Below are 121,896 nucleotides of genomic sequence, written 5' to 3' on the forward strand. Positions count from 1 at the left end.
ATGCAATGCAATTGGGGATCCAGAACAGCACAGAGGGCCGAGCCCGAGGGCCGAGCCCCGGGCCGCTGGGGCGTGGTCATCGGCCGGGGGCGGGGCCTCGGCACGGCAGGGGGCGTGGCCGCAGGGCCTCGCGGCACGGGGGGCGTGGCCCCGGCACGGCAGGGGGCGTGGTCGCAGGGCCTCGGGGCTCGGGGGGGCGTGGTCGCAGGGCTGGGGCCGGGCGTGGCGCGGAGCCACAGGGCAGGAGCGGCCGCACTGGCCGTGGCCGCAGGACGGGGCTCCATGGCAGGGGCGGGGCCGCGGGGCAGGGCTTGGCCGCGGGGGCTGCGGGGTTATGGGGAAAGGGCTGGAACCAAAGGCCAGGGCTACAGGGCGGGGGGCGGGACCGCGGGGCAGCGCAGCCCAGGCTTTTCAGCAAGACGCCAAAGGGCTGGCCTCTTCTCAGCCTCTTGCGAAAAGGTGAAGACCACACTCCAACGTGGGACGCTCTGCCCCCTGTCACCCGCCTCCTCCCTTTAGCCCCAGCTACCATCGTGTTCCCGTCAAGACTGAGCACACGGGAAGGTCGAGAAAGCCCCCCCAAAAGAACTTCTAACGTTCTGGACCGCATCGCAGCCATCACGCTGGAAGGAGGAGCGACACCAGTTGGGCGCGGGCTTTGGTCGGGGGATTTCACATTGCAATTTCACATTTGCAATGGCAAATTTCAACAGTGCAAAACCCGCCGTTTCTTTTGCACCAGCCTAATACATCCAAGCTGCCTTTAGTTGCCTGGCCCACATTCAACAGCTCAAAATGAAAACTTAGGCAGCATTTTAACGGGTTCTGTTGCGTGGTGACTGTTGGGCAGAGTTTCTGTGTGTCCCACGTCCCGCTGTGTGTTTAGACCCCCGCCAGCAAGATGCAAGAGCACGTTCTAGGACACTGCAGTCCGATTCCCGATTTTATTGTGAAACGTGGGCAGGTTTAGGACCGATTAAGAACTTTGGTATTGCCGTAATGAAAAAAGCACCGGTTCTGAGGGAGAACGCACAGAACCGCAATGTTTAGCGAAACCGTCGTTGTACGCTTTGCTCTGTTCGATACCTAGAGAACCTCGTAGGTGACGCCCTTCAGGAGACCTTTCCCTTCCAATCAAACGGGATTGTCTTACAGTAGTTATCTCCTACTGTGCTACATACTCGGCGGCGCTCATTACGTACGTCGAGTTTTGCTGAAAAATAAAATGGAATTGCAACACATCCCTGATGCAAGGCACTTGGAGCACCTGCGGGAAAACATCCACGTAAACAGCAATACACGATACGGCACACTTTACGTAATAGACAAGACAAATCCTGTACCTTTTGGACAATGTCCTGAACAGCTTTAGGCTGACGCCAATAAACACCATGGGAATCGTCACGCACCCTCTCTTGATTGAAGACGCTCGGAATTCAGCCGCTTAATTTGGGAAGAAAACTGCAAACACCACGCCTGCCTCGCACCAGGTCGACAGCGCGGGATCTCAGTGAGAGCTGTGACAGCAGGGTTAGAGTCTACGCTGACTGGCTACACTCAACGCTTGACAACTGTCGCTGCCTCCTGTGAGGAAAGGATAAAACACACCGGTACAGGAATCTCTGGCCAGCGCGCATTGCCGAGATACCGTTTGCATCTGTTTTTCACGTGTGTCAGGCACCTACTGTCCTAAGATCACCAAAACGTTCATGTTTTGATCAGCTTATTGCTTTTACTTCATCTCTTCCCTCCTGATGGAAGACGGAAAGAAGACGGTCAGGCACGAGCAGGGAATCTCAGTTCTTCCTCAGTCACTAATATTGGCCAAAAACGTGTCTCGTTTAAGCAAGCTCCTCAGAAAAGAGCTGTGCTTTCTACAGCTGACTTCTTAGTCTTGGAACCGCTGCGCTTGTGTTTAACTTAGTGATTTTTCCATCTAAGAGGAAAGAGAACACTCTCCAAGGTCTTAGAGATTGAAGAGAACCGAATGCTAACAGCTGCTAAACCACAAACCCCCTTCGCCCTGTTCTAACCGTACCCGATGCAAACAACGTAGCTGTACGCGGTTTTTAGAGAGAACGAGGTCTTTCCCTGCAACGTCATGTGTTCCAAGGGCTTGTCTCCTGGTCCAAGGCCAGGCGAAGAGGCTCATCACACAGAGACGACTGAGAGTTTAAATGCCGCGGAATTCAAGAACCACCGTTCGGTTATAAGGAATTCCAGCTCCTTGCCTTGGAATTTAAGGGGGAAAGAGATGGAGGGGCAGGGACGCCTGTCAAGGTTTAAGGCAAGGCGGCAACAAACCGCGGCAGACGCTCCCTGTTACCCTCTTCGCCCTCCCTCCACCCCCTCCTTTAGATCGGAAAAGACGATAAGGAAGATAAAAGGGAAGGAAGAGAGACTTAGACTTCAAGTTGGAAGGGTTCAGAGGGTTTTACTAATGCTACTAATAAATAGGGAATACATATACAAAAGATACAAAAGCCATCTCGAATGCTGGATGTGGAGCTGGCGTCACTCCGGCAGCGGCGGAGCTGGGTGCGCGGAGCTGGCGTGGCTCCAGCAGCTGCAGGTCAGGCCCCCGCAAGTCACGGGCGGGACTTCACAGCAAACCGGAAACGGGATGCAGGGCCTGAGGCCTTCCAGATCTCGGGCAGACAGACGGGGTCCTCTCCAGATGCCGGCCACGGTCGAAGAGAGCTTGGCCCTTGTGATCACTCTCTCATATAGGGGGTATGACGATGACGGGATGCAATACTCGGTACCAATCAGTTTCAGTCACCTCTTCCATCCACCCCTCCCCAAACACGCCCCTCTCCGTTATGGGATGTGTGGAATTCTTGGCTGTCATAGCGATAAATCTAAACATGAGGCTGCTTCAGCATTCCGTTGGTCTTGACCTTGACGGTATCAGCAGCACGCACAGTGTTTGAGAAAAGCATGCAAGCTAAAACTCAGAAGTGCAGCCCCCTAGAAGAACTCGGCTGAAAGGAAAAATCACTAAAAGAAAACTGGTCTTGTTTTTAACAAAACCAGGACAACGCCTTACCCTGAAACGGCTCCGCTAGCGTATTCAGGGCCTGTCCTGTGCCACGCAAATTTTCCTCCCCAGTGCTGTGACTTGGGATGACGTCTCCGCTCCCTTCGTCCTGGATATGGCCCGATCGCTACTTAGACAGAGCTCTCTCATCCTACCCAGAAAATACGCGTTACTCACAGCTGCAGAACAGCTTAGGCGCCGCTTCCCTCTTCCTCCCGTGTCAAACCAGCACCGAACTCTGGAATCTGGTCTGCAAAGGGCTGGCTCATCCACTGTCCATTAGGAACTTCACCGAAGGACGACCCTTCACAGTACTGTGGATCGACTGCTGCCAAAACAAACAAACGAACGAACACACAAAACGAAATACGGTTAAAAAAAATGCAACCGATACCGCTAAAACTAAAAATACAGATGACGCCACTAGCAAAAAGCCCCCTAGCCTCCCCAAACAACCCCTAAACAATTCCAAAAAAAGAGATTGGCAGTTTCCATCTTTCCTCTATTTTTCAACCAGGAGTAATGCTTTACAGGACGAACGCCCCAAGCACGGAACTTTACCGGCTCCATTTGAAGAGAAATGGTACTGTTCACTTTCATATGGCGCACGGTCACAGTAAGCTCCTCCATACGCTGCTTCGTAACCCGGATCGTATTTTTCTTCTTTGGCGGCCATCCTTTTAGCATCCTCTGCCGAAAGAGAAGACCTCGAGTATTAACACTCAGAACAAAAATGATCAAAGAGGGCTTTTGTCAGAGAACACTTGAAAAAACAGCCACGCGTTTTAAAGATCATTTTGCTCCCCTTAGGGAATTAAGACTACACTAAAAAGAGAGCGGAACCTGTAATTCTATGCCACGTAATTTAGAGACGATGGCATGTCTCTTCCCTCCCCTTAAATTCTTGACTTCTTTTTGCTTAGGAAACGGTTCGTTGTGTTGTACGTTACACTGCATTTTAATAAAGGACTAAAAAAATAACCACTATACCTTGTGCAAGTTGCAAGTCAAATGTGTGCTGCACCTCCTGCACCTCTGTGTTTGGCGCGATGCCTTACAGCTGATCCCTTAAGTCTTTCAGCTTCACGTAATAATGAACTTTATCTTGCGCACGAGGAAACGCAGCACGTCTTGCACTGGACGGTGGCATAACGTAGCAGACCTTGAGACAAAGAGCAAGAAAAACTGCGTTACTGGTCCCTGAAGCATGAGCTAATATTTAGCGCATCAAGAATAACTTACACGGTTCAGCTCACTGTTTTAACCCTTTGTACAAACCTCACCTCATGCCACGGGCGGTTGCGGGAGAGGAGAAAAAGGAGCCTTTTGTTTTTCTCGATCAGCTACATGTCTTGCCCCGAAGAGAGGGGCTGATTATCAGCTGCTGAAACCAGGACAATTTGTTGTTTAAGTGCCGCAGGAGCAGCGGCCCCAGCGTGTGTTACAGGAAGTACAATTTACCAGCGTATGTCAGAAAGTCGAGCGCACTCCGGAGCTCCCTGAGCAGGAGGGAGTCACGGCCTGCCAATAGTTTTACTATGACAATTCTGCTTTTAGGAAAAAAAAAAAAAAAAAAGCGGAAATAGCATGACCAGTCTCTCAACTTCTCTGTCAAGGCTCCCTGCAGACTGACAGATTCCAATGGCATGACTCCATCCAGGCTGACAAACATCTGCTTTTTTCTTTTCTCGTCCATAGGTACTAAAGGCTCGATGCCCAGAGCAAAGCCAGCGCGACAAGGGATTTCTCCTCCTGCTCCGCACCTCGTCCCAGGGCAGCTGTTCCCTGCCGGGCCACACAGACCTTAGGGAGCCGCGGCGTGTTATTCACAGCGGCTGGGAGCCGGGCAAGAGACCCTCTCAGCTCTCTGAACACGCGGGCTTTGCCGCGATCTCAGGAATCCGCTGGGTGACATCACCAGTTTCTCTGACAACTCCTCTCTCAGAAGGAAAACAGAGCTGGGTTGTCTCCCGCAGCCTCTCACAGCATCTCCCTCTCCCTCCTCCTCCTCCTCCTCCTCCAGCTCCGAGCGGGAGAATTCCCAGCTTCTCCCAGGTGTTTATTCCGGAGGACGGGATCCCGCCGGTGCTCCGGAACCCCGCAGGGCCCGGGGACGCCCGGGCACCCCCGGCCCCCCTGCCTGGGCTCCCGGCACTTCGGGGCCGCCGGGGCGGCCGCCGGCCCCGCCCAGCGCAGCCGCCGCCGCGGGCACGCGGGGACCCGGCCCCGCCCTGCTCCGCAAGGCCCCGGCGGCGGATTGGCTGCTGCGTGCGCCACGGGCCTGCCTGCCGCCCCCTCATTGGTCGGCGGCTCAGTCCGTTCCCTGTGGGCTGGCCAGTGGGCTGAGGGAGAGGGCGGGGAGAGGGCGGGCGGCGTTGCCGCGGTAACGGCCGGGCCGGGGCTGGCGGCGGGCGAGGGAACGGGTGTGGGGGTGGCCTTGGTTGAGGCCCGTTGTGGTGGGCGAAGGGCGTCAGGGTGCGGGGAGTGTGCGTGGAGGGAGGGAGGGAGGGAGCCTTGCTGCAGGTGGCTGTGAGGCAAGACACGGCAGGATGTACGGCCCCCGCAAACCAGTGACTGGCACGTGCTGCACGGTCCCCCCAGGTGTCTTCTCCTTTGCCTTCCCCCCCACCTCCATTATCATCTCATATATACCTAGACAAACAGAAAGGGATGGAACATTTTTCTAATGAGTTTCAACAAACTTTTGCTGACAGCAGAGGAATAACAAGACTCAGAAAATTCAAAACCATTCCAGGCTAGGAAAGAACAAGACTAACGAAGGGACCTTTCTGGATTCTCCTTATGAAGCTCGTGTCTGTCCGATACACCCATTACCTCTTCCCCATTTCTGTTCCCTCTGACACAGTGAAAACCCACATTTCAGTACACCTGCCCTGCTAAAGCAAATATTCCTTAGGCTTTCCAGACAGACTTTTCCCCTCACCCCCGTTGACCCTGAGCTTTGGTTCCCCCCAGCATTGGTTCCGCCCATCTTGTCCAGGAGGATACTGTGAGGGACAGTATCGAAGGCTTGACTGAAATCCCAAAAGATCACATCGACAGGCTTCCCTTGGTCAACCAGGTGGCTAACCTTGTTGTAGAAAGAAATCAAGTCTGTTACGCAGGACTTTCCCCCTCATGAACCCGTGCTGGCTGGGACCAATGACTGCGTTGGCATTCGGGTATTTTTTCAGGAAGTCCCAGAATAATCTTCTGCACAATTTAGCCAGACACCGAAGCGAGGCTGACAGGCCTGTACTTGCCAGGGTCATCCCTGTTGCCCTTCTTGTAGACTGGAACAATCTTTGCCAGCTTCCAGTCGTCTGGGACCTCTCCAGCTTCCCAGGACCATTGAAAAATCACGGAGAGAGGTCTCGCTGTGACGTCAGCCAGCTCTTTGAGCGCTTGTCCTGGTTTGGTTAAAAACAAGTTTCTCTGTCAGCTAAAGTCTTCTTACTAACTGCAGTTTTCCTGAAAGTTAGGTACACGTTTTGGTAGACATAGCAATGGAACGCAAGGTCATCGATAATGATGCATCCCGCGAGATGTCCAAGCAGGAGGTGAACCAGCTGAAGTATTCCATGCAATTCACGTCATACTTCTTATAAAAGTGGGGGATCACGAGGATCTCGTCCTTTTTCCTTATGGCCGACATAGGGAGAGGACCTTGCGAGTTGTCCCTGCGAACTGAGGCCCAGTGACAGACTGAGTCCAGTTCCCGTTGGCTGCAGAGCCCAGTCCAGGACTTCGGGTGCCGGCCCTACGTCTGCCGGAGCAGTTGCCGGGACCTTCAAGGTCGGTTTTGTATATTTTGTATTATTTTCTCTCTTTTTATTAGTAGCATTAGTGAAACATTTTTAATTTTTTCCAGTTCTCTTCTCTGTGTCCTTCCTTCCCTCCCAATCGCCTGTCCTTAGTGGGAAGGGGGGAGAGGGAGGGGCTGAAGGGGAAAGGGAGGGGAGAGGAGGTTAACAACACATCTGCCACGGTTTTATTGTCGCCCCGCAATCAAAGCACGACAGCGCTCTTGGATGAATCCCATCAGGCCCCATCGACTTGAAGGGATCTAGCTGGAGCAGCAAATCCTGCGCCAGTTCTGCATTGCTTGGGAGTTTAGTGTTCACACAGCCATGGTTCTCTAACCCGGGCCTATGGGGACCCCCAAGTCCACCTTCGGTGTCGAAGAGCAAGGCGAAGAAAGCTTTAAACGCCTGGGCTCTGTCTGTGTCCCTGTTTATGAGGTGGCCATGCTCATCGAGTAATGGGCCAATGTTATTTCTGGTTTGCCTTTTGCCATTAACATATCTTTTAAAGCCCTTCTTATTGTCCCTCACAGTACTGGCCAGCTTCAATTCCAACTGAGCTCTGGCTGTGCGAATTTCCTCCCTACAGTGGTGAGCAGCATCTCTGTAGCCCTCTCGTGAGCGGAAGCCCTTGCTTCCGCTGACCATAGGATTTCTTTTTTTCGCCGTATTTCAAGAAGATCCCCGCTCGACCAAGCTGGCTTTTTGCCTCGCCCGCTAGACTTTCGGCAGTTTGGAATTGCCTGGTCCTGTGCTTTTAGTAGGTGCTACTTAACAAGCGGCCAACACAGACAGACCCCAGCATCTTCAACGGCTTCTTCCCAGGGAATCTTACTGAGTAGTTTTCTGAGCAACCGGAAGTCTGCCCTCCTCATATCTAGAGTTGAGGTCTTGCTGGCCGTTTTCCTCCTGATTGCACAGATTCTAAACGTGACCGCTTCGTGGTCACGCAGGCCGAGGCAGCCACCAATTGCCGCTTCACGCACGAGACCTCTCTCTTCGGAGCAGCAAATCTAGGAAGGCACCTTTCCCGGTCAGTTCCTTCAGGACCTGCACCGAGAAGTTATCACCCAGATGGCTTAGGATCTCCCGTGCCTGCTTGTACCACCGCGTGATATTGCTATGACATTCCAGACCGATGTAGAAGTTGAGCCTTTTGGGAATACTCGAGCACTTCGGAAGAGGTTTTATACCACTTAGGGTTGCACGGCTCTATTTCACGAGCAGGGCTATGCCGAAACATCCCGAGAGCAACGTAAAGGAAAGACAGACAAAAAGACGTTATGAAAATATGGTTTTTTAGAAAATGCAATGCAATGCAATGCAATGCAATGCAATGCAATGCAATGCAATGCAATGCAATGCAATGCAATGCAATGCAATGCAATGCAATGCAATGCAATGCAATGCAATGCAATGCAATGCAATGCAATGCAATGCAATGCAATGCAATGCAATGCAATGCAATGCAATGCAATGCAATGCAATGCAATGCAATGCAATGCAATGCAATGCAATGCAATGCAATGCAATGCAATGCAATGCAATGCAATGCAATGCAATGCAATGCAATGCAATGCAATGCAATGCAATGCAATGCAATGCAATGCAATGCAATGCAATGCAATGCAATGCAATGCAATGCAATGCAATGCAATGCAATGCAATGCAATGCAATGCAATGCAATGCAATGCAATGCAATGCAATGCAATGCAATGCAATGCAATGCAATGCAATGCAATGCAATGCAATGCAATGCAATGCAATGCAATGCAATGCAATGCAATGCAATGCAATGCAATGCAATGCAATGCAATGCAATGCAATGCAATGCAATGCAATGCAATGCAATGCAATGCAATGCAATGCAATGCAATGCAATGCAATGCAATGCAATGCAATGCAATGCAATGCAATGCAATGCAATGCAATGCAATGCAATGCAATGCAATGCAATGCAATGCAATGCAATGCAATGCAATGCAATGCAATGCAATGCAATGCAATGCAATGCAATGCAATGCAATGCAATGCAATGCAATGCAATGCAATGCAATGCAATGCAATGCAATGCAATGCAATGCAATGCAATGCAATGCAATTGGGGATCCAGAACAGCACAGAGGGCCGAGCCCGAGGGCCGAGCCCCGGGCCGCTGGGGCGTGGTCATCGGCCGGGGGCGGGGCCTCGGCACGGCAGGGGGCGTGGTCGCAGGGCCTCGCGGCACGGGGGGCGTGGCCCCGGCACGGCAGGGGGCGTGGTCGCAGGGCCTCGGGGCTCTGGGGGGCGTGGTCGCAGGGCTGGGGCCGGGCCTGGCGCGGAGGCACAGGGCAGGAGCGGCCGCACTGGCCGTGGCCGCAGGACGGGGCTCCATGGCAGGGGCGGGGCCGCGGGGCAGGGCTTGGCCGCGGGGGCTGCGGGGTTATGGGGAAAGGGCTGGAACCAAAGGCCAGGGCTACAGGGCGGGGGGCGGGACCGCGGGGCAGCGCAGCCCAGGCTTTTCAGCAAGACGCCAAAGGGCTGGCCTCTTCTCAGCCTCTTGCGAAAAGGTGAAGACCACACTCCAACGTGGGACGCTCTGCCCCCTGTCACCCGCCTCCTCCCTTTAGCCCCAGCTACCATCGTGTTCCCGTCAAGACTGAGCACACGGGAAGGTCGAGAAAGCCCCCCCAAAAGAACTTCTAACGTTCTGGACCGCATCGCAGCCATCACGCTGGAAGGAGGAGCGACACCAGTTGGGCGCGGGCTTTGGTCGGGGGATTTCACATTGCAATTTCACATTTGCAATGGCAAATTTCAACAGTGCAAAACCCGCCGTTTCTTTTGCACCAGCCTAATACATCCAAGCTGCCTTTAGTTGCCTGGCCCACATTCAACAGCTCAAAATGAAAACTTAGGCAGCATTTTAACGGGTTCTGTTGCGTGGTGACTGTTGGGCAGAGTTTCTGTGTGTCCCACGTCCCGCTGTGTGTTTAGACCCCCGCCAGCAAGGTGCAAGAGCACGTTCTAGGACACTGCAGTCCGATTCCCGATTTTATTGTGAAACGTGGGCAGGTTTAGGACCGATTAAGAACTTTGGTATTGCCGTAATGAAAAAAGCACCGGTTCTGAGGGAGAACGCACAGAACCGCAATGTTTAGCGAAACCGTCGTTGTACACTTTGCTCTGTTCGATACCTAGAGAACCTCGTAGGTGACGCCCTTCAGGAGACCTTTCCCTTCCAATCAAACGGGATTGTCTTACAGTAGTTATCTCCTACTGTGCTACATACTCGGCGGCGCTCATTACGTACGTCGAGTTTTGCTGAAAAATAAAATGGAATTGCAACACATCCCTGATGCAAGGCACTTGGAGCACCTGCGGGAAAACATCCACGTAAACAGCAATACACGATACGGCACACTTTACGTAATAGGCAAGACAAATCCTGTACCTTTTGGACAATGTCCTGAACAGCTTTAGGCTGACGCCAATAAACACCATGGGAATCGTCACGCACCCTCTCTTGATTGAAGACGCTCGGAATTCGGCCGCTTAATTTGGGAAGAAAACTGCAAACACCACGCCTGCCTCGCACCAGGTCGACAGCGCGGGATCTCAGTGAGAGCTGTGACAGCAGGGTTAGAGTCTACGCTGACTGGCTACACTCAACGCTTGACAACTGTCGCTGCCTCCTGTGAGGAAAGGATAAAACACACCGGTACAGGAATCTCTGGCCAGCGCGCATTGCCGAGATACCGTTTGCATCTGTTTTTCACGTGCGTCAGGCGCCTACTGTCCTAAGATCACCAAAACGTTCATGTTTTGATCAGCTTATTGCTTTTACTTCATCTCTTCCCTCCTGATGGAAGACGGAAAGAAGACGGTCAGGCACGAGCAGGGAATCTCAGTTCTTCCTCAGTCACTAATATTGGCCAAAAACGTGTCTCGTTTAAGCAAGCTCCTCAGAAAAGAGCTGTGCTTTCTACAGCTGACTTCTTAGTCTTGGAACCGCTGCGCTTGTGTTTAACTTAGTGATTTTTCCATCTAAGAGGAAAGAGAACACTCTCCAAGGTCTTAGAGATTGAAGAGAACCGAATGCTAACAGCTGCTAAACCACAAACCCCCTTCGCCCTGTTCTAACCGTACCCGATGCAAACAACGTAGCTGTACGCGGTTTTTAGAGAGAACGAGGTCTTTCCCTTCCCTGCAACGTCATGTGTTCCAAGGGCTTGTCTCCTGGTCCAAGGCCAGGCGAAGAGGCTCATCACACAGAGACGACTGAGAGTTTAAATGCCGCGGAATTCAAGAACCACCGTTCGGTTATAAGGAATTCCAGCTCCTTGCCTTGGAATTTAAGGGGGAAAGAGATGGAGGGGCAGGGACGCCTGTCAAGGTTTAAGGCAAGGCGGCAACAAACCGCGGCAGCCGCTCCCTGTTACCCTCTTCGCCCTCCCTCCACCCCCTCCTTTAGATCGGAAAAGACGATAAGGAAGATAAAAGGGAAGGAAGAGAGACTTAGACTTCAAGTTGGAAGGGTTCAAAGGGTTTTACTAATGCTACTAATAAATAGGGAATACATATAAAAAAGATACAAAAGCCATCTCGAATGCTGGATGTGGAGCTGGCGTCACTCCGGCAGCGGCGGAGCTGGGTGCGCGGAGCTGGCGTGGCTCCAGCAGCTGCAGGTCAGGCCCCCGCAAGTCACGGGCGGGACTTCACAGCAAACCGAAAACGGGGTGCAGGGCCTGAGGCCTTCCAGATCTCGGGCAGACAGACGGGGTCCTCTCCAGATGCTGGCCACGGTCGAAGAGAGCTTGGCCCTCGTGATCACCCTCTCATATAGGGGGTATGACGATGACGGGATGCAATACTCGGTACCAATCAGTTTCAGTCACCTCTTCCATCCACCCCTCCCCAAACACGCCCCTCTCCGTTATGGGATGTGTGGAATTCTTGGCTGTCATAGCGATAGATCTAAACATGAGGCTGCTTCAGCATTCCGTTGGTCTTGACCTTGACGGTATCAGCAGCACGCACAGTGTTTGAGAAAAGCATGCAAGCTAAAACTCAGAAGTGCAGCCCCCTAGAAGAACTCGGCTGAAAGGAAAAATCACTAAAAGAAAACTGGTCTTGTTTTTAACAAAACCAGGACAACGCCTTACCCTGAAACGGCTCCGCTAGCGTATTCAGGGCCTGTCCTGTGCCACACAAATTTTCCTCCCCAGTGCTGTGACTTGGGATGACGTCTCCGCTCCCTTCGTCCTGGATATGGCCCGATCGCTACTTAGACAGAGCTCTCTCATCCCACCCAGAAAATACGCGTTACTCACAGCTGCAGAACACAACTTGCTGCACTTTTGAAGGTAAAAGGCAGACTTAAAAAGCACAAGTGGCTTAACTGTGCCTGATTAAAAGCACCACTTCGTGTAAGGTAAGGGTGCACTTCCCATTTTCCCCTTTGGATAGAAAAGGATTATGAGATTATGCAAATTCTGAGGCATCGGTAAAAAGTATGCTGCCGCCGCTACTACTACGCGACGACCTGGGGAATAAAATTAACGCGCCAAAGAAATCTTCACAAACGAGAAAACAATTTGTCAAAAGATACAAGAAGTGGTATACATTAAAGAGAAAACTCCTATACAGAAAAGGGCTAGCTTTCTTTTTAAAAAGCCTGGACAGTTTCTTAAAATTCTCTAGTTCCTTGATTTGAGCCTACCCCACACTTACTTTGGGCTAGAAGAAAATAACTAGTGGAGACGAAATACTATTCATATGCTTCAGTTGGAGAACCGAGGTAGCAATCTTGACCGCTGCATTAAAACTGCAGCACGTATGGATGGCCGAGAAGAAACGGCTCTTAGGCGCCGCTTCCCTCTTCCTCCCGTGTCAAACCAGCACCGAACTCTGGAATCTGGTCTGCAAAGGACTGGCTCATCCACTGTCCATTAGGAACTTCACCGAAGGACGACCCTTCACAGTACTGTGGATCGACTGCTGCCAAAACAAACAAACGAACGAACACGCAAAACGAAATACGGTTAAAAAAAATGCAACCGATACCGCTAAAACTAAAAATACAGATGACGCCACTAGCAAAAAGCCCCCTAGCCTCCCCAAACAACCCCTAAACAATTCCAAAAAAAGAGATTGGCAGTTTCCATCTTTCCTCTATTTTTCAACCAGGAGTAATGCTTTACAGGACGAACGCCCCAAGCACGGAACTTTACCGGCTCCATTTGAAGAGAAATGGTACTGTTCACTTTCATATGGCGCACGGTCACAGTAAGCTCCTCCATACGCTGCTTCGTAACCCGGATCGTATTTTTCTTCTTTGGCGGCCATCCTTTTAGCATCCTCTGCCGAAAGAGAAGACCTCGAGTATTAACACTCAGAACAAAAACGATCAAAGAGGGCTTTTGTCAGAGAACACTTGAAAAAACAGCCACGCGTTTTAAAGATCATTTTGCTCCCCTTAGGGAATTAAGACTACACTAAAAAGAGAGCGGAACCTGTAATTCTATGCCACGTAATTTAGAGACGATGGCATGTCTCTTCCCTCCCCTTAAATTCTTGACTTCTTTTTGCTTAGGAAACGGTTCGTTGTGTTGTACGTTACACTGCATTTTAATAAAGGACTAAAAAAATAACCACTATACCTTGTGCAAGTTGCAAGTCAAATGTGTGCTGCACCTCCTGCACCTCTGTGTTTGGCGCGATGCCTTTCAGCTGATCCCTTAAGTCTTTCAGCTTCACGTAATAATGAACTTTATCTTGCGCACGAGGAAACCGAGCACGTCTTGCACTGGACGGTGGCATAACGTAGCAGACCTTGAGACAAAGAGCAAGAAAAACTGCGTTACTGGTCCCTGAAGCATGAGCTAATATTTAGCGCATCAAGAATAACTTACACGGTTCAGCTCACTGTTTTAACCCTTTGTACAAACCTCACCTCATGCCACGGGCGGTTGCGGGAGAGGAGAAAAAGGAGCCTTTTGTTTTTCTCGATCAGCTACATGTCTTGCCCCGAAGAGAGGGGCTGATTATCAGCTGCTGAAACCAGGACAATTTGCTGTTTAAGTGCCGCAGGAGCAGCGGCCCCAGCGTGTGTTACAGGAAGTACAATTTACCAGCGTATGTCAGAAAGTCAAGCGCACTCCGGAGCTCCCTGAGCAGGAGGGAGTCACGGCCTGCCAATAGTTTTACTATGACAATTCTTCTGCTTTTAGGAAAAAAAAAAAAAAAAAAGCGGAAATAGCATGACCAGTCTCTCAACTTCTCTGTCAAGGCTCCCTGCAGACTGAGAGATTCCAATGGCATGACTCCATCCAGGCTGACAAACATCTGCTTTTTTCTTTTCTCGTCCATAGGTACTAAAGGCTCGATGCCCAGAGCAAAGCCAGCGCGACAAGGGATTTCTCCTCCTGCTCCGCACCTCGTCCCAGGGCAGCTGTTCCCTGCCGGGCCACACAGACCTTAGGGAGCCGCGGCGTGTTATTCACAGCGGCTGGGAGCCGGGCAAGAGACCCTCTCAGCTCTCTGAACACGCGGGCTTTGCCGCGATCTCAGGAATCCGCTGGGTGACATCACCAGTTTCTCTGACAACTCCTCTCTCAGAAGGAAAACAGAGCTGGGTTGTCTCCCGCAGCCTCTCAGAGCATCTCCCTCTCCCTCCTCCTCCTCCTCCAGCTCCGAGCGGGAGAATTCCCAGCTTCTCCCAGGTGTTTATTCCGGAGGACGGGATCCCGCCGGTGCTCCGGAACCCCGCAGGGCCCGGGGCCGCCCGGGCACCCCCGGCCCCCCTGCCTGGGCTCCCGGCACTTCGGGGCCGCCGGGGCGGCCGCCGGCCCCGCCCAGCGCAGCCGCCGCCGCGGGCACGCGGGGACCCGGCCCCGCCCTGCTCCGCAAGGCCCCGGCGGCGGATTGGCTGCTGCGTGCGCCACGGGCCTGCCTGCCGCCCCCTCATTGGTCGGCGGCTCAGTCCGTTCCCTGTGGGCTGGCCAGTGGGCTGAGGGAGAGGGCGGGGAGAGGGCGGGCGGCGTTGCCGCGGTAACGGCCGGGCCGGGGCTGGCGGCGGGCGAGGGAACGGGTGTGGGGGTGGCCTTGGTTGAGGCCCGTTGTGGTGGGCGAAGGGCGTCAGGGTGCGGGGAGTGTGCGTGGAGGGAGGGAGGGAGGGAGGGAGGGAGCCTTGCTGCAGGTGGCTGTGAGGCAAGACACGGCAGGATGTACGGCCCCCGCAAACCAGTGACAGGCACGTGCTGCACGGTCCCCCCCCAGGTGTCTTCTCCTTTGCCTTCCCCCCCACCTCCATTATCATCTCATATATACCTAGACAAACAGAAAGGGATGGAACATTTTTCTAATGAGTTTCAACAAACATTTGCTGACAGCAGAGGAATAACAAGACTCAGAAAATTCAAAACCATTCCAGGCTAGGAAAGAACAAGACTAACGAAGGGACCTTTCTGGATTCTCCTTATGAAGCTCGTGTCTGTCAGATACACCCATTACCTCTTCCCCATTTCTGTTCCCTCTGACACAGTGAAAACCCACATTTCAGTACACCTGCCCTGCTAAAGCAAATATTCCTTAGGCTTTCCAGACAGACTTTTCCCCTCACCCCCGTTGACCCTGAGCTTTGGTTCCCCCCAGCATTGGTTCCGCCCATCTTGTCCAGGAGGATACTGTGAGGGACAGTATCGAAGGCTTGACTGAAATCCCAAAAGATCACATCGACAGGCTTCCCTTGGTCAACCAGGTGGCTAACCTTGTTGTAGAAAGAAATCAAGTCTGTTACGCAGGACTTTCCCCCTCATGAACCCGTGCTGGCTGGGACCAATGACTGCGTTGGCATTCGGGTATTTTTTCAGGAAGTCCCAGAATAATCTTCTGCACAATTTAGCCAGACACCGAAGCGAGGCTGACAGGCCTGTACTTGCCAGGGTCATCCCTGTTGCCCTTCTTGTAGACTGGAACAATCTTTGCCAGCTTCCAGTCGTCTGGGACCTCTCCAGCTTCCCAGGACCATTGAAAAATCACGGAGAGAGGTCTCGCTGTGACGTCAGCCAGCTCTTTGAGCGCTTGTCCTGGTTTGGTTAAAAACAAGTTTCTCTGTCAGCTAAAGTCTTCTTACTAACTGCAGTTTTCCTGAAAGTTAGGTACACGTTTTGGTAGACATAGCAATGGAACGCAAGGTCATCGATAATGATGCATCCCGCGAGATGTCCAAGCAGGAGGTGAACCAGCTGAAGTATTCCATCCCATTCACGTCATACTTCTTATAAAAGTGGGGGATCACGAGGATCTCGTCCTTTTTCCTTATGGCCGACATAGGGAGAGGACCTTGCGAGTTGTCCCTGCGAACTGAGGCCCAGTGACAGACTGAGTCCAGTTCCCGTTGGCTGCAGAGTCCAGTCCAGGACTTCGGGTGCCGGCCCTACGTCTGCCGGAGCAGTTGCCGGGACCTTCAAGGTCGGTTTTGTATATTTTGTATTATTTTCTCTCTTTTTATTAGTAGCATTACTGAAACATTTTTAATTTTTTCCAGTTCTCTGTGTCCTTCCTTCCCTCCCAATCGCCTGTCCTTAGTGGGAAGGGGGGAGAGGGAGGGGCTGAAGGGGAAAGGGAGGGGAGAGGAGGTTAACAACACATCTGCCACGGTTTTATTGTCGCCCCGCAATCAAAGCACGACAGCGCTCTTGGATGAATCCCATCAGGCCCCATCGACTTGTAGGGATCTAGCTGGAGCAGCAAATCCTGCGCCAGTTCTGCATTGCTTGGGAGTTTAGTGTTCACACAGCCATGGTTCTCTAACCAGCTTTTCCTCCTGTTAGCACAGATTCTAAACGTGACTGCTTCATGGTCACTGAGGCCGAGGCAGCTACCAATTGCCGCTTCACACACGAGACCCTCTCTCTTCGGAGTAGCAAATCTAGGAAGGCACCTTTCCCGGTCAGTTCCTTCAGGACCTGCACCAAGAAGTTATCACCCAGATGGCTTAGGATCTCCTGTGCCTGCTTGTACCACCACGTGATATTGCTATGACATTCCAGACCTATTTAGAATTTAAGCCTTTTGTGAGTACTCCAGCATTTTGGAAGAGGTTTTATACCACTTAAGGTTGTATGGCTCTATTTCATGACCAGGGTTATGCCAAAACATCCTGAGAGCAACATAAATGAAAGACAGACAAAAATCTGTTATGAAAATAGTTTTTTTAAAAAAATGCAATGCAATGCAATGCTTTTTGGGAACACTCCGAAGAGATTGCTTCTTCTCAGCCTCTTACGAAAAGGTGAAGACCACACTCCAACGTGGGACGCTCTGCACCCTGTCACCTGCCTCCTCCCTTTAGCCCCAGCTACCATCGTGTTCCCGTCAAGACCGAGCACACGGGAAGGTCAAGAAAGCCCCCCCAAAAGAACTTCTAACGTTCTGGACCGCATCGCAGCCATCACGCTGGAAGGAGGAGCGACAACAGTTGGGCGCAGGCTTTAGTCGGGGGATTTCACGAGAAATGTCATCCCAGGCAGGAACGCTCGTGCAGTTCGAGGCCTCGGGCCGGATCACGTCCTTCCCTCTCTTCTTCTGTTCCATCCACAGATGCCCCCTTGCCGTCTTTTCTTTCCAAACTCTCTTCCCCTTCTCAAGCTGATCACCACTCCAGCACTTCCCCGCACTCGGGAAACTCTCTCGCGGGCCCTCCTTTTCCAAGGCCTGAGCCTCAGGGGAGCGATGCCGGTGCCTCGGCAGACAGACCTCGGCGCGGGAGAAGATCTTGCCCGGCTTACAAAAGTAAGTGCGGTGTTGGGCCGTGCGTTTTCAACTGTTACAATTAGGCTCCAACACATCTTTATTCATCACAATAGGAACTGTTACAACCAGCACCGTTTGGCCAAACATCCTGAAAAGCAGTATTAAAGCCCACTGCTGCCAACACACTCTGTGCTCTAGCTTATGTTAAACTTAATTAAAAAAACAAAAAAAATCAAAACCAAAACCAAACAGGTAGTCCCCAGCAAATGTGGGGAGCTGATTTTACAGCCCAAAGGTGTGTCCTGGGAAAGCCAGTCCAGGCCACGCTTGGGGACTTTCTGCTCCATCCGCTTATTTGAAGATCCTCTCCTTCAGCCCCACCACCACGGCATCTGAGCGCGGTTTGCATGGCACCGGCTTCGTCCCCAGTGTGCTCTTTTTGTGGGGCGAGGATGCTTTACGGCCCTGTTTCAGAGCTGGAGCAGGTAAGGGCCGGCTGCTGGCCGCCCACCTCTCCCAGGTCCCGGGCAGGCGCTGTGGCCACGGGATGGCCGAGCCCATCGGGTCCCCCCTGCTCCCCGCAGCTCTCACTCACTGGCAAGCCCTCGCACACCTCCTCGCTCCAGCCATCACTCTCCAGAGAGATGTTTTCAGTGGCTTCCTTCATGCTGGCAGTGGAAGGTCTCTCTCCCTGCGGTGGTTTGACTATGGGCTCTTTGAAAGCTGTGGAAGTCTTTCTGTTGGTCTGGAGCTCAGCCCTTGCCCGGGGCCCTCACCGCAGCACCATTTCTCCTGGCGCGCTGCGTCTCTGCGGCTGGCGTGACCCCGTGGACAAGGAAATGTTCCCTTCCTCTGAGACAGTAACAGCCCAGGCTAAAGGTACATCAGATAAGGTCCTCAGCTAATTGCCCGTCAGTTGTTCTCAGGAAAAAGGAAGAACTGTGATCCCCTCTATTTTCATCTGGGCGCTTCCCTGGGTGGCAAGTGCTGGGGCAGTGACCTGCTCCGACCCGGGGACAGTGGGGAGCCCCCTGCCCCACACCGAGGGGACATGGTGGTGGCAGCCTCGGGCACCTGGCCAGCAGCCTGAGGGAGGGAGCCCGCGGGGCCCCAGAGCCGTAGGATGTCGGGCAGGGGCTCTCCTGCCCTGGAGAGGAGCAGCAGTTGTGAGCTGATGAGTGAGGAGGAGGCTGCGGCACAGCCCGGTGACAGCATCAGTGTCCAGGGTGTCTCCTACACCATCAGGTAGGGCCGGGAAGGTGGCGGGGGAGCCCCTGCCCCCCAGGAGCTGCTCTGACCCCAGGGACTGAGGGGAGAGGGGCTGGGACAGGTGGGCTGCGGGTACAGAAGGAGGGAGGGCTCTGGGCCACCCGCCACAGGGGTCGAGCGCAGGGCTGGAGGGAGGCAGCGCCCATCCGTCCTCTGGAGGGTTCACCAGTTCTTCTTCACCTGTCTCTGGAGGAGGTGCTTTAGAGGAGATTTCCAAAGACTGTGCACTTTCCCACAAAAGCGTCCTAGCAGTCATTCTGATAAATCTGTTCAGACTCCATTTTACCCTCCAGATAATGTTGAAGTTATCAAGTTAAAGCTTGGGTGGGAGGCAGGGGGAAAAAAATTGTTTGTTTGTTTGTTTGTTTTTCCAACACTTTAAAATCCTTGCAGGCTCCTATCCCATAGGCAATTAGCTATAAACCATTCACTTGCTTTACGCAAAACTTTTAAATCTTCTCTATTTCATCTTTTTTCATGTTTGTTTTCCAAGAGAACATGTTGGCGCATGGTGGAACCTTTCTTTATATTATAAAAAACAGACCCGGCAAATACTTAAGGATGTTTCATTTCACATAGAGAGTGGCCAGATTATGGGCATTTTAGGAAGCTCTGGTAAGTTGTTCCAGTACTATAAAAGAAATAAGATTAGAGTTAATACCAGTGACTTCCACAGTGGTATGACTGTCACTGAGATCTGTGTTTTAAATTATGAAATTGGAGCTGCTTTTAACCTCCGCCTTGTAAAACTGCGGTGCTTGGTTTTCAGAGTTCAGTCTTTTGTCATCTAACAATTATAACCTCAGTAAAATATAAGGTTACTTCTAAACCCATTAGTTGCACTATGAAGTGTGGATTTGTATGAATTAAATGCTAATTTACACACATGCCTGGTTTCCCATTTATTTCCCCTTAACCAGCTGCATTTTCAGGACCAATTATTTTCATGGTATTGAGGAAAAAAAATACATTCTTCTCCTACATATCCATCCAAGTGAGGCTACTACTCTTGAAATCACAAAATGAATCTCATTACATGATTAATTTATTGTCTTTGAAAGGATCTGGGAAAACAACACTTCTGGATGCAATATCAGGAAGACTGGGTCAGAAAGACAACTTCTTTGGTGAAGTGTATGTGAATGGGCGTCAGCTGAAGAAGGAACAGTTTAGAGATTGCTTCTCTTATGTACCACAGGTTGATTTACAAATTTATTTTTGTGCACTGTGATTCCTCTCATGTAAAGAAAGTAAAGTTGATAGTGTAAAGGAGTAACGTAACCTGATGGTGATTTTACTAGTAAATTGGGTACAAAGCAGTTAATAAATTATCTGAATAAATGAAGGTTGTGCGAGCGGGGGCAAGATCTTAATTATTACAGGACTAACTGCTGCTTTCTCTTCACCTTTTTGTTCAGAGCGACACATTGTTAAGCTTCCTCACCATCCGAGAGTCTCTGACCTACACTGCTTTACTAACCCTTCAGAAACGCTCCAATGACTTAATCAAGAAGAAGGTCTGTATTTTATCGTCTTCCACCAGAAAAGCAGACATGATGTCATGTAATGCTTTCACCAGCAGCACTTTGCATCTATGGCTTTTACGTGTTAAAAGGATTTGTAATCCTCATACTGCAAATGGGGAGAAATCCTCCTGCTGAGGGGCAGGCCATGAGCTCTCTGGTGCTCCCCACCTCTGCAAGGGGCTTGTGCTGATGCCCCAGGGAGTCACCATTACACTGGGACAAAACTCTTCTGCCCAAAGCTGCAGCAGGAGGAGCTGCTGTTGGTGTCAAGGTTGGTTCCCCTTCCCCAGCTGGGAAATGTCATTTTCTGGGGTGTTTGAGGCCAGGTACGCTGGCGAGCCTCATGGACAGCAGAGGTGGCTTTGCCACTACTCTGGCTCCTGTAGGATGTCTCACAAACCAGAACAGCTCTGAAAAGCACTTGGTCTAATAAGCCCCCCACAAGCTACTGTCTTGGTAAAATAGGTGTGTTCCAGACCTATTAAAGGACTCTTTGGCCTCTGTTGAGAATAAAGATTGGGTATTCTTGACCAAAGGCTCTTGCTCTCTGTCTTCTCTCTTCACCTGCCTTCTACTCTGTATTTTATACTTCCCCAGAACTGATATGCCTTTCTCCTCCCTTATTTTGGAAGCCAGACCAGCACATTATGCTTCATACCTTAAGCTCTAGTCCCACCTCTGAAGTCTTAATCTCTTAATGTCAAGTGAAGCTACAATTCTACTAGTTTCAGAATAAATGAAAATACAATTTTAAAAATAATAATTGAAATAATATATCAAAAATTATCAAATAGAAATGAGGCCAGATACTTTTCAACTAGAATGGATGCAAGCAGCATATTGGGAAAGCCACAGCTTAAAAGAATGTATTTTTTTCTTTCATTTTTTTCATTTTGCACACAGGTATCCAAGTTGGACTGTTTTTAGTCTTTCTAATTCGTAATTATTTTTCAGGTAGATGCGGTTATGGCTGAGCTGAGTCTCAGCCACATTGCTGACAAAATAATCGGAAGCCGTATTTTTGCAGGAATTTCTGGGGGTGAGAAGCGTCGTGTTTCAATTGCAGCCCAACTATTACAAGATCCCAGTAAGTACCACTGCATGGATTTTCAAAATAAAGCAAAGTACTGTCACTTTGTGCTCCTACCATGGGCCTCCGTAAAGCACTTTAAAACACAAAAGCATTTACATTCTGTAATTCAGCAAAAGCTGATCTAGTAATGACAGAAAAAGATGGGTAGTAACTTAGGTCTGCCGTTACTCTACTAGCTGATCTTGGTAAGTAGACAATTTTAAAATCTTAGGGACTGAATGTAGGTTTAGACTTGCATTTATCCATTTCAAGTCTTTTCAGGCTCACCCTTCCAGTGTATGAAATGTTGGTCGTGGCACATTAATTTGTAGTTTTGGGGCACTTTAGAGCCACACATATGCCAGCATTGAGCCTTGTAGTGGAGTAGCTGCCATTGAGCCATGTATGAGTGAGCGCCATGTACGTTCCAGAGCCAAAAAAATTCTGATGGAAGAAAATCAAAGCAGAGTAACTAGAAGGATCAGCTATGGAAAACAGCACTGTAAATTTTGTCAGTTTTGAGACTGGCAGATATACCAGGACTCCATACCAGGCAGGAAGGAGCATTTAAATAGCAAAGTGAGGTATTTCGCTGCTACTGGTGACTCCTGGAGAGCTCACTGGTGTAGTTATCAGCCAGTAAATTCACTAAACTCTATAGTAAACACCAGAGATATTCCTTGAAGATAGACATATAGAGAAAGCTCTCCTTCCCCCTTATCCTGATCAAGGTTGAGCTACTCTCTTCTGTGCTGTGTCTCATCTGTTTAAAAATAATGGATTTGACTGTAACTTTTAACCTTCTATGTGCAATAAAATAAAGAAGAAAAGGCAGTCAAAACCCCCCACCTCTCTCATCTATGGAATTATATATGCTGTATGTTAACAACTTTTAGTTTGTTCATAACTAATTCTGTCTGTATATATAGATTTAATTCTGATTATAACTTCTAGCTAGTTATGTCAGTTATATTTACATTTGTATACATGCTGAAATTTATCATTGCTATTTTTCTTAGAAGCAGATGTATACATCTGGTCTATTTTGGTAATCTTCACATTTCACCTGAACTTAGAAAAAAATGATTATGCTCTGATCCTGCAGTCATTTTTTATGTCCTTAATCACTGAAACTGAACCACTGAAGCTAACTAAAACTGAAAGATCACATCATGGCAATATCTATGCATACTCTGCTTTACATGTGGACCTTCACATGTAAAGTAATTTCTAAACTATTCGCCAAATTAGCTTCAAAGGCGTTTGCTGCCCATTTACCTGAGTTTTAATGCTGTTCCTTGTCGTTCCACAGAGATCATGCTGCTTGATGAACCAACAACAGGGCTGGACTGCCTGACTGCAAACCAGATTGTCTCGCTTCTCACAGAGCTTGCACACAAAGGCAGGATTGTGATTATTACAATTCATCAGCCTCGCTCAGAACTCTTCAGGGTAAATGATATCTACTCACTGTTTGGTTTTTTTTTTCTTTTTTTGGCCAGGCTTTTTAGTACCCAGGCTCTTTTCAGGCTAAAAGTACAAGATCCAGTATAGTTGCCTTCAAAGACTCCCTCCCTTTCCCTGCATAAATACAGGCTCGTCTTGAGCTTTACAGCCTCTTTTCAGGGTAAAAGTACAAGGTCCAGTATAGTTGCCTTCAAAGACTCCTCCCTTTTGCTGCGTAAATACAGGCTTGTCTTGAACTTTACAGCTCTGGCCTTCTGCCAGTCACGAGGCACTTTGGGACCTGTGCTGTCCTGTAAAAATAGTATGCACACAGACTGTGTGCCTAACCTTTGTGTTATGTAGATACTCAAACCAAAACCACTGGGAGAAGCCATGTAAATCACCCCATGTGTGCAGGCACTGTAAAAACTAGTACTTTATTTATCTTTACCTATTAATATTTCAGGAACACTTTCAACGTGAGACAGATAAAGCCATGATTTGGAATGGGGGGGAAAAAAAAAACCTCTTCTTTTTTCCTCGTGTCAAATGATGTGGGTAGACCTTGGCCACGTTGGTGGGACAGACCTGCCTTGCCGGGCTTGTGGCGCAGAAAGCATTTCTCCCTTCCCGTTACTGTTTCGCACTTTGGTCTTCTGGCACATCCACCACCCTCCACATGCGTGCAAGGCAGCTCTTCCCTGGGTGACTGAACTGAGCGTGAGTGGTGATGAAGCCAGAGGGGAGTGACCGTGCTTTTCTGGACCAAAAGCAGTCCTGGTACCTTGGGAATATGGATTGATTGTAGCTGGTGTGAACCCTGCCCTGGCAAATGTTCGCCCGAAGAGGAGTGCTGTTAAAATCCTTAAGCACTTCAGGATAGCCTTCCCAACAATTTGGGGATTTTACAGACTGGGGCTATTAAGCACCAAAGGAGGTCAGTGAGTAAATGGAGGTGCATTAGAAGTGAAGTCAGAAGTGCACAGCTCCCATTTCTGTTTGTGGATTGCCTCTGTATGCTGCTGTCACTGGCAGTTTTGAGAACCACTAGTTTTAAGAGCTTAAAGACATGTCATCTTGCATAACCACCGAGAGGAGTGAAAGAAACCACAGACTTCCTTTGAGGGAAATACACTAAGGAAATTTGAATGTGTCAAAACTATTTTCCCTGTCAAAGCTTTTTTGTTACCAAGACAGTAGCTGTACTGAAGAATTAATTCATTTCTTCTTAGTACATATTGCTAATATATTAATTTGCCCCCTGCAGTTATTTGACAAAATAGCCATCATGAGCGTTGGAGAAATGGTTTTCTATGGGAACCCTATGGAAATGATCACATTTTTTAGTGACTGTGGCTATTCTTGTTATGAGCAATCAAATCCTCTTGACTTCTATGGTAAGTTTGTCTAAACTGTTTTGGTAAAAACGTGGGTTTCCTTTTCAGGGATGTCAAACTCATTTTCACTTGGGAGCCACATCAGCCTTGTGGTTGCCTTCAAAGGGCAGAATGTAATTTTAGGACCGTATAAATGTAACTACCTCTGCTTTAGACAAACAAGTTGTTTTCTTCCCCAGTTTTTTCCAGAGGTAGAAATGTGTTTGAATTTTTTCCCAACTTTGTAATTATTCTCAGCTCAGAGAAGAGAGAGGCCTAGGCCCATGTAACCATCACTTACCCATAAAATGGCAAAAATTTGCAGTAGGTCTGAAATGCAGCAGAAAGGAGTAAATTACCAGTAAAAAGGAAATCTTAGCTTCATGAAACCTGTAGATTCCTGATGCTATCTCCCTATGGCTGTCCACTGGATGCTGGAAGTCACTTTGATTCCAAAACTGTGGGAAGTCCCATGCTCTTACGGACTTGGTGATGCCACGCAACTGAAAACAGTTGTTGCCTGGAAGGAAGAATGTAGAATAAGTGTGGGATGACTCGAGGCATCAATTTCCAGAGATTCTGAGTTTGAGGTTTCTGAAAGTTTGGAGAGCTGCTAGCACCAGGGTGAGCTACTGGAGGAGAGCATAGGGATGCTTCAGGAGATGATGACAGCAAGCTGTTGGCAAAAGCTGAAGAGTACTGTTTTACCGATTTGGGATGAAAAAAAGTGTCAGCATGAGACTTTGGAAATGAGTCTTGGTTTTGCTGCAGGACATCCCTGTACCTGATCCATGCAGATACACATTTGAAGAGAATGTGTACGTGTTTGTGCATGTATGTGTACGTGTATACATACATGTATATATCTCTCTTTTTCAATGTAGTATGTAGGCTGATTTCTGATGATAGTAGCTGAGCATTAACCAGGGAATTTGACCAATCCAAAAAGCTGCCTTCAGAGAAGGCAATGTTTTCCTCTTGTCTAGATGGCATCCTAAACGCAGAGAGAAGAGAGGATGGTTGTTGACATGAAGCTGGAATGGGATGAAGCTGAAAATACTGGTGTGACAGTGAGGATAATTCTGCCCTCATGAATTTGAACAGTCTTGAAAAGCATAGATGATTTGAGATTTAGACCCACTTTTTAAAAAGCTTGGTAAAGAGAGTACTGCATTCTTCAAATGTCAACCTTTGAATGTGACAAGAAAGGGAAAAAATATAGTTTAGAGCAAAGAATCATCAGAATGTTTAGTCTTTGGAAAATCGGCAGTTTATATTTTTTGTGTGATTTAATGATGTGAATGAAGGGACAGATTCTGCCATTATTTACACCAACAGTGGAGGAGAATAGATCCTATGTATTGCGTGTGGATTGTATTATTGAAATGTCACATGTGTTTATTTTAAAAAGTACAAATGCATGGTAGGCATTAGCTATTTGGTCTGGTGACTACTTGGTGTTATTTTTTTTTTAAACATACCTGGTTGTCATTTATTTCTAGTGTGACACACTGGCCAAGTTTTAAAAAGCCTATCTGCACTTTGGATGTTCATCTTTACAAAAGTGAAGAGTTCATTTTGGATATGTTTACCATTAAAGACAATTCTGCTGAATTCCAGCTTTCAGAAGAGTAGGGAAGTATTCACAAGTTAATTCAGATGTCGAGGATACATTAAGAATTGTGGACAAGGCCTCTTCTTCAACTTGTACTTTGAAGTTGAGCATAACACAGTAAAACTGAAATCTAAGGAGGGCAGAAACCTTAGGAATAAATAACCGATAAAGACGTCTTATCAGATGTAGAAGAGTAATATAAAAATCTGTAAGAACAGCTATTCCTGAGAATGACAATCTAGTTTTTGAAACCTTAGGTAATTCATTGCTTTCAAGGAAAAAGGAAATTTCTAATGCATTTTAGCCCTATTGCTGAATCCGTAAGAGTTGTCCAAATAGCATACTGAGAGTTCCCATCTGCTGATAACAGAATTGCTGGAGACAGGAGTAGGTATAGCTGAATTTATTAGAAAGGAAGATTGATTCTGTAAAGTGTTTGCCTTTCATAAGTTCTATGGCAGTGACTAATATTTTTTTCAGCTTGGGCTGAGCCTGCTAGGGGAATTTGGCCTGCTGAACATCCTCTAACTTCGCATTAAAACAGAAGCATGTCTGAGAAGGAGGTGGGTGAAACCCAGTGCAGTGATGCAGGAACAGCTCAAGTAGAGATGAGCAGCATCTCTGCAGCTTGAGCTCAGACTAACGAAAAAATAAAGCTCCATGGTTATGGAGGAGCAGGCAGAGGACGAGGGGGAATCAGGGAGCCATGTCTGAGCATTTGGCTGAAAACTGGAGAAATACATGACCAGAAAGTCACCTCTTCATCCTCACTCATGGATGTTCATCCTCAGCTGGTGCTGGCTTGCTCTTGGCAGCAGCGGCGCTCCACAGGCAGCACAGCTCTGCGCTGTGCAAGGGGAACGCTGGAGGTCTGACCAGCACAGCGCTCAGTCCGTGCACTTCCAGATGGACTTGAACTTCAGGGTCCTACAGAGGCCACAAACCACAGAGACTGTGGTGGCTGCACAGTTATTCATTCTTGCTGCTTCTAACAGAGGGGCGGAGTAAAAGAAATCTTGAATACTTTAAATGGACCTTTCGCAGATTTTAGGATAGAGACAAGGAAAGGTTAGTTGCAAGGGGGGAAGAGATTTGAAGGGAAAGTGATGTGTATGTATAGTAAATGCTTTGTAAATTTACAGTGGATCTGACATCTGTGGACACTCACAGCAAGGAACGGGAACTCGAAACCTACAGTAGAGTTCAGGTAATTGTATCAGCCTACAAAAACTCAGAGATCTTTAGCGAAGTACTGGCCACCATTGAAAGAACAAAGTGTATGAAAGAGCTGCCACCAATACCATTCAAAAACAAAGACTCACCGAATGCCTTTTACAAATTATGGATTCTTTTCCGGTAAGACTTTTTTTTCTTTTTTTAAGAACAATCTTTTCCTTATCCACTAATCTTTTGGGTTGTTCCCCCATATATAAATGCACTTTCTGGGTTATTTTGGTCTACCACTGTACTTGTCCCTGTCATCTTTAACATATTACCTTTTTGTGGACCCTGTGTGTGTAAGATTTGTTCAAAGCTAAATACCCTACCGACAAGTATATTGTTATTGGTTTGTTTCATTATCAGGAGGATAACAAAAAACTTCTCCAGAGATAAGATGGGCATCACCATGCGTATCCTCCAGAATCTGTTATTCGGCTTGTTTGTAGCATTTTTCCTTCTTCGATTAAGGAACGACCAGCTAAAAGGAGCTGTGCAGGACCGTGTGGGGTTTGTCTACCAGTGCGTGACTGCCTTCCCCTGCACAGGGATACTCAATGCTGTTGCCCTTTGTGAGTTTCTGTCCTGTGTTATGTGCAGCAGCAGGCATTGCTGCCACTGTTTTGTAAATGGGAAAAAGTCTTTTTCGAAGAAAGTCATTTAAAGGCTCTTCAGGATTTTAGGTGATGTCAGAGCTGATACAGATGCACGAAATTCAAAGGCGAAGCAACAGGAAGCTTGGCACCACAGAAAAAGATAAGCCCATCAGAGGGGCTCCAGGTCCAGTGCATTAACGAAGGGGTGTGCCCTGACCCCTGCCTCTCCCAGTCACAGCTGGCTGGTGCAGGGGGCCCTTATTCTGACCTGTGCAAGAGCCCTTCACTTGCCTGTGTGCGACCTTACAAAGGCAGGACAAAGTCTAGGTCTGTAGTTAACATCTTAAGTGAGATCAAAACCAAAGACATGGAAAGGATGGAAGTATAAATCAGCTTTGGCAACAACTAAGCATAATTAGATTTAGGAGTATTATGTGATGACTACATTAGAGGGTCCTTCTCTTACAGCTGCCATACTAAGATCAACAGTAGTTTCTGTTTTACAGCCCTAAAATCTCTTTTACTCATGTAGGGAACATACGCTGCTGTCATCACCTTGAGAGCAGAGCACCTCAAGAAATTATCTAGTGACAGCAGTTTTTTCATGTCTTTAATTTGTATCTGCAAAAAGAGAAGGCTATCCTGTATGCTGCCTAGTTAGGCCTCTGTCATTAAGCTTACCAAATTTGCCATCTGCAGGGAGCATGGTTTGCATTTACAGTGGGGGAAGAAGTGCTCAGACTGGTTTAGACAGAATGTTTCTGATGTATTTTCAAAGCTGTCTCTGTGCTTCAAGTTATTGGTCTCTTTATTCAATGGTGATTTATTTCTTGTATATTTTATCCAGTCCCACCTTTACGTGCTATCAGTGACCAAGAAAGTAAAGATGGCTTGTATAAGAAGTGGCAAATGCTTTTAGCTTATATAGTACATTTCCTGCCCTTCAGTGTCATCAGCGTGGCAATTTTCAGCACCTTAGTATACTGGTAAGCACTTGTACCATCTATCGGATTGTTATTTTTCTTTTTGTCATCACTTTCAACTCCCATGTCAGCACCAGGACTCCTGGCATGGCTTCCTGCTCATCTCTCAGAATGATTACAGAGAAAGCTGAAGATGAGACAATTTTAACCCTTCTCTTTCAGGCAGTGTTAAAACTCTTACAGAGTGAGTAAGTTGCCAGTTCTCTAGGTAACTTGGGAAGTTTTAATGGGCCTGGGACATTTATCATTCTTATGTCACACCAAAAGCATGAAGTGTCATTTTACATTACATTTAGAAAGACGGGAAATAATTAAAAAAAAAAAAAAGTGAGAAAGACGACAGCAGGTATGTGACAGTAACAAAGCTTCACATTTCCTGGGACATTTGGGGTTTAGCTACAGCATAAGGAAGTGATGAGATCTGGATCCTTCTCTTTCACTCTTCAGAAAAAGGCATGAAAGTGGATTTCCGACAGTGGGAGAAAGGGTTTGATTGTAAAGCTTGCTTTTTTCCCCTAGTACATTCATTTCCTTGCATCACAGTGAAGTAACACCTCAGAATGGGATGATGAAATATTTAATCTGTTGATTGCCTTACCTATCGTATAGGCCAGCTCTTCTTCATTTCTGTTCCGTTGATTTCTCACCTTCAGTAGAGTCCATGGCTGCTCATGTAAGCTAATAGCAAAGTATATATATAAGTACCAATCTTTGTCTTTCAATCATTTTCTGGATTTTTGTTTTCCCGATTATGAAAGGAGAGGTGTGTAGTGCACTAAAGTTAATTTTTGTTTTCACGAGTCAGTTGGTAGTAAAGTTGCCATCAGACAGCACTCTATAGTAAAATGTGTACAAATGAACAGCAGGCTTGGGTTGTTTCCTGTATGCATATTCTCTGGTTAGCTGTTGAGAGATAATACATGGACAAACACTTGTAAAAGAGAGAAAGTGCAGGGGCTATTCTGCTGTAGCTGTGCGTGTTGGTGCACCTTACAAGATGCCCTTGGACAGTTTGAAAATGAATGAAGGAGAACTGCACAAAACCGCTTGGACTGTTGAATAAGAACTTCTGCCCAGGGAGTTAGTCAGATATGGGAATTTAATGATAGCTGTTTTCCCATCTAGAAAAATTCAGGAAAGAAGAATGCTGATTTCTTCTTCCTGGTCTGTAGTAGGTAATGAGGTGCAGTGCTCAGCATTTACTCAGTTCTTTCCATTTGGGATCTCAATAGCTGTCAGCTCCTCAATGAAGAAACAGAAGCCCCAAGAGGGAGGTTTCTGCTCCTCCAGATGTGAGGACTTGTGTGCGTGGTAGTGCTCCCCGATAAGTCCTTCTTCACAGACAAACAGAAATCACTTCTCCTCCCAGTAAGCAGAGATGCGCGGTGGTCACCAGAGCCTTTCCATTTCTGTCTGCTAGTGAGCTGGCTGCTGAGAAGGCAGCAATTTGGAAAAAAAGATTTTCAGGCTCAATGAGGGAATGTTTGTGGAGTTCCTGAAGATTGTGAGTCACTGTTTGTCACACCCACTCCTTGAAAACCAGGAAATTTGTAGAGGCAGAGACTTTGCCCTTGAGCTTTGGTAGCTTCAAACACAATCAACAATGAAGAGTCTTGTTCTGGTTAATGGATAATGTGGATATTGGCTTGCGTATATCTTTGCTATACTGTGGTTGTTTGGAAGCCATCAGTGATGTGTTGGAGTGACTTCAAGTGCACTTAGACCTCTTGGGGCAAGCAGTTTCTCTATGAAATTTTGAAGATTGTATCTGTGCAGGATTAAACTTTTCTGAAGGAGCTAACTTTTGGAGAGTCTTTGATAGCCTCTGGTACATGTTCTTACAAGCCAGTTCCCTCAGAATTTGTGTTTGTAGGGTCAGTTTCTGCCAGGCAGGCCCAAACTCTTACCTGATCAGACACAAGGCAGGTCTGGCCAAGAACAAATACAGCCAGTTTTGCAATCAAGTAAATGTACTCTGTTTATGCAGATTTTCCTAGTTAAATGTACCTCTGGGAAGTATTCTAACAGTTTATATTATCCTACTGTTCTATTGCTGTAATATTCTCTGAGTTGTTTTTTTCTTTTTTCTTCTCTTTTAGTCTTTCTTCTCTTCCTATCCCAGATTTACTAGTCTGTATCGACATAGCTGTATGTAAATTATTCGAGCACTTTGGAGAAGGTGACACTCTCATGCTAGGACTTTGGAAAGCTGCTCCTTCTGCACCGATCTGTCATTAAAGTTTGTTAAATACCTGGTAGCTCAGGGAATGTTTAGTGCTTGAAGAGTCAATATTCAGCCATGTTTGTAGTAGAGATTATTTTGGTGCTACACACAAAAAATGCTACAGGAAAGCCTGTGAGAAAATTAATACTTCAGTTTCCAAGACCATGTTTGAACATAGTGGCTTAAAAAAAATACATAGAACTTTGCACTGAGCAATGAAAAAGAAAATAAAGTGTTGAATAGCTGCTTGTTAGCTAAGCAAAGCATGCAGTCTGTACCTAGCGTGAGGCATTTCTGGTCTGAGGTATTTTGGAAAAAGAGTAATATGGCACCATGTAATAAAAGGTTTTCTCATCTGTCATGTACGCTATAAGGCTGACTTGACAAGCAGTTGCTGGCCTTTCTTAGCTTTTTAGTACAGATAGGGGGTCCCTTTTTATTTTAGGTGAGCTAGGGAAAAGCTGGGGGCAGTGTGTTGTATTAAAGAGCGCAGGAGTATGGAGGAAATTGCATTTGGATTAATTACATGGGTAGTGAAATCAATTTGCCTTCCATTTAATTGAGTATATCCATTTTTACATTTGCATGCACAGTATCAGAAGTGCAAAATTCCATCTGTTAATTAGCTATATAAAGGGGTTCTTTAAATATGTGACTCACATAAGTAAGTCCCACTGCATAGACTCTAAAAGGAGATGGAGGTTAATTTAAGGGATCCTAAAAGCCACAGCGGTTGTCTTGAAACAACACAGATTTCTGTTACAACTACATATTTACATAACCATCTTCAATCTAGATGGAGAAAACCTAATTTATTTGCACTTATGTCATGATATTAAATGGATGTCCTTTATGTTAAGGCTCCAAACTATATACTAAGGGTTAAGACGTAACAGTTTGCTTAATGAGTAATTGCAAAAAAAAAAAAAAAAAAAAAAAGCTACATTCCAAGTTTAGTATCAAAACACTGTTTTGTAAATGTTCTTTTGTTCATTTTTGTACAGGACTGTAGGGTTGTATCCTGATGCTTCCAGATTTGGAATTTTTTTTGCTGTTATCTTGGCATGTCACACCATTGGTGAACTACTACCACTTGTTCTACTTGGTGTGATTCAAAACCCACAAGTAGTCCAAAGCGGAGTGCTGCTAATTAATTTAGCAGGTGTGATAGTGGGAACTGGACTAGTAAGGTAGGAAAAAGTTTTCTTTCATTATGGTGTTAATGTTAAATAACGTTGGCCTATAGAAGAGTTTCATGAACAGCCTGTATTGCTGAAGCACAATAATGCACAGGTAGCAATGGAAAGTGCAGCTGTTATCCTTCAGAGGTAGAACTGCCTCATTATGTTAGACCTTGTATTAAACACACAAAATGACACTTAAGAACTTGAGATATCAACAAAGATACCTTTTTTTTTACTTTTTGCTAATAAATTGAGGATAAAACCGAGCAATTATTATCAGCTCAGCTGAATTGTTTTACTTATGCCGACCTTATGACCTGAGATGCTATCCTCATTGAAGGAGTCTATGAAAATAGTTACTACAACTTTTAGTAACTGCTGCAACTTATCAGACATTAAACACTGGGAATGATGGTTCAAAAAAAAAGTCGTTCTCAACTATGTTCTTAGTGTTATTCTCTAGTTTAGCCATCAAACTTTTCAGACACTTTTTCTATCTGTGCAGACTGAACTACATAAAAATAATAAAGTAGTGTAGTAAATATGTGGGAAAATTATGATCCCGTTGCTCTATTACTATGCAAATAAATATTTTTGCATTGTAACTGCATGAACTTTGAACTGTTTTCCCCTTCTATTTGTCAATACTGAAATTAGTATTTTTTGAGAAACATACCAGCGTAAGTGTATTATTGTCAAAAGTAGTTTTCTTGAGACATTGAGCAAGTGTGATACGCTCACCCGAGATCTTTTTGATGAAAACTTAAGTAAGCCGAACAATAGCTGACATCAAGTTGTCCTCAAGAAAAGCATATGCGTCTTCACAAAGTTGATGATGGTTTGCCTCTTCAGAGAATATTTCAGCTAATACTTGCTTATCAAGTAAAACTAGGTTAATATCTAATTAATTTGGTCTCTGCCGGATGTCAAGAACATGTATGTTTATAGTGACAAGACACTTATTCCCGCTGCCATAATCTAATGCCTTAATGATAACTTCTAAGAAGTACTAGAGTGGTTTCTAACCTTATTTTACAGTAGAGACATTGCTAATTAATATTGTGAATCTCTTTGATTAAATTTCATAGGCAATGAAGGATATTAAAAACAGCACTGAGACTTGGGTTGCTGGTGGTTGGTTTTTTTTTTTTTTTCCCTGTTCATTTGCTTGTTTAGTTATAAAGTCTTGCAGTATTTTAGCTGTAGGAATTGCCCAGTCTTGCTGAATAATGCTATTTCAAAATTTTCATACTCCGTTTCTCTTCTCATTATTCTTCTATTTTTGTATTGTTTTTATGGTTCCAGTGAATTGATATTCAGTCTTTTTTGAAGATGGAGTGAGGGGGTGGTGATTTCTTACCCCAGAAGCAACACCTTCGCAACTAAAGTTTATGTTGGGTTTTGTGATGACTGCAGTGTGAATAGCAACCAACCTTATAGCATTATTTGTGACTGCCCATAAACAAGTCGGGGCTGAACCTTGTGACACTACCAAAGTCAGAGACAGCCTTCATGGTTGTCTCCTCTTTTAGCACTTAAAAATGGGCTTCGTATTTGAAACCCCTACATGTGCAACCAAGAGCTGTTTCTGTAAGAGGTTACAACCAAAGATGAGAGTTTAATTTGGGGTGGAATTGGCTCTTGGAATGTAGCAAAAGCCAATTTAACTTCTCTGTTTCTTTAAGGACTATCGAAGAAATGCCGACACCTTTTAAAATTCTCAGATATCTTACCTTTCAAAAATACAGCACTGAGGTTCTTATAGTCAATGAATTTCATGGCTTAAACTTCACATGTGGTAAGTGTCAGAAAAAAAAAGCCTTTAAGTCCACTGTAATTAATTTTAATGACATGTCGGTGCTTCTTTTCCTTCTGCATACAATACCAGTATCTTGGTAAGCTGAAGATAACTTGTGAGCTGTTAAAAACCCCCCAGCATATTAATTACTAAAGACTGAATATAACGCCAAGGTAGACAAGAGTTTGACTTTTCTTCCAACCATTTCTCATTCTTTCAGTTTTTCACCTTTCTCTTTTTCATCTCTTCTTTGATCCCCCTTTGCAGCCTGTTATGTGCTTATTGGAGCAGTGTTACACACACAGAAGATCAATAGACTTGCACAAACATCAGTGCAGGGAGCAGGGACAGGTAACACCTGTTTCCTCTGGTATCAGTGAGGCTTCAGGTCAAATATGTTACCCTGGCACGTATCAAGCAGCTGGGATCTGCCAGGTTGTGCTCCCCTGGTTGTGAGCAACCAGCAAAACGTCAGGATCCATCAGGCTGGCAGGGTTAGTAGCTGACATCTATCGGTGGGGGGAAAACTTGCAGCTGTGGACCTACCCTAAGATGTTTTGTGCTGTGTAGCCAGGTGTCTGTGCTCCTCTCCAAGGCTGTATCTTCTTTAACTACTAATCTCTCCTGGCCCTCTTTATTACAAGAGCAGAGACGGCAACTCTTAGAAAAGGAATCCATGACTTTGGCAGTCATCATAAACAGATGATATTTAATGTGCCCTTCAGACAGGCTCCAGTTCTTAAATTTTGGGAGCGCTCACCAAATATGAACACTGTCAGTCTGCCACATTGGGCAACTTGCTTCTTGAGGCCTCTCCAGAAAATGTCTCTGAAAAGCCGTAAATCTTCTTTTGTTTGGCATGAAGAAAACAGAAAGCTCCTAGTGACCCTTTCTTCTTCCCTTCAAAAATATGGCGTAGATTAACTGCAGAAACATATGGCTTGTCTGTTCTTATTCCAAAACGATGGGAAATACTGTTGTGGGTACACTTCCTCATTAAAATACCATTAGGCCTAGGTATATTAAATGTATAAGCCAGATACTGCAGCCTGAGTTTTAATTTTACTGATTCACCTACTAAAGAGATCATTTTTTTTGTCTTGACAGGTGGAGCCGACAGTTCCACTGCAATTAATCCTCTGTGTGGTTTCTCCCATGGCATTCAGTTCATTGAAAAAAATTTTCCTGATGCGTTGTCCTGGTTCACCATCAATTTCTTAATCCTCTATGCTTTTCTACCAGGACTTGCCATTATAGCAATCCTGAGCTTCAAAATAAGAGACAGAATTATTGGCAGGCAATAAAATGTGGCAGTGCTAACAATGTCTAATACTACACTTGTAACCTGATCATGCTTGAAGGCTTAAATGGATGGATTTTAGAGATCATTTAAGTGATTATACACATAGAACCACATTCACCTTCTCATGTTTGTTTCTACCTTGGTATTTTCCATCTTGAAAAACAATGTTCTCTTAAGAGCGTGAATGGCTTCCTGCTATTGGTATTCCCACCCCACACCCAAATGAGACAAATCAACAGCATTAAACGGTTTAAAGGACTTTTTGAATTTAGTCAGTTGTTTCTGTCAATTTTTAACAATGTATCAATGATGCTCTAATCTTTTTCACACTATTTTGTTTTTTAAGCATTACCTATAAGCAGAGAGGTATAATTGCTAGTAAATCTTGTATGTTAACTCCTGTGCTTTGTTTTGATACCATTTTGGGGATTTGTAGAAATGCAATCAACCAATTACATGTAAATAAAGACAGAATCAAGAAATCACTCCACTTCAATCTTATGCATACTTTACAATCACTGAGTACAGGATCTTTAAGCAATATAAAAGTTACCTAACACGTTTTTGTCCTGAAAATGATGGTAAATCAGAGAAGACAGTTATGTTATTTATATCTGTTCCTCCTTTTCAAGTTCTCAATCTTGTTTCGGAAGCAGTTTGCAAATTACAAATTTTTCTTTGTTGATAAAACGTCAATTTAGCTAGTTAAAAACATATAAAAGTTGTTTGCCATTTCTTGGAACTGATGTAGTTTGCATCTTTGGAAATTATTCTCATGGGCTCACTAACATCCCAAGGAGTCTAATTTATCCATTTAATCAATATAAGTACCTCTCAAAACTGAAAGCTTAACAGACACAGAATTCTTAACTAACTTATTTTGCATGTTCAGTGAAGAAATTATTTATTACAGAGGGACAGCTAGAGATGTCTTCAAGGAGGTAAGTATATTTATAGCTTAGAATTCCAGAATAATCTAATTACTTTAATTTGATAGCTTTGAGATCATGCACTTTGTAATGAAGAATTTGAAATCCTCAAGTTAATGCAAGTTCTTCCACTTAACTGTGAGGCTAAGATTTTTTTTTCTCATATCTTTATGTGTAATATTCTAAAATACAAATGTTATATCAGAAAAACATTTGATGAACAAATATGTTAAAAATAACAAATAACTTTAAAGAGCTGGAAAGATATCACATTAGTTTATCTTTCCCATTTTTATGTGCATGTAGAGTTGTTCGTCAGGGGATGTTCTTACGATCTTGTCTGCCAAGTGATTGTTGTGACATTTATTCTCTGACAACAAGTCTTAGCTCTCAAGAGATACCTCTGATTTTAATCTAGATCTTGTCCTGCACATTCTCAAAACACTCAGGCAATCTCCAACTAGCGAGGATGTCCATGGACAAAAACCCATCCCTAGTTCAGGCAGCATTTCACCAGCTTAGCCTGCATGTGAATCAATTGTACTTCCACCAGTAACCTATATAAATTAGACTTCCACCAGTAATTTATGACATTCATTAGACTGGCTTCCTACCATTTGAATATTTGACAATCTATACATTGCAATAAATAATTCCTGTATTAAACTATATGATACTGAAGCAGAGCTAAATCAAACTTCTGAATTCAGGTCAAACATGGTTTTAATTCCACTTTATGTTGCCAGGTTTTGTGGACCTATCCTATGCATATACATTGAACAATGAAGCAAATCTATCCTGAAGTTTGCTTTTGAATTATATATGCAAAGAACTATGAAAATATGCCAGACACTTTCCTATGCAGCTTCATATTTTGGGTGTGAAAACTTGTTTATATTTAAATACATGTTTAGGGCAGAAGCATTCAGAAGTAAACCAAATAATGTGTTATAACCTATAAAATAGGTAGAACTGACTAACGCCAGTCTTCATATTCAAACCCATCTCTGAACAACCTAGAATTCCTTTCTCCCCACTTTTTAAAACTCTGCGTTAATACCAAGATATACTTAAATTTGGACTGAATGAACAGCTCTTTTTATTAAAAATAATAACTGGAACACTAAAAATACTAATTTTGTAGATTGGTATTCTATATTTTCAACTGCATCAGGTTAAATTGCTACTGTAATGTTAAAATGATTAAAGTAGTTTTGTAAATGTTAAACTGAAGACACCTATAGCAGCTCATCAGAGTCAAAATCCATTTCTTTCCAGGATTTGGAGACATTTCTTTTGTATTGTTCAAGTTCCTAAAAGAGAAACATACATATTAATCTAATCTCCTCATTACTAAAAGTTATAAGATACATACATTAGCCACTTGAACATTTAAAGCATGTACAAACATTTTTCACTGTAGAAAAACATGTACTATATATATTTTTATCTTAAACAAAATTATACTACAAGTGCTATAAATTTTGCTACATTTGCTCTCATGTAGGGAGCTCTATTGATTTGTTTAGTTAGACCTAGCTACTTTCTAAGGAAGAAGAAATTTTGTGTCTTTTCTTAGACATTCAGCTTGAGAAACCAGGCTCCCTATGAACATATAGAAATGCGTTTTAAAAACAGAAATCAGAATTACCCAACAGAAACTACTACGCATGAAGTCAGGGCCTTTGAAGAAGCAAAATGGGTTGGTAATTCCTTAAGGTTACAGAAAAGAAACTAGAAGAAGAAAGTCTACTTATTTCATTATTATTTTTTTTTTGGTAAGCACAGGCCTGAATGAACTTCTGTAAGCTTATCACAGAATCACAGAATCACAGAATGTTAGGGATTGGAAGGGACCTCGAAAGATCATCTAGTCCAATCCCCCTGCCAGAGCAGGAACACCTAGGTGAGGTTACACAGGAAGGCGTCCAGGCGGGTTTTGAATGTCTCCAGAGAAGGAGACTCCACAACCTCCCTGGGCAGCCTGTTCCAGTGTTCTGTCACCCTCACTGAGAAGAAGTTTCTTCTCAAATTTAAGTGGAACCTCTTGTGTTCCAGCTTGAACCCATTACCCCTTGTCTTACTGTTGGTTGTCACCGAGAAGAGCCTGGCTCCATCCTCGTGACACCCACCCCTTACATTCCTTATATGTCATCAGTGGTGATAACTTAGAGAGCTACCAGTTGATCTTAGAAACCCCTGCAGAACACAGGCTCCTCCAGAAAGCAGTAAGCAGAAATATATTTTAGAGGAACTGACATACCATATCTATTTAATCTACAGCATTGGTCATTTGTGCAAATCATCATTGCTTGAGGTTTTCAAGGAAGTGTATTACTCATGATGGACTATGATGCCATGTCTTTACTTTTGTTTTGGTTTTTGATTAGTTTGATTAGTTAAAATAGTAGTTACAATATTCTTTGAGGTGCTACTGTTTAGTAGATTGAAAAGTTAACACCTGTATGTAAAAAATAAAATGCAAACCCAATGTGGTAATTACAATCATTAGAAGCAAACAGAGGCTCAAATTGCGGAGGTATAAAGAAAGCAAATGAGGAATGAAAGACCAGGCAACCTACCTGACGCTATACTTGACATCAGCTGAGTACCAGCATAGGAGACAAATGACCTCATTTCAGTCAAAAGTGCTACTGGGAATTTTGAAGCGCATAATAAAAGGTTCTAGCAGCATTACCAAACAATTTCATCTTCTGAATTTTATGTAATGTTGCATACTGTCAGGAATTATTTCTGAAGATTTTTTTCAGCAAAAAGTAATTTAGAAAGCACTATGATTGCTTTTCATTCATTTAAAAATAAGAAGGTTTCCAATGGATTTGCAGGAAGATGATGCTCTAATGAGGTGCTGTCAGACCCAACCACGTACTGCTTGCAAGGCAAAAAAAGTCATCATATCTTAGATCAGGAAAAGAGGTGGACAAAACCCAGGGATTAGTGTAAATGTAGCAAAGACCCTCAAAAGTAGGCATGTGTTTTATATGATTGCTATTCTGATTTTAATAGAATGGACTTCACAGGCTAAGGGAGGTTCCACTGTAGACATACAGATACCACAAGTGACAAAATGAACAAAATTCACACCTGATGAATTAGCCAGAAGTATTAATTCTCAGTCCAGATCACAGTGGGAGGAAGAAGAAAATAATGAGCAAAGCAACAAAGAAATCATCATCTACAAATTGTACAGAAAGAATACATTTTCTCTCAGGAAATAATTTCAGAAGCTTTGTCAGCAGCAGTGCAGAATTTTCAGAAAGCACCACAGGTTTATGAGCAATAAGAGGATTTTGAATTAGTGCATATTCTTCATGATGCTTGCAGAGGTCTGGTTTTACGGTTAAGTAACTCTCGTTGTGTCCAGTCTAAATCTAGTAAGTTCCATTATTAAATACAACTCCAGAACTACAGAATTGTTCTTTCAGTAAGCCAGACTTTACTCAGTATTTTCACTCAGTTTTTAATATAAAGTAATTATGAGCTTGGAACATACTGAACTGTTGGAAACTTGCCAACAGTTAGAAACAGAAAGAATACTGTGATGTTTTAAGAAGCACATGTAACCTGATTTATGCTAAGTAAATAATTTCAACTCGAACAACTTTCTCAAAGGCCACAGGAAGGGGTAAAATTAGACAATGAAGTTTTACCTATAAAGACAATGTTGTCTGGAGGTCATGTCTACAGGTGTTGCCTAAAGAATTAGCCTTACGGATTTATCATCTGACTGAAGTGTTTCAAGAAAGAGGCAGATAATTTATCAGAATTTATTTTGCTGTAATTTTCACTAGCTAGAAGGCAATGCAGTGTAAAGGCAATGCAGTTTAAAGGCAATGCAAAACAACACAGAAATGCAAAGTATCAAAACCACATACAAAAGTATGGAACAAAATTATAAATATTTATTTTGGAAACATCTAGGTAAGACTAACATTTAAACAGTGAGAAATGAAAGCAAAAAAGAAGGGATTAAATGGGAGGATATTTACAAAAGATAAACTTTAACAAATCCAGTGATTCATGACGAAAAACGCTGTCAGGAAAGCACATTTCCTTAGTTTTCATGTAAAACAGAAAGTATAAGAAGTCAGAAATGTAATGGAAAAATCTTTCAAATACAGCTTAAAGATCACTCCAGAGACCCTTCTGAAAAAGGGAACCTTCCTGCTCGTAAAGTCCTATACCACAAACATAAGCAGAATTCTGGAATATACTGTAACTATATGATCAGCTATGAGATCCTCTCTCCGTTCTGAAAGAAGATCCTATGAAAGAATTTACCTCAAAGTACACCAAAATGTTCATGCCAGCATTATGCTTCCTTTGCTTTCTCAGCACCAAGTGTAGGGGGCACAGATCAGATTTACCAAGAATTAACAACTGCAATTTAAATATGCCTTCAATGTGCTCTGAGCTCTTTGAACAGGATTAGTGCTAGCATCGTGTCCTACATGCCTCAACACTGGCATAAAGTGGATTTTTAACTTTTTTTTTTTTAACCTTCCTGCTTCTGTAGTTCTGTTTCTACAAATTCTTCATCTCTCAGCTGGGGAAGATCACACCTAAGCTCATAAAGGGATTGGGAAGAAAGACTTAACTGGTGTTTGTGAGGCGTGCAGATAAGATAACATTACCACACATTCTCAGAGGAAAAAAAAAATAATACTTTTGTGTTCATTGAAGTGTCTGAATGGCAGGTTGAGAAATAAGGTACACAAAGAATAAGGATGATGAAAAGAAATACTGAACAATTGAATTGAGGCATCAGCAAAACAGTATATGATCACATAATTAAAGACAATACTATAATGTCTACAAACAAGGAGGAAAAATTAAGATTGTGAGGAAAAGCCTTAATTGTTACATTTCCTCAGTTCTGAGGGACTGACATGACTTCAACTTTCTTTTTCATGCAGTTTCTTATTGAAAGTGCCTTTAATCTGGAACATAGTGAGAATAACCAAGCACTGAAACGAGGATTAAAAATCTTAAGTACCTGAACTTCAGTAGGAAATTTAATAACAATGCTCTAATAATGCTCTTAAACCAACGTAATTTTTTTTTTTTGTATTGATTTGGACATGTGAAAACAAGAAATCTTATTCTTGGCAGCTGGATAAACAGCCAAATTAACCTTTTCTCCACACTCTGAAGACTAGCACTTCTCCTCTGGAGAAAACAGAAGATGCTACTGCTCTGTTGCCCACATTAAGGTGCCTGTTCTACCTCTCTGCCCAGTAACTGGTCTGACCAAGGAGTTTCATTGCATAATATGCAATTTTCTGTTTTGTTGAATGAGATTGAAGTTGTCTCCTGAAGTTCTGCCGTATGGTCATGTTAGAGAAGTAAGCTGAAAAAATATGGTGCTTGTTCTGTGGGCCAACACAGTCCCAATCTCAATCAGACAGCTGCAGATGACTTTCAGTTGTGAATGCCATGGTTAATTAGGTCACTCCTGTTTTAGGGGAAATAGGACTATACTTCCTTATGCGATATTATAGAACCTCCCCTCCTTCTGTTTAAGACTTGTTAAAGTCTTAATAGACAGCCCTTGTCATTGAGATCTGCTTCCATAGCTTCTTATAGCTGGCACCAAGCATCTACCTTTTTTTTTTTTTTTTTTTTGAGTCTACTTTATGGCATGAGGCTCCAGCTAAAACTGGCACCAGTCCCTAAAGTAAAAGATATGTAGCAAGGACCAGCCAGGGGGAACTTTGGCCTTGCATGACACTGCTGCCTTAAGTACCTGACCGGGAGGCTCTCCAATGCTTTGAGCTCCAGGTGACCTTCATCATTTGCTTTAATGAATGAAGCTGCAGTCAAACATCCAGGTGAAAAAGGCCCAAGTGCCTATTTTGACTATTAGCAGTACAAGGTGTAACAGCCTAGCTTAGACCTCAAAGAAAGAAAAACCTTCAAAAAACATCTTAGTGTATTGACCTCTCTGCTAGAGAGCGCGATTCGAAAGGAAACAGAGCAGCCACCCCATGTGCCATCTCACTGGCACAAACATTTAGAAGGAACTAGGGAACAAGACTTTCAAGCACCCACAGATGCAGGAGGTGTATGTGCAGCTCTAATCGACAATGTTATTTTAAAAGATCTCACTCCTATTCGAGTTATGTGTGTACCTAAAGTGAAATTAAGGGGACATTAAAGCATCAAAAGCCAAAAAGCTGGCAGAGAGTGGAGAGAAATGGATGACAAGTTCGCCATATTGTTTATGTTTTATGTGAACTGTATGAAGAGTTTACAGCAAGCTACAGGTTTACGGCCTAATAAATATAAAGAATGAATGTTTGTCTTGAATCTTGAAAGCCCTGCAAAGAGCAGAAAATTCCAGTAATTCCAGAGAGAACTTGCTAGTTAAGAAATACATTAAAAATGTAAATTCCAAAAAGGTCCCTGGCGCTGTATTCTCTCATAGCTTAACTCCAGAGAATGAAAAAGTAGTAAACAATTGCAACAGCACTATTTGATATAAACCTGCACATTGCATGTCTGTGGGGTGAGAACTAGGAAAAGAATTCTGAAAAGACATAGTTGAGAAAGAGATGTGCTCTATCCTGAACAAAGCTACGCTGACTAAAAGAGAGCCTCAGTGAGCTTTCCAGAGCAAAAGGTCTACAAATGGCGGTACATCTCATTGTTAACTATGAAATACTAAGGAAGCAAAATAATCTGTCTAAAAGAAAACACTCTTGTCACACAATGCTGCTGAGCTGGACTCGCAACTTCTACAGCCAAAAAGCATATCAGATAAATACTATTAATAGCTGACAGCTGGTACATGAGAGTCAGCCAGGTACTTTCTTGTGTCTAATTTTATATTTGAGATGTTAACCTTTTACTCTGCTAGAGTGTACAAACTCTAGCTGCAGACAAAGTCTTCAGCTGAAGTCACCAAGTTGGAATTGACTTAATTAAACTCTGTATTACCACAGTTAGCTATAAATCTATTGCAGTATCATTGAGCAGTTCTGACCAAGACTGAGTCAGTCGGTCACACTAGTTCATCTGTCAGACCCAGTGACAGGGTCTATATTTTCTTGTTATTGCTATACTTTTGTATTTATTTTTTCTTTAAAGCTTATTTTTGAGATAAACAAGCAAACTGGTTATCACCTAAAGTCCAAAGTGCCATACTAATTAACCGGAAGTAACCGAGAAAAATGATAACATGCACTTAAATGCCGTCAAAATATACACTGTTGTCATATGAAACTTTCATTTTGGGTTATCTCCCATGATTTCATTAGCAATGGGTTGCAGATTAAACACCTTAATCTACTGTTCCTCCTACACAATAGACATCATGAGACTCTATAAAGACTGTCAGACTTATGATGCATTTAAAATGCTGCTTTAAAAACAGGATTTTTGTGCCACTTTTCATATAACTGGGAAATCCAAAGGCACTTCAAGACTCACTGCAACTACAGTGTTCCTTTCTTTTAGATGTATATTGCTATCTTGGTGTATTTCAAATCGAATTAAATTCTTGGCATATAGAACATTTAAATAACGGACAAATAATCTTGCAATAATTGAACTTCATGATAGAGTAGTTTAGGAAATAGCTGTAGATAACAAAAGTAGTTTTTTCTTTGATGCTCAAATTACTTGTAGAAGTCTAACTAAAAGAAGCTACACTGGTTTGCAATGCCCTTGAACAGATTAAGATTCTAAAAGCCTGCCTCTTTTCTTTAAAAACAGAAAATCAGTCTTTTCCTGTATGATTTCATCAACCCATACCAGTATCTTCTTTTGCAAGACATAAGTATTATCTAAAAATAACAAGCCTAGAACACCACATAGTTTTTTTGAGATATACAGATATACTGAGAATGAGATTACATTATAAATTCCAAAAGCAATGTGCTTTACAGACTTTAATGCTTTCTAATACTGCTCTTGATGTAACAGAAGTTCAGAACTGATGCCTACACTAACAGGATATTACAGGTAATGTGCAAGTTCAAAGACTGCAGTGGATTCTTGAAATTGCTTTATTCTTGTACATTATTAATGTGTTTCTTTGGATCAGGTAACTACAGGTTTACTGCCTTATGCTGTCTAACTAAACTCTACAAAAATGCGATAGCAGCATTAACCTAATCCTTTGGCTTTCAAAAAGATGAAATTTGCCATGGTATTTTAGGGTTAGTTGAGATTAACTGCTGTGCAAGTCAATAAAACTGCCTTTCATCTTAAGAGTGCGGGTCTGTAAAAGCATGTAAGATCTCGATTGATACAATCCATCGTTTTAAGCACTGTTAGAAAAACCTCCTTTCACTGCAGTAACTTGGTCCACAAAGGCAAATGGTATGTGAATAGCCCACGTTTAAGCTGTGAGACTGGCATGTTTCTCAGACATTCTAGCAAAGATTTATCCGTGTGTGAAAAAAATGAACCTGTATGAAATACAGAGTTTCCAGAATACGTGATAGTTCTTCCAAACAAAGAAAAATACATACATCTTGGACTGATTTCAACAGGCACATACCTATGATATTGATGAAGACTATATACAGTATTTTTATGCGTGTGATGTTATACACTAATATCTATTAATATAAGGCAATGCTCTAATCTTTGTCTTATTTGTCACAGAATTTTTCTATGAAATTAATTCACCACCCATGTAGGGAAATGCAGAAACACTTCAAAATTAATAAGGAGAAAAAGAATACCCATTTCCCACTAAAAGTCTTTCGTGGAATTCAGGGTTTAAGCCAAGTATCACTATGTGGAATAATTCTGTTCACTCTAAGACAAAACAGACACAGCCTGCAAACTCAAGTCACAAAGAGTCAAAAATGCTATCATCTCAGTACCTTTCCAGTTCCAATAAAAACTTTCGAAGGAAAAAGACAAAACATTTAAATAGTAAACACCCCTCACCCTAAACCTTGATACCGCTTCCTAGGCTTTCTGGTAGTCAACACCAAAATGAGAGCACAGGGTGCAGAAATGAAGAAATTACTGCCAAGAAAAAATTGCAGCTTTGCTTCAGCATTATTTTAGTGAAATAATTCTGGAAGAGAGCTAGAGGGAAAATGTGATTTATTCATTTCTAAAGAAACTACAAGAGCCCAAACTTAGAGATCTAACAGTGCTCTACTGGCTTAATGTCTAGTAATGGGAAAAAACCAAAACCAAAACCAAACCAAACAAAAACAAACAAACAAACAAATAAAAAAACAACCAACCAAAACAAAACCACAACTACTAAGCTGAAAACTAAAGTTGAGGTTATTTAAGGCCAAAAAGGGCACTACAAGTATATGCTACAATTATTTCAGCAATGCTGGTGGTTCTGGAACACCTGACTGTGAACAGCAATTGGTGAACAACCACATACCTGGTTTTTCTGAGCTCTCATGACATCGACTTCATACTCAGCATATTGTGAATTCTGTGCAGGGTCCTTGGTATCTTGTAAATCACAGGAACTCTAAAAGGAAAAATGACAAAAACCCAAATGATACATTTTATCTTCTGTTCTTTTAACAAGAAAATGCCACGCTGTAGATCTAATGCAAGTATTTACTTTTAATACAAATGTATTAAAATAATGCATTTATGGAAGAACTCTGTGCTATAGGATACAGATTAGATTTTTAAAAAAATCTTAGATTGGTAAAATGATAAGAAAGTAATAGTGCAGTTAGATCTTAAAGGAAAGAAAATATTCTTATGTCGTAGTTGTTTATTATTCTCTCCTCAAAAGGAAAATATCCCCATGACCTTTGGGCATAGTTAGGGTTACTCTTGCTAAAGCATTTAATACTCAAGACTAGAATTCAGTTCCAGTTGCCAGAAGCGTTACTTCAAGGGCTGAGAAATTGATTACTATGTTTTTGCCAAATACCAGAAATTTCATTGATTAACACTGAGGGAACTATAACTTCAAGTTTACTTCCAAAGAAGAAAATACAGTAATATAAAGAAATGGTATCAAATAAAGAATTTTTATAAATGATGTCTTGCACCTTTCTCCTTACTCCTAAAAAATGGAAAGTAGCAAGAAGGCAATCACACAAATGTCAGAATAAAATAAAGCAGAATTATAATTATTATTAGATGAGGCAATGGAAAAAGAAATTCACAATGCGTGAAAACAGCTTTAAAGTTTAAAGCATATTTTGGAACCAAAACAGAAGATCGGGAATCTACTTGGCAAATCTTTCAGTCTTCTTTAATTAGACTGATACCTTAGAACATTGATGGAGCTTGCAAGATAAGAAATGCATTTGTTTCTCCAGCTGTTTCATGGAGAGTTCAGAGTTCAAGAGTTATTGGGGGGGAGGGGCTGGGAATGTTAGCTTTTTGTGTTTTAAAAGGCTATGAGCAAAAATAACATGAAAAAGTCCTGTACAGTTTCTGAAAGTAGGGTTTAATCTTTATCATGCTGGGGTATCCTGAACTGACAGCGGCATTTTAGTGATAATTTATTCTGGTCATAAACCACCAGAAATAATTTGTAAGTTTTGATATGTAGCAGTCGAGTGAGTGGGAAAGGGTGAATTCAGACTCCTCACTATGAATGGAAATCCACAGACTGAAAACTAGAAAAAACCCAGTTTGTGCACCTTAATTTGAGGGAGTTTCATAGCCTGATTGACTTCCTTGCCTGCCCAGGTGAGCTGTAGGGCAGGAAAAGGACAAGGGTAAAGAAATGTGACACAGTATAGTACATGAGGAGAAAGCAGTGGCCTCTATTTGCTCAGGTCAAATAGAAAAGAATTTTGATTTCCTAACAGCAGCAAATAGTTCTATTGAAAAGAAGTATTTGGGGGTTTGCCTCTTGGGACCAGAAACTTCTGAAATATGTACAAGATTTATCACTACATAGGTGCCAAGGGGTTCTAATTACCTTGCAAAGCCAAACAATTCCCATAGCAAAATGGCAGATTTTGGCAAGGAACTCTTAACACACTTGCCTCATTCAAAGCCTCATGCCCTAGGAGATTGAGGTAGTTTGCTGCAGCCACAAAGAGCTCTCTTGGAACATCAGTGTCATTTGGTTTAGGCATTAGGGAATATGTCACCCTAAAAAATTCCAAAAATGTTGAGTATAGCTTGTCTCTCAATATAACGAAAGGCAATGACATAACTCCGGAAAGAACAAAGGGTTACATCGGTACTTTCACTATTACTAAATGTAGGAAGGTGGCTGAAGATGTAGAAGCTAATAATCAAAGCACCACTACGTGTCTTTTAAAAATGTATGAATTAGAAATGTTGGAAGAAATGGGACTGCTAGGTGAGACCGAAATTCCAGTCTCTGGACTTGAAAGACAAAAATTGGTAGTGCTATTATTGAGGCGCGGAAATGACCTTACAACCTTTGAGATTGTAAAGAAGGTATGTATTTACAGCGCTGGACACATGGGGGAATAATTCCACCTAAGACGTGTGCAAATTTCCAGTAGCTTGGTTATATGCTGTAAAGTGTTACATATTCATGAAAGTTCTAGGAACGCCTATACATATTCATAACCTGTCCTGAGAAGGTGGTTCTTGTTACAATGAGTTCCGGGAAATCATTTCCATAGTCTCCACCTCTGGCCCCTCCTGGTTGCACCTGCACAGTGATCGTGAACTGAGGTCTTCTTGTCTGTACACCTTCACCTTTGGCTTGGTGTGCTGAGTTGGCTGGACTCAAACTGCTGAGTTGGTTAGAACTGGCGTATCTCCTGTCCTGTGCCCAAGTTTCTGTTATCTAGTTCACCCAAGGATGCACCAAGGATGCACCCAAGGGTTTTTTTATCTTTGCAAGGCCTGTGAAATCGTCAGTGGACTCTTGTTTCTCTTACAAGAAGTTACACAAAGCTAAGCAAGGCTAGACAATTGTGATGTGGGTTAAGGGTTCTAAGTGTCAATTGTGATGTGGGTTAAGGGTTAGGTCTCTAAGTGTTAGCTCCTTAGTTCTTTAAGTGCTAGTTAGTTAATTCCCTGTATCATTATAATACTACTACTCTATGAGAAAAGCAGCTGTGCAGCAGACATGTAAATACCTACCTTGGGAGGAAATGTTTTCTCAAATACTTTTTTCCACAGTTCCAATGGTGTGTTTGCACGCATCTTTCCAAAATCACTGTCAGAGGCAGGTGGTGGGCCTAACGATTACAGCACAGCACAAAGTAATGCAGGTATGTTGTCATAACAACATGAATTATCAAATCATTTTGGATAACGATCCATCTAATTTAATATTTTATCATCTACAGTGGCAAGCTGCAACAAGTTTGAAGAAACATCAATCTACCATGAGACAGGCTGACTGGTACTGTAGATGATATTTTCTTTTAGATCTAAGCTTGTTGGTACTTTACTATTTGAAGTTGTCCTGATACTTTATTAACCTACCTAACAAAACTGCACAAGTAATTCTCAATAATATAAATACTGAATTGTAATTTTAAACTTTCTAAGCCATTTCCTTCAATAATCTCTTAAAACAGATGTAAATGTGCTATAATTTAACTTCATTTTGTATTTGCTTAAAATTTCTTTCTTATCTAAAAAACAATTAAGCAACAAACACAACTAACAGGGAATGTCCTAACCTATTTGGCTCAGCGAATCCAGGCCTGCTGGTATAAAGAGAGGTTTGCTGTGATCCACTGATACAGACTTGCTAAACAGAAAAAAGAAAACATATGAAGTGAGTATTTAGCAATCAACGAAAAAAGACATTATTCTTGCCACGACTAGACTCTTACTGGGCTTTGCATACAAATACATGTAAATAAAAATCTAGTCAATTCTAGTGGTGACCACATTTCTAATCCATCATTTTGAGATGAAAACCAAGGAGTTATCACTGTCCTGTGCAGAGGTAGGCAGCTGAGACACAGGAGTAAAAGTCCATGAACAAGAATCTTTCGGAGATCATATTTAAGAAAAAAAAAATTTGGTGAGTAAGATACTTTTTATTAAGTGATTTTAGACTCTGGGTAAAACATTTAATAGTTAGGCAATAATTATGTTACCTTTTGTCATAGCCAAATGCCAAGTGATTAATAAGAACACGGGCTTTCAGCAGGAGAGCCTCAGATTTGCTGGTAAACTAAATAAATCAGAAAACAAAATATACGTTATGATCTTCCAGCACAGAAATATTATATTATGTCATCTACATAAAGGATTTCAGATGGAGCCTGTCTAATTCCTGACCTCAATAAATTTGGTATATGTTCACTGAATTTACTAGAATAAAAATCTCACTCTCCCTTTCCAAAACATGAATGTATTTGGCACTGAATATATAGATCAAGAAAGATTAAATGAAAAACAGCATAACTAAAGATTAAAGAATACATTTTAAAATATCGATTTAAAACTTCAGAAGTATGCATATTAACACAAATCTTTTGCTCAAGACTAATGAGTTATTAAGATTTTAAACAACATTAAAAACTATCCAGAATACTGTAAACATTTAGAAACGTAATGAATAACTATAACATTGTTCACATGTCATAAAAGCAGCTTGATAGTTGCAGAACTGCTACAGATTTATCAGAAAGAAGCTCTCAGAGTACCTTCTCCAACAGCGTACTTGCTCCTCTCTAAGGGCTTTTGTATCCTTACAGGTTCATGTTTGAGAAAAAAGTCAGATCCCTACGGTGGGAAATTAAATTTCTCCCATTCATTTCAATGTGAATCGGGATTTATCAGCCAAAGAGTTTTAGGCTCCTAGTTTTTCATTTTTAATTACAATAATGATTAAATACTTTAAAAAAAAAAGACAGTTGTATTCTCAGATAAGGAAAGATAAATTCCTGTGTCAAAGTACAAAAGCTGTACAATTGTACATGGGTGCTAAAGGACATGCTGTGATTATAACAATTTAAAGCAAACGTAAGTTGTTTGGTAATCAAAATATGCCACTATTAAGTATTATTTATTACATAAACGATGGTTGATACAATTAGAACCATCTTCTGATATAGAGAGAGCCCAAGAGGCAGCTTTCTTGGATTATGAAACTCAATGCATGTTTCTGCCTCCACTTTTGAGCTGCCAAACGAATCAACTTACACACCCATATAAATACTTCATTGTCCTCATGGTTGGCAGTTCCTACTCATTACTGTAAAAAAATCCCTGCCTTTAGTCTTCAATACTGCAAGTGTGGTAAGCTGGTATGCTTAAACTGCTGCGAGGATGAGCCCTTGGATGTCAGTTTTTACATTTACTGAAGCCACGTCACTAGACATAAGCTCATGCTTCTACCAAAAAGGTCACTCCTCTAATTCTATTTGCGGTCATCACCTTTTCCTGTCCTGCTTCCTTGTACCAAAAACATTTTGCCAGACATGCAGTGAACTCAACACAGGAACTGAGCTGGCTAACAGGCAACTATTTTTGTTTAGTTTTTGCTGATACTGGGAATGATGTAGTTTGTTTGTTCACAGGGTATATCCATTCATCCCTTCCAATACCTGTAACCCATTTGACAGATTAGCTCCTGAAGAAAGCTACTGTAAAACAAATTAAATCCCACTTTTTGTAAGGAGTTTTACATTTCTAGTTCTTAAAATACTGCTTTGTAAAACAAATATTGCTCATCTTCTCTATCTTTAGTTAGAAACTGAATATACACACCACTAATGATGCTCCGTAATAATGTGAAACGAATCGAAGTGTCTTGCTTATTATTTTCCTCATTTCAGAGTCAAAATTCTGAAAAAGTTCATATTGGAACATATACATAAGAAACAGAAAACAAAATATTACAGCTAGAACTTTTCATTTTTTGTATAAACTGCAATGCACTTAGGCTACAATATATGAGGCTTTCAGCTGTCAGCATAATTATATCTTAAGACAGAATCAGTAACAGCCTACCCTGAAAAGAAATGTCACAATTTCTCTGCTTCTTTTTTACAGAGGGAGGCTAATTCAGGCAATATGTTAGTTCAGAAAAAGTTTATTAATTTGGAATGTGTATTAAATTTTCAATTAATTTGTTTCATTTTGTTTCAAATTTTTAGAAGTAGAAATACTGCCTGATAGAAGAATAAGGATTTTTTTCTTTTTGTGAAAATATTTAACTTGCAGTAAACCTTTGGGTGTATGCTTACTAAATTCTAATACCTGCAAAATTTGAATAGTGCATAAAAATACCTTTTCATCAATTTTACTTTAATACAAGAGTATGGCTTTCCCTGGATGAAGTGGACAAAAACCTGGTGCCAATGAAGCCTGTAGGAGTCTGTCCATAGACCCCAATGGAATTGGGTTGTTATTCTGTGCTTACTACAGGAGAGTCACTGATGTGTAAAGAGGTCATGGCTCAGCAGAAAGCCTCGGTATGAAAGAAGGCACAACACCTTATAATAAAGAATTAAGTAACTCAGAGTCAGCCAGCTATCAACGTACTATGTAGTCGTCCAGAGAAGCAGAGGCTGCCAGCACGGCAGCTAAAAATCAGACAGATTGTTCTAGTTTCTCATGATCAAGTACTGCTTGAAAATTGAGTTTGCATTTCTTTGGATTTTTAAATGTCCTGGGAGAGAATCCCGCAATACTACGACATTTCTTTCCTCTTCTCCCTCAAAGATGCAATTACTCACTTGTCTCTAAAAACTCAAGAAGTACTTAAAAAAAAGCTTCCAACTGAAAGGATAGTTCACTGTTCATGCTGCCACGACTACCAAAAAAATCCGACCAGCTGACTTGAGAGAAGACTCTCTTTCAGTGCCATAAACTCACAGCTGCTGTCAGATGGGACACATGGAGCGGGATTTCTCTCATTATAAAAGAAAGTCAAAAACATCATGTTTTCTTGCTTCCCTCTTTGGTCTACAGCAACTTATATTTCAACATTTTCCAAGTACATCTCAAAAATCATCAGTCTGGGAGTGTTTTGTGAAGGAGTGACAGTATGCCTTCCATAATGCTGTTGGATGGAAAGGTTTTTTTTGTGGTAGAAGGCTGACTGGCCATATTTTTGTTCAACTGATTACTATTATATTACCAAGTTTTTAGTATTTAGAATATTTACTGAGAATCTTTTCATTATTAACAAAATTAAGTATTACTTACATGAAAAATATCATATTTGCTTCCAATTATCACCAAGGGTATTGGAAAAGGGTCAACTAACTCATAATCCTGTTAAACAGATATATGATAGTTGAGCAGTATAAACAAACTGTAGAAGACTGAAATTGTTAAAACAACTAAAAGGGGTTAAAATTAATTCACAGAAGACAAGGTCTATTTTTTCAAAACCTTAAGTTAGATGAATAAACTCTAATGCAATATCCATACCATATTCTACAATTTTCTCTTTTTTTTTTTTTTCATAAATAGTCAGGAAATAATTCCTCTGAGCAGTCAGAACACTTACTACCATAAAAGGGCTCTTACACTATATACTCCAGCTTCAACATTAGGTGCGAATGGAAGAGAGGAAAAACCCCATATATCCATAGAACAACTGCCAGACTGGATTAATGAAACTGGATCTTTGACACATTCCCCAGCCCTGCATCATATCCAGAGTAATACAGACAAAAGCTCAGGAAAATTAGACTGAATTATTTGCTTGTGCCACACATTTGTCTTCCCCACATCACATTTTCCAAACTCTTAAATAACGTTTAATGTGATTTTCTGATAAAGGTTTTAATAAGTAAATTGCAATCTGGAAGGTCTTCCTGTAGTCCATGTGAAATGAGACAATCTCTTCATATGTTCATGCAATTATTTAGCCAAGCTACTTTGGTTGTAGCAGAGGTTGACGTGTTCCCTTCTAAAGCCAGTTATTTCATATACAGGTTAGATGACAGCAAGAAGCTGCACATACTGAAAATCCTTTTGAGAGGAAAAATAATGGCTTCACTCATACACTGTCAAGGAAAAAGTTTTGAGCAAAATTATCATAACTTAAAACTGGGTGTATAAAATAGAGAACTGAAAAAAAATAGTTTTAGTTTCTTAACTAAGAAAAAATTAATTCAGGATAACATCAGAAACATTAAAATTGGCATACTGAACCCTAGTCATCTTTTGTCTATGGCATTAATTTTTGACTATGGACTACTTTAGGCATATCTAGCCTTTTTAAACGAGGTCTGCAATTAATAGTTGTTAATTGATACTTATGCTTTATCATCACAGCCACTAATTCTTTATCCAGGCCAACGGAATATATCTAATCCTCAAAAGAAACTTCGAAGAACCTCACCAGTTCCTGTTTATCATAAAAATATGTTTAGCTATAAAAAGGCAAATATAAATTTGTGTAAACTGTCATTTACTTTGACTATAAAAGACAGTATTTCCTCCCACAAAAATGGCATAATTTTTTTCTTGAATAATGATGAAAGTATAACATAAAGAGAACCAAGGAGTAACAAAGCATTTTGTTTCCATCCTTTCTGGTTTTGATAGTGAAGCCTGAACAGGAATTCTAGTTTAGAAGGTATAATTGTGTTCCCTACAGGGCAAGTATAACGAGTCTTCTCTTCTTAACAATTAATCCCATTATTCTTTCATTCTTTTTACTTACTAAAAAAAGCTTGCAGTTTTCTGATAAACAAGCCCCTATATGTAAACTTGACACTGTGGTCATGATTTACTGCCAAGTGTGCTGGTAGGCATTTTCTTTTTGTGAATTACCTCCTCTAAAAGTAAAAAACAAACAAAACAAATCAAATCATAATCTAGCAGCTCTCAAATCCTATACTGTAAATCCACTGAGTGTTGCCTATGTTACTTTCCCAAAAATGTTAAGTTACTTTTAAATTTTTGAGCTATATAAGCATTTTCTGTATTGCAGCATTTTATAGATGTTACAGTAACGAGATTTATGTGCCAAGTCTTTGAATTGTTGAATGCTTATTTATGCATTATATACACACAACATTTGCAGAGGTTTAATGCACAATGACTTTTCATTTCTATTGTGCATAACCTAGTTTAGCTTTTCCAGAGATTTAGTTAGCAATTATGTTTAAAGGACTGATGTTAACATTTCTGAAACTTTATAATTTAATTAGTTGTCAGATTATCAAAAGGCATTGAGTTCGTGATAGACATTTAAATAAATGCAAAGTATATAGTCATGTTGATGGCTGTTATAACTATATTCTTTGCTTAAATTTCTACCTTCAGCTAGTCTCTTGCTAGATGACTTTTGTACATTCTAGTTTTCATCTTCATTTTAAAAAGATGAGGGGGAAAAAAAGCAAACTGCTACTCTAAAACTATTTCTTTTGATTGGTGTAACATGCCATAACAATCACATTAGATATCTAACAAAAAGATATAAGAAACCTTCTTTCCTTGTTTCTGCTCTTATTGAATTTTTATTAAATTGCTATAATTTTCCAGTGAACAGGTTCATCTACATCAAATGGATTTTCAGTCATGCATAAAAATCTAAAAGAGTTGTTTATGATTTGTAAAAGCATTATCTTTAACTGTAAAAAGGCCTGTGACATCTGGAGAAAATATTAGAAGTAACTTACTGGATGATCCTTCTGCAGATTGTTCCGCATCCTCTGTTTAATTTCAGTAGCTACTTCAGGATCTGTCTTTTCTAGTTTGGTTAAAATTTTGTTCACGTGGTTCCTGGTGACCTGCAGAAGTTTCTCCATAGTAGTCCAGAGTTCATTAGGTTTGGACAAATCCAGTACAAGAACCGCAGCAAATGACCTATGAAAAAGCCATTATTTGGTCAAATCTTTAGCACGTGAGACAATTAACATTTTCATATACAACCATACCTGTAGTACAAATGGAGAAAGGAACCACTGTGAAAATACAAAAGCTAAGATAGAATTAAATATGCTGACAAAGGGAGATGGCTCTTTTAAGGCTACTCTGAGCTCTGAAGAAACCTTTCCATTGTCTCTTGTTCAGAACCGTTACTTTGGCCACTTTCCACCAGAGGTTTTGGGGGACTGTATATATCAAACTTTGTTTCTGGAGACTTTCTTTCAAAGCAGTAAAATACAAAATATTCTGACCCCATTTAGCTCCCTCTTCCTGCGTGACCAGGTGCTTTTACTACCATGTGTCCCTGACATCTCATAACTCCACAATCCCAGATAAAGCCATGTTAGCAAATGGTTAGGATCTTTCCTAACCATTACTGTATTAAGAAGTTCTCTACTTTTGTTATTCTTTTTGAAATGGAAAAAACTGGTTAAGGGCAGTATTCTGTGCCATGGACTGTGCTAATTAGCTGGAACATCCCATGAACGCATGAGAAAGTCTTCTGCAATATCAATGGAAGAAGCCAGAGTACTCAAGACATACTTAGCAATTACCAGGTGGATTATGATGAGAAATGTTTACATGTAACTCCTCTCCTCTCCTCTCAAAACTCTAACTGCATTAAAGTGCAACTGTAAATAAGAACATCACAAATGCAGCCACTTGACTGGATGCAATCATTCTTTCACATTCCATCCTGACTTGAAAAAAGGGGATTCCAGACAGGAGTGGTATGACAAAGACAAAGCAAAGTAAATGTCCGATTTCCCTTTAAAATGCTGTGGGAAAGACATTTGGTGAAGTGTCTCTCGGTGAAATTAGATACAGTTCGTGGAACTTTTAAACAAGCAAATTGCTTGACTACAGACAGATGAGAAAAACAGTGAAAAGCACTTATATTGAAGTTGAAATGGTAGAATTTTTGAGTAGTATGTTTAAATATTGCCTTATAAACACAAGTGGTCTTAGAGAACAATGTTGCTGTCCTATCAAAGAATCTTAAGATCATGCACATTCGAAGATTCCTTATCGGTAAAAAAGGAAGAAAAGACTGATGGAGGTGGAGCTCAGTAAAGTTCATTTAGGCAACAATTGAAAAATTATAGTTGATTTTTTTCCCCGAAGCTCTTCACATGCCAGAAGTGTTTTTTTAATCTGTCTTGGTCTCTCACTAAATAATGGCATTATCTCAAGAGCCAAAACAGTAGCAAATGTATGCGATAAAAATTGTATCCCTCCTTTTCTGTATTTTTTTCACAGAAGGCTCACTACCAAAGAAATAAAGCAATGCGTCGTAATACAAAACACATCTTTTGATCCTTTTCTCTTCTTCCCCTTTCAGCTTGATCTTCCCTAACCAGAAGAAACAAAATACATCCCCCCATTACCTTCTCATTTCTTCATGCATTTCTTCTTCCTGTGCTATTCCATCACTTTATGGCTTTTTCTCACTGCATTCTCTTAATCCTCTCTAAATTCCTGTTTCCTTTTGTCTTCAAATGATTTTAATAGTTTTAGTCCCTCTCAGAATCATGATCTATCTTGGATGGTCTCCCTCTCATCAGATGGTTGCTTCACTTGCCAAAAATCCAGAGGGTTGGTTTTTTTTTTTTTCCCCAAATTTCTGTCTTTTTTTTTTTCCACCCTAAAATACTGCCTCTCAAAGAGACAGCATCAATTTTTGCATACAGAGGTAGGAAGCCAGATTTTTTTTTGTATGCCCCCAAGCTGCTTTTTCTACTCTTTCCCTGAGCATAAACATACTATGTCTTCTCTTTTTCTGTATTTCTTTTCTATCTACTTAAGGCAAACCTATTTCCTTCATGTTATTGCTTTCTCTTGTAGTTGGAGATTGCTAATAACGTGGCTTATTAGAAGAGAATCATGAAAAGGAAGGTCAAAGCAAAGGTATCAGTGGTATTACAATGATTTTTAGCAAATAATATAAATGCTCTTACATTTTGAAAGAGTTTTCCGCAATAAAAGGTCTAGAGATTTACCTATGTGTGAAGGATACCTGAAATTAACTTTGGAATCGTGATATTAATCACTTACCTTATGTTGTTGCTGGTAATTGGTATTCGAATCAGTTCCAGTAATGAGGTTCCACCACCCAGTTCCCAAAAATGAGATATATCTTTAGCCTGTAAAAGAGTTTCTTTATGTCAGAAATGTTTGCTTCCGTGCAACACCAAGCGAAAATCTTAACCTGATAAACTGGCTTTTCATGAGAGTGACTTAGAACAAGAGCATATATTATTTCCTTAGTATTTTCTAAAAAACAAAACCAAACTAAGAAACCCCTATATTCAAGAAATCTCATTACAACACTTAGGAAAGACTCCTGGCATGCCTCTGACTGTCTCGATAAATGACTACAGTAGAGTAAAAAAGCCAGGAAGCAGCATGATTAATGATAAACGTAAAAAAAATCAGGTGCTCTTCCCTTTCTTTTTGTTTATTGCAGCTCAAGACTAACGCTTTTTGAGAGGTTCACAACTGGAAAAGTAATGAACCTCTAGCTTTGCATTTAGTTTCTGGGAAAAGTTTTGAGTGATTTTGATCTTGCAGACAGAGTCAGATTTTCCACTCCCTGCTTCAGTAGGAGAAACAGCAACTACCCGCAGCAATAGTTATTGCTGCTGGGCAGTGTTGTGCTGTGATGGGAATAGGTTCAATATTTCTGATTTAACATCCTCTAAGATGACCGCTTCTCTCATAAAAATGTACTCATTTAGCATTTAAAAGACAAAGTTAAATGCATGCATCCTATGTTATTCAAATACGACAAACAAGGTAGTTTTTATAAATTAATCTGATTGTTTTGTGTTATACTTTAGTCTTTTATCTACTGCCTTTTAGTGAGAGGGAAAAACATATTACAGATTAAAATAGCAAATTATGCTAGCTAATTTTAATAAAATTATATTTTAAAAAACCTTTTTGTTTCACAAACAATAAGCTAAAACTCCTAAGGTTCTTATAAATGAAAATAAAACGCGTATCATTTTTTACGTGAGTACACATCTATATAGTAAACAATACTTTCCAGATACTCACTGTATTTTGTCTCCTTGCCCTTCTTCCAAAAGTGTATTCCAAGGCTAATGTTGGCTTTGGAATCTCTTCCCTATGCAAGGAAAAATAAATTTGTTTTGTTAAGATCCTATAAATGAAGAAAGTTAATTCTACTATTAATAAACTATATTTATCAGTCAGTTTGGAATTTGGCTTAGAAACAGCAGTACAGAGAGGACACTTTAAGACAACAGGTCTCAGTTGCTGAGGACAAGAGAAGTAGCAGCATCAAGCTGAAGAGATGGACGTTTAAGCTCTCTAATAGTGGAGAAGAAGGACTGAAGGGGTCAGATGACAGCTAGTAATGAAGGGAAATAAGTTTGTCCATAAGTGATCAACTGGTCACAGGAGACATCTGTACACATATATTATGACTTATCACACAGTATAACTATATATGAAAAATTCTAATCCACAGCTGAAAAATACTTTTAAAAATTTAACACATACCTCTCAAGACACCTCAGTATAATACTGGTCTTTCCCTGGAAATTAAAACCAAAGCAGAACCTTACTGTACTGTCATTAAAGCAAAAAAGTTGTATCACTAAATTAAACTCACTCATTTAATATTCCAGTAATAAAGTACCAGAAAAGTGTAAACTCATGTAATTGTTTGTAGCTTTATAGCGGAAACTTAACTGCCAACTTTCTGTCAGAATCAAGTTACACTACCATTATTACAATTATAAACTAATAGAAATGACAAATATGGTAATAGGAATAGTGTGCTTAAAATTAGACATTAGTGATCAACCTAGCCAGCTCTGTTAAACTGTTTAACAGCTTTTAATTATTAGTAACACGTTTATTTAATGTTTGGTTTCCACTGGAACTATATGATTACTGACGAGATGGAAATAAAAAGAAAGCTTAAAATACAAATAAACATACAGAAAAACATGTCTTTACATTGTTGGAATTGACACACTGAGTATCTTGCAACACGGAAGGAGCTAGCACTTCTACAGTGTACTCCTGTGTCCTTTCCTGTCTCAAAACCAGTGAATTTCAAGTAAATCTGAAATCAGGTAAAGTCACTCTATTTTCTCTGAAAAAAGTATTTTAAATTGTTGATGAGAGGTTGCACATATACCAATCATTCTAGAAAAAAAAAAAAAAAAGTATTCTTAAAAATATTGCTCACTTGGTCACAGGCAAATATTTCTTTATTTACTTTACAACAGAAGAAAAATATGAAATTACTCATGAACAAAGTTAAGGACAATGAGTTAAAACAATCTTAGGCATGTGGAGTCATGATTTTGCAATCACTGGTAAGTCATGTTCAAATCGGTCTGACATAAACACAAACACCATTCACAGCAGGATGCCAATTTACAACAAAATCAGTATCAATGCACTGAAATTGGATTGTTACCAGTTCAAGCTTTACAAGGGGAAATTTGACATGTCAAACAATTGAAGTGAGTAGCATTATTTGTAATAGCTACTTTTAAAAAGATTAATTAAGCCAAACCCCAGAGAATTAGCACATATTGATAACAACGGTTGACGTTTTGGTTCTACAAAACCATAAACTTGAACTTCCGAATTGTAATAACGTCTGACTGGTCCACACTCTGTGGAACGCCCACTCCCTGCAGAATCAGAACATATTTTGTCTTTAGAAGAATTAAGTGGGCCATATACTTAGCATATAATTTCCCCGACACAAACTGAGTTCAAAGAAGGCATAGAATCATCTAGTATTTAGCGTTACCCCATTTTTGTTTCCCATAAATAATATTGATTTTTCCCAAACTTCCACACTCTTGCCGTCTTCACCGGGGTTTTCTCTCTTCTCCACTTCAGCTATTGCAAGATCCCATAAAGTGCCACTAGTCGGAAAAAACAGGGTGTCACTAGAGAAACACAATGGAGGCTTGACCATAATTCCTGAAAATATCTAAATCGATAAATGAAGGCTATTGCAACCACGTGATTATTATTAGTATTCTTAATTATTGTTTCCTGTTATACACACTCTGCTTACCAAAAGCGCTTAACGAAACTGGGTTACGTAAGGCTCGTGAGGTAACGCTTCTGGTACACGCCGACTGAACGCCAGTGGTGCGGCGGGAGGCTTTGTTTGGGCACGTTTAAAGGTTTTAAAGGGGTTTTTTTTAAGTTTTTCGAACGACTGCGGCTTTCCACATGCCGCGGGCCGGGCCGGCGGCCTCTGGGGCCGGGAGCTCCCGGGCGCCGGAGCAGCCGGAGGCGGGTCAGGGGGCTCGGGGGGCTCAGGACCTGCCCTCGGTGTCCCGGGGAAGCTCCTGCCTGGGGCGACGATGGCTTCTCCTCCTCAGGCTCCCCCGTGGCCACCTGCGGGGCGGTGGCTCAGGCCTCCCCCTTCCCTGTGGCGTCCCTAACAGGAGCAACCGGCTCCTCGCACCGGGCGCGCCCCCATCCCGGCCCTCGCCTCGACAGCGGCCGAAACGGCCGCTTTTACGCCTGCCTGCCTCCCTCCTTCCCTCTCCCAGGCTGTTCCCCCCGGCCGCCGGCTCCTCCTCCCCAGGGCAGCGGGGGCGAAGCCCCTCGCCGAGCCCGGGCAGGGCTCCCCGTTACCTGCCCTTGGGCATCGCTCCTCGGGGCCCGGGCCTGGCTCCCCGTCGCCATGGGAACCGCGCAGGGCACGCTGGGAGGTGTAGTTCCGCGGCGGGGCGGAAAGGGGCGGCGGCCGCTTCCCAGCGGGGCCGCGCCGGGGGCGGTACCGCGGCGGGCGGGTCGCTGCTCTCGCCTCAGCGCTGCCCGCTGCCGGCAGCCGGGAGCAGCGCGGCGGGCGGGGGCTGCTGTGCCTGGGGGCTGCTGTGCCTGGGGGCTCCGCCGCGCCCCTGAGGTGAGCGGAGACCCGCGGCGGTTCCGCCGCAAGGTCCCGCTCGCCGCCGGGGCCCCGGAGTTGTTGTCTGGACCCCGCAGCTCGAGCTCTCACGTTCTTCGGGTGCTGAAAATGGCGCCCGGCCGCACTAGCAGGGGGAGAGGAGCTGGTGTGAGGGTGGCGGAGTCAGCGAGCCCTTGTGAAGAGACAAAATACTTGAGCGGGGGAGAAAGTCGGGCGTGCATGAACAAGTCATAAATGGCGGGAGTCTGATTTTACCTCAGCCTCATAAACTCGTGCTCCCCACGACAGCTTTGTTAACAGCGGAAGGAATGAAGCGCGAGAGTTAACCACCCCCGAGTAAGTGAACTGGTGCACAAGAAAAGCACTAATTATTTTGTAGTTACCGGGGCATACAAGTCAACCATCACAACTGTAGCTAAGTTCCTGTAACAGCAGACAGGCTAGGTTATTTCAAATAAAATCTATCAGAGATGAAATCCGAAGATCATGTTAGGCTTAGATTAGGAATTAGGATTTAAAAGGTGCAGTAAAACCGTGGGACGACCCGGCATGTCAAGGGGATACAGAATGTGGGTGATTCTCACAAGTCGAAAGTGTCCTGTGTCAGGGAAGTGACCTGTGGCTGCTCTGTGTGTTGGGAGACTAGAGAGAGAAAAACCTTAAAAAAAAGTGAAATCCTCTTATCTGTTTGATCAAAACCAGGAAAGTGGCCTCGTACATAATAATTAACTCAGAATTAATTTTAGCTGTTACTTCTTCCTTCCCCAAAGAAGGCTTATGTAACCTTCTACAGACCCTAAGTAATACTTGTTCTTTAAATAAGAATGTTTTCTAAGTTTATCTTGCATAATTACTCAGTTTCAGTTCCAGAAGCTTTTGTATGGTTATTTTCCCCCGCCTTTATTTAATTCCAGGTTTTTACCTGGGTTTTCTAAACTATTTGCTAAGCCCCTATGGAAACCATGGTCTTGCTAATTAAAATCCAGAAAGAAACTTCGTTGTTTAGTGTTGTACTGCGGCAGGTCATGCTGATGCCTTTCTAAGTGCATTTCTTCCATCAATTTCATTTCAACAGAACGCTTCTGATATCTTGGTATATGAAGCCAGTGCTGATCTGTAATCAGCAGTTAGAGGTGGTGAAAACCCTGGACAAAGCTGCTCTTGCTCTGCCAAAGAAAGCAAAACTAAGGTAGGAATTGCTCCTGACGCTATGGTCTAGGCATATGTTACCGCAAGAGCAAGAGTATAACACTAAAAAGCAAAGTATTTTTACAGTGATTTAATCACTGGCAGAGAGGTGGCAAACCTGGAAGATGCAGCCATCTGAGCTGGGGAAGCATTGTGTAAGGGCGTACAATTAATTACTGAACTCCAATCTGGAAATTAAATGCGAGATTTCGCTTTTCTAAGTTTCATCTGACTCAGTTTCATTTCCTTTGCTGCTCATGCCATAAGAAACTGTAAACATTTTTTTCTTCATAAATACTGAGTTAGTAATCGCCTTAGTTAAAATTACTCGAACTAATGGGTTGCACTAAGCAGTATGGGCTATTAAAGCTCTACCTAAGGCTTTAAGCTGTGCATTCCTTTATGCAAGGATGACTTTTTTCCTTCAGGACCTAACCTATAAAAACTGCATTAGTCTGCCAAGGAACTCCAACACCAAATACCTACCAGTGTTCTTTTATAGGGAAATACATGTGTCTATTTTAAATTTAAAGATAAACCAAATCTAAAATACCAGAAAACAACTAATTTTCTGGATTGTATTAAAAACTCAAAGCTTTATCATTTCCTACTATACTATAGGAGTAAATAGGTTTTGTTTTAGAAATGAGCAGTTTGCTTACTAATACTGCTGCACAAAAATTGACAAGGCAAAGTGATGTTCAAATAATATATTAATTTGCATTGCATACCGATTATTACTTCCAAGTCGATGTGATTGTTTATACAGACAGCAGTGATCTATCAGTTGTTGTCAAGCACAGATTCATTGACCATTTCTACTGATTGCTGTTCCTGACCACTAGCTCAAAGCAAGCACAAAAGATGTCCTGAAATTCATGATAGAAGGTGTAGTCTCCTTGCATGTGGCAACACATTAATCACATCCTAAGAATATTTTTACAACCTAGGTTCTGCAAGCCTGGAGTATGGAAAGTTCTTCAGTATCAGTCCCAGAGGTTGCTGCTCATTTGATAGCTCCCATTGTCTTATCGCTGCTGAAGATCAGAAGGTAACAAAGGTCCAATTCCTACGTGGGCTTTAGTCATGGATTAGGTACCACAGGATGAATTGTTTTGCTGGATGACTCAAGATTAAGACTGAGATGTGGATCACTCATAAGGCTCAGGCTGGGTGGGGAAGGCAGAACAAATATCTGCCTGGACTCTGAAATGTCCAGGTTTGTTGTTTTGCATTGCGTGAGATCCTCTAAGTAGCTCTGGAGCTAGATTAACATGGAGCAAGTTCCCCTGAGATTTGCGTAGCTGTGTTTGGAAGCCGAGCTTGAGTGTGTAAAAGACTTTACTTGTTTGCTCTATTAACTTAAAGAGAAGTGTCTGTTTGTGGAGGTTATTATCACTACAGAAACCTCACTCTTGCTAATCAAAATCATGAAAGAACCTTCATTGTTTAGTGTAGCATTGTCATGGTAACTGTGATTCTGAGTGCATTTATTTCCTAAAAATTAACACAGCATTTCTGGTAATGTGGCAATATGAGATGAATGGCGACCTATAATGAGCAGTTAGTGGTAGTCGGTATGGAAAGTGCTGCCAAAAAAAAGGGAGACTAAGGCATAGATTGCTTCTGGCACTATGATATAGGGATATATTGCAGCAGCAAGAGCTTAACACCAAAAAAGCAAAGCCATTACTAGAGTTAGCTACCCAAAGGCAGGCAGGTCATACTCTACTTCACATATTGTATACTGCTTTATAAACCAGCTGGTTTTAAAGCTGTACATGTTTAAAAGACTCAGTCTGCACATCAGCTGTTTGTTTTGTGTAGCATGTTGCCTCCACATTTAACAAAAATTTTAAAAACTGCATGAACAAGCTTATGAGCAAAATGCTCCACTTTTTTGCCTTCTAATAGAACCTTACCTGCCACATTCATTTAAAACTGGACAATTAGGAAAGAATTACTAGCTGGAGTATTCTAGATTGATAGCTATCATAATTTCATGATGAAGATTTTTGTGTTTGTAAATTGAAGTTTCTAATCATCATATCTGAGAAGCTTTAGACTACGACCTGACCTGAGTAGAACTGATACAGTAGCATCTGTTTAAAAGTTTGCAACCCCCCTACTTTCCTCAAATCTCTGAAAGCTAACTATTCTGCTGATCGCAAAGGCGTGTTAATTGCTAGCCCAATTACACCATGCTATCTGCATCGCTTCACCTGAGGCGCTGCAAAAAAGATGCTGCAGTTGCCAGGGTCTCAGTAGCTTCCAATTCGTTTTCCTCAGTGACAGCAGGATATCAGCTGCCTCCTGGGAAGTAAACCTCCTGCTGCTGACCCTGCCGCCTTGAAAGAGAAGGATCTAGTGCCACAACCACCACCAAAGGGGAAAAGTAACCAGGTAGCTCTTCCTGCAGTGCAGATGTGAAAGCACCTAGATATAGTATGTTTGTTATTTGCTCGTAATTTTCAAGACAAAGCACTGGCCCATAGTACCTTTCATAAAATGGTGCTTGAGTCCTGCAGACTTAAGTAGCTGTGGCAGGACTTTGAGAGCTTTTGGAAGAAATGTATTTATCAAGTCAGCCTGCTAGTTTGTCTTTCCACTTTTTAAGAGCATGTTCTTTTCACAACAGTATCTCCCTTCCAATCTGTTTTAATTCTTCAGGAGGAAACTCCCTACATTCCATAGAGGGCAAACAGCTGAAAATTCCTTTTCTCTCAATATGAGTATGTATATATCTGAAATGTTTAAATGTCATAAAGGAGATTTTCAGCCTTCAAATATTAAAGTTCATCATTTTGAAATTACTTCAATTAATTAAAAAACACACAAACAAAAAACCGTCCCAAAAAACCCACCAAAAAACACACAAAAAACCAAACCCAAACCAACCAACCAACCAAAAAAACCCCGAACAAAACAACACCCAACCAACCAAAAACCACAACCAAAAAAACCCAAACACACAAACCAAAACAAACAAAAATCCCACCACATTAAAAGCTGGCAGTAAGGGATTAATGCTCCATGATCATTAGCATGAGCAGAAGCGGAAACTCTGAGATGTATATAAATCAGCGATTCATGTTTGACTACCTTCTCTGTGGTTGGATCTAAATTATCTACTAGAGTATGCTGTTGATCCATTTCAGAGACTGCAGAAAGTGGTTTTGTTGCATGGAAGCAAAAATGTGAGGATTGGAAGAGAAAAAGGGTGTAATTCTACATACTTGACCCTACGTAGCACTGAGGTTTGCAGCTGAAAAGGGCAACTGGAAAGTGCTCTCAGGTCCAGTAGTGCAGATGCAGCATTATGTCTTCAGTGTGCAAGAACATTATATTAGTACTATAATATGGAATGTATAGATAACAAATGAAAACGAAGAAGTATAAATTTCACAAAATATTATTCTGAATCAATGTATATACATTATACACATTATACATGGATTTTGTATGTCACATGTCTCCAAGTTTACTCACAATAGTTCAGGCAATGGCTTTCTGTGTTATTCTTGTGTTTTGAATTGTGAGTCATTCCTGCATCTGTGTTGTATTATTATTATTATGGACCGAAGAAGAAATTAGGTGTGGGATGTTGTTTAACAAAGCTATACTAAATACAGTGCCTGTCCAACTCCGATTTTTCCAAAAGGTTGGGGCAGAGTGGGATTATTTAGAAACTTACCAGACCAAGGCTGAAGATTTGCCAAGCAAAATAACTCTATAACAAAGGCCAGAATGTATCATGAGAATACTGTTTAAATTTATAATAGTTCCATGATGTGCTTATGTGGGTTTGTTTGTTTGTTTGTTTTTAAGGAGAGACAATTATACAAACCAAACAATTTGTTCTTTTTAGGCCCATGGTGCTTGTATTGCAAATAAGAAGGGATGCTGGAAGTAGAAAATACTTTGTGTTTGACTGTTTTTTCAAACAAGAATTCCTTTTCAAAATTAAGGTTATACAACATGTATAATTTTGAAAAATAGAGATGAAGAGTTGAAGACAATTTGGTCCCTGAGAGAATACCTAGAAAACGACCAAAACTCTATGTAAGGCCACCCTTCCCTGTCACTATCAATACACATTTATTTTTGAGCTGTAGGGACAAGTGACCCCTGATAAAACATAATCCTTAAATGAGCTCATCATCATTCCAGTTCAGGCCAGGGCTTTAATTAAAGGGCTTCTCCTGTTATATACCACTGAAGTGACTGTAAACCTGTCTGCCTTTCTTGTGGTTATGGACCTGCTTATGCTTTATGTCGTGTACATCAGAAAGTTTTCAATCAGTGTAGAAACACCCTGTAACAAAGAGGCATTATCATGATGCATAATCCTTTCATAACAAAGTGGGACATTTCGTTGGTCTGTTGTTTGCAAGAAGTGGCTGACTCCCCATTTCCTTGAGTTTCTGTCCACTCTGAGGTGTCAGTAATGCTGGAGCAGAGAGGTGATGAGCAGCTCCCTTCAGCTGATGGAAGTTGTTAATGTAGCTGGCAATCAGTAGAGTGATCTCAAGAATCTATAACAGGAACACATACAACTCTTTGAAAAATACAGTGATGTGTTTGCGGAAAAAATGGCTAACTTTTTAGCAAGTGACAGTCACCATCGACTGGAAAAGTACTTGCACTTTATCAAACAAATTAATGATGGGGAGAAAGGAGATGCCTAATAGAGCTTTTTTCTATTGCTCCTTGCAAATAATGTAATGTTATTCCCATCAGTATACTAGATACTTTGTCGTCCACAGCCTTAACTGATTCAAACAGATGGCTTCTTTCACTTTGAGAGAGATTTTGAAGTCCAAAAGATGACGCTCTTAGAAAAAACTTTCATGACGTGTTCCCTCAGTTTTGCGAGAAAGTATCTAGTGCTCAGAGGACTAAAGATGCAGGGTAGATAAAAGGAATGAAGACTTCTAGGAGCTTTTCACTGTATTTTCTCCTGGCAATCCACACAACCCTACCTGTAAGGGCGCAATCTGAGGGAAACTTGAACAGACGTATTTTACTATGCTTATTTGTAAGAAGAGTCGTGTTTTGACCCAAATTCATATGTGGAGTTTTGTATTCAATTTCATAAATTGTTCTGACTAACAGCAAAAGACTTCAAAATCTTTCTTTTTAAAAAAAAATATAGTCAATTGTACCAGTGAAGGAGAGAATCTAGATTTAGAAAACCATGAACAGTTTCTTTACCAAAGGTAAAAATATCCTAGAATTTTTAAAAAGTAAATGATATTTCAGATCTCGTGTTCTACAATTCCACTGTAGAACACAAATGTACCTTCTTAAAATTATCTCTGGTGCTGATCAAGCAAACGGATGAGTTTTTGGGTACTGCAAATACTTCCTGTCCTTAAGAGCCTTCTTTGTCCTTCCATGAAAAATTTGGAATGTTAGGGACATGAAAAGAAAAGGAACGCATCGGTATTGTCACTGTTAGCTCTTATATTACTAATTGTTTTGCTTCCTAAAACCATCTGGCAAGAGTCAATAATCTGAGAGTGGTAGTGTTTCATCTTTTCCGTATGTTAAGGATTATCCACTAGAAAAAGTAGAAGAGTAGCAGATGGTGGGAAACTGTTTCAGGTAATATACCAACCTTTGGTTTTGCCATGGCAAAAAGGTGTTTTTCAGTTGATTTGTCCTTTGTCTGAGCATTGTTAACAACCAGCATAAAATCATCTTGGTAGCCTCCGAAAGTCATCAGACTCTTATATGTGTATGTAACTGCTAATCGCTTAAAAAAGAAAACCCAAAAATCAAAACATAAAGCTATAAGCAGGACAATGCAAGAAAAACAGATAATGACAAATACTTATTTAAAAAGTAAAATTACATGTATATTTTTCAAAATGTTGGTTTTAGCCTCTTATGAATCTTGAAATGAAGTATACATCTTGGGATAGCGCCATTCAGACCTTCACTATGAGGAAGTTCCACTGCAGATGATAACTCTTGTAAATTTGACCTCTGTTTCTATTCCAAATTAATTAGATCAAAGATATTATAAGCAGGTTTCAACTCAAGTGTGTAATTCAATTTACACAAGTCTTGACTGACTTTGGGAGAAGTTAATCTTAGGAATTCCATTTGAAATCGAAGCAGTGTCTAAATAAAGTAAATGGCAGAGTATGAGAATCTAAAGGAATTTAAATCCAGGACTTCTTTTTCTGCACTGATGTAGTTTACATACATACAAATGAAATTAAATTCTGTTCTCTTTTTTCATGTCTCTAATGAAATATAAATGCTCTGCAAGGCTCCTCTGCGTTCCATGTCTTGCCTCTAATTGTTCAATGTTCAACACCACACCAGGGGCCTTTGAGTCATTGATTTAGCATTTAATTTATCATTATGACTCATATTGATGTGCTGCAGATGTCCACATTTAAAATTCTTTGGGAGATAATATCTTTACAATAACTGACTTAATATCCTTTGTTTACTAAAACTCTTTTTGCCCTTAATTTGAAATAGTGTTTTCTCTAACTACCCCTTGGTCTCTTCTCCCAAGTAGCAAGTGACAGGACAAGAGGAAATGGCCTCAAGTTGTGCCAGGGGAGGTTTACATTTAACATTAGGAAAAAAATCTTTCCTGGAAAGGGTTGTCAGGCATTGGAACAGGCTGCCCGGGGAAGTGGTGGAGTCACCATCCCTGGGGGTGTTTAAAGGGCATTCAGACGAGATTCTTAGGGACATGGTTTAGTGCTAGAGTTAGGTTATGGTTGGACTCGATGATCCTGAGGGTCTCCTCCAACCGAAATGATTCTATGATTCTATGATCATTTCTGATACTGTGGATCCTTCCTACAGAAAACCAGAATATTCCCTGGCACCTGAGCATTTCTGGAACGGCAAGTCAGGCCTGTTGACACTGTAAACTGGCAGCGCCCTGCAGAAATGCCAGAGCTCGCTCTATGAGCAGGGAGAGTTCAAAGAGCTTTCTGCAGTCTGATGCAAGCTCTCTGTGCTTGTTCTCTGAACAGAGCTGCTGTTTGCTCTTCTCGTGTTCTTTATTATTTCTTAAACTGCAAAGCAATGTAATGAAAAGGCCCATATCAGTACAATTATAAAGTTGAGATTTTAATTTTCTGATATTCAATATTAACACTTGCTAATAGCGCCATGCCATTCTGTTTCCTTGCAGGATATAAACTAAAGCAGGGATCTTCTCAGGCACTGCTTTTTTTACACTGATTACCATGAGCCATTTTCTGTGAAAACTTTTATTGCAAATCAAAGAAAAATGAGAGACTAAAATGACATAATTAAATAACACTGGGTTGCATTACCTACTATTAAACAAAAATAATACAATGAAAATAACAATTTTTAAAGTAACTGCTCTTTGCCGAGTATATGTATTATGAATAATAACGGAAAATTAAGTCTCCAGCAAAAGAAAATTAATGTTATTGTAAGAACTCTAACTATGGATCTCCTGACATCTGAATGATTAAAACATTAACATTTCATTAAAAGACAGAAAAACTGTATCTGATAAACAAAAATAAATTCTGTGCAAAGATTTCATTACTTATTTCTATTATTAGTGCTACTATAACGATGATAACATTAAAGCATTTTGAAAGGAATGAATTTTTCCATTAAGAGAAAAACTAGATAACTTAGCATGGAAGGCTAATGCCATCTTTCATGTAGTATGGTGGTGAGTCTCTCCATATACTTAGTATTAAAATCTACTTTGACCAAAATTAAAACAGAAATTTCACTTACCATAGAGCTGTAATCTAGGATGCTTATGCCGTCTTCATGTACAGCAAACCATATGAAGGACTTCTCAACTGAGGATGTTGCTAGAGGCTACAAAAGGAAATGTTCTTTAATTACTACTTCAAAATGAGGCAATACGTAAATAATTATTAACTCTCAGGTGTTATAGAATTCTCTCCATCCACATATCTTACTGAGATTTACGCTGGGAGGAACTGATGTAAGGGAATAGAAGTAGCTGCCCAGAGCCATGGAGGCGGCCAGGGGCAGAACTATGAACTCAGCATAATACCCTCAGAGCCTCCCCCCGGTGCTTAGTCCTATAAAGTTTATAGTTTCATAAATAGATTTTTTTAAAAAGTCAGGTGTTTTAAAGTTTGTTCACTAGCACATAGGCAAAGAACAGAGTTCCGATAAGCATATTTATACATATTTATACTGGGAATACCTAATAAAACACGAGGAGTGAGGTGACAGTTCTTTTTAACATAGCTGTTACTTGAATCAAGAGAATTAAGACACTGGTGGTTTAAGAGAAATTGAGAGAGGCCAGTACAGAAGGGAGTGCTCTAAATGCCCTATAACAACATCTGGTGTTTCTGCAAGGTTCAGCTTCCACAGCCAGTTAATGATGCCTTTTCAATATTCTAGTAGTTACCAGGTAAAAAAAGTCTGAAACAAAAGGGCCATCTCAAAATAAAAAGTAAGAAAATGAAAAAATACCAGCTAGATTAATAATGCAAAGCAAGCAATACGTGTCTTGGAAAGTTACTATTATGGTATACTTAGTACTACAGCTATTACATTTCACCAGTATATGGCTTAACCAAGTTAGTAATTTGACAAGAGATTCAATCAGCTATGTATAGCACACTCATTTTCAACAAAAAGGCATTACTACTTGCAAATTATATTTATATTATAATATATGTTATTAAAATATAATATCTCAAAACATATTTTATTAATAAGTAATAAATTTATGATATTAAAATATAATGATATATTAAAACCCCACCACCACTCAAACTTACTAAACTTACTTTTGCTGCAAACAATTTAGCACCAAAGAAAGACCATTTTCTGGCTACGGTGAGATAAATGCGCACACAGTCTGCAGCGCTGTTCCCCCGGAGAGCCATCCATCTTGTAGACAATCGCTGACAAAGTTGTCTGTTGAAATGAAATATGTAATTTAGTTATTGAAAGGAATTTAAATGCTTACCCATAGTGAGTTTAATGAAAACGACCCCATTTGTTAAATTGATAAATTAATACAACAACTATCACTTATACAGCATGAAATTAATCTAAAACATCATTTAATATTTTTATGCACATGAAAATCACAAAGTATCTTTTAATTTCTGCAACATCATGATTAAATACTGATGTAGCAGTTGCAGGATAAATGGAAAAAGTCTAGTACAGCTTTAAATGTGTCTCTACAGATAATCAATTTACCTCTTATCAGTACTCAACAGCTATGCAAGTTGTCATTCTGAAAAATCCATCCAGCTTAGCATGTATCTTTACCTGTGACTAGTAGTAGACGTGGAAGATACAGCTTAACACTACTCCTTTTTAGTGTGATCTGGGCGCTGCTACCAAAGCAGGTGCTTCTAATGCCTGATGCATTCACACTGGCTCTTTTCTTTTGCGGCCCCATGGTGAGCTGGTTCAATAAAATGATCCTATGGAAAACTAATCCTCCAAAAGACCAAGCCCAGAATACCTTTCTAGCACACGGACCAGCAGGAACGACTCACCTGGCAGCCACAAGATCATCACGTGCAGATCCAGGAAAGGGAGGTGGAATGACTAGTAAAGGGAGTTATCCTCCAGGAGTTAGTCTAATCTAGGACCTCTTCTACTTTGTTCTTTGAGGTTAATTGCATAACTTTTTATATGTTGTCTGTATACTTTTGAATGTCCCTATTATCTTCTGAGTATGTGATAATGTTAGTTTGTGCGTATGGTAATGGCTCTAAAAATTTCTCAACCCTGTAGTGAAGAATGAGGAAAACATTTCTGTGATGTTTATTGGGCTTCAAAATTGCTGTATTGACATTGGCTAATTTATTACACTGTTCTGCTCTTCATGTCAATAGGTGTTGATTGAAATGACTTCTAGATTATTCATTTTAAATTAAGTGATACCTTACTAGAAAGTCCACTAAGTGAACGTATTGCCAATTTGACTGGCTGCCAGAGACTGTGCATTTGAATAGCAAACGCTCAGATCAGATCCTCATGTCTGTTACTTTCAGTAGTTCTTTAGTCTGTGCACAGACTTCATTTTGGTTTGCTGGATAAGAAAAACAAGGATTTCAAAATCGCTGGGTTTTGTAACACTGTGCAGTAACTCATCCAACTTTTGCTGGAACGCATGCTTCATTGACGGTCTGTTTAGATTAGAAATACACAGAGGGAATGGGTTCTTCAATTCAGCAAGAATATGAGTTTCAAACACAGATTTAGAGAAATAGGGCATAACAGTAAGTTGTACCTAATGACAATTTCCAACCTCCTCATTTCACCCCTAGACTTTTAGAGAATGTGAATCGCAAAATACATCTCACCTTAATTGTTCCTCTGTACAACCATGTCTGTATCTCTTAGGGTAGAATCTCTCCAAAACTTGTTTTAGTGTGTGATTGGACTTGGATTGGGAAGTGACTTGCCCTGCTGGAGTTGAGAAAGGCCGTTCAAAATCTCCAATCTCTACCTAAGGGAAAGACCGTGAAGAAGAACATTTTTTGTTACTGCACAGTAATTTTCTAGCTGGGTATTATGAGCTCTCTCTTCTCCTCTGTCTTACCAAGTATAAAGTGAAAACCAGTTTGCCAATTAATATATATATTTTTATTGATATAAAAGGCAATTAATTTATTATTTTATTTTCTATTTACCATGGAAAAAACATAAATATCAACTATAAATTGTACAAATATAATACTAGTTCTGCTGAGATTGCTACATCTCCAGCTGACACAAACCAGTTTAGATTCATTGAGTAACACCATCAAATCACTTTCTCAATAACTCTCCCTTGAGCCGTTAATTTTTTAAAAATAAACCAGCTCTTATAAAAACCACTTCTAGTAAAGGAGTCTTAGACTTCCATTAAACAACTGTTACCTTGGTGTATTAACTTGCAGAAATCATGTAAGGAATAGTGAATGAGGAAATGGTACATGATAAGATGATATTTAATCAAAGGGGGCCTGACCGCCTAGGAGGTAAAGCACATTTTCTCCGTACTAGTGCTGGGCACAGCACACGCTGTAACTGCCGTACAGAGTCAGCCTTGCACAAAGATCCCAGCCCAACTGATTGCCTGCACTATCTCCTGTAAAAGGTGGAGGTCACTTGACTGTCAAGCAAGCCTGCAACAGTTCCTTTATTTATGTTTTTCATCTGTATAACCGCTGGGTGAGCACAAGGATTACCTGAGCTAAAAGAGCTGTCAATTCCATCGCTAGTTCTTTGTTTACGGGGAACAGTCCGTTGACTATTTGATCATTTGTCTGATAGACTAGCAGCAGCTTCTCTCTGTCTGTCTCCCCATGGACTTGAACCGAAAAATAAAGCCTACAGAAAAGACAAAGTTATTAAACGAAAAAGACAGGGAAATGCATTAGTCCAGAGGATGAGCAGTATCTGCTCTGAATGCCACATGTTTATGTCAGTGTCAAAACACATCAGCAGAGCAACACTTCTACTTGGGCAAATGTTTAATTTCAGTCTTCTGAGTTCAGTGTTACTCTTTTTTTTGGACAGCCCTGCTCACCTCTTAAGAACTAGGAAAAAATAATTTTTTTTTTTTTCTTTTAAATTCTCCAGTTACACCCATTTACTATTTTTGTTGCAAGCTTTGAGTAAGCCAATATTTTCCAGATGAAGAAACTCTGCAGAAATTAAAAACAAATCTTGAGACAAGGCAGAGGTTTTATACTTGCTGTACAAACCTGTTTTTGTAAGTAAGGCGGACAGTCCTTGTGCCTTCACATTTCCCAGGGTGTTGTTCTTTGGAGGCTTGCTCCCATTTTGAAATGATGTCACAGATCTAGAAGGAAAGCAATACAAAACTGCCTTTGCCATATATTCCTCTTTGAAAACACCTTTGAATGAGATTTTCTAACTATTTTACTATCTTTCACCTATTATGTATCAGAAACACCCATAGCTTGAATTATTAAACTTAATGAAAGATAGCTTTACATGCATTTCTTTCTTGGAGCATTTAATAACGTTTTTGTTGTTTGTTTATCCTACAACACACACACTGCCATTGGAAATGAGCCAGAATCACAGAACTTGCTTCTGTGGAAAGGCCAGGGACTTGATTTAGCAGCAGCCAATGAATGTGCAATTATACAGAGGGAGTCGTTACATGATCAATCAAATGCCTTTGATCTCTGCCTTCTCTTCCTGCTGCATGCTGGAGTTTTTCAGGTCATTTCTAGTAACAGCTGTAAAGTTTGTATGGAGTTTGTTACACAGTGTGGCAAGAGCGGTTCAGAAGCAGTGCTGTAGGTGGGCAGATGGGGAGCAGGGGGAACAGAGGTCCTGGGAGCCCGGCTGGGCTTCACATCCCCGTTCCTTCAAAAAAGAGCCTTCCTGGAAGCAGGAACATGACCAGCTTCTGAAGTTGCGTTTACCAAGAAAATAAGTGCATTTTTAATACATTTTGCTTTCCATATAGTAATTATTCTAGTAGGGGAAGAGAGCTGATCACGGTGACCCTGCATTTGTTTGTCACTAAGGCCTCATTGTACCGCACCTTGTAATGCAAAGTGCAGCTGTGAATGGCGGCCAAAGGGTGCAAAAGAACTACATGACAGAAGCACAAAACATTCATTTTTCACTAATTGCTAAAAAGCTTGAAAAATAGCTAGTATTTTATTAAAGCCTGGATCATATTGTGTTTTGCCGATCTTTACTTCAAAGTATTTAATTCTAGCAACAGAGTAAAGTAAAATTCAGAATTCAGAACAATGACAAGCCAAACATTGTCCTGAACTGATCCTTAATTTTTCTGTATTTAGATAAGGAACCCTTTCTCTGTTTTTTTCCTTCCCTAATTGGCCAAGAAGGCCAATGGTACCTGGGGCGTATTAGAAGGGGGGTGGTTAGTAGGTCGAGAGAGGTTCTCCTGTCCCTCTATTCTGTCGTGGTGAGACCGCATCTGGAATAGTGTCCAGTTCTGGGCCCCTCAGTTCAAGAAGGACAGGGAACTGCTGGAGAGAGTCCAGCGCAGGGCCACGAAGATGATTAAGGGAGTGGAGCATCTCCCTTATGAGGAAAGGCTGAGGGAGCTGGGGCTCTTTAGCTTGGAGGAGACTGAGGGGTGACCTCATTAATGGTTATAAATATATAAAGGGTGAGTGTCACAAGGATGGAGCCAGGCTCTTCTCAGCGACAACCAACAGTAAGATAAGGGGTAATGGGTTCAAACTGGAACACCAGAGGTTCCACTTAAATTTGAGAAGAAACTTCTTTTCAGTGAGGGTGACAGAGCCTGGAACAGGCTGCCCAGGGAGGTTGTGGAGACATTCAAAACCCACCTGGACGCCTTCCTGTGTAACCTCATCTGGGTGTTCCTGCTCTGGCAGGGGGATTGGACTAGATGATCTTTTGAGGTCCCTTCCAATCCCTAACGTTCTGTGATTCTGTGATTCTGTAATATGAATGACTTTTTGGACTTCAAATGGTCGTCTTTTGGAGCTATACAAGAAATGTTAACTGAAATCTCTAAATGCATCTTGGACTCCAATTGCTTTTAAGTTTTAAAGGACTGTGATTAGTAAAAGCTTAATTTTCCTTCTTTAACCCAGCTGCTACTTCTATGAATATCTGTCTCCTAGAAAAAGCTTTAAAATATAGTTCACTGAAAGAATTTCAGCAGTTGAAAAAGTGAAATTTGTTTTAGTCTTCCCTTTTACATTATGAGGAAACAAACCTAAAGACATTTTTCAGCGTGAAAAATGTTTTCTTTTTACAATGTCTGAAGAGAGCTCTGTAAAATGAAGATATTTTGCTGGTTTATATGCAGAGCTCATTAAAGATTTTTGTTTACCTTGATGTTTCCTTGAAGACAGTGCTCTATATCCTTGCCAGAGGGATCATCAGAAAACAGTGCAAATCCCGACTGAGCTGGTTTTCTCATTCGTGTATCCTGGTTCAGGGTGTTCAGAAATTCCTCCACTGTGGTAGAGGCATCAAACCCAACAACCTAAAAAGCAGCCAAAATGTATTTCGCTATCAAACTTAAAAAAAAGAACAGCACCACCCCCTCCTCCTCCAAAAAACGAAGACAGTAAAGGACAATACCTCTAGAATAACACTGGCAATGTAAGACCCAATCCACCCCCTGTGAAGAAATTGCTGTCATTGAAAATGAAAAAAATCCATAAAGGGTTTGGAAAATATTCAAGATCTCCACGTGGGAAGTCCATTTAGTGGCATTTTTCTCCATTCAAAAATTGATGAATTTCCCAGCGGATCATACCTTCCTGCATTTTGTTTGTGAAACCAAAGTCACTATCAAAAAGCTTTCAAATGTAATATTTTTCATTTCTTTTCTTTGTTTAGACTAGCTTCCTTGCACTTGCTACACTTGAATTTCTGTTACAGAATTTCCATAACAGAAAGCAGTCTGGTATCTGAGCTTTATGTGACAAATTAAAAATGAAGAAAATGAAGAAAACTGTAATTTCCTACACTTTTCAATATGGTGGTGAAACAAATGAGATCAATTAATCATTTTTCATCATGTACAAGTTCAGGGGGCTATTTACTGGCAGATCTACATTGGCAGATCTAAAATATTTTACAAATGTTGCTCTATCAGTACTACATAGGCCAGAAACAGAGAGAGCTTTCTAAGTTTTATTTTCCCAAACATTATTTTTTTTGTCTGTTGTTACTAATATTAAAGCATTTTAGCAAGAGGTGGCAAGTGGCTTTCATACAGATCATAGTTGCTGATATTCACGTATACCTACTTTGAGGCTATTTCCTGTATTTGATAGAAAGCCCCTTACCTCTTTTGTTGTAAAAAAATACCTTGAAAAAAGATCTTAGACTTCTATTTTGGGCTTCTCAGTGGTAGGAATTAAAAAAAAAAGTGTTGAATCTAGCTTTAGTGATGAATACAAGAGTTTTCAATATGACTACAATTGGCTATTTGCTGATCCCACTGAAGTAATGTATTTATTTAATTACTGTTTTCATAACCCTTATGTTCATGAGCAATAAAGAACCAATGAGCAGTTATTCCTCTTCTTCTTCAAACTTCCATTTTGAAACCTTTTAGAATCATTTCAATACATGTTTTTTTTCTGTTTTACTGGGCAAGCAGTAAGCAATTAAGAAACTTAGAGGGGGAAAGAAGAGCAAGAGTTCTTCCGTGACCTGAAATGAAATGTTTGTTCGATGTAGTTTTGATTTCATATTAAAAACCTGCTTTCTGTCTAGGAATACTGTGAATTGTTAAAAAAATCTTTTCAGCCAGCTCTCAGGGTTAGAAACACAAACCAGGATGTGAGGCAGCCCATAGTGAGTTTCCTCCAGGCTTTGACTGATGAAGCCCCGAAAGAGTAAAGAGTGAAGCTGTGTTTGTTCTGTAACGAATATGGTTTTCCTTCAGGACTGATAACAGGAGTGTCAGCTGTGCTTCCAGGCCCTCCCTGAGATATTTAACTTCAAGATGACTGATGAAAGGAAGTGGAATTTCATACCTTTCCCTGTTCTTCACTCTAATTCATTCATCTGGTGGTCAGGTTCAATACGAAACAGAACTTCAGTATTTTTCACTCGTAAGAGGTTTTATTTATTTTTTTTCTTTCTTTTAAAGAATTTCCCCCACACCTTTACTCTTCGTTGATCAAATCTGACTCAATTACTTTGTGCCTGCCATTGCCAGCCGTGGCACAGGCTGACACTTGAACCATGCCCACCTTAACACTTATAATTCTGTTTCTGATATGCTACTTCATGTATATTCTAATCTCAGCAAGAGGCTGGGAAGTTAGATTTCATCATCTATCTGACATTACCTGATATATGCCATTCATGAAATGAACTGGAATACTGAAGGGCAGCGAATGGTGGTAGGGGTTTCTTAAAAGAGTGGAAAGAATTTCCATTCTGGAAGGTCTGGCTTCCCGGTCTCCGTTCTGCTGGGTACGCTCTACACATCGCTGACAATATATTGCATATTTCCCAAATTCAGTCCTGTGACAAAAAGAAAAACGAGGCAATTCTTGGGGGCTGATTAAAAGGATAGTGAACTGGGAGTAAATCTCTCTGGGGGTGCTATATGAGAGAAGCACTCAGATGTCACTTTGTGATATTTCCAATGCATTTTTCCATGTGGAATTACAAAAAGAATTAGTCCACTGAGACCAGCACAATTGTGCCAAAGATGAACATAGCTCAGAGTATTTTGTGTAACTGCCATATTTTGGTTTTCATGGTTTTGTAACATACAGTCAGGGTTCCAGTACAGAGTGTTTTTCAAAGCAAAGGATAACTTTCCTAAATGATACGTAGCAGTGACATGTACTACAGTTTAGTAGCGCTAGAGCACAATTCTACTCAAATTTCTTTTAAAATATATGTCAAAAGATCTAAAATATTAAATTGATTGAAAAAAGATTGGAAATAAGGTACTTCAGAAAGACTAGTCGACTAGCTGGGTAATAATGTTCAGACATACCTGGAATCTGCGTTCTTCTTTAAATGAAGTTTAAGAAGCCAAAGGAATGGGTGCTGAGGCAGAAAGAGTCCAATGCAGAGAGCCAAGAGCTGCAAGCCCTGGCCAAAAGGAAGATATTCACTGTTTTAAACATCTTACAAACTAAAACCTCCCGCTGTGGCTGCTGGCCAGCAGTGCAGCTTACTGTGCTAAGTTGAGTAACAGACAACTGCAAATAGGAATTCTAAAAAACAAACACAGAGAAAAAGCTGAGGAAAGAAGTATGTCATCAGAAGGCCAGAATGCTCTCTTTCTATTTACCTGTGTACAGCAAGTTTCTTTCAGGGCTGGAAATGGGAAAGTAGATCAGTTTGTACCAAAAGCAGTTAATACACAGGAAAAAACCACTAAGGCTGCCAGGCCAAGCACTAAGAAATGAGGAGAAGCCCGTGCAATTAGTTTAATTCAGCTCTCCTGAAGCAACCCATAAGATATTCTCCTCCTACCAAGTAGATAGTAAGTACTGAAAAAACAGTTATTCAATATTTTGACATATATTCATTGCTCAACATGTATCCATAGGCCTCACTTAATACAGACTGCTTTCATGTACCCTGGATATACACTTACTATCATTGCAACTACTTTTCTCACAATTGCATCAATGCATCATAGTGAAATTTAGAAAATGGGGTTTATCTCTTTGGATTTATTTGACTTGGCTGGTATTAAACAGAAATTTGACATCACAGGCACAGATAGTCCCTTTCATCAAATACCTATACTTTGCTGGAGGATAGTATCGGCTCTTTTTCAGGGAGACGCTGCAGTAGAAGCATGAAGCTGCAAAGATGTTACTGAACATATTAACTCTTAAAAATCATGCCAGTGTATTATGATAGCAACAATTTATCTGTATCAGAAGGAAGGTACTCAAGTACTGAAGAATGATTAAGTTCATCAGCCATATGTAACTTCAGTATGTGCTAATTGACATGAATGTGCTATTAATATGTATGTTATAAAAGCTTTGTGGATGTTTTAGTGATGCAAAAATACTGGCCACATCCCAGATGTGGGCTGTTTCTAGATAATAGGTATGTTGCTCATTGTGTTCTACTTTCCACAGTGAGACAACGTGACTATTACAAAAGACTTAACATTGTAATTTTCTTTCTCATTTTCCAATCCATCTCCTAGTTCTGTAGGTATTGCTCCATCATAAGCACTGTTGTTACAGTTCTGTTAATTCTATGCAAACTGTAAGTATTTGCTTTCCTTTCAATTGCAGTTCATCCAATTAGTACATATTTGGATACCAGTGAAGAGCTGGCAGTGTACAAAGTGAAAAATTTTAAGTATGTATTTATAACCTAGCATGCAGGGTGTGTGCAGAACAGCATGATGTACAAGAGGTCACTCAGAAGCCCTGAGTGTAGCTGAGATTCCACAACATGGCACTACAGCTTTTCTTCACACTCATGCTAGAGAGACATCTCCTGTGGGGAGCCCACCCAGCTTCCTGATGCAGCACCTCTCTTAGCAAAGACGCAGTAGGAGAATTAGGTTCTATACATGATGTCTTACTCAGCACTTAACTTGAAGATAGCCCAGTGTATGCCCAGCCTTTAAAAACAGCACAGGCACAGATACACTCTGTCACCACATACAGCTAACTTTGGTGGAGGACAGCATCAGCTGCATTTCAGGAAGACACAATGGTAGTAAGATCTTAGTTCAGGATTTTATCTGATTTTAAGTAAGCAGATGCTACAGAAGAGTGGAGCCCCTTTGCCATTCCCAACAGTCTGTGTAGTTCCTTCACTGATGTTTGAATAGACACCATTAAAATAAATACTGGGTTACCTGTACTGGTCCTGCCTGGTTTTGTGGGTGTCGACGTCTAGTCTGTTTAATAAGTTGACAACAGATCTCATTTTGAAGTTCGGGATGTGTGAGGCAGATCTGCAAAGCACTTTGGGCCAAAGATACATGGTAATCAATGGCAGGAGAGTCAACTGCAGCATTTATAAACAACTGGCAGGTCTAGATATGAAATAATAAGCAAGTGAGTTTACATACAAAAAGCTCCAACAAGTATCTTAGACGTTTTGTGTAACAAATTAGTCAGTTTACCAGTAGACTAAGAAAACCCCGCTGACGCTGCAAAAAGGGGTAAAAAGGGGCCAGAATGGATGTAAAGCTAAATGGAGAGACTTGAGATAAAAACAACTCTTAAAAAATATGCTTCTCACTCTCTACCTAATGGAGTGAGCTCTAGCAGGAGATGCCTCAGTTGTAGCAGTTAAGGACATGCTGAACATAACTTACCCCTCTAAGGACTTGAAATTGTAGAGTGTACAGCTTGCAATGGCAGCCAGTTTAAAATGCTCGTGCAAGTAGTAAGCACGACATGGCAGAGTATACACAGGTAAGAAAACCATTACTCAGAGCCATTTGTTTTACATCTTGGCTTTCACAGGATTTTTACTGTGGGTAAGTATAACCTTTCCTATCCCCAGTACTGTCTTAGGAAAGCCAGGCGTGAAGCATTTGTTGTGCTGTATTAGAAGCAAGCTTACGTATCACTCATTGCATTTACTCTGTATAATAGTTGATGAATTTTCAAGGTATATAAGCAAAATACAAGAAATGGATGGAAGCCCTAATTTTTATCAGCAATGGAATAACTGAAACATGACTTGATCTTTTTCTAAATCAATTCCCTACCTGACTTGTAAACTGATTTATACAAAATTTCAGTAAAGGTCATACAAGTCATCTCTTATTTATTTTAGGGAAGCGTCTGTGATTTGAATTAGGTCTGAAATATATTTCAAAAAGTGATTTCCAAATAAATGTACATTAATTTTTATCAGGGAAGTAGATTCCCTTTTAAAGTTTCATGCTGCAGGATTGCAGAAAATAACATGGATGTACTTCTCTAAAGTGCTTCAAACATTTCCGACAGACAAGTTGGAAAGTTTGCCTACAAGTGGCTGTGACTGAACTGTGACTGAAGGTGCTTGCCTTGAACTCCTTTCTAGAGCCAAACCATTACATCGAAATTCTCCAGAGAGTTGATGCTTCAGGGAATTTGGTCTTTAGCCTTGTGTAAGTTCTGTGGAGAAAGTTCACTTATCCAAGCACCATGCCTTCCAACTTGTAATTTATTTCACAATGTATAGAAAAGGGAACAGCAAGATTTCATTTTGTCTCTGAAACAGACTTTATAGCCTGGCTATTAGTTAACATTCAGGAGTGGTTTTACCTGGGTGAGGGCAGGAGAGGAGAAAGAAGGTTAAAGGCATTGTAGCATACGCCCTCCCATAGATATCAGCCACCTGTCTGGCCTTGAACTGGGAAAGATGTAAGGTCTTACTGGCGTACAAGAATTCTCAAGAAACTAGCTGCAGCACAGCAGTTATGAACCATTACATTTCTCTTCATCATAAAGCCTTTTCACTACTACCAGGAGGTATGTGTATTTGTAAAGGTTATGAAAATCTTTAAAAGTGAATTCACAGAACTGTTGCAAAATACTTTCAATAATTTTACTCTGTAATATTTTCTCTAGTTATATTACTAGAATACCTAATCAGTCTTTCAAGAATAGGTAGTTCATATGAAGAAAATATTTTCTTTTTATCAAAAAGAGCAGTACAATCTCTGCCTTCTATCTCAATTTGAAATCATCTGTGACTTGCTTCAACTAGAAACTTTGGCTTTGCTTTTTCTTCAGATTTTTAAAATGTCTTCTAGCTGATTTAAATATATCTACAACAAAACTTCCACTTACCAGTTGTTCTTCCTGAAATTTCACTGAAAAAATAGTATTTCAGATAGTTCTCTGAATACAGAGATCCACTCCATTAGGTTCTCTAGGGCTTATGAACTTCATGATAAAATTATCATCATTGATGGCCATGGATTTTTCTACTAATTTGCACTTTACCAATAATCTCAGTAGAAAGGTCCAAAGTTGCAGCCTAAACTGCTCCCTCACAGCTAAAAGTGATCTCTTCACACTGGAAGTGATCCTCTTCCGTCAGATTATGTGGGGACATTCTGCTACTGTCCATTAGTTACCTCCACTAAAGAGAAGAGTAAACTTCTCTCTTCTTTTTCCTTATCCGTTGAACATCTCTAGTAAGCCAAGAGATAGCCATTCTTTAGCTAAGAGTTAAAATAGTCAGTTAATAAAAAAGGCATCTGCTATAGTTTACCTTAAATAATTTAATTGCTTCAGTTTGCAAGGCTTCCGATGGTAATGTTGTAAGAGGGGAAGAAATTCCTTCTTTGCTGTGGCAAAGGGTAGGATGTCTCCAAATCTGAGAAGCTAAGCAGATAAAATAATGTAGATTTTGCAGTTAATTCAGTTTGTAAGTACATTCAGTAAGTAAATATTAGAAGATTAGTATGCTGAAACAAAACCAAACTTACTGGTATCGCCTTCCATATTTAATAATTTGCAAATAAGTTGTTCAAACTCTGATCCAACATTTACACTGGTACTTCCAGCTGCAACTGTCAGATGATAAAGCCACGTGTCCTAAAGTAGAGAAACACACAGCAGCTCATTCATTCTGTGTTGGAAGGGGCTGCTTCAGCAAGATTTTGCTCTCAACTTGAAACACGGCCGTACACTCCTATCGAAATCCAAAGGAGTTTGCCTTTCTTTGAATACACCTGTATTCATGGTCTCTATGTTAGAAACAGTAAGCAAGGAAGATTGGACAAGGCTCTCTTCAGACTTCTTTTACCCTCAGAAATCATGACTAATTATCAGGGCATTCTGCATTTCTTCTTCAGAAAGCTAATGTAAGTGCTTTTCTATCACAGTCAGATCCTACTAACCTGGGGATAAGGCCAGAAAGCAAAACGAGGTCTACAAGATTACCTGAGAACAATGAAGCAATAATAATAGAAATGCTTCTAACCATACCTCTCATTTCTCCTTCACTGCAGTAGGGCAGTCTTCCCTACTGTTAGTCTTATCCGTGAAAATAGACAACAGTATCCCAGAACCTCTCAGGAAGGTCTGCTGTCCATCTACAAGTTAGTGTAATGCAAGCAAAATTCTCCAATTACAGCACATTTGAGGTACTGCATCATCTCCTTACATAGGCAAGCCTGCTTATTTTCATGTTTTAAAAAGGATTACCTATGATAGCATTGGTTCACAGACAAACTCTGATCAATGTTAATGAAGCAGGACCTTCTCCTTGCTTTTTATATCAAACTACAAGCCAGATGACTTGTAGGTCCCCCTCCTCCTCCTCCTCTTTAAGCAATATTCGTATCACAGCACCATACTCATAGATGTGCTACTGAAACTCAGTTAAAAAGTCCTTCTATTACCTTCTCATGTTTGGATCCTATAAGAAGATAAGTGGGTCCTTGATCTTTGGGATGGATAACAACAGTGTAATGTGTCGATAATAAACTGCGACCACTAGCTTCATAATCTTCATCAGAATCGCATGATCTATCAACTTCTTCAACCTTCGCCTCAAAAAGCTTGATTTGACCAAGAGGAAACTAAAAGTAAATATCAGAAGTGGTGAGAGAACAAATATTTGCTTCAGTGCCCACTTAATTTGTATATTTCTTACTCTACAAATAGAAACAAAAACATGAACTACCATCAATACCCATTTATAGTTGGACATTTTTAGTCCTGCCAAGGAACATCAGATAAGCTGGCTATTGCAGACAGCAGCAGGAGAATGGTATGTGCCAAAGTCCGAAAGGGAGATTTTTACAAAATTCTTTTCCAGGTCTACCTCTGTATCTAGTTAGTCCAATAAATGTCTGTTAGGGAAGAGAAGTGGTTCTTCAGAGTTTCCATACCTAGTTCCAAGCAAAACTTCTCTGGGTCAAGCACAGAATAATCTTGTCATTTCAAAGGACAGCAGCGTAGTGCTGATGTATTTATTTTGTTCATGCTATAAATTCAAAAGGGAAATTTTTTGTATGGTATGGTAGACGTTCTCAGTTGGTTTCATTCTGCTGTCCTTCAGATCACGGTACTTGAGTCTTCAGTTGCATTTGTAGTTATGATCATTTATCAGGAAATATTGTATATGAAAAGCCATTCAGAAGGAATTTTTCACAGAAGTAATTATTTTATAGCCATTATCAAGAGGAAGCCATTACCAACACAGATACACCATCCAATCTCACAGCTGGGTGACAGGACTGACAGAGGATGTCAGTCCTTACTGGCTATTTTATGCAAAGCTCTTTTCCTTCCCACAGCACCACTGCTCCTTCTCTAGCCGTTCAGACATCAGGATCCTCACCAGAGTGTTATTTAATGGTGCAGTGAAGAAGCCTTGGCTACTGTTTCCGTGTTGTCTGTGATGTCTGGCAATGCTTACGGATTCAGCAGAAAGAGGGATGTCTGTTTCCCTCTGCTAAACGGATAGTTGGGCACTACAGTAACCAGCATCTTATTTTTGCTGGCAAGTTAGAATCAATCTAGGGTGGCTTTCTTCAATAGTGATTTGATAAAGTGAGCAGTTAATAATGTAATAATTTTGAAGAAAACATCACATAGTGGTGGCTCTTTATTCCAGTGCTCTCACTAGTAAGGATTAAAGATGCATGTGGTAATTTTGATTTTCTGTGGTGCTTCTGAAGCATTCAACTTTTTGAACGAGATAAGATTCTGAAAATCAAGAGATGCCATTTCACATACATGTAGTCAAGACTGATTTATTCACCAAGTTTAACTAAAACGCAGTTCGCTGATTTTTTTAATTTGAATTCTGTTTTGAAAAGAAGCCACTTAAATGGACTCCATTACTGTATTAACCACTGCAGATTGTGTAATTTGTTTCTGTGCAGAAACATTCAGCTACAGCAAACGTTTCTAATTAGAAAATTGTTGAAAATTAGAAATAAACTAGCTTTGGAAAACTTTCCATATATATTCTGCTTACAAAAGCTAAATTCTTATTCTATTACACACTAGCAAATTAGTTTCCATTTTGCTTTAAAAGAGCAGCAAAACTTATTCCAAATGTGAGTGGAATATTGACAAGTATCCAGCAAAATTCTTAGATGCTTCTAAAGGGCATGCTAAAACCCCCAAATCTTCAATGGTAAAATGTGTACATTCACATACTTTAAACATAGAGAGGTCTTCATAGGAGAAAATGCAAGTTATTTTAATGTCTCTGTCAGATGAGCTAGAGATTAACACGCTAGTCATTTAATTGCCAATCCCTGTACTATACTTTTTTAAAGAGTAATTAAAATGAAATGTTTTGATGGATGGTTACTGCTATCTTATTCATATAGGTCTAGAAATAAGGTTTAGTTGAATGTTTAAAAAAGGCTAAAAAAGGAAAGGATAACAAAGGGAATAACTAGCTTTATACAAAGACTGTGAATTACTGGGTCCAGTGTGATTATCTTGATAGATCTGAAATAACAAGTGAGATTTTCTGTATTTTTTTGAACTGTTGGTTGTAATGGCTCAGTGGACTGTTACCACTTTGTGAAGTATCTGCAGTCTCTTTGGTAGAGCTAGGTAACAAGCGTATTCATCAACTATTCATAAACTCAGTGGTATTAACAAGAATTCTTGTAGAAGTTTCCAAAAACTTGTTCCTCACCCACTTCTATTAAAAACATGTTTCTTGATGACAAAATAAAATGCCTTTGGAGCAAAAGGACAGCTGAAAAATATGACTAGGAGGTGCCCTTTGTCCTGTGTCTGTAGGTAAATATGACTGGACATATTAGGACCAACAATATTCAGAAGTGTGGGTAGAGAACTAAAGGTCAGGCCCAATGTGGAAGAGCCAGGTCTTGCTCTTTCTTAGCTCTTCTTGTCCTCCAGGATATGGGAGGGTGGGAGATTAAAGCTGATTGGATCCTATTTCTTCCTTTTTTTTCCTCAAAAAGTATTTTCCATAGGTTTCAGAAATAATTTTCTCTTCCCTTTCTCTTGCCATCCTCCATCTCCATTTCTATTCACTTCATCAGTTGTAGACAGTGAACTCCTCTTCCATAATTCTGATGGGTGGGAAAAGATCCCCCGGACAGACACACATCTGCAAAGCAGCAAACTCTGCATCCTGCTAGCCTTCTTTTTTTTTTCCCTTCCTTCTCTCTTCTCTTACAGCACTGCAGAGGCACTGCGACATACCAATGAACAGGATTTGGAAGTCAATTGAGGGAGGAAAAGAACATTTTATTTCTTGAAACTTGCAGTCAGCGCCCACTGCAACCACACGTGAGAAAGGGTCAGCTTCCAGAAGTAAATCACAGTCAGGTCTTTTCTGATCAGTCTCACATCTCTCAGAAAAGGACACCTGAACTGCCAGCAAATCAGTGTCTCCCTTTGGCTACAGGGACAAGATGCAGAATATATCACATCCCAGTAGAGAAGGAGACCAATGGGTGTGCCCTGGGCTACTGTCTGTTAGACAGGAACCTTCCAAGTTGACCATCTGTGAAGTGGAAATGTTCGGTTTTCAAGACAAAATGGGCATATACTACCCCGGCCAACTGTACCTTAATAAAGCTGTAACAGTTCTGTTTAAAGTCAATTTCAGTATGTTATCTTCCATTCACTGAAGAAACGAGTAAGGGACCTACCTTGTCTTCTTGATTACGGAAATAATACAGTATTTTTCCAACTAGGGTACACCAAACTCTTTTGGAATATCCGTGTTTTACCTGAAATTACAGAACATTAGGAACAAGCACAGCCAGAGAAATACAGACTATATTCCACTGTCTCTGAACTTTGGTAATGCTGGGAATAAATGCCTTGCTTCAAATTCCTTTCCACATTACTACACAAATGGTTAAAACTGCTTAACACTACTAAGGGCAAAAGAATTAAAGTATTAGATGCTCATCTAAAGCCTAGTAGAGCCCGTGTGAGTTTTTCATTTGGCTTTGGATCAGGCCTAAATTAGTGGAAGCTAAGGAGATGGAAGAATTAAAAGAGAAAAATTCCTTTTATACAGTATTCTTATTATCTTGAAATAATCCGTCCCAGTAAGTAATCTAGAAATAAAGAGCATTCCACTGAAATAAGGTAAGTCAATCAGCTAATGAAACATATGCTAAAGTAGGATACCACTGAAGTGCAAATGGAGAATGCAACAGAGGAAATAATGAATTAAAAAGACTAAAAGAAAACCAAATCAAATCAAACAACCAGAAGAAAAATGTTGCCCAAATAGGTGAGTTGGTAGTCCTTCTGGATTGTTCACATTGTAAAGTACTGGTAAAGCAAAAACATGTCTGGTTTTGCTTGCATTTATTTTATTGTAGGGCCGTTTTCCTCTAGATATTATTCTTAAGAAGTACTTAATTAAGCAGATTGGGGGAAGAAAAGTGTTCCTACCTTTGTAAGTAACCCTTTCATGGTTGGTTTGATTTCGGGCTGTACGAAAAGTGGGCTGGCAGCCTGAATTTTAAGAACATTCTGTAGTACTTTGATCCATTCTTCTAAGATGTTGGGAGAATCAGCAGTCAGGTAGTATGTTCGTTTTTCTGTGGTCAGCTACGTAGCAACAGAAGTGTCTTGAGCTTTAAGAACATTATACATTTGATGCCAAAGTGTGGGGGCTGTAACATACACTACTCATTGTAGTTTCACAACTTTGGGGCATTTATATTCCCCAAAGTACTTTTCATTAACAAAACATTCCATGGCCAGGCAGAGCAGACAGACCCTTTATCTGAAAAGCTCCAGGACAGCAGAGTTGAGAAAACTCAATTTACCTCCTTTCAACAACTTGTCTCAGCCCTAATGGCTGGCCCCAGACCACTCTCTTTATTTATATCTCATATGTGACCATCTGACCTTTGTGGCAATACAAACAGGACTACATGTAGGCCTTTCCATAGTTTCTGTAACTGAAATGATTCTTGAAATGAATGAAGGGCACCGATTAATTCCAAGTGTACACTTGGAGTTCCAGTGCAATAGGGACTGGAACAAGGGGTCGGTTTTGGGGATGAAGGGAATCAATACTCATTGAAACACAGCTGAGCAAAGCAGGCACCTGAATTGTTTGTTTTCCATCCCCCCTTTCAATGTGGCTAGATGCATTTAGCTCAATTTGACCTTGAGGTTTTCGAATGACATCACTCTGTATGGAAAGAATGGAAAAAGAATATTTTAAATCTACCAACAAATAGCAATAAATAATTATAGAACTCATTTAAACATTAATCTTGATGAATACTTCCTAGTTAGACATTGAGTACCTTGTATACCTCTTGAGGAACTGAGGCATGAATCACTCTCTAACAGCTCAGACACCAGGAACGCATTTCTTTTCCTTCTAGCAGCCCTAGATGCTCAGTAAAAACAACCTAATATTAAATAGTAGAAAAGTTACATGTACTTACTGGGGATTTGTAGTATAGTAATTCGCCTCCTTTAAGCACAAACCACCGTCGTTTCCAAGTCTTTACTTTACCACCCATTTTTAACAGATATCCAGATTTTTCCAAAGGTTCCTGATTATTCAGAAGTTAGATAAAAAGTAGTTAGGTACACATATATACCTGTACCCTCAGAGGTATGTATAAATACACACACACACAGATATTTAATGACTTAAAAGCATGCTAAATGATAATTACAGTCTTTAATGAGACTTTAGTCCAATTAAAAAGTTTTTTACAAGCACCAATTAAGACAAATGCCATGCATGTGGGATAACTAATTAATATCCCTACTTACAGTTATGGTACATGAAGGAGAGTGACTTGCCCAGAACTATACCAAAAAATTAAGAATATGATGATTCCTGATTTTACTTTCTAATTATTTATATTAAAGAAGGAGCAAAATGAATCCAATGTAATATATTTTTTTCCCAACTTCAGGGCCCAACCTACAGAGCAGATATAGAGCACTATAATACAGAGCTCTGCACAGACGTACTTTAGTGTGTATGCCTGTAGAACAGAGTTCACAGTTTTGCTCTCTGAAGAAAGCTTAAAATAACTTATCTTCATCACCAGGCAGTCAATTCACTTGTATGTCAAGACAATAACTACTAACACAAGCCATTAAAAAAGAGAGCAGTACCCCATAGCGGTTTGGTTTCTTTGACCTGTCCTTGCATGTTACTCTACTTATGATTTCTCTAATGCCTGAAGTTGTTCTCCCTGAATGAGGAAGCTGTAGAAACATATTACTGCACACAGATGTCTACCGATGCCTCCAACTCCTTCAGTGGAATGTCCTTCTATTTCCCTAAGTATTCATATAAGCTGATTTTAGTATTTCGTATGCAATCTGATAACAGATCTGATTCCAAGAAAGGAAAATCTTAGGTGCTTTGCACTGTCTTCTGGAGTTGTCTACCTATTTCCATTCATTGTATAGAAAGCTCAGAATTACCTTACACTTTCCTTCAACCGTTACAGTCTTATATGGCTCACCTATTGTTAGTGTATTTTGCTATTTGTACTTGTAAGGCAGTCTGAGAGTCTGCAAGACTGAATATAGAGATTTGGGAACAGTCTTTGAACATAAATATACACATAGCACCACAGGCACCCTTCTTCACAGAACTTCAGTACTCACATTTTTTCCATTATCACTAGATGAGTAAGAGGTCTTAGGAAGTTTCTGCTCTGGCTCTGAATACTCTGTATCTACTGAATATGCATCTGGAGGAATAGCATAGTCACTTTCTGAAGTCACAGAAGACAGAGACACCCCTGAGTTAAAAGAAGGAAGATTTTTTGTGTGGTTTTGTGTGTGTTTGTTTGTTTTAATTACATAAGAAACAAATAAGATCAGAATATCCATGCAGAAAGAATATCTGAGTAGGATCTGCAGGCAAGTATCAACATAAGTCCATCAGGAACCAAGCACTTTTAAAAATATCAGCATATCAAACTATTAGCACAGTGCTAATAGCCGAATCCCGTTTTCTTCATAATTAAACAGAGTTTAAGGCACCTGTGAATCAAACAACAAATAAGTGTCTTCTATATATTATCACCTTCTGTTATATTACAACACCTTTTTGAAGGAGAGAGTTAGTGCGATGCACTATACTCATTCTCTAGAAAATGAATATAGGATCTTTAATTAAACTAAGCAACTTTCCCCTTCCCCTATCATTTGCTCTGGTATCTGGATTTCTCATACAACTGCTTGTGTACTGAGAAGCTATGCTCAAGATCTGCTAGATGTTGAAGCTGTAGGTGACTGTTTTTATTTGGCAATTAGTACGAAGTTTTATACTGAGGTTTTCTATAAATCTGAATTCCAGATTTCAATATTTTTTTAAAGTTTATTAACTTTAACCCCGAAAGAAATGCACCCTGTTTTCAGTTCTAGTGAATCAGCAATGAAGATTCAAACTCCTCTCTTATTCATCATAGAAATAATTATTTTTAAACATGTGAGCATATCCTTCTGTAAAGTTTTACTTTCTGACTAGTGTTCTACTCTGAAAGGTTACTCTCCAAGATTGAAATTAATATCCCTTGTTTCCTTTGTTTCATTAAATTCCAAAATAATTTGCCAATTTATTTATTTTTTAAAAAGAAAGCTTTTCTCATTTATTGCTTTTGTAAGCCACCTGGGCTTTCAGAGTGGGTTCATGTTTTCTCATCTAGGGTCTTTAATAACAAATATGCATCAAGCTAATTTTTCACCCAGTGAAATTTGGGACTGCCTAGATTTTTAAACAATGTGATTTCAACAAAGATACGTACACACTTGTATTGTGGTTAAGAAAGGTTTCCAGGCATGAAACAATGCAAGGATTGTTTTCTGAGAAGAAAGCACGAACAAAGGGCATGGTTCCATTTTGCAGACACAGATGTAAATTGTAGGTGAAAGCAGCTATTAAATCAGCTAATTTACCTTTTGCGTTGTGCAAGCACGCAACAGGAGATGCGTCTGCAGCCACAGCACTGGTTTTTGCTCAGCAAGATGGAGCTGCTGGAAAGGACTATGGGTCCTTTTCATGCTAACGTAGCAAAATTATAAAAACGTCACTGGAAACAGGACTCGGCATCACAGGTGGCTGGCACGGGAAAACCAGTGGACCAGTGGCTGTGTTTGCCTGCAGCAGGGTGACCGAGGGGAGCTCCAGCTCACTGCGATTTTAACGTGTTTACCGGGAGTACCGAATAATGTTATTTAGTATTTCTAAAGCAGCATATAGTGAAGGACCTTAACACTCACCCTCACTAGGATCTTAGATCTTAGTCTCCATTGTCTCTCCATGTAAAAATGAAAGAAGCCCATTACTACATGAGATGACACAACCAAATACTCTGTTAAGAGAACTTTTCCACCTGCTCTCTGATCACACTAATTTGTTACTTTGATTTATAAACTTGAATATATTCAGGGATTTTTTTCTGATGGCAATTACTTTTTTCTAGGCTGTTTTTACTGACAGTTAAAGGTCATACGAAGTCCACCACATGACAGAGAGATAGATAGATAGATAGACAGACAGACAGACAGACAGAACGGAGCTTCTCGCTTTAAATGTACAAGTCACTTTTCTCCCAGCTACTAGATTAATGCCTTAAAAAGCCATCTGTAATAACAGCAATAAAGAGCTTGTGTAACAGTCCTTTCTCCTGCTCAAATAAGAGATCTAGGCTTTGATAGCTGAGATAAAACCCTAGATTTAACATATCCATGCTGTTTAAGGAAGAAATCAATTTCAAAGGAGATCGTGTAAACTGCGTAGTTTTCTGAACTCCCCAGAAGTTACTTGTTCTTACAGTTCTTGCCTACCTCGTTTCATAGCCCGAGGACTACCTGGACCACTTCTACTTCGGGAATCAGACTCAGAAGTCCTTGAGCTGGACCGAGAGCTGTCTTCTTCCTCAGATCCTGATGACTCATCTATAAATGGGCTGTTGCTTATTTGAGTGGCTTTCTGCAGGAAGTAACACAACATTCTTTGATACATTGCATAAAGAGTGCCTCAGTCATTTCCTCCACGCCATAGCAGAGCTCTGCTGGCTTAACATTCAGAGCTGTTCTTACTTGGGTTGTGAGTTTTGGCACGCAAATATCAACACAAAACTGAGTTCCCTCTGCCCTCTGTACCCTCAACCAGCCCCACACTTTAAAACAGAAACGTGAGGTAGCTCAAGGCACGGGTCTTTCCAAATCACAAAAGGCTGCCAGAAAACAAACAATGCTACGATTAGTTACTGCTGGCTATCTGACTATACACAGCTTTGGCACTGGCGCAAAAACATTTCTACACATACACACACTTTTAATTATGGCACTGAACATCATGTGGCTCTGTTTAATAACTTAACAAGCCTTTGGAAAAAATCGGCAAGGGACCTAAGAAGAATTGACCTGGGCCGGTAACATTTTATAAGCAGCAATAATTTTTTTTCCAGCTATTTGACATTTCCATTACTTCTGGGGTTCTGTGATGTTGAAACATCATCTTATGACATATTTGGCATGGTAGCAGCGAATGTGAAACAGCAAATGTGAAACAGCAAGTTCCTGGATGTGAAACTTAATGGTATTTAAAAATTTCCTTTAAATGTAATACAGTTACCCCTTTCAAAGTGGTGTAGACAGGAGTGGTCATGTTCTTATATATCAGAGATGTATACAAGCTGGGTATGGAGTATGAAGTTAGTGAAACAGCACCTAAAAAAGCAACACATTGTATAAATGACCTTCCTAATTTACCCCTCAATTAACCAAATTAAATTTTTTTTTTGCATTGTATAACTGCTATAAAAACCAAACTCCTGAACTGGTTTAGATGTAAGATTTATAGCTTTTTGAAATTTCAGTGATTTTAAGGAGTATAAATAAATTGTAGTGATGATCACTAACCCTTTTAAAATTGGAAGTATAATCTCTTACCTTGGTACCTGGTATAGAATCTTCAAAATGAACTGCACAGAAAACTGGAGTGAACAAATTAGAAATCCAGCACGAAGTCAAGAGGCAAGGTAATAGAAGACAATGGAAAGATAACGAACCATCTTCTAGCTTTTAAATAGCAGATAACTGAATCTTTATAAAAGTATCTTAGAGGAACATGGGACCTTTGGTCCTTTCTTAAAAATCACCATAAAAAGAGAATTTTTGTTGACGAGACAATGAACAGCTAAACCACTTACTTTTGTTAAGACATTCCACGGTGAAAGCTTCAGACATCCTTAAACCAGATTTGGCTACAGCGTAAATTCTGCTTTCCTATACAAGCAGAATGGATTTGATAGCAGATAATTAAAACACAACAATTATTCTTCTTCTGTTCAGCCTCCCCATAGTCTCCTAGTCTTTGTGTTAGTGCAACAATGTGATAAGCTGGTTGATAAAATGGTGTCATCGGTAGCAGCTGAAAAATGCATCTTATGTGCCATAGGCATCATATCTGTAGTCTGTTTCAACCTTTTTGCACACAATGCTTGCCCTCAAGTTAACTTATTTTAAAAATTGCTATTATGGGCCAAAGAAGCTATAGTGAGGATATTTTTTAATGGAAGACTGTATGTTAAGAACAGAGAAATGCCATTAGGAGGCAACTTTTGAACTATTTTGTGTTAAAAGGCCACAATAAGAAGTTCTATAATTAAAAAACATGCATTAAAACAGATACATAGAGAAGCTGTTCCATTAATGCATTATTCATCTATGAATCATTAATAAATGTCTGACTGTGGAACTGCAGAATCAGTGAGTCTTGACACAGTTAATTTTGGATTTTGTGTAAGACATATTAATATCTATTTTAATTCCCTGATTGATAGCTTTAAAATTTTACTTGGAAATGTGATCAATAACTTCTGTAATCTGTGGTTCTCTTCTGTCAGCTTGATTGTCTAGACTATGAGTGGTACAATGGTTACAGCAAAGGCAGGAACACCAGCACTCTTAGGCTCTGTTGGTGTTAAGATAAATAAATAAATGCAGTCGCAAGCGTTACCTCTTTTGATACACTCAAAAGCACATATGTAACTTAGATGTGACATGACAAAAATTAGTCTTATCTACAAAAACAGTGAATATGTTGTTCAATGGCAGAAGTGCTGTGCTTTAAATCAAACTTGCTTCTGAGTTTGTCCTCTTTGTCCAATTAAGGTAACAGCCTGTCTTGTCATCAGAGAATAAGAAAGGCGGAGCAACAAAAATTGTAGAAGAGAGGCATGAAAATGAGTTAGTTTCACCAGTAGGAAAATATCCATAGTTACACTTACCCAGGAAGGAAATCGATGTAACGGAGGGGTTGGAGGTTTGTTACTAGCACCCTTTTTTGTCATATCACCAGGTTCCTGGGCTTCAGCGTTTTGTGCTTCAGGGCAGTCGTAGCTAAACACTCCTTCATCACAGCCAATCTCCATTTTCCCTAAAATGTCAGTATCTTCTCCGTCCACCAGATCAATGTCTGTTTCCTGAGGTCTCCATGGCCGTATCATGCTTATGGCATTTCGGTTTCTACCAAACATTCTGTCAGAGCTCAGCTGGGGCTGGCTTAGGTGTTTCTTTGCTAATGCCGGATTTAGACTGAGCACATTAGGAGTCCGTAACTTTGGGGGTGGCAAATTTGAGGGAGGATCTGACAGCGCTGTGCACTGAGAACCTGCAGAAGTTGCCAGACTTCGGTGTTTGGGTGTCAGAGCAGGGGTTAAAATTGGACTTGGGGTATTTGGCTCGCTGGATGAGGACGAATAATCTAGCCTCTGAGATTGAAATTTCTTATTCAGTTCATCTGAAGAACTATCTTGGTCTTTCTTTTTACTTGTGAAGTCAGAGTTGCACTTTCCACTTGGATTGTTCTGGCCTTTTCTTTGGGACCCTTGCTGCCAGGAGTAAAACTTCTTGTGCTGAGTCCTCTGAACACCAAAACTCTCTTCTTCAAACAGAGAACTACTGTCATCAGATGCTGTCAAATACATTTCACTTCCCACTCGACTGTACCTTGCGTTCTCTTCCGATGTGTGGCTTGAGAGAGTGGATGTACACCTGGATTTCAGCCCTTTATTGTCTCCTCCGTCCTCGTCTGAGCTCCAGTCACTCCCGGTAGTGCAGGAGTTCTTTGACATGTCGCTGTCTATGTCTTTGGATGAACAGCTTGTTCTCACGTTTTTGTTCTGCTCTGATGCAGAGGAACTTTGTTGCAATGACTTCTGACCTTTATTGGTCTCAACTGGACCAGCAAATGTGGTTTCCAGGATATCCGTCTCTAGAGGAGAAATATAATGAACGTAAGAAAATTACTTTAGCAAACTTAACTGCTAAAGGATTTTGTCATCATGTCTACAAATAGTAAGTAACAACTTTAAATGCATAAGCACATTGTTTTTAATATTATAAACAATAAACCTTAAGAAAAAGACTATCAATTTTTGGATGCAACTGAAGTTGCAATGATGTTTGCCAAAAAACTGTAACAGACATTACTCAAAAGTTCTAGCCAAACTAAAAATGCCAATAAATGTAAAGATGAGCAGAGTGGAGCCATATTTTAAAATAAACCACATATGCATGAAAACAAACAACCCCCCCCAAACTCCTAAAGGCTTAAGAGGGCATATAAATGGAGCTACTTTATTAAATCTAAAGAAAATTAAAGTTTAGTAAAAACTTGTCAGAAAATATTTACTTTAACAGATCAAGTATTCTGAGCATTTCTACAGTGCTTATACACAGAAATTTCTTCTGCAAGCTATTATTGTATTGTGAATGCTTAAGATACACAAGAGAGGCTCATGAAAAATGCTTAAGGAAAGATGCTATACTAAAATAGCTTTGCTTCTGCTAAAATAGCTTTGCAAGAGAGAGCTATAGCCTGCAGCATGTCAGTGAGGCCTGTGTACTCCCCCTGAGTTAAAACAGGTGCAAGAACTAGGACTTTTCTATACAGACACTTGGGAAAGTTAAATAGCTGGATGAATTTGAAGTGGATTGGGTAAGCCAAATATTTTAATTTAGTCCACATTAAAGTAATGAAGTCACAAAAGTTGATCTGTTTCCATCTAGGCAAGCCTAAAGTTCTATTTCTTATCCTTTCCCTTGGAAAACAGATTCTTACTGCAATTCCCTCATCTATAAAAATGGAAGTAATAATATATACCCACCTTTATAATGAACTTGGTGTCACATAAATATACAAAATATTAATAGAATCTGTTTCAGTTTCTGATTTTCCACAGACCTCAACTTGCAATTTTGGGTACTATGATTAACTGTGGAGAAAATGCTGAGGTCATAAATAGGACTGTGGGACTCAAACGAAGAACTGGAGCAAGAGTTCTCTTCCTGAGCTTTTCATGACTTAAGGGAAGTGGCAAACTGCAATGGACTTGCTTATGCTTATTATAGCACAACAGCACACCAATTTGCTGGCATTACCAGACTTTGGGGCTCATTGGGAAAATTGCATGAGCTGATGAGGCAGCTTTCTCCTTCTTTGGATAGGAAGCAATGGTGCAAAAAGATCCCTGAGACTTTCTTCTCTTTTCTCTGACCTTGATCATACTACTGAGTTTATGTTGTTGAGTTACGGCGTAAAACTAACACGGGGACACCAGCATTGATAAAATATACAGAAACTGGACTTAGGCGAGACTCTACACAGGCATAAAAATGTAAGAGCCCTCCCTGGGGGACTGGCAGCCTTAAACCCCTTATGCTACTGTGGAGCAAGCTGGGGCCACAACAAATTCTTTCCTTTGCAGTCAAAGCACCTGTCCGCCACTGCACGCTGCCAAACAGCGTATTAGTGGTATTATGGAGACTCGTGCTCACAGAGCACTAACAGCAATAATAGAGTAGCATTAAAGGAGGAGAGAGTACTGTTAATGTACTTTGAAAACAGCTGCTTTGGATACACTGACACAGCTGCCGATTTTAGTTCTTCCCGTGTCAGAATAAAGCGGCAGTGGTGGTGACTAAGTACCTAGCATGTCTTTGCCTTCAGCGTAGTCTGACTCTTTAGATGAAGACTTGCTTGTTTCTTCGAACTTAGGAGACGGTTGAGGACTTCTTGCTCTATTTGAAAAGCATCCAAAAGTCAAACTGCTTAGTCGCTGACACTCTGCAGGTTTTTGTGTTGAAGTAACAGATTTCTTGCCCGTAGCTTCTGAAGAATAGTAATTCAGAAATCTTGTGTTAATAGGATACTCCAAGCTATGCTACTGGTATCTTTACTCTGCAGTGTAAAGTTTGTTGGGTTTTATTTTGTTTTTTTTGGTTAGTTGGGTTTTTTTAATATAACTAAAATTTAGCAAAAAGATAATTTCAAAATTATCATAGGAATAAAAATCTACCTGATACCTCCTCACACCAAAATAAAACCAGAGCTACATTTCTGGTTCTTAAAGATTAATTTTTTTAGTATAGAAAGACAAAAAAAATCTCTTTTAACAATTTCACAGCAGTAAGATATACAACATGCACTTAATAAAGAATGAAAACCTGCAGGAAATACCTGGTTTTATTCTGCTGTGACTGAAATTAAACCTATAGATTTATCTAGGATAGATAATATGGGAAAGACTGTAGAACAATAGTATTAAAATATGTGGCGGCACCTTCCCTTCAGATAAAAATATTAAGAGAATCTGTAATAGGTGCTACAGCAAATATAAAAGAGTAAGTTTCCAGGCTTAGAAGGTATATTTGGAGGACTTCAAGAAAAGGTGAAAGCATAAACTATTAACTGCCTTGAGAAGATGAAATCTGTCCTTAGAGACAGCTATTCTGCCAGAAGCTGATATGAAACAGTGCTGTCCATCCCTGTTTATAAAAAGTTATGTGGCAGATCCAGGAACAAATGACCCTCATCCATATCTACAAACTGTTTAAAAACAGTACCACATGATCATGATCTGTAGCCTGTTACCAGTATGAACACAGCAAATAGTAATAAATTTCTCAATATTTTGAGCATTTAAGTAAATGTCTGTTAAAATCCAGCTGACAAATTCTTAGTGTCTCAAAAAGCCTTTGAATAGATCTATCAGAAGAGGATGAGTAAAGCTATTAAGTGCTGAAGTATACAGAATTGCAACTGATCAAAAAATAGCAAAGAAACAAAATAATCCAGTTTCTTCATTAAGAGAGGTGCATCTTGGTTTAAAAGCTTCATATTGTGTATGCATGTATTTTGTAAATATTTATATTTTCAAATGTGCATTTTACGTGCATACACACACATATATATACACATACGCATATTTCTAAATGTCTCTGTATATACAAATATACATGAGATACATTATCAAGAACCTGCTTTAGCAGGTAGGTTGGACGAGATGATCTCCAGAGGTCCCTTCCAACCCCAACCATTCTGTGGTTCTGTGAAATGAGGGCTGTGTAGCAAACTAACAAGATTTTCAGATGACTGTAAGTTGTCAGGTCAACCAAGTATGGAGAGGACTGTGAGAACCTTCAGAGAGACTTAAGAAAGTTGCTGAACAGGCAACATGGTGGCAAATAAAATTCAACTTTGATTAAGGCTCTTTGGAGGGGATATTCCTCTTTACCATATTTACATTTTAAATTTTAAAATTAACTATATCCCCTGATATAGTGATACTGAGGGTGAATTAAGGTTTTTGGATCACTGTAGTCAAATGTAGCAATTAAAAAAGTCCGGTCAGAAATCTGATTCCCAGATGAACATTTTGCTTGAGAAAGCAGATGCAGACTGACATTCATCTATTCTTTAACAATGCCAGTGCTACCTGTGCCATAAAGAAGTGAAAGCAAAGATCTGACATAAATCCAGTCAAATCTTACTACTTACGGAACCTCTTAAATAACAGAGCTACCCATTCATCCAACAGAAAAAAGTTGTGGTTTGTCTGCATATCTTTTTAATAAAAATTATATTTTTGCTTGCCGAACACCTTCATGTACAGTCACTCTGATGTCAATTCACACTAACTGAAATCTTTGTGTTTTCACAGAATATTTCCATTAAATGGATGCACAAATTAATAGGGGATAGAAAGAAGTATGCCCTGTATTGAGAGGTTTTTAAAAGACTTGCACATTTACCTTGCAGTTTAGATTGTACCGTTTTCATCTCCTTGGTTTGCTTCTGGTTGATCAAGCGAAGGTTCTGATTTTCCACCTCTAACTAAAAGAATATAAATGTAATCTCTTCCATCAGTGAAACAATTTTTAAAGTCATAACATCATTCAGATTTTCTCTCAGATTCTGCCCGTCTAAAGATAAAGCTACTTCTCTTAATGCCAGTCTAGGCATTCATTAATTCTGAAAAATGAAATCCCCTAAAATCATTTGCTCAACTTCTATTAAAATCATTCCCCCAACCCGGCAAACTCAACACTGCTTTAAAAAGCCTTAATAATTAAGAAAAAATAAATCTGCATTGGTATTTTTAATAAGAGCAGAGGGCTAGAATTACAAACTCTTGTGCCACGTGGCAAATGGAAGAGCAAGCAGAGGAAACAGAAAGAATGATGGTGCTAATGCCTCCTACCATCCCACAACAAAGATTAAAAAATAGATACTGAAAAACTTTATACAGAGCAGAAGACCTTCTGATTTTGTCCAAACTTTTTCAAGGTAATTTTAGCTAAACTTCATTGTATTTTTATTAAATTATTTCAAAAACACTCCTCGCAGACTAATAGTAAATGCTACTTCTAGTTTTCAGCTTTAAAAATAATAATTGGTCTTCAACTGGAGTATAATTTCCAGTTAACCACAACAGAGTAGGATTTTAACTTCTACGGGCAACGGTAGATTCTATACACACACGGCTGCACAAACCTGGCAGCCTTAGAGACATGATTATTTCAGCACAGCAGAGAAACATGGGAGACAACTCGTCTCTTTTAAGAACAGAAGCAGCGCCCCTGAAACTGTTCATGACTAAGAGTACTATGGGCATTGGAAAATAAAACATGATCAAGTCCTTTCTTCTGCCAGGCCCCAGCAGACTTGGTCAGCTTTCTGGGGATTATTCATACTTCAGGCATCTGCTTGAGCAAGCTCAGTTTGCCAGCTAATCTCTCTCAATTAGCAGAGATAAGTAGACCTTCCAGAGAGCAGGTCTGGCCCTTTCTTTGTAAAGAGGACCCAGATTATACTAGCTGACCAAATGAGATATCAGATTTTAAGTGACATGGATACTCTGCCCTCTGTGCTGTTGTTTTCATTTTTCCACTTTCAAGCAAGTAACCATATAGATCAATGAAACTGTGAAGCACTTTTTCTGTTTGTTTTTACTACGGCACAAAGCCCTTTAACAGCCAAAAAGCCTACGGGATATCCAGTCACACCATTATATTTTCTGTATAAGTATTGTAGCAAGAGTTATACCTCATGGAGCTTGACTGTCACCCATTCTTTTATTTTAGCTGCTTTTTCTTCAATGATTTTTGCTTCTTGCAGTCTTAGTTGCTTCTGGAAAAAAAAAATGACATAAACATATTTTTCACTGAGTATTACAATCTGCCTGAGTAGTATCTTCAGACACAAATCCTAAGATTGCTTCAAGTAATTCAGTCTCCTGGCCAATACATGGTGATTTAAAAAAAAAAAAAGAATAGGCCCTTCACAGAGGCTGCTGTTCCTCTTTCCTCTAGGAAAAATAAAAGCTCTTCAGAGAAGACAGTGAAGAGGAAGAATGTCTTTCCCCTCTTCAAAGTTAGATTTTCTTTCAAAGGAAGACAGAACATGATTTGCAAGGGAATAAACCTTATTCAAATGATATACTTCTAATGGGAACCTCTTTAATCAAACATCAGAAATAATGCTAAACTTTTCTGTCCTCTATTGATCTTAATTTTTATTTTCCTTTTGTGTAATTAAGAATGGAATTGATGGTCATCTTTTATAACACCATTATTTCTAACCTGTTCTTCAAGTTGTTGCTCCAATTTTTGTATTATGTCGTTTTTATCTTGTATCAGGATCTCCAGATCTTGACATCTCTTATACAACCTGGTTTCTGATTCACTCGTCTGAACGTTAGCTGCTTTTAATTTTTCTTCCATGACCTGCACCTATTTGGAAGGTCAAACATAAGACTTTAGGAAACATAATACTCCAAGTTACAGGTAGGAATTTAATCACAAAATGGTCTATTAATATTGTCCCCACACTTAAAATTCAAGATAACCCTGCAAAGATCTGAAGCCTATTTGGGAAGAAATTGCAGATTGTTGTCTCCCTATGCATCTAATACCAGTAGGACTGGCAAAACACTGATAGACCTTATACAGATTTTGTTAGTATCAGTAAGAGGCTTCCAGGTTTGTAAAACACAAGGTTTTAGAAACGACAGTATGGAAGAATACAATTTATGGATAGGGAGCTCTTGTTAGGTGTAAAACCCAATATTTTAATAAATAAAGAATTGCACAGTGTAAAAAAAACCCAAAACAACAAATTATCAGAAGCATTCTAAAAAAATGGCTAAAAAGTACTTGTCTCATAGTCGGGAACATTTTCTAACTCCAAATTAGTACATAAACATTTTTTATTAATGCAATTTTCAGTTTCTGTCTGTCTCACAGTAAAATAGGAAGGATTTTTAGGGAACACCAGAGATATGTTCATAAAATGTCTGCAGTAGCTGTATCTGCCATTTGGAATCAAAAGGCAACTTTGGTTGAATATTTAGCCATGATCTCATTCTTTAGATGATGTAACTTCTACAAGATGTACAAACAACATAGAATAATCCTATTTAGAGACTGCACTGGATAGCCTCATTTTATTTTCCTACAGATTTTCTAAAATCGGTCACTGTTTCCTCTCCCTTTTGTTTCCATGTACATCACAGATCAAAGACTCATGATGCATCAATGAAGAAGCTCATTACATGTATCTATTTTGGATTTGTGCTGTTAGCTTTGACTTTACTGAACTGAACTGGACAGTGAGCAGAGAAAGGTGTTAGAACACCTCTGGTAAGGCAAATCAATAGATGTAAAAAGAAACTGTCTTCTCCCCTTTCAGCAACACATAAGAAAAATAGCCCTTTTCTGCATTTGCCCTCATTACAGTAACATGCACATAGCTAGTGGAGATATTTTTCAATTCATATCTATACCTGCTGAAAAGCTCTCTCTGCTTGACGATCAGCATCTATAACTTGTTTCTCAAGCTGCTGCATCTGTAGATACATAAAAAATTATAGTAAAATAGCACTGTCTTCTGCCTGTTGCCAGAAATACCACAGTGAAACTTATTTTCATGGTCTGTTTTGAAAAAGGAAAAGACAGGTTGTGGGGAAGAGCATAAAAAATAAATAAAAGGATGAACGGTGTGTCCGAAAATAATGAATCATTATGACCGTATTAAAACATTGTTCAGATTCTTCCACAGAAAAAAAAAAAATAATACAACTTTTCTTCGTAGTATAATCTTGTGGCTGCTATATGACATACTGCTTTTTTTCCATGCAACCAAGAGTAGAAATCTCTTTGACAACAGCCCTGAAACTTTCCTCATGCAGGCTCATAGTCTTAAAAAGTGCTGAGTTTCTTCATGTCTTTCCAAAACTGGCAAGAGTGAAGAATACTTGGTACATTATACAACTGGGCCATGAATTCTTCTGAAGGAGACAAATTCATCTTTGGGGAGCAATTGTGGTATGAGGCCTGTCCCACGCTCCTCCACCCTCGGTGTGGAAGAAGGGGCCTGCGGCAGAAGAAACACGGTCGACTCAGGTGCTTAATGGAAAAAAAATTTGAAAAGTCACAGTGCAAATGGATGAAGACAGAGACCAGCACAACATGGAGGAGCACGGGTCACTTCTGAGCAGTGAGAAACCCTGATCTATTATGTACTTTATAATGATGCCAAATAAATCATAGACTCAGCCTTTGCCCTGGGCCTTGGAAAGCCCTTGTATTTTAGATGATTTATTTTGAAGGCTTTTCCAACAATATGGAATAGAAGAGGCCAGAGAGAAATATTTCATTTACATTTTGTGAAGAGCTCTCTAGTCTGATTTTGGTGAATCATACAATTATGACTTCTTTAAAAAGTAAACCGTGGTTTGAAGTAACACTAGAAAGTCCATAAGGTATTCCATAACTTAAGGACTTACTGGTTCTCATAGAATACCTAGCAAAGATCTCAGTTCATCTGAAGAGGATGAGACATCAAATAATTACCACTGGGATACTCAGTATTCAGCTTCAAAATTGTTTGTAGAAAAGCGCATGATACAAATAATGCAAATGAAACACATTTATTCCTTCTCCGGTTTACTGCTTGGTTTTAAAATAATCAGTTTCATTCTGTCCTGTTTGTACTTGATTTCTGGCATCTTTCAGTTTCCTTTTCACTCTCCATCTCTTTCTCTTCCCAATTATGTTGTCAGTCACATGAAACAGTTTTGTGTACTTTTAGCACCTCATACAGACAAGGACACAGAGCCATCATTTTCTATCAGTCAAAAACTGAAAATGGAGGAAATGAGTTTTCGCTAACATAAAAAAATCTGTGACTGACCTTCCACTACTTTCTCATACAATAGAAAAACCCACAGTCCACATCATAATACCGCAACACACCATTAATACAAGAGCAACAACCATTTCACAATACACATGGTTATGTTCAGGCCCCCAGTGAGTTGTTTTGCAAGGTCTCTTCTAAGGAAAGGATTGTCCCAGTCATTCATGTACTAACAGTCCAGACAGACGGGCAGGGAGATGAGCCTGCTTTGTTCCTCTCTGGTCACATATATTTCATTTCATTTCATATTTATACAACCTCATGGTGAGATTTTGAGTTAAATTTTTAGAATTTTAAATTCTAAGGTTGCTCTCCATCTGTCTTTTTGGGTTTAAAAGACTAATTTTAATATAATTTTTTAGACATTTCTTTTTTAGGGAGTTGAGGATTCAGAAATTGAGGTTATTTCTGAATGTATGGTCAGCTAACATTTCACTGTACTAAAAGCCCTATGCTAAACCAAGCAGAAGTGCAGCTGTTATATCAATAATGAACATTGTTAATGCTCTGTAATATTATCACAGGAAAGTCCTTCATATATTTATACTGTGACATTCATTGCTGAGGAGTAGCAAGTTGTTCATCTGTTTTCACAGTCATACAATTTGTAAATGCACCTCCTTGCCACAGCAGTAATTGGCAATTTATTTATGTCCCGTAAGTAAAACTCATTTCAGCTGTAAGGTTGTAGCAGAAACATACCAGATTTAATAAATGGAAATAAAACCTGGAAACATCACTTGCCAGGTGCACTGAGCTCCGACTCGGCTTCGACCTGAAAACAACCAGTCCCTCCAGCAGCATCTCATGATCCCTGAACCACAGTACAAGCATTAAGCAGTTGTGCTGCTCTTCTACACAACAATTTGAGTTCTGGGTAATACCGGGCACTACAGACCTACGTTCCTTCCATGTTTCTGCACTGAAACTCTTGTAAGGAATATTCATGTCACACCCATCTATGATTGGTGCAGGCTCCTTCCGAAATTCGTTAAGGCTTCAGAGGTGTCCTGTCATAATCTATACTGGGTTTGGTTTTACAAGCTTAAATATAAAGATTAAATGTTTTAGGTACATGAGCAAGAAATGCCCACATTCTGACTAAAGAACATATCAACACAGATACAGAAGAAAAGACTGCTACTTTAACCTGCACTTTCTCCTTCTAAGTGAAAAATTTCCTCTTATAAATGTGTTAGTGCACGCTGCATCAATTATCTGAATTATGGAAAATAATATCTAGTGTTAGAAACAGATTTGTTTTTAAACTTAGTAGGAAATAACCACTCTACATCTGACACTCATCAAACTGAGCTATTTTTCTTCAAACAATGAACAGAGAAATGCCACATGTGAATAAATACTGAATGCTTTGAAGAAATATGGCAGCAATAAAACCAGAGAGGTGTACTGCCTTGGAGGTCTGGACACTGACGCACAACACACAGTCGCGGGGAACTTTTTACAATACAAAAGCAAATCGTATAGAAATTCTGTCTCAAAGTTCACCTGGAAGTTTCTGAACTGTATTCAGAAATGTTCAACACATATTTTTGTGCAAGTAAAGAAATTTTCATTTTATTAAAACATGTATTGCATGAAATCACCAACGGGTATAAATTCAAAAGTCATCACTCATAAATTTCAAAAATACTCCATCTGTATGCATATGTATATCTATTTTTTCATTTATATACATATATATATACACAGATCATTGTTCCTGTAATGTGCATTAGAAATTACAGCACTGAATTGTTAATGTTCCTGATATTTGAAACAGTTATTTAATAATTTCAAAGGATTTTTTAAAAATAAAATTGTTATAGTTATTTCCTTTTTGAGATCTGAAAATATATGTTATTTATGGGAACAAAAATCTCATTTTTTATCCAAGTCAATTTTCAACATAATAGCTTGTTCCATTTGCATTTAAAATTTACATTATAATCAGTGAATAATACACTATCTCCTCATTTTTAATATTATAAACAGCACAGTTGTATAACATAGACTTTTTGGAAATCTTTTTGAAATAGATACAAGAAAAAACAGGACCATTACTGAATGAAAAGCATCACTTCTCTGTAAGCCTGTCAAATTACGCTGATAATAGGTCAGAGTTTTCAAAAATTAAAAATGAGATAAAACTTGATGTTTCTGAAGCAGAAATACAGCCTGTCTAGTGATAAAGTGCAGAACTTCCAGTGACTTGAGAACGGTATGTTTAGAGTCTGCTTCTTTCCTTGCATTTGAAGTTTTCAGTTCCTCCTCATCTCAAAAAAGGCCCAGATGATCTGTGGTTGAAAAATAGCATTCCACATAAAAAGTAGTAAATCTGTCCATTTCTTCATTTAGTGAACACATCGGACCTACTGAAACCGAAGAAACGTGGGGATATGTTTGCTTCCATAAATAAACAAACAGGAGAAGCAAGCGAGGGATAAACAACACGTTTCAAAGGTGCAAGCAGAGATAAACAGGTGATGAATAAACATAGGGTGGAAATTCGAAGACCCTCGTTTTCCACATCGACTAAAAAAGATTTTGGAACTGCCTTCTAATAGAAGCTATAAAGGCAAAAGATCTGACTTTTTATTTGGCGCTTGATAAGTTTATAAATGGTTTGAAGAATATGCCTGCCAGCTATTCCAGAGCACTGCATGTGACCAGATTTCCCCTTTTGGTTCTATATTGCTATGTTTAAACACAAATATTTCAACAAATCTCTGCATTTCCTTAAAAAAAGAGCCAGTGCTGCTTACAAGCAAGTCATCTGCTTGTCAGTGGCTTCGATGACCACCAGTTTTCATGTTTTAAAATATGCTATGCCCAAACTATACATGTATAAAGCCTCGCATATATTTGTTGGTTAGTTTTCACATTCTGTGAAAAGCAATGGTAAAACTGTTTTAGAAGCATGACTTTTTACACAAAGGTCTTTCTTCTGGTGGTTTAGCTTAGGAAAACACAGTAATATTCCTCCTACGTCTGTAACTCAGTTATTAAAAAGCTGACTGGGTATGTTCCATCCATATTTTCAAGCGTTATTCCTCTGTCTTGACACTGATTTCTCTTCTACATATTATGACTCCTCCATAAGGACAGTGTTAAATCTTTATAAACTACAACAAACTTTAAAATATGACCTGACCGATTAAGCCACATAGACAAAACACCTAACAAATAGAGATGTAAAATCAAGATATTAATATTTCACAGGAAAAATAAACAAGAAGATCATTTTTAAAGAAGGAATTAACACATGCCTTGAGTAAGATAGACTTTGGTATTTACTGGATGATTTATTTTTTATGCCAAAGGCAACACAATGAGATGACTTATCTTTTCTAGAACAGCTTTGCATTTCAACTAATTAATACAAGTCCGTCTTGTCTCATAAATTGAGGAAGTGATACTTCAGACCTACCTATATATATATAAAATTAAATACGCCTTAAGTAAAAAATGAAATCGAATATTTGGGCACAAAAAGCTTTTCCCTAGAAAAAGATGAAACCTATAACAATATTTCTCAACAGTGTGGATTTAGTCATCAAAATGAAGAACTGCTTTCTGAACGCAGTCTTCTTTTTGTCATAGATCTCCCCGAAAGGGCTAAATGAGTGTTAAATGAGCTAAGCCTGAGTCTTAATGGGGCTCAAATGTTCCTTGGGCTACTCACAGATCAAGCATGGTGAACTTTCGTCACTATTTTACTGGTTCATAGTATCTGGAATTATAGTGTTTGTTAGTATTTCCTCCACTAAAAAAAACCTTTAGATGAATTAGTTATCTGGCTTAAATCCCCAAAGCTGCAGCCTTATTTTTCCTTCAAATCCCACCTGCATGCCCGCCCAGGTTATTGCCACTGCAAAACTCAGCTTAGGGATCACAACCTGGCAGCTCAGTGCCCTCCCATTTCTTCCTTCTCCCATCTTCTCCATTTTAATATCAATTAAAAGGTAAAAGGCCACAATTCTTCTCAGGAACAAGAAGTGTCAACTGTTCCTCTGAAAATTTGCCATCTAACCAAATCCTCCTCATTTTATCTCTTTCTGAGTCAAGACCGTTCACCACAGGGATTCTTTCTTTTATCTGCCTCAGTCGTAGTCAGAAATCCGGAGCGTAAAAGCAATTTGGATCTTTGGTGCCAACTTTATATACATATGTATGTATGCATACACACACATATACACGTATACACTCCTGCTGCTTGTGAAGGTGGCTGGTAGTTATGCAGTCTCCATGTGCAGAGTCACAATCCCATCCACTTCTAACTGCAGCAGCTTCTGACACTGCTCTCCTAGTTAGGCCAAAGGCACTTCTTAATTGCAGGTCTCTCTTAACTCTCCTTTTTAGCTCTTCAGCTCATTCACATGAACTCTGTTTCGCACAGAAGCCTTTCCTTGGACCAAAATGAAACCTACCAAAATTATCAGTCTCCATCTGCTCAGTTTCCAAAATGATCAGGCTCAAAATTTTTATCAGTCTCCATGAGATGAGACCAGTTTTACCACTAAGTCATATTTTACTTTATCAGGTTCTTCTCAATATTTAAACATGATTTTAAGAATAATTATTCCGTTCAAAGGGTTTTTCTAGTGCTCATTAAATGTATGAAAAGTACATATGAACAAGCAATCTTTCACATTTCAGCTGAGTTCATTACAGTAAAATCAATTCTTTTTTTCTGGAAATTATATAAACTGAAAATATGGAACAGAAAGGCCTGGAGAGGGAACTCTTCCAGAATTAGTAGTCTAGGACAGCTGCCAGTAAATATACAGTGTTAAAAAAGTTAAATTCAGCAGCAGGATTTGGGCAGGCAGTGTAGCGAAGGTCAAATGAGCAGCATGTAATGCTGGCTGGACAATAGTGCTTTTCCCAATATCAGTCATAGAACTTTCCTAAGCCTGGTAAAATACTAGGAACATTCACTCTTTCTGGCTTCTTTTCCAACTCACATCTTGATAGTTAAGTTGCAGAGACACAATCAAATACAAATTATGTAGACTACCACTCTAGCACAAACAGACATTCTTAAAACATTCAAAATCTTGAAAGAAGTTACAATACTGTTTAGCAAGATGGAAGAATGCACCAAAGCACTTTGGCAAGGCAAGGAAAAAGAAGTCTCACATGCTGCTCAGAATGAAAAGAGAAATGTGTCAACAACTGGTTGTTCATCTGTATTAAAAGACAGCTGCCTGCTTTGTTTTGTTTTGCTCATCCTACTACGATTGTGGAAATCCTGCTACTTCTGTCTCACTGAATTGCCAGTTCTGGTTAGAGCCACACTGTGAACATCTGAAATAAGAGGCCTTTGTGCCGTGCCACTGCCCAAGAGGTGATGGCTTAAGAATTGAAGGTACCAGTCACTGCCAAAGTTTAAAATATTGAAAACTTGACCGGAACTGAATTTATTCATGAAATTAAAGTGTATAGGACACCTAGGAAACACAGATGGTAAAGGAGCAAGAGATTCCAGAACTACAGGTAAGGCGGCATCATGCAGTTTGAAGATGTGACAAAGATATTTAAAGCCCGAAAATACTCTCTGAGGGAATGAAAATTCAGTGCACAATTTCTAAGTGCGAAAAGAGTTCCCTCCATGAAAAATGGAAGAAAAAAATGTCTTGTAGCTCCTATAAGTGAAATGCTAAAGAAATCTTAGATTGGCTAGGGATCTTCCCAACTATCACAGCTTCCACAACTTCCATTGACTTCTCCATCCCAGGTGGGCAGGACCAGGACAGATGCTCTCATCTCTGTACCACCAGAGGGACGATATTCATCCTCCTGCCTCACAGCATGGGCTGTGCTCTTCATGCCATTACCTGCCCTGGTCTCTACAAAACCAACCGATTTATTGCTTCCTGAGTTCTCTTTCTTCTTCCCTGCCCCCCGCCCACCCCTCCATATTCAGCCTCCTTAGAAAGAATGTGGGTTTAAGATGTACAAAAACAATGAAACAAAAAAACCCCACCCACTGTTATAAAAAGGCATGGCATAATCTTAATAATAGACAAGGGATAAAAATGAAGTTATAGGAAAAAAGGTATAGGTATTAAAAAAGCGTAAACAAAACTAAGGCTCTAACCATATAAGCTTTTAACTTTTATTCTCTTTAACTCTCCTTGCTTTCTCCTGTTTCTATCTCCCTAACAGCATCTGAACTATTTTCCATGACAAGAAGTTTTTTAAGAGCAACTGAAATACTGAAAAATAACCTTCATTTGAATAACTTTGGTACTATGGTATTTTGCTCCCTTTTACTTTACCCTTCATAATCCTTGGAATGCAAATGGAAATATTCATTGTACTTTTTTACAATTTTCAGATTGACAATCACTGCACAAGTCTAATGCATTATGGGCTTTTCCTCTGAAAACATTAATCTTTAAACTGTAATGCCACAGATAACAACACACTGCATCTGTTTAATTTTGAAATGTCAAATGACGTACCATAAATATGCCTGCAAAATGAATAAAAATACATTGGGGCACAGATTTAGCTGTTCGTTTGTGAGACAAAGTCAGGAATGTGTTATGCTTTGGAATATATTGGAAATATTGGCTTAAAAATCAGTTATCATATCATTTTCATAATCTGTACAGAAAGTATAGGTATTATTGCATATGTCACGTACACGCTCAGTTGCCAGCTGAGCATGTATTCAGAGAATATCCAAATGGAAGGTTAAAAGCAAACAAGTCAATACATATATGAAAATAATCCTCTCTCTTAATCATTTATATTTGTTGAAAATCACTCCCCAGCACTGGAGACGTTAATGTGAATGTTAAGTATTACTGGACAGCCCATAATGCAACATTTGGGATAGTGCCAAATTCAGTCCTTATGTCATCTGATGAAAAAGAAATTCGGAGCAGGCTGCCCAAGAAGAAGTTTAACACAGCTATGTAGTTCTACTAAAATGATTTTTTAGCAACAGGAAAAACGTTAACTTTATAGCTGATGTTGAACATATCTTTTACGTGCAAAAATGTACTTACTATGAAAAGAATGAGGGACACCAGCTTTTCCTATAACAAGAAATTCTAGCCAGGAGCTAAACTTGCAGTAGAATACTGTGATCTTTTATTCAACGACGGCTTTTTAGTAGACTCTTCACATAGGCAGGACTCAAGCTGCATTAAAATAAAGGCTGCTACTTAAAACTCAGTTCCACAGCCATCCTAAATTGGGCATACTAGGGATGCTTTCTACATCATTCCTTGAATTCCTGTAAAGACCTCTCCCATTTACAGCAGCACCTTCTGCTTAAAACTCCAACAAGGTCTCTTTCTTTGCATGTTACATTTATAAATATAGACTCTTGGCAAAATGAAAACAAATAAAAACCCCAAACAAACAAGAGGGAATTGATAGGTTTTCTGAAAACCTTGTATAAACCTTTGCTCCTCTGTCTTCTTCTCCTCATGTTCACTACAAAATTAAAGTTCTGGTAGCCATACTGCTGAAATGCACTTATAATGCAAATTTCTCAAACTCCTCAGCCACTGAGGTTCAAGGATAGGTATTTGCTGGACTTACAAAACCCAGTAAATAGGTGGGGGTTTTGTGTTTTTTCTTTTTTCTTTTTAGAACACATATCTTAGAAGAATATACGGAAGAATTCCCATGTTGATCATTCATTTATCTGCAGGGCCCTTATTAAATAAAATAACTATGCAAAGGTCTTTGATTTCCGGTGTATGGGTAAAGTATCTCAATCCACTGCTCAAATATACTTGCAGAAGCACAGACGTCACAAATATTGAAAAAGGACAGATTCAAGCAAACCCTTATTAAAATCTGGTTTTAGACTAAGTTATACAGCAAATATAAAGGGAAAAACCCAATGGCTGTTTCTGAAGAAGTCATCCAGATAGCGTAATAGGATGTAAACTCCTTTTCCTGATTCACTCTCTTGAAGACGTACCTCTCAAATCCACACAGAGGAGGAAGGCTGGAGAATTATACCACCGATTCATTCCTCTACCTTCCTGTAGAGACCCCCTGTTTTGTCACAGTATCACTCTCACTCTGTTTTCTACAACAATTACATAGATTAATCCCCATTAGGGTTTTATGTCTGTCATACCATAGCACTGTGATTTCTGTTATTATTTTGAAGTAGAACACTGTCTAGTGCTATTGTTCGATGTTTTAGTACGTTTCATAGCACAGAGATGATTGTAAACAAAACCACACATCAAGGCCTGTGCTAATCAAAGTAAGAGGGAGAATTATTTGTGTGCTTTGCAGATTTGTTTCATTCTATAACAGGTAACAAATCTAGAAAGTGCCTATAAAGGGTGACATCAGCTCTATTCTCCTCTTGTCATTAGTATGAGGATGCCCTCGAGTACTGGCCGATCAGGTCTTCATTATTCACTTTGCTATTTCCCAAATATATTTTTGTGTAACAATTCCTTGCAGTTTAATTTCAAACTGCTGCAAGTGTATCTTTCCTTTTACAAATACTGAGAATTGTTTGTATAATTTCAAAAATAAAAATGTGAAAAATAAGTACAGGTTTGTTACAAATGAAACCAACATAGAAGTAAATACAGCTAAGACCTTAGTGCCCATTTTGAAAATTGTTGGGTTTGAATTGTGCAAAATTCATAAATTTGCAGATGAATATGGTCTAATTTTGTTGAGCTCTGACCAGTCTTTGATGCACGTCTCAACTGAATTACAGTTTATGAATGAAATATTAAGATTAAAAAGTCAAAGTGACAAACTGAGGAGAAGGATCATTTTTCACGAAGTCTGCTAATGCTCCGCTCTGGAGAGTAATATATTGCATGATCCCAACTGAATACTTGTTGGATGCATGGTCTTCAATAGAAAATATTTCTCCCATTTTTACCTCCTGTAAAGACTTTGCTTTTTCTAAAATTTCTGAGAAAGCTAAGGCAAACTGAAACACGAGGGCAGTAACAGGAGTTCTGAAGATTCTGTATCTATTTTGCAGTCATGTTTCTCACAGATCAGAGAGAATAAGTGCTTTTCCTTCGAATGCTTTGTTTCAGGCACAGTGTTGAAGATTTGTGATTTTATCCTTCTTACTCTGTTTTCTTTTTAAATGCTGACTTCTGAAATTATATGACTATGCATACATTTCTGTTAATCTAAGAGGATATGTCTAGCAGTAAAGAGCCTGTAAATGCAAACTGTAAAGGAACAAGTTGAAAAGTCTAATAGAAAGCATTCAAACTTCTGAAATATTTTTAAACTCAGTTTTGTGAAGTGCTGTTCTGGAATCTTAAGTTTTTGGTTGCCAAAACTATAATCATCAGCAGCTGCATAAAAGTTGGTAGTTACGGCTGCTGGAAAGTCCCTAGAAAAGTCATGTCCAGTGTTCAGGCACTTGACTTCCATCCTGGAAGGTAGAGATCCAAGAGGGGTAAAGAGGCAGAAGCTACTTAATGAAAAACCTAATCCAGGGAATAATAAATTTCTTTATTCTTTTTTTTTTTCCCCATGTCAAATTGAGGTTTTGTACCTCCATAGAAGAGGTACATGCACAAATAGATAAAATGAATAGTAACAAATTGCCAAATGATATTCAGTCAAGAACTGGATGATATAATTGAACCAACTATTGATCTGTAAGTCTGATATCTTTAGTAAGCAAATTAGTGGACACTGTAAGAGCAGAATTTGGGTCTATGTGGATAAGTATGATAGACAAGGTGAGAGTCAAAGTGGCCCTTATAACGAGGAGTGTTGGCTCACAAAGCTACTTAAGTTTTTCGAGGGGATCACCAAGGCTATAATAAAAGTATCATCACTCTAACATGCTATAGAAGGATCTCAATTTTATCTTTCTTTTGGGGGTAGCAACTGATGGAAAATTTAGCTCTAGGAAGAACAGAGTAGTTTTGACAAAGTACATTTTGAACTAGAAATTTGTTGAAGTTACATAGTTCCAATGACGCTCTAAAATGTTTTGTCCTTTGTACTCTTTTAATGGCCTTGCTCTGTGGAAATATTATCAGGTAAATATACTGTTGGGTTTTTTTTATTTCAAATATGGGTTCAATAATGGTTGACTGTTGGGATACACACATTTGGACATGCCAAATGAAATGTTTCTCTATTGCAAAGTGTAGTATATATTTAAACAATATCCTTCAAATTAAATTATATAATACTTTTCAACTTTCTGGGTCCCTAGACTCAGATGATGAGCCATAGTTGGAAATGTCTTATTATAGGAAAAGCAAGTCTGGTAAATTATATGATTCAGTGAGGAATACTGGGGAAAATAATACTTCTGGATTTTCTCCCCAGTGATTTCTGTGTCTTAAATCAGATCTTAAATACTTAGGAAAATGTGTTAAATACTAACTTCAGTGTTGTAAAAGTTATTACCGGATACATATTTCTCTCTGCAGAAGATTTGCTAGTGTGTTCTTATTTAAAAATGAACATTTCTTGCTGTCAAATCTAATGTGTGGAATTCTTTCACAGCATTAAAACATACCTGTTTTCCATATATTTTGTTTTAATTTTTTTTTTTCTCCTGAGAAATCCCAGTACTTGTAATCTCAAACTATGACATGTGATCAGCTCCCATCATCAAATAATCTATACAGCATTAAAATTATTACCATGAGACCTACCTTTTGTGCTAACAATTCTCTGATCTTGCTCGCCTGGAGACGAAATTTCATTAACTGTGACTCCAAAGTTAAACATCTTTCCTTCCAGTTTACAGTACCTTCTAGCTCCGAAAGTTCAGCCATATTTATGCTGGAGAAATAAAGGGAAAAAAGCCCCACATCAAATTGAGTCTGTATTTAATGTATTAATTTCTTATGTACATACTAACCGATTTTATATAAATCTCAAGAATGCTCCCAAATTTTGTAAATGTACAGCAGCTTCATAAAACTTAGTAAAAGTATATTAGTCTACAAAGGCGCTTATCATAACTAGATTTCTGAAATCTGTGTTGATAACATTTAGGTTTATCATAATTTAATTCTTCAATTGTTTTGGGCTGCAATCTGTTTTCCTTCATAAGTGGAGACACATCATGCATTTTTATCTTCAGTTACTGTATACATCCTTTCTTACATAAAAGAGGCTTATAGAGAACTGAGCTTTTGCTAAGAAAATGCTTTATATAAGTGTAACTACCTGAGAGTTGGTAGAACATTTGGTTTTATGGAAGTTTAATGTTTGGCAGGTGACTCTTTAAGAAGAGTTTTAAAATTCTTATGCTCAATCAAATTGCCTTGAAAATTTAATAACCTTAATGATATCCAAAGGGGAGTTCAGGGTTCCAAATGGAACGGTGAGGTCCCTCAGGGGTCCCCCACATGAAAAATAATCCTTTTACATTAACTGTTGCAGATCTCAGAACATCCTGGTTCATGCATGTTTTGGGTTCCAATCTGTGCTTTTATTTACATTTAACTGCTCATGCCTTCTGGAAATTGAGCTCAGTGCCCTTTTGGACAAGCACTGCTGGAAAAATTATTCAGGATGAAAGCTGGCTCATCATGGGTTGAGTCTGAGAAGCCAAGAAAATCATCTGTCTGCAAGCAGAACGACTGGGCTCTGTTGTATTCCAAGTATTTGTAGACAGCTGTTAGGGAACAGACCAATAGCTTAATAGCGAATAAGCGGATGGCTGAATGGAACCATTCAGTCCAAGAAAGTCCCTTGTGAGCAAAGGCCCTGGCCTTTGCAGGGCTCTGAACACCTAGGTTTGGCTTTGAAAATAAAGTTTGAATTCCCCTAAGTGTTCAACTTGTCTCCAGAATAACAACCAGCCATAAAAACACCATTCAGTGGAAGGCAGCTGGAAGATCACAACAAACAATTACCAGTCATATGGTTACGCTGCATGTTGGTCACCTGTGTCATGGACAATGAGGCACTGACAAAGAGAGGCAAATAGCCACCATTTTTGGTGTCATGAGGAAAATCGTCCATAATATAGATCTCTCTACTGCAACTCCTGAGCCAGTTAGCGTAGATTAACAAGTGATGCCTTTGAGAGCCCCCTCTGAAGAACCGCTCCAGTCCTTCGGAAGACCAGGTTCAAGCACTCCCTTTCCTCCCTTTTCCCTCCTTCCCCAAACCTCTCATCAGCTGGAGGGGAAGGACTTATGGATTTATCTTTTCCACTATTTCTGACACCAGAAAGAAAAAAGGAAAAAACAAAATATCACAAGAGAAATCAAAGTCATGAGTAGGATTCCAAAAAGTCCTTAACTTTTCTTTGATACATTGAGAAATATTTTTTAGTTCTTTTCTGAATTCTCAATGACTCAGATTATTGTCAAGCTCATCATAGCTAAACAGGTGAAAAACTGTCTCAAAACTTTATTTCCTTTCAGGTACCCTAATTTCCTTGTTTCTTTTATTCCATATCTTAACTTAGAAGGAAAATGAGGAAAGAAAAATGGACTAAGGTTTGTTGGTTCTTCACCGTAGTCACTTGTCTGAAGGTAACTGCTCCACTCCTGACTCTCTCCCTCTTGGTCCCTCAGGCTGTGATTCAAGCCGTTAAGCCTGAGGTTACAACCATCCCTATTCAGGAATCCTCATGGAATCGCTGGGATTTAAGCACGTTATTAAAATAGTCTCCTGAGCTGATCCTACAACACCCAAATTCTAAACTTGAAGCACACAAGCATTTCAGCTACAACCCTTGGAGGTGACTGGTGTCTTTTACCATTTCGCCCCTTCCTTTAAGCCGGGCAGAAAACTCCCTGGGCTGTCAGGGAAGCAAGTTGCTCACCACTGTCCTATCCCTAATCCTCGCTCCTCTCTCCCGCAGGAGTCCCCACATCCAAGGGAGGAAGGTGGCACTTCCAAGCAGCAGCTTCTTCTGCTTTACAGAGGAAGCCGAAGTTTCAGCTGCAGATTGTTTTGGACAGCCAGCCTGGATTCTGCTCTCCTGAGTAACGAGGAGTGACAATTTCCTATTAGACTGTCTATTTAGGATCTTTTATAATGTTTGTTTCCCTTTTGACTAATTACAGCAACATAAGACAGAGATGAACTCAGCCAACATATGGTTAACAGTAGGATAGTTCAGTGTTTGTAATAGGGAAAACACAAATGGAACAAGTAGTGAAAGAAATTTTGCTTTTTCGTAGGGTGCAATATTACAGGGTGGAGTTAAAAATGTTTGTCTTTCAACAGACAAAACATTTGAGTAGATAGATTTCTGGCAGTGAACAATGCGTCCAGCCAAGTAGTTTCTCAATGTCCAAGCTAATTAATATTCCACTGTATAAACATTACAGATAAAAAGTTTGAAAATAACTCTTTTTTATTGTGGGATGTTTGTTAGAGATTATAATAATTTACTTCATATTTTCCAACAAGCCAATGGGTTCCGGAAATATTTACAGGGACATAATTCACTGTTTACAAATTGCGGAGTGAATGATCTTAGTTTGAATCAACGACTTCCTGTTTCTTGCTTGATTCCCCAAGGAAGGAAAAAAATGAGTTCATCTCTCTTGGCTTAATAGAGTGCTCTGAATCAGCACTCGAACCTACACCGAGTCCTCCCCTTCTTCCTGCTCCAGTTCCCACTGCAAAGCCCTCCGTTTTCCCTGAGTCTTTAAAAATAAAATCTTTTCAAAAGTAAACTAAAAAAGTGCACATTAAAGCGGTAAGTTCTAATTATGTCATCAAAAAATAATTGAGACAAGTTTGACAGGTCTGCAAAGATTAAATTCATCTTTTTCATTTTTTAAGTTTATAAACCTCTTCACAGGCTTCAAGAAGTCAGAATGTCACATTCTCCCCAAAGGGATTAATATAATTTCCTTTTCTTTGCTGTCTGCTTGGAAATTATCAAAATACTTTTCAGAGGGAAGGAGGGAACAATGTTCTAGCTTATTGAAGCCTGTTAAAAAATTTACATATTCCTTATTGCACTGTCAGTGTTTTGCTCTGTTTTTAACAAAACTCTGTGTTTAACTAAACATTTCATATTCTGTCCATGTGTCTTGTACGTCCTTTCTCTGCTGGAGAAAGCTCAACAGGAGTGGGTTCGTGGAGTTCATGGTGAGTTCACCAGCCCAAATGAACTTGGACCAGAACTCTCAAATTTTAGGCCCCTTTCTTCTACTCTTTTCACCCAAACTCAGCACTTAAAAATATTTTTGGAGCCATAAAGGTTGGACTGGAGAAAGGAAATGATGAGACACAAAGTGGACCTGTTTGGGAATCAAGGAAGTCATTCTCAGGTTTGTTGCTGGCCAGGGCCATTACTCATGTCGAAACACTAGTAACTTTATTTTCCATTTGACTCATTTTGCATAATTCTGTGCTCAGACAAACCGTAGCCTAAGCGATTTTAAAATTTCCTTCAAAATCTGACTGACAAACGTTTTTTCCTGCTGCTTCCTAGATATTAATGAGGTTGTTCCTGTGAAGCAACACGTCAGCCCGGGCTCCCGCACCCAGCGCTGGGCGCAGACCCCTGACAGCCCTCCAGATTCCGGGGGCCAGGCCGCCCCCTCCCAGCTCGGCTTCCCGGGGAAACGGCACAAGCGATGGCTCATCCGCAGAGCGCTGTCAAATGCGGGCGGCAAGCAGCATCAAGGCCCAGTAGATCACTTTACGTCCTTTTCCCGAGGGCCGCAATTTGAAAGGTCGCAGCGTGACATCATGCTAGGTACGAGCATTTAATTTTTATGTGAAATTCTGAAAGCTGGCGGTGTAGATGTTTCTAAAATATCTTAATTTTTGCATATTTGTTGGGAAGTTGTGCTCTCCTTTTTAGGGGGGTTGGTGCGGATACAGCGACGGCACTGCCAACCAGGCGAGAGGCGCCTGGACCTTAAGGGGCCTAAAGCGACCTTGAGCTCCTCAGTCTCCCGCCATGGGGACACCGCTTGACGCACCCCCGGCATACTGCAATCAATGACACCACGGTGACCCAACACATCGTCAGCCAACACAACGTCACCCAACACATCGTCACCCAACACAACGTCACCCAACATATCGTCACCCAACACGTTGTCACCCAACACATCATCACCCAACACATCGTCACCCAACACAACGTCACCCAACACATCGTCACCCAACACAACGTCACCCAACACATCGTCACCCAACACATCGTCACTCTCCAGCATGCCGGAGCGTGCCGGGGGCACCGCGCCGGCCGTCCCGCCGCGCCCCGCCGCCGGGGAGCGACACCCCGCGCCGGGGCAGAGCCCAGGGCCGGCCCGGGCGCTACCGGCCGCCCGGCGCGGCCCCGCTCGCAAAGGGAGGGAAGGGGGCAACGAAAGGGAGCTCAAACCTGGCCGGCCGTGGCTCGCCGCGCTGCCGCGCCGGGCGCCGTCCGGGCTGTGGGCGCTGCGGGGCCAGGGCTGCCCGCGCCCCTCGGCCCCCGCCCCGCCATCCCCGCGGCGAGCGGCGCGGGCGCCTGAGCGACGGCCGCGGTGGCCACTGAGGAGCGGGGGGCCGCCCCCGGCGGGGAGCCCGGGCGGGGCCTGCGCGGCTCGGCGGCCGCGGGAGCCGCCCGGCGCCGGGGGACCCTTCCCGGGATGCGGGCAGGCGCGGCGGGCCGGGCCGCCCCCGCCTCGGCGTCCTCCCGGCGGGGTGGGCTCCGAGGCGGCCGCCCCGCCGCTGCTTCCCCAGACGGGCGGCCGCCGGCTCTGGCCCCGAGCGGGTGCCGGGGAGGGAGCGCCCGTTCGGAGGGCGACAGGCGGCTGGCGGAGCCGCCGGGCACGGCCCGGGCTGTGCGGGAAGGCTGGCGGCTCTCCCAGGCGGAGGGGAGCCGGGTGGGTGCTGCACCCCTCCTTGGCCTCCCGCCGCTCCGATCCTTGGGACTCCCCTTGCCTACACCCCTTCCCCAGCCCAGCGTTTGAAGTTACTTTGTGAATTAGGAATTCTTCCTCCGACTTTCTGTGAATTTCTGAAGGGGAGACTTCGTTAGGAAGATGCATCCGCTTGTCCTGAAGTTCGTCAGTTCCAACACTGGAGCTTACTGCAGTTTAAATTTCACCTTTTGGAAGGTCATAAATAAACCAGAGGGCTGGAACCGTGCCGTCACCGGGGCAATGGTGGGGATATTATGGGATGAACTGGTCTTGTAGAGCTGCCATGTCCAATAGGTAATGACGCACTCTGCATTTTTGTACTAGATGGGGTGAAGCAGCAGGTGCATGTGCTCGTGAGTCATGTTGGCAGTGGGCTCTTGGTCCCCTCCGGCTGGAAAGAGCTGCGAGTACGTCGCAGGTGACCAGCCATCTCAGTCTCTTCTAAAAGGCTGCCTAACGTATTAAAAAGTATTTGGCAAAAGTAAGTAGTATGTTGCTTGTCTGGCATGTATAGGGATCTTCCTCATATACACATTGATTTGGACTGAGATTTATGGATTGTGTTTTGTTTGGACTGTGATTCAGGGTGGCAAAATGTTTTACAGGTTCTTCTGGCACATAAACAAACCACACACTTCACTGTTCTCCCAGTGTTTATTTCTAACGTAGGTGTGCAGAGTTGTCTTATGTAAACTGCTCTTTCACAATCATCTGAGAGTCAGTGAAAGTGCAATTTTTTTTGTTTGCAAAAAAAGGTCTTAAAAAGCTCAAATATTCGCTCTCTGGTTATACACAGTTTCATTTTTTCCTATTCAGTTCAGTACAGCCTCCAATTTTCCTCTCATTTGCAGTGACCTTAAAGTATTCAAATATCTTCACTGAAACCGTTTCATTTGCTGGTACTTTCCTAGGTGCCTCATGTATTTTTTAAACAGTTGTCACTGAAAAAGTATTAAAAACGTGATTTCTGGTATAGCAAGAGGTGAATTGTTTTTTTACTTGATACTTCCTGTCTAGAGTCTTCAAGCTATATTAAAAACAAATGAACTGAAAAAAAAAATTAGGTTAAAAGATTCAGCTAAAAGAATAAACATCATTGTCCAGTTCCTGACAGACACTATACAAAATGATTGAGCATTGGTGTTTCGTGAAAACGTTGGCCATATCATTTGTTAAACAGTGACACATTCTCTCTAGATATACCCCAGAGTGCGGAGAGCATTTGAATTCCAAGTGCGGTGAGTGAAGGAAAAGCAGAGGCTACGTGAATGACATGCTTGGACCGCAAGAGGGAGAGCGAAGCCTGCTCACTAGATGAGTGTTTCTTTCACTTTGTTTTGTGGGTTGACATTTTCTTTCGCCCCAGATAATAAAAATGCTTTGCCGTCACGCAGTTCTCAATATTCATACATGAAGAGGCATGAAAAATATTCTGGAAGAAGGAACAGGGATATTCAAGATTTTCTCTCAGCTGCCTTTATCTGTAAAGTATGTAGAGGTGGCTAGAGTCTGTGTTCAGTTACTGAAGGGAATAACATTACCAGTAGAACAATTGGGATGCATAGAACAAAATACAACTTTGTTTTGTAATTAGAATGCAAGGAGGAGAACCATAGATCTTCCAGGCAAAGACACAGAAAACTATTGTACACGTAAGCATGATCTCAGGGAGAGAGTTGTTTCTCCTTGCTCTTGTCACTGGTGGAAGTTACATACAAGCTGTAATAAATCCAAGGTGGACTCTCACAAATATGTGCAGAAAATGCAAAAAAATGGTACACAGCACTTTGTAGAAGCAAACTGCAAGATGGGTATTCGCACCTTGGAATGATCATCTGTTAGCTGGCTCACTACAGAAGTGAACCAAAGGCAAAACATCATGAAATATTTGCCACTCCATTGTGGACTCTAAATATTCTCCTCTGGGTGTGGTTTTTACTGTTCGCAATTGGCTTTCATGCAAGAAGGTAGGTTCTAAGCTTCTGGTTGTCTTATTAAACAATAACCTCATTTGTTTTGAAGTATTACACTGTATTGCAAAACATCTACTCTAGACTGTGGAAGCTAATTCAAAAACCGGTAGTAGCTCCATTTTAGAGATGATCAACTGGTTATCAAACCTGCAACTAGAATGTAAAATTTGGG

General features: G+C 40.4%; 3 protein-coding genes across 9 annotated transcripts; 1 reads left to right on the top strand and 2 right to left on the bottom strand.

Moving 5' to 3' along the window:
• Nucleotides 1-18,704: 18,704 nt before the first annotated feature.
• LOC135986599 (ATP-binding cassette sub-family G member 5-like) lies at nt 18,705-35,192 on the top strand. The gene is made up of 13 exons (XM_065630733.1): nt 18,705-18,826; nt 19,344-19,465; nt 19,912-20,048; nt 20,269-20,367; nt 21,331-21,463; nt 22,761-22,900; nt 24,162-24,291; nt 27,028-27,241; nt 27,470-27,675; nt 28,547-28,685; nt 31,911-32,096; nt 33,776-33,894; nt 35,002-35,192. Exons 1-13 carry the CDS (start codon nt 18,705-18,707, stop codon nt 35,190-35,192), a joined length of 1,938 nt encoding a protein of 645 aa, XP_065486805.1.
• On the bottom strand, nt 35,084-60,613 carry LOC135986600 (cytoplasmic dynein 2 light intermediate chain 1-like). Of its 4 annotated transcripts, XM_065630734.1 has the most exons (14): nt 60,536-60,600; nt 59,687-59,804; nt 58,414-58,448; nt 57,946-58,015; nt 56,941-57,029; nt 54,636-54,822; nt 52,204-52,272; nt 50,761-50,838; nt 49,143-49,219; nt 48,717-48,787; nt 48,169-48,266; nt 45,506-45,598; nt 37,359-37,433; nt 35,084-35,155 (listed from the first exon to the last, which is right to left on the bottom strand). In XM_065630734.1, exons 1-13 carry the CDS (start codon nt 60,580-60,582, stop codon nt 37,359-37,361), a joined length of 1,107 nt encoding a protein of 368 aa, XP_065486806.1. In that variant the 5' UTR covers nt 60,583-60,600; the 3' UTR covers nt 35,084-35,155. The 4 variants fall into 4 exon arrangements, with proteins under 4 accessions (XP_065486806.1, XP_065486807.1, XP_065486808.1 ...); XM_065630735.1 differs by lacking the exon at nt 35,084-35,155 and having other exon boundaries at nt 35,469-37,433; nt 60,532-60,613; XM_065630736.1 differs by lacking the exons at nt 35,084-35,155; nt 37,359-37,433 and adding an exon at nt 38,612-38,771.
• A 4,754-nt stretch (nt 60,614-65,367) lies between these two features.
• Nucleotides 65,368-119,293, bottom strand: LOC135987108 (pleckstrin homology domain-containing family H member 2-like). Of its 4 annotated transcripts, XM_065631794.1 has the most exons (30): nt 119,229-119,293; nt 114,565-114,694; nt 102,504-102,566; nt 101,302-101,451; nt 100,766-100,849; nt 99,472-99,553; nt 97,367-97,549; nt 94,665-95,650; nt 93,585-93,660; nt 93,008-93,102; nt 92,215-92,359; nt 90,028-90,164; nt 88,839-88,949; nt 88,490-88,576; nt 87,826-87,984; nt 87,066-87,146; nt 83,814-83,993; nt 82,896-83,004; nt 82,679-82,791; nt 80,319-80,498; nt 78,474-78,571; nt 77,812-77,989; nt 75,831-75,986; nt 73,720-73,817; nt 73,201-73,342; nt 72,331-72,476; nt 70,792-70,921; nt 69,752-69,838; nt 67,614-67,751; nt 65,368-66,528 (listed from the first exon to the last, which is right to left on the bottom strand). In XM_065631794.1, the coding sequence occupies exons 2-30, from the start codon at nt 114,685-114,687 to the stop codon at nt 66,346-66,348; spliced, it is 4,500 nt and encodes a 1,499-aa protein (XP_065487866.1). In that variant the 5' UTR covers nt 114,688-114,694; nt 119,229-119,293; the 3' UTR covers nt 65,368-66,345. The 4 variants fall into 4 exon arrangements, with proteins under 4 accessions (XP_065487866.1, XP_065487867.1, XP_065487869.1 ...); XM_065631795.1 differs by lacking the exon at nt 102,504-102,566; XM_065631797.1 differs by lacking the exon at nt 80,319-80,498.
• Between the last annotated feature and the right edge of the window lie 2,603 nt (nt 119,294-121,896).

The sequence above is a fragment of the Caloenas nicobarica genome, chromosome 3, assembly GCF_036013445.1.
Source record: "Caloenas nicobarica isolate bCalNic1 chromosome 3, bCalNic1.hap1, whole genome shotgun sequence".
Taxonomy (NCBI): Eukaryota; Metazoa; Chordata; class Aves; order Columbiformes; family Columbidae; genus Caloenas; species Caloenas nicobarica.

What these genes read in the sequence shown, in the direction of transcription:
- LOC135986599 (XM_065630733.1), top strand. Translation starts at nt 18,705, where the DNA reads ATGTCGGGCAGGGGCTCTCCTGCCCTGGAGAGGAGCAGCAGTTGTGAG. An exon ending in ATGACTTAATCAAGAAGAAG is followed by an intron (nt 20,368 to 21,330) that starts GTCTGTATTTTA and finishes ATTATTTTTCAG; the next exon opens with GTAGATGCGGTTATGGCTGA. An exon ending in CCAACTATTACAAGATCCCA is followed by an intron (nt 21,464 to 22,760) that starts GTAAGTACCACT and finishes GTCGTTCCACAG; the next exon opens with AGATCATGCTGCTTGATGAA.
- LOC135986600 (XM_065630734.1), bottom strand. Translation starts at nt 60,582, where the DNA reads ATGGCGACGGGGAGCCAGGCCCGGGCCCCGAGGAGCGATGCCCAAGG. An exon ending in ATTACCAGCAACAACATAAG is followed by an intron (nt 54,823 to 56,940) that starts GTAAGTGATTAA and finishes GCTTTTTCATAG; the next exon opens with GTCATTTGCTGCGGTTCTTG. An exon ending in AGAAAACATTTCCTCCCAAG is followed by an intron (nt 45,599 to 48,168) that starts GTAGGTATTTAC and finishes TTTTCCTTTTAG; the next exon opens with AGTTCCTGTGATTTACAAGA.
- LOC135987108 (XM_065631794.1), bottom strand. Translation starts at nt 114,687, where the DNA reads ATGGCTGAACTTTCGGAGCTAGAAGGTACTGTAAACTGGAAGGAAAGA. An exon ending in TGAAGGCAAAGACATGCTAG is followed by an intron (nt 95,651 to 97,366) that starts GTACTTAGTCAC and finishes TTTCTCCTCTAG; the next exon opens with AGACGGATATCCTGGAAACC. An exon ending in ACCAGGCAGGACCAGTACAG is followed by an intron (nt 78,572 to 80,318) that starts GTAACCCAGTAT and finishes CCTTTTGGCCAG; the next exon opens with GGCTTGCAGCTCTTGGCTCT.